The sequence below is a fragment of the Erinaceus europaeus genome, chromosome 10, assembly GCF_950295315.1.
Source record: "Erinaceus europaeus chromosome 10, mEriEur2.1, whole genome shotgun sequence".
In the NCBI taxonomy this organism is placed as follows: Eukaryota; Metazoa; Chordata; class Mammalia; order Eulipotyphla; family Erinaceidae; genus Erinaceus; species Erinaceus europaeus.
In genome coordinates this window covers 123,778,828-123,922,450 of record NC_080171.1, presented here as the reverse complement: position 1 = coordinate 123,922,450, position 143,623 = coordinate 123,778,828, and the positions used below count along the sequence as shown (strand labels likewise).

Here is a 143,623-nt window from a genome sequence, read left to right as displayed (position 1 = left end):
AAACTCTAGGAAAACAACGATAGTTGTGAGGAACATGCCTAGAATGGACTTCCTAGCTTCTTCCCACCCTAAGATCTCTACTCTCACCTGATCTGTCTCTACTTTTTTGTTTTCTGTTCATTAATCATCTTTTTCCTGTTTTATATCTTGTCACTATTCAGCCACCAAGTTGCAGACATTATCGTGATTCCATCCTGACTTCCCTGAGCAGACAACCTCACCAGTGTGTCTTGGAACCCCACCTCCCCAGAGCCCTGCCCACCTGCCAACACCCATGTCCAGTGGAGAAGCAATTACAGAAGCCAGAACTCCCACCTTTTTCTCCCCAAAATTGATTTTGACTCATACTCCCAGTCAGGGAGAAATGATCAGAGGAAGGTGACCAGGGGGCTCTGAACTCCAACTCCATCATGACTTGGAGAAAGGAGGAAAAGGGAGGGACATTTGGATGTAGTAACAGGTATAGGTGTGACTTGGCAAGGAAGAGAAGATGGGACCTTGAGAAAATGGGCAACTGGTGTCCTGCACTGAAGTCAAAGACTCTGGGGTGGGGGTGGGGTGGAGGGGTCAGGTCCTGGAACAGGATGGCAGAGGAGGACCTAGTGGGGGCTGTATTGTTATGTGGAAAACTGGGGAATATTCTGCACGTACAAACTATTGTATTTTACTGTCAACTATAAACCATTAATCTCCCAATAAAGAATTTTTTAAATGGGCAAATATAGACAGATAGTTGTAGAAATAATTGTAAGCCCATGTCTAGAACCTCAGAACTGCTGTAGCTTCCAGTAGAGGGGTTAGGATACAGAAGATTCAGAACTTTGGTGGTGAGAATGGTGCAAATTTTGTAAATCAATATTAAGTCATAATAAAAAGAATATCCAGACCTGAAATACAAAGAGCAAGAAGTGTCCATTAATAAGGAAAGAACAAAAACAAGTGAAAAAAATATCAATGAGCACAACAAATCCTAAAAAAAAAAAAAAAAAATCAGTGAGGGACAGGAAAGAAGACTGGCGGGGTGGCAGAGGGGAAGGTCTGAAAGTTCAACGTGAAACAGATTTTTAAGTATATATTAAGTCCTATAGCCTGATTCTCCAAATGACTCTATTCAACCTTGCTAACCTTCCAGAAACCCAAAATAAAATTGCTAATGGTGTACCAGCTAATGCCTGAAAACAGGGCAGGTCTATGTGACTCCAGTGAGACAGTATGAATCCTGCCTCCTCGTCTGGCATAAAGACTCCTGTGTATGTTAAGTAGCTCAAGGAGAATGAGTAAGTATTCAGAAAGCATAGATTTTTAACCAAAGGTCACCACTTTTCTCTCCAGCACATAAGACTCGTGAAAAAAAAAAAGAAAAGTACAAGTACCATTTCCCAAGAAATAAAATGTTCCCTCTCTTGTAGAAGGTGGAAAACTCCATCAAGCCTTCTTCATATAGCTATAGCTTTTACTAACAATGTGTACAAATAAGTCCTTGGCCGGCTGCTGGCGCACCTGGTTGAGCACACATGTTACAATGTGCAAGGACCTGGGTTTGAGCCCCCGGTCCCCACATGTAGGGAGAAAGCTTTGCGAGTGGTGAAGCAGGGCTGCAGATGTCTCTCTGTCTCTCTCCCTCTCTATCAACTCCCTTCCCTCTCTACTTCTGGCTGTCTCTTTCCAACAAATAAATAAAAATCATTTAATTTTTTTTAATTCTCTATAATCTCAACCTGAAACTCTTACATTATGAAAATATTATTTTCCTACACAATTTTCACTTGGCTTGCTAGAATCAAGGAAGTGGTTTTGATTCTAGATTTTTGTAACTTAACCATGATCGAGACATTCTGATCAGTATAGAAGAATCTCATGGGTGCTGTGGGAAAATCTTCATTGATGTATCTGTGTGGCTTCTTGGCAAACCCACGACCACAGAGACCTTCAGGCATGAAATTACTGCTTTTCAGATACTACTTGACCTGAAATTTGAGGACGCACTGAAATTGTGTTCTGCCAGTGTTTGAGAAGTCACACTGTCTATGGCCTTCCCAACATGAACACGTCAGGTTCCATCTGGAAAGTCATGTTGATGGTTAGATCTCGGCCCAGTCGGCTAAGAACTCAGACGTATGTGCCCTGGCAGAGCGAAACCTGCCGTCGGCGGTGGAGGACAGACCCTTGTGCGAGCGAAGGCGGTGCCTTCCTTTACCTTTGCCTCTTGCTGTGAAAGGCAGGGAGTCCGCTAGCTCCCAGTGGACAGTGAGCAGGACTCCTTGGATGACTGAAGATACACTGATGTTGACAACCCAAGAAGGTGTGTGAGAAAACTCATTCACCTGACTACTTCTCCCATTTCTCTCCCCCCCCCTTTCTATTCTATTCTTTTCTTTTCTTTTCCTCTCCTTTTAGTTGCCACCAGGGTTATCACTGGGCCTCAGTGCCTGCTCCACAAATACACGGCTCCCAGCTGCCATTCTCTCCCTCTCGCCCTCTCTTTCTCTCTCTCTATCTCCCTCCCCCCATTTTATAAGACATAAATTGAGATGGGAGGGCGAGAGGGAGAGAGACAACTGCAGTGCTTGCCTCACTGCTTATGCAGCTTTCCCCTGCAGGTGGGGAGCAGAGCCTTGAACCCTGGGCCTTGTGCATAGTAACAGATACTCCACTGCCCAGCCCTTTGCCCACTGCACAGGAATCTGATAGTGGCAATTACAAACAGAAATTAAACCAGACTGAAGCTGTCATCTTCACTAGATGTCAAAGTTAGACTACAATATGTATTCATAAAAACAGTTCTTTTTGGCTTCTTAAGGCTATTCACGTTATGATTGGGCCCTCCTCAATCGCTATGGAACAGGCCATGGCCGGTGCGCCGCTATGTTCCATCGCTGGGGAGCCAGAGACGACCCGAACTGCCCCTGCGGCTCCAGACAGACTATGAGCCACATAGTCAACGACTGCCACCTCTCCAGATTCAAAGGAGGTCTCGAAACTGTACATCAGGCTCAACCTGACACTGTTGACTGGCTACGGAAGAAGGGCAAACGCTAGAAGAAGAAGAAAGGCTATTAGCCTTTTTTTTTAATGCTTTATGCTTTCTGTTGAATACTATGTACTAAAATAGATAATTGGGAGTCTAAAGATTAAAAAGAAATAAAAGTCTCTGTCTTGAATGAACTTGGGTCTGTTGGAGTAGACCAGCAGACCAACAGGTGAGAGTGAGATGCCTCACAGCCTCTACACTGGCTTCACTGGGAATTCGGGGGCTCGCTCTCCCTCTCTCACTCTCTCTCTCTCTCTGTCTCCCTCTCTATCTGCCTCCTCCCACTCAATTTCTGTTTCTATCCAAAGTAAATAAATAAACAAACAAACAAACACGATGCAGGAGGAAGAGAAAGGTTCTAAGGCCTGGTGTGGAGAGTGTGGCATAAAGAGCAAGCATAGCACCAAAGGCCTGCCAGGTACATGTCTGTTTTGAAGATTTCATAGAGGCCAAAAAAACCACTGTATGAACCCAAATCCATCCCCGGAGAGACCTGCAGTTCCGCGTCACTGCAGGTGAAGCTTCTCCCCTGCGGGTGGGGACTAGTGGCTGGAAGCCAGCTCCTTGCTCGTGCCAGTGTGTCTCTCAGCCAGGTGCACACCGCCTGGCCCCGGGAAGCCAGCTCCTTGCTCGTGCCAGTGTGTCTCTCAGCCAGGTGCACACCGCCTGGCCCCGGGAAGCCAGCTCCTTGCTCGTGCCAGTGTGTCTCTCAGCCAGGTGCACACCGCCTGGCCCCGGGAAGCCAGCTCCTTGCTCGTGCCAGCGTGTCTCTCAGGCAGGTGCACACCGCCTGGCCCCGGGAACTTCTATTTTGCACCAAGTGTGTTTGAGTTACTCGTTCTACTCTCCTTTACTTCTCCTTCAATCTTGGCATGAGCTTGGGGTCCAAAACATTTACTTTCATTCAAACTCACATCCTCGGGACCAGGAGGTGAGGCATCTGGTGGGGCATACGTGTTACCATGCGCAAGGGCCCAGGTTCGACCCTGTTCCCAACAGGAGCAAGATGCCACAACTGTTGCCTAGATCTGGCACGTGAGGAAACGCAGAGAGCCAAGGTCACGGAGTTACACGGGATCGCAAAGCGGAGCCTCCGACTTGGTCCAAACGCCACCTTCTCCTCTGGGCTTTTTCTCCTCCTCTATTCTGTGCTGTTCCACAAGACAGTCTCAGGGATAGGACTTCATGGTTCCTCAAAGTATGTGGTAGCACAGTTGGCGCCTACCAAACGCCTCTACCAAAGTGCCACCTCCCGAACACCATTCCGCTCGCATGTTGGTTATCTGTCTACCAACGGCCCTCAGACAGCTCACACATCTACCAGACGGGCAGCTGGCTGTACCACCACCCACAGCCGGTCTGCTTTCTCAAAGGTCTAGCAGCACGGGAAACACTGTACTTACCATTCTGTGGCAGCTCCCCTGGGCATCTGGGGGTGAAGAAGCTGACAACACTGTGTTCTTAAGCTGCTGGGACAGTGTTTCCCATAGAATGTTAACTCTGAGGGAGTAGCACAGAGAGGGATGTGGTGGTCATGCTGCCTTCCTTTGCAGTATGTGATATACATCCTGATTCTTCTAGAAAATGGGGGACCGAGTGGTAGCGCAGCGGGTTAAGTGCACATAGTGCTAAGAGCAAGGACTGGCGTAGGGATCCCGGTTCAATCCCCGGCTCCCCACCTGCAGGGGAGTCACTTCACAGGTGGTGAAGCAGGTCTGCAGGTGTCTGTCTTTCTCTCTCTCTCTCTCTGTCTTCCCCTCCTCTCTCAATTCCTCTCTGTCCTATCCAACAACAGCAGCAACAACAAAAACAATAACAGCAATAAAAACAATTTTTAAAAAAGTGGCCTCCAGAAACAGTGGATTTGTAGCACAGGCACCGAGCCCCAGTGGATAACTGTGGAGGCCCCAGTGGATAACTGTGGAGGCAAAAAAAAAAAAAGAAAGAAAGAAAGAAAAAGAAAAGAAAAGGAAAGGAAAGGAAAGGAAATTGTAACTATGGAGGCAAGGCAGTGGCACGACTGCTTAAGTGAACACATTAAAGTACACAAGGACCTGGGTTCAAGCCCCTGGTCCCCACCCACAGGGGGAAAGTTTGATAAGTGGTGAAGCAGGGCTGCAGGTGTCTCTCTGTCCCTTTCCCTTTCTATCTCGCTCTTCCCTCTCAATTTCTCTCTGTTCTGTCAAATAAAGTTAGAAAATTAAAATAAAATGGTAAGTATATTTTCCAAGTCTATTTCACACAGAATTCTTCATATGGGAGTCTGTGGAGATCAGAACATGGATATTCCTGGGAACTACTGCCCCTGTAAGTCCCTAACACTCACTAGTTCTGGAAAATCTGTCCCTAGGAAGTGTCTCTGCTAGCTTAGAACGCACTGTCTAGGAAAGCTGTCGGTAAGCTTTACATAGAGTTCACTCTCCCCGAGGTGGGTAATGGACAGAAGTATAAATAGATGCGCAAACTGCTCTGTTGTAGTCTGCCACTGTGGTGGTGGTCCTCATGTGCCAGCTGGATGTCAGTGCTGTCTCTGAGCCGTTTCCCGACTGCTCCTCTGCGCCACTCTCTGAAATGGTGTTTGAGGCCGTGCATGTGGCCCATGCCTGACCCGTGGTGACAGCTCCTGCATTCATGACTCACAGGGACTTCAGGATGATGCCTAGCACTGTGCTCATCCTTGCTAGGCAGCACATTAACTCAAGGTTGCAAATAACGGTGCTTAAATTTAGACTTGTCTACATGTCGAATGTCTCTCCAAATTTCCTTATATTCTTTGGAACTAATACTTGTTATTTCTTGCTTACATTCCTTCACTGATGAACACATATAGAAAGGAATGTTTTATAAATAATATTTTGCAAAGGTTCTTTCTATCCTGAAATGAACTCCACGGATAACGTCTAACTCGCCCACATATATAATCTTTCTCCAGTCAGTACAACATAGTAATGAAGATATTAAAGGGAAATAGTAATTTATTTGAAGTCTTAGGAGTCTCAACATATAACAGTATTTCAAGGTATACAGAATCCCTGATTGGGGCTGGGGAGACAGCATAATGGCTCTACAGATGACTTCGATGCCTGAGACTCTTAGGTCCCAGGTTCAGTCCTAGCACCACTGTAAGATGGAGCTCAGCAGTGCTCTGGGGGAAAAGAAAAAAAGAGAGAAAGAAAGAAAGAAAGAAAGAAAGAAAGAAAGAAAGAAAGAAAGAAAGAAAGAGAGAGAAAGGAAGAGAGAAAGGAAGGAAGAAAGAGGAAGGGGAGAGGAAGGAAGGAAGGAAGGATGGAAGGAAGGAAGGGAGGAAGGAAGGGAGGGAGATGATCCAGGAGGTGGCACAGTAGATAAAGCACTGGACTCTCAAGCATGAGGTCCTGAGTTCAACCCCCGGCAGCTCATGTACCGGTGTGATGTCTGGTTCTTTCTCTCCGATCATTCTCACTAATAAATAAATAAAATATTTAAAAAGAAAGAAAGAAATAGAGAGAAAGAGAGGGGGAAGGAGGGAGGGAGAGAGGAAGGGAGGGAGGGAGGGAGGGAGGAAGAAAGAGGGGTTCAGGCTGTAGCACAGTGGGTTGAGTGCATGGTGTGAAACTCAAGGACCGGCATAAGGATCCCAGTTCGAGCCCCGGCTCCCCACCTGCAGGGGAGTCGCTTCACAGGCGGTGAAGCAGGTCTGCAGGTGTCTGTCTTTCTCTCCCCCTCTGTCTTGCCCTCCACTCTCCATTTCTCTCTGTCTATCCAACAACGACATCAATAACAACAATAATAATAACCACAACAATTATAAAAACAACAAGGGCAACAAAAAGGAAAATAAATTAAAAGGAAGGAAGAAAGAAAGAAAAAAAGAAAGAAAGAAAGAAAGAAAGAAAGAAAGAAAGAAAGAAAGAAAGAAAGAAAGGAAAAGAAAAGAAAGCTGTGGCACACATACAATGAGAACCCCTGATGATACCGAGCAAATAAAACAGTCCCACCTTCATCGTGGTCACTAGGAATATGCCCCCCTCCTTTTTAAAAATGCCTTCTAAGTATTCATTTTCCCCCCTATTTAGAATGTGTGTATAAAAAAAAATCTTATTAGGAAGTGATCTATTTCCATCATTTTCTTAAATGATCACTTTTATAGAGAAAGAGCCAGAGGCTGGGAGCTAGCAGCCCAGTCTCGAGTCAGGCTGCTCCCTGTGCCCAGATTCCCCTTGCACAGGCTGCTGACATGTGAACTACGTCAGTCTCAGCGTCCTCTTACAGTGAACTTGTTGTAGCTTGTTCAGCTAGTTGTGGTCTTAGCTCAGCTATCTCAGCTTTCAGCTCTCTAATAACCTTGAGATAATTAGTGTTTTCTTCCAGAGTCTCATTTGTTGTTCCTGTATTTCTGATTACAATTCTTTCAAACTCTTTACTCACTCCTGTGATTATTTCCTTAGCTAGTGTTTGGATGTTGAACTCATTATTTTGTGCTTCACCCTTTGGGGGGCTTTTAGCTGGGATCTTGTCCTGGTTCGTTTCTCCAATATTTCTTCTTCTTGGTTTACCCATTTTATATATTATGAGCTCCCTCTCTTAGTACTTTTCAAATTACTAATCACTATTTCCTGGATTGACTTATGTCTAAGTAAGGTAATTAAAGGGTTCACAGTGGTGGAAGTTAACAGTTGTTTCAATAGTATTTAAATCCCTGAGTTGGAGTTTATTGATTTAAAAGCCTCTTTTTTATTATTTTTTTTCTTCTCTGTAGGCTATGGGAGCCTGAGGGCTTCTAAACTGTAAGTAGGCTTCTTAGCTTAATCACTGACTCCTGACCAAGAGATAAGGCAGGGTGGGGCAGAGATAATCCAGTGGTTATGCAAAGAGACTTTCACAGCCCCACAGCTATGCCACCGAGGTATAGGCCTTCTCCTGAGTTTCCTGGTTAGATCTCTGTCCCCTGGTGTCCCTCCCTGCTGCTCCTCCAGACTCTGAGGGAAGTAGCAGTGGAGACTCAGAGTTGCACTTGGTGAGTCTCTGGGGAGTCCTCTCTTCCCTTCAGCTGTCCCCTTGTTGGTGGAGCAGACTGGAGGTGGTGTCTCAACTGATAAATTGCTGGACTATTAGCAGTCACTTAATCTCTCCCTAGGCTCCTCTCTGTCACCAGCCACGTGTGTTTGTGCTCACCAGTGATTTGGTGGGTTCCTGTAGTCGTTCTAGTCCTGTCTTGTTTCAGTCCCAGGTGGTCGGTCTCCTTTGGTATTCCTAGTTGATCCGGGAGAGGACAGGAAAGGAGAGAAACAGATCTGCTGCTGCTCGTAGCCCTGCCTCCAGCTTTTTTTCTTTTTCTTTTTTTTTTTTTTTGTCTCCAGGGTTATCACTGGGGCCTACACCACGAATCCACTGCTCCTGGAGGCTATTTTTCCCCTTTGTTGCCCTTGTTGTTTGTTGTTGTTATTATTATTGTTGTCATTGTTATTGTTAGATAAGCAGAAAGAAATGGAGAGAGCAGGGGAAGACAGAGGAGGAGAGAAAGACAGACACCTGCAGATCTACTTCACCACCTGTGAAGTGACCCCCCCCCCCTGCAGGTGGGGAGTCTGGGTCTTGAACCGGGATCCTTACGCCGGTCCTTGGGCTTCGTGCCACGTGCACTTAACCTGCTACGCTACAGCCTGACCCCTGGTTTTGATTTTTTAATGGTTGTTTTAAGGGACTGTGACTACACTACCAAGGCTCCAACTCCAAAGGTTCTCATGTCTCATTTCTGAGGGGTCAGTTAAACACCTGGGGATATTTGACTTCCAGACAGCACATAGAACACTGGGCATGCAGGGTGTTGGAATTAGAAAGGTGTATTTACATCTCACCCGCATGCCAGACTCCTTACCTCCCTGTCTTAGCTGCTAAAACTAGATCTCAAAACTCACAAGTCACAAAAATCTCAACTGGTTTAACGGCAGGGAACATTTAATAAAACCTTAGGGGGAAAAAAAGCAATTTCTTTGCACATTTTCTTCTAAATAAATATCTACAATATAATGTGAAAAAAATTCAGCAATGTAGCAAAATAGACTGTGACCTTATAATGTAATTAAAGTCTACGGTGTGTTAAGGAAGCTGGCACAGAGCTTCCCATCCTGTAAGCACCGTATTAACTAATTAACAGTAGAAAAATCTAATGTTTCTTGGGAAAGACTTTTGTTGGTACTTTCTTCACCTTTTAGTGAACTTTTTAAGTCTTGAAATACAACATGTACAAAATGGGTGATATTTAAACTTTTCGAGCTAATGATTATGGCAAGCAGTTCATTTTCCTTGGTACTTCTGAGCTGAGTCACCATTACCAAGGATGTAAGCGAACATCTAAAGAGAGAAGCAGCCCTACTGGCTCATAAAAGCCCAGCTGGTGAGCAGCAGTCAGTTCTGTTTAACAGTGATGTGAAGATGCTGACTGCTGGGGCATGGCATCTCCAGAAACACATGGGATAAGGGCATCTGTTCCCACACTTACTGAGTGCTCTGGGATGGGTTCCTGTTGTACAAGTTCTCTGATCTCAGACTTCCTAATACTTGCTATTAGAAACCCTACTGACGGGAGTCGGGGCGGTAGCACAGCGGTTTAACCGCAGGTGGTGCAAAGCACAAGGACCAGAGTAAGGATACCGGTTCGAGCCCCGGCTCCCCACCTGCAGGGGAGTCGCTTCCCAGGCGGTGAAGCAGGTCTGCAGGTGTCTGTCTTTCTCTCCCCTTCTCTGTCTTCCCCTCCTCTCTCCATTTCTCTCTGTCCTATCCAACAACGAAGAAAGATAACAATACTAACTACAACAATAAAACAAGGGCAACAAAAGGGAATAAAAAAAAATCCTACTGACTGTTACCTTTGCATCTGTAGTTACAGAATGTATGTTTTGCTTGTTATTTGTCTACAAGGAACAGTCCTTTGGCTAATATACCATGAGGCCTGTCTTGCAGGCTCTGCCCACTATCACAAAATCCTGCTTTAAGGTGAAGCCTGGATATGTCAGACACTCCTGCCCACAGGCAGCAGAGGGCTGGAACGACACACCTGTCTCACCCACCCGCCTGAATGTCTGGCTGCTGCACTGAGGGTCTGGAGATTGTGCCTGGGGTAACTGGAATAAACTCGGTATCTTATGGCATCAGAAGAATGTACCTGGCATGATGACATTTGGGTAAGAGAACGACAGTGTCAAGCACCTGTGCCCTGACATTTCCTTCCTTAGAAACGTATTCTGATCTTCGTCTCTGTGATGAACAATGTCATGAATGCGTAAGTCTGACTGCTTGAAGCTTGAGGTGGGGACACACACTTGACACTGTCCAGCTGGGATGTCCTACTTGTTTGTTCCCACAGGGCCTCTTCTGATCAACTGTGTCTCAGCTGGTTATGGTGACTTACTCTCCACCCTGGGATGCGGCTAATCTCAGGGGCCCCGCAGCTGGCTAAGCTGTTCCACCTGTGTGTTTGCTATAGGTTTCAACTGAAAGTGTCTTCTTCACTTACAGTAGTCGTAACTAGTGACCTCTGGGCGCTTGTCAGAAGAGCATGGGACTAGAAGAGAGTGTTTATTTTGAGGACAGTTGTTTTTTCTTTAAATTCATTGGGAAATTCTCTTAAGGATTTGCATATCCAGCCACCCACTTATCCAAAGGACAGTAACTACCTTTGCTGAACAAAGTCCTCCAAACGGGGTTGACCTTAATGAGAGCATCATAGACCCTCTCAGTCACGTTAGTAGCTGGATACTTGGTCCGAGGTCTTTCCAATACAATGTCAGAGCTATCTCTTATCTCTCTATAAAGATCCTCTCTGCCAAGACCAATCTGAAATCATCAATCTAGAGGAAGGCAACAGGATATGGAAGGGGGAGAAAATCAACACATCTATGCTTCTATATAAGTTCTGCATATACTTCTCCAACAATAAAAGCCCAAGATGGTTATTTATCTCCTCTGGGCCTCTGCTTCTTCATGTAAAATGAAAATGATAATTCTTTCACACCACTACAAGCAAGAATCTGTATGGAGGCTATAATTGGCTTAGTGCCTTTGCTCTTGAAAAATGCTTTTCCATTTCTTATATTACTAACTAGTTTCCGTCTCCTGAGATGGCTAAAGTTGCTGGGCAAATTGTAAATAAGAATAATTTATTTCCAAGCTTATTAACTAAAATAATGCAAGGAAAATACCTAGCATATAGGATAGTATAGTATAGTATAGTATAGTAGCATAGTAATAAAAATAGGATTTGGGTTTCTGTTTATTAAACAAATTGTCCTGTTTTACATCTTATTGCCTTTCAGCCCCCAAGTTGCAGATGCTACCATGATGCCATCCTGACCTTCGTGGGCAGACGACCTCACAATGTGTTCCAAAGTCTCCCCTCCCCAGAGCCCTACCCCACTAGGGACAGACAGACACAGGCTGGGGGATGGATCCACCTGCCAACACCCATGTCCAACAGAGAAGCAATGACAGAAGCCAGACCTCCCACCTTCTGCTCCCCATAAAGAATTTTAGTCCATATTCCCAGAGGGATAAAGAACAGGGAAGCTTCCAAGTGAAGGGATAGGACACAGAACTCTAATGCTAGCTGTGTGGAACTGTACCCCTCTTATCTTACAATCTTTTAATCATTATTAAATCACTAATAAAATTAAAAAGAAAAGAAAGAAAAATAGGGTTTTCAGTCAGCCCTAGCAGTAAGTCCTGACTACAGCATTTGATGAGTAGGAGCCATGTGCTCCACCTTCAGAACAGAACAGTTTAGAGAGCTAAGGCCACGGTAAGTGGCCGTAACATTTCTGTTGGGCGACAGTGATTTCTTGGTTAATGAAATATGCACGTGTATTTGTAGACTCTTTTCTCTCTAGACTTTCATAACAACCGGCAGCTTCTAGCAGAGCCTTTGAGTATGTGTTGGGTACGCTTAGTCTTAAACTGATTGGCGTTAGAAAGACATTGACAGATGTCAGGCGGTAGCACAGCGGGTTAAGCTCAGGTGGCGCAAACTGCAAGGACTGGAGTAAGGATCCCTTCTCTAGGCCCTGGCTCCCCACCTGCAGGGGAGTCGCTTCCCAGGCGGTGAAGCAGGTCTGCAGGTGTCTGTCTTTCTCTCCCCCTCTCTGTCTTCCCCTCCTCTCTCCATTTCTCTCTGTTCTAACAACTATGATATCAAAAACTACAACAATAAAAAAGGACAACAAAAGAGAAAATAAATAAATATTTTAAAAATACATACATTACTTGTGATAGACCAGGGGTTATTAGGTGCCTAGAGTTCACTATGTCTGTATGCCTGTAAGCATGAGTGTGTGTGTGTGTGTGTGTGTGTGTGTGTGTGTGTGTGTGTGTGTGTGTGTGTGTGTGTGAAGCAACCTCCCTGTAGGTGGGGTGCCGGAGGCTCGAACCAGGATCCTTATGCCGGTCCTTGTGCTTCGCGCCATGTGCGCTTAACCCGCTGTGCTACCACCCAACTCCCATAACATGTATTTTTACAACTTAGCTATCTAAGGAATATTTTTTCTGACCTCTGTTTGAGTCTCCTTTAACATCTTACTTCAGAAATCATGGATTACAAAGGTATAGATTATAATTCTAGTAAATATTTTCTTAGAATTTTTATTCATGAGACTTGAGCCAATACGCACAAATTCTCTTTTGTTCTATCTAGACAAAATTTAAATCCTGATTGCTTACCTCTTGTTTTGTTATTAATTTTTAAGACAGATCATATGTACATATACATAAACTGCCTTTATAAGAAATGTAAACTGTTAGCATCTATCAGCATATGATGTGATCCTATGAAGCCCTGTGCTAGCCTCATTCCCGCAAGCTTTCTCCCTACTGCACTGCAGTGAGAAGTGAGAAGTGGCGTTCCTGACACACGGACTATCACACAGCTCTGCTGGCAATGCTCAGATGCACATCCTCTGACAAGCAGTCTGACAGCCAGCATTGCTTATTTAAATCAGTAGGTCTCCTTCACAATATTTATTTCTGGCAAAACAATTTACAACTAAACACAATTACATCAAAATGTCAATGCAACCATGAGCAAGGATAAATATGCCATTGTATGTTGTAGAGATAATGGCTAATTATTTGTCTTGGGGACAGATGTGAGTACTTTGTTCCAGTTATTTTTCTCTCTTGCAATGCAGTAAATTCCCAGTTATCCCTGGTGATGGGATATAAATAATTTGGTATCACAGATAAAGCCAAAATTCATATTAGTCAATAGTTAAATCCCCACCATCCACTGCTACTTGAAGAAACCATTACTTTGGGATGAATGGCCATATTAAACAAGCTGTCACTAAACCTCTCTTCTGCTTTCTGCCATTCTCAGATTAGATGTTAAATAGCAATTTTCCCAGTTCTGTGTCATTTTATTACTCACTTAATGCAATGCAATGCTATTATATTCCTTTGGTATTTTCTATTAATTAGCTCAAATTTTTTATGAAACAAAATAGTTCATACACTTATTTTAGAATATTCTATGCATCTTAACTAGAAGATTATTTTGTTACTTAGCAGCAGTAATAACTCATAGCACTCTTTGGGAATTTTTTTCTTTTTTTTTCTTCTTTTGTTTTTATTTATAAAATGGAAATACTGACAAGACCATAGGATAAGAGGGGTACAGCTCCACACAATTCCCACCACCAGAACTCCGTATCCCACACCCTCTCTTGATAGCTTTCCTATTCATTATCCCTCTGGGAGTATGGACTCAGGGTCATTGTGGGATGCAGAAGGTGGGAAGTCTGGCTTCTGTAATTGCTTCCCCGCTGAACATGGGCGTTGGCGGTTTAATCCATACTCCCAGCCTGCCTCTCTTTTTCTCTAGTGAGGCAGGGCTCTGGGGAAGCGGAGCTCCAGGACACATTGGTGGGGTTGTCTGTCCAGGGAAGTCTGGTTGTTCTATCTGTGAACACATCAGCACTTTCATTAGGGAAGCCCTTCACACTGCCTTGCAGGAGCTGAGCTCTCAGGTCCTTGTGCATTGTAACACGTGCACTCTACCAGGTGCGCCACCACCCGGCCCCATTTTTTTTCCTTCTTTTATACCAGAGCACTGCTCAGCTCTGGATTCTTTCTGGTGGTGCAAGGGAATTGAACCTGGGACTTTAAAGACTCAAACATGAAAGTATCTTTGCGTGATCATCACGCTATCTTCCACCATGAAGCTTCTGTTTCTATTCACAACACAGTAGTTGTGGTACCTAATATTTATTTAAGCCAGCCTCCATCATTCAATTAGCTGTGCACAGGTTTCACAAATACCCTCATTTCACAAATGAGGCAGCTGACTGTCGGAAAGACTGAACATCTTCAGCTTCAAGCAGGTGCTAAGAGAAGCAGCAGAGAGGCGCCATGATACAGCTGATCCCAGAGCCACTGCTCTAAACTACCGCACTGTCCACCTTGTCTGCAGTCATATTTCAATCTGTGTCTGTAGTCTGACTTAACAACTGTCTCAGATCTATTGAAACAAGTATATTTAGGAAGAATAATCTGCTCCTTATATCAAACTATACTAAAAAATAAACTTAATAAGAGGCGTAACAAAACAAGCAACATAAGTAAGCAAAAAAAGCCTTGTACTAGACGAGAACTAAGTTCTTTGGTCTATTATGTTCACCTTATCAGTACTGCCCCCATAAGTTACAACAGAAATAATAACAACAACCAGTGAAAGGGGGCGTTCTAACGCTCCACACTGAGGATCTGGCTTTTGTTTGCTTTTTTTTTTTTTTTTTTTTGCCTCCAGGGTTATAGCTGGGGCTCGGTGCCTTCATCACAAATCCACTGCTCCTGGAGGCCATTTTTCCCATTTTGTTTCCCTTGTTGGTACCCTTGTTATTGTCATTATTGTCTTTTTTTTTTTTTTGCCTCCAGGGTTATTGCTGGGACTTGTTGCCCGCACCACAAATCCACTGCTCCTGGAGGCCATTTTTTTCCCTTTTGTTGCCCTTGTTTTTTATCATTGTGGTTATTACTATTGTTACTGATGTCATCATTGTTGGACAGGACAGAGAGAAATGGAGAGAGGAGGGGAAGACAGAAAGGGTGAGAGAAAGACAGACACCTGCAGACCTGCTTCACCACCTGTGAAGCGACCCCCCTGCAGGTGGGGAGCCGGGGGCTCAAACCGGGATCCTTGCATCAGTCCTATGCACTTGATGCCATGTGCACTTAACCCGTTGCACTACTGCCTGACCCCCTGTTGTTGCCATTTCTTATTTTGATGTTAGATAGGACAGAGAGAAATCGAGAGAAGACGGGAGACAGAGAGGGGGAGAGAAAGACAAGATACTTGCAGACCTGCTTCACCTCCCTTGAAGTGACCCCCCTGCAGCTGGGGGCTCGAACCAGGATCCTTATGCCGGTCCTTGTGCTTCCTACTATGTGCACTTAACCCACTGTGCTACCACTGGACCCCCGCTTTTTTTTTGTAGTAACTTTTCCCAGAACTTTCCCCAGCTGACTGACCTTTGGGCTCCACTGACCATACTGGATCTGCCTACAGATCAACCGACAAGGAAGCCAGAGACTTGCAACTGACTAGAGCAGAGCAGGATTCACACCTCCTGCCAAGCATTTCAGCAAGACTCCTAAGTAAACCAAAGTGGCGGTCAGAAGGAAAAAGGGAGAGAAAGGGACTTGGCTCATAACGCGTCTCGGGTAGCAGCTGCAGTCTCTGTCGCTCAAGCGTAGATGATGGTAAGTGGGCAGGTAAGTAGGCAGGTGGTGGTGACAAAGAACAAAGACAGGCAGATGACAGACAGACAGACAGACAAGCAGACAAACAGGCAGGCAGATAGGCAGGCAGCCAGACATATAGTAATAAGCTTAGGCATCTGTGACCATTAAACCCCTCTTTCTGCCTAAAACCTCAATTTTCAACCTTTCCCTGCTTCCTGCATCCTTCTACCTGTCCTATATCATTGTCTGATCACCTCAATATTCCCACATTTGTCAGTCTACTCTGCTTGCCTCCTTAGATGGTCCCAGTACGTGGAATATAAAAATGTGTGTATATTTCTCTCTGTTTGGGGTGACAGCTCAGCTTTCGAGCACAGGACTTGAATGCCTGAGGCCCCACGTTTCAGTTCAACATTCAGACTCACCACAGCCACACCTAAGAGGTGTTCTTCTCTTCTGTATCCTCCGTCTGTCTCTCTCTCTCTCTCCTCCCACCCCATACAAACTTTTAAGGTCTTTTTGCTAATTGTTCATTTCTCTTAAGCATGTGATGCAAACAGTACAAGTCTTTTCTGCCCCCATAAAAGTCTTCGCTACAAATAAGTGAGAAATCAGACTTTAAAGAAGCCTGGTTTTTAAAGGAATAAATCATAAACTATTATAAATTTTAAAATGCACTATTGTTGAAAACCAGAAAGGAATTATTGTTGAATTGCTAACATTCAGTCTAACGATTACACTGAAAACTTGGGACCCAACCTGATAGTCAAATCATCTTAATAATCAAAATATCCCGTTAATATTGTATCTAAGAATAACTTAGATGGGTGTCACTAGCATTTCAAGGCCGCTACCCTTCCGCTCCAGTCTTCTTCTTTACTGCAGGCGTCCGAGAGAAACAGTTAAGAAGTCTGGCCATTGCGGGAGTGTCAAGACAGCTGTAAGACCCCTGGGACAGGAACGGGGGAGCGGGGAGCAGGAAGAAGAGGAAAAATTGAGATTTCAGGCAAAAGCAGGACACGAAGTCTAGTGGGGAGAGGATATGAACAGAATATTCACCACAGAAGAGATCCAAAAGGCCAACAGATACACAAAACAACGCTCCAAGTCATGATGGTCAGAGAAATGCAAATAAAGACAGCCGTGAGCATCCCTGGGAGGATGTCACACATCAGAAAAGGGAACAGCAGCAAATGCTGGAGAGGGTGTGGGGTCAAAGGAACCCTCCTGCACTGCTGGTGGGAATGTCAATGGGTCCAACCTCTGTGGAGAGCAGTCTGGAGAACTCTCAGAAGGCTAGAAATGGACCTGCCCTATGACCCTGCAATTCCTCTCCTGGGGATAGATCCTAAGGAACCCAACACACCCATCCAAAAAGATCTGTGTACACATATGTTCACAGCAGCACAATGTGTAATAGCCAAAAGCTGGAAGCAACCCAGCTGTCCAACAACAGATGAGTGGCTGAGCAAGTTGTGGTCTATATACACAATGGAATACTACTCAGCTGTTAACAATGGCAATGTCACCTTCTTCACCTCATCTTGGATGAAGCTTGAAGGAATCTTGTGAAGTGAGATTAGCCATAAAGAGAAGGGTGAATATGGGATGATCTCACTCAGAGAGAAGCTGAGAAGTACAAACAGAAAGAGGAAGCACAAAGCAGAACAGACTGAGTTTGGTGGACTGCACCAGAGTAAAGGACTCTGAGCTGCAGAACTGGGGTGACTTTCAGGTCCTGGTGGTGGAGGAGGACCTTAGCTGGGGGGAGAGTGTTTCACGGAAAACTGAGAAATGTTATATATACATCAACAGCTGTATTTACTGCACACCATTAACCCCTCAATAAAACATTTTAAGGTAAGTGGTAAAGGAGAAAACAATGCTTCCAAGGAGCCTCTAGTTATTTACTGCAAACTAGTCTCTGTGAGCCACAGACTTATTCCAGAAACTGCGATTTGGTGGCTGTATGACAGTGTCACCATGATTTTTCATTTTTCTTTTTTGATAGAGAGACCGCCAGAGAGGGAGGGGGAGGAAATGGGGGAGGGGAGGGAGAAGGGGAGGGGGAGGGGAGGGGGAGGGAGAAGGGGAGGGGGAGGGGAGGGGGAGGAAGAAGGGGAGGGGGAGGGGAGGGGAGGAAGAGGGGGAGGGGGAGGAAGAGGGGAGGGGAGGGAGAAGGGGAGGGGGAGGGGAGGGGAGGGAGAAGGGGAGGGGGAGGAAGAGAGGGGATGGGGAGGAGGAGGGGAGGGGTGGGGGAGGAAGAGGGGAGGGGTGAGGGAGGAAGAGGGGAGGGGTGGGGGAGGGAGAGGGGGAGGGGTGGGGGAGGGAGAGGGGGAGGGGTGGGGGAGGGAGAGGGGGATGGAGAGGGGGAGGGGAGGGGAGGGGGAGGGGAGGGGAGGGGGGGGGAGAGGGAGCCCGAGTGAGCCCAGCAGCACTGCTCTGGCATTCATTCACACAGCTCCCCCTTGCATGCCAGGAACAGGGGCTTTACCTCAGGTTCTCATGAAAACGCTCATATCCGCTGCCCCTCAAATCCGCTCAGTATAGCTTCAGTTAAGTGTCTCTCTTGGGGGTCGGGCAGTAGCGGTAGCGCAGCGGGTTAAGCGTACATGGCACAAAGGACCAGAGTGAGGATCCCGGTTCAAGCCCCCCCCCCTCCCCCGGCTCCCCACCTGCAGGGGAGTCGCTTCACAGGCGGTGGAGCAGGTCTGCAGGTGTCTGTCTTTCTCTCTCCCCCTCTGTCTTCCCCTCCTCTCTCCATTTCTCTCTGTCCTATCCAACAACGAACGACATCAACAACAACAATGATAACCACAACAAGAGTACAACAAGGGCAACAAAAAAGGGAATAAATAAATATTTACAAAAAAAAAAAAAAAACAGAGGACCTAGTGGGGGGTTGTACTGTTATATAGAAAACTGGGAAATGTTATGCATGTACAAACTATTGTATTTACTATTGAATGTAAAACATTAATTCCCCAATAAATAAGAGAGAGAGAGAGAGAAAAAGGACAGACAGAGACACAGAGTTCGGGTTCCAGGACATTACAGAGCTAGTAGAGATTTCCACGTACCCCAAACTGAAACAATTTCTAAAAGCAAGACAGCATCTGGGGAACACTCGCACAGGAATGAGTGAAGGCCAGGTGGGTGGTTGTGTGGTGAAGGTGATAGAGAAAAATGAGTGTTTCGACTCAGGAAATCAGAAGCAACAGGTGAGCACCTGGGCGGGCCCTGAGCCGGCTCTGCAGAAGCAGCCAGGCCGCTGAGTCCTGCAGCCACTCACTGAAGTCTCCTTTCCACTGCCTCCCTCCCACCGACAGTCTAGAGCTACCCTCACTGCTTCTCATGCTTTCACGAGACTCACTTAGAGGGTGAAAACAGCATCTCTGCCTACACTTTCTTTGTTATCTCCTTTGTAATGGTTTCTTATTAGAAGATTTATCTCCGTTTTTGTTTTTTTTAACAAAAACTATTTCTTTTTGTTCTTTTGTGTCTTATGCTCCAGGACTTACTTTCTCCAAGTGGAACAGGCTACACTTTCCTTCCACGACCAGATGCAGCATATCCGGACACTTCCTCCTGTCCTTTACCGGGGCCCTGATGCCAAGTACCAGGATTTTGACACCATAGAGCTTCCTCTTCTTTCAAAACATTTTATTGTCTGTCACCGAAAAGTCAGTGCCAGAGACATAGCTGACTGAAAGTGGAAATTACATGTAGTTCCTCAGATCAATACTTGAGGTCTGAGCACGGCAGTACACAGAACAAGTACTAGAAATCCAGCCAGGAGCCTCGCGTGGGTGGAAGCTGAAACCTTACTGCACAATGGCCTTGAAATCCTCAGCCTCCTCTAGCCCTCAAATTTCCTCACTGGTGCTTTGGAATTCAGAGCAAACCAGATCTTCAGAAAAGTCATAAGATATGCTATCTACATATATATATATGCCTATATATGAAGTTTTTGCCTCTGGAGACTTACCAGTCAAGATTGCATCACAGAGAGAGAGAGAGAGAAGGCTCTCAGACCACTCCCATGAAAATGTAATTGCATTTTGAAGTACTCTTCACAGAGGTCATGATGGTGGGCCTTAATTTAATGTATGTGATTTCCTTTAAAAAGGGTGGGGGTCTGCACACAATACAGACACACAGAGGGAAAGCACTGTGAGAGACAACAGGAGAAGACAGTCACTGGAGACACAAATAAAAAGGTCTAGTACTGATCCTTCTTTCCAAGCCTTCCGGAGGAAGCAATCCTCACACACCTTGACTTTGGAACACCTCGCTCAGAGCCTCCAGAACTATGAAACAACAAGTTTCATTTGAAGTCACCCACTCTGTGGTACTGGCAAACTAGTACAGAGACCACCGAAATCACATCCGGAAGATACAGGAAGGTGAGGTGCGAGGGCCAACAGGTTATCTGGAACACTCCACTCCAGTGGAGGATAAAGACGTACATCATGCCTCCCTGGGCAGACGCCCTCACCCATGTGTCCTGGAACCCCCCCCCCCCCAGAGCCCTGCCCCACCAGGGAAAGACAGAGACAGGCTGGAGGTGTGGGTCCACCTGCCAGCACCCATGTCCAGCAGAGAATCAATGACAGAAGCCAGAACTCCCACCTTCTGCATCCTAAAAACCATTTTGACCCACACTCCCAGTGGGGGAGAAGTGATAGGAGGAGGAAGAGGATAAGAGGGCTCTGAACTCCAGCTCCATCAGGACCAGAAGAGAGAGGAGGAAAAAGTGGGGGACATCTGGATGTAATAATACGGTCATGAGTGGCTTGGAGGGGAAGAGAAAACTGGACCTGGAAGAAACGGGGGCAATTATGCACAGATGCAGACAGAGAGTTGTAGAGATGACAGGTAACCCATGCCTGCAACCTTGAGGGAACCTTGGTGGTTTGCAATGGAGGGATGGGGATTCAGAACTCTGGAGGTGGGAACGGAGTAGAATTATACCCCTGTTGATATGCAATTTTGTAAATCAATAATAAAAAAAGAAGTAACGCCATGTGAACCAAGTACATAGTGTCTGACGAACCACCTAGCTATATCACACACTTCCAGCAGATGAACAGACTTCACAGACCGGCACTAGCACCCTCCCAGTCCTGTTCTCTCTTACCAGAAGACATCTAAGATACTCAGTTCACACCACCAGCTACAACAAATGAAATATCATTCAATGAAAGCACCAGAGTGGAGATATGGGATGGAAAGAATGAAGTTCAAAGAATAGAGATTCAGAGACAGCAAAGGTAGAAGCCACCTAGGGAAACACAACTACTGGCTTATTATCATATACTGAATATGTACAACTATCACAGCAGAGCATTACTTCCAGCTTGTTTCTTTCCTTTCCTTTGTGTTTTTTTTTCTTTAGTTTTTATTGGAATGTTAATGGTTTACAGTACGGATGTTGGCACATGGATACAATTCCTCAAATCACCAAGCTAAGTGTCTACAAACACTCTTACCCCCCAAGTTATGTCCTTGATGACATACCAAGCCCTGAAAGCCCCCTTTCTGCCCACACCACGCCCTGCCCTCCTTCCCCAGAGTCCTTTGCTGTGATGAAATGCACCAAACTAGCACACATTAAACTTTGTCCCCTCCACCAGCACCCCCTTTTTTTTTTTTTATTATTTTTGAGAGAGAAGCAGAGAGTGAGGGAAAGAGACCAGAACTTCCTTTGCTGTGGTGGTGAGGAAGGAACACACCATCCCATCAAGCTGCTTCTCCAGCCCAGTACAAATCCTTTCAAACACAGGAGTGTGAAATCACTTCCACTTAGAAAGAAAGGGACTGTCGATGTTAATCTAATTTAGATAACGCAGAAAAACTATTTGTTCCACAGAACCCAGGGTCAGTACTTCCAGTTTCAAACAACCTGCATATCAGAGAAGTGTTTCTTGAAGACTAGTGTCCTGCCATCTATCTACGGCATGCTCAGTGTCAAACGGCACTAGCTATAAGGGCAGGGACCTTCTGCGTTGGCTCAAGGGCCAGAGCACTCCTGCGGTCCATCACTTTCAGGGCCTTCTGAGCATTCCCGGAGTGTGGAAAGCTCCTGTACATGCTCCAATTACAGCAGCCTGAAGTGGAAAATAAAAATCAGTAGGGACAAACAGTGGGCGTTTATGAGTCAGACCCCAAGCTCGCAACGTTAGCACGTACAGACCATGACTTCTCCAATTTACTGATGTTGCTGAAATTTGTTTTTAACAAAGATAAAAACTTTAATTTCCTCACTAGCATGACAGGGAAATTTTAATGTAGATATGCTCAGAGAGGCGTGTGCTGCAGAAGAGGAGTCACTACGTGGGTCCTTCTTCCCTACGCCTATGGTTTTCTACTTTTTTCTTAGAGAGGTGGAGCCAGGAAGTAAGAGTATGACTTCTTAAGTTGCCGGAAAAAGCCTCCCCTGGAGGCCTCACTGCCTTTGTAAACCAGTCATCATAGCAGCCCTTCCTGCAGGAAGAAGGGCCTTCCCTTTCACTCAAGTCTGAGGGGAACACAGCTCAGGTCAGCTCCTGAAATGGCTGGAGGAAAAGAAACGGGGAGACGCAGAAGGGACCGAGAGCTGGTGAGCAGGCCGGGAGGCAGGACGCGCTCCCTGACACGGAGACTGGCATGCTGTGCCGAGTCACGGGGAAGGAATGGGGCAAGAAGGGCAGGAGGCTTGGGCCAAAGGGGAAAGCCGTCCGGAGAAGTGCAGAATCAAGTCTTCGGTGGTGGACTTACTGTGGCATGTGCACAGGATGGTTCTGAATGACGGACACCCAGAACATGTTCTCATGTTATTCCAACTTAATTTTTCTTTTTTAATTATATTTTCAATTATTTATAGATTATTGGATAGACATAGAGAAAAATTGAGAGGTGAGGAAGAGGTAGAGAGGGAAAGAAACAGAGAGACATCTGCAGCCCTGCTTCACAAACTGAGAAGCTTCCCCCCTGCAGGTAGGGGGGAAGCTTCCCTGTGCACTGTAACGTGTGCACTTAACCAGGTGTACCACCTCCTGGTCCCCAACTTAACTTTTCTTAGTGTTAGCAAAGGAATATTCAGTATGCCTTAATGATGGCTCTCTTGGTCACTACCAGGCTACCCCATCTGGGACCCTAGTCAGGGAATCCTGGGATTCCCACACAGACATAATGGGCCTAGACCTCGAACAGGCCCTCTCTCCACCATCACTGTTCATTCATCAGGAACAGCATTGTAAATCCTCTTGTGGGCCTCTACAGGACCTTGCCCTCAGGTAGAACAACAATGGTAGAAGCTGCCCCACTCTCCAAAGGGGGGCTAGGTCACCATACTCTGTCATTCAAGGAAGACGGGTCCTGAAATGAGAGCAGCCTAGAATGTTCCTAGCTGACATGGCACAAAGCACAAAGGACCGGCGTAAGAACCCCAGTTCGAGCCCCCGGCTCCCCACCTGCAGGGGAGTCGCTTCACAGGCGGTGAAGCAGGTCTGCAGGTGTCTGTCTTTCTCTCCCCCTCTCTGTCTTTCCCTCATCTCTCCATTTCTCTCTGTCCTAACAACTACAACATCAATAATAACAACAACAATAAAAAAACAAGGGAAACAAAAGGGAAAATAAATATATATTTAAAAAAAGAATGTTCCCAGCTGTGACTATGAAATGTGAGCTCAGACTGACAGGGACTCAGAGGTCACACAGACTCCTGTGCTGAATATAGGCCCCGGATCAGGTCAATGGAGTTTACAATTAATGATATTTATATACTTTTCCCGTATTTGGGAGCTACTTTCTTTCCTGATCCAGCTTTTTTTTTTTAATTTTTTTTTAATATTTATTTTATTTATTTATTCCCTTTTGTTGACCTTGTTGTTTTATTGTTGTAGTTATTATTGTTGTTGTCATTGTTGGATAGGACAGAGAGAAATGGAGAGAGGAGGGGAAGACAGAGAGGAGGAGAGAAAGATAGACACCTGCAGACCTGCTTCACCGCCTGTGAAGCGACTCCCCTGCAGGTGGGGAGCCGGGGTTTGAACCGGGATCCGAACTGGGATCCTTATGCCGGTCCTTGTGCTTTGCGCCACCTACGCTTAACCCGCTGCGCTACAGCCCGACTCCCCCTGATCCAGCTTTTTAGTCCTGTTTCCATCTGTGACACCACTCCCCAGACAATACCTTTGGTCCACCTGCATGTTGGCTGTCAGACTCTGGCAAAAACTAGTAAAATTATGGGCTTCTTGGAATATACCTAAAATAGACCTGCTAGCTTTTTCTAAAATGGTGACCCCCCAAATCTCATCTGCTATTTTATTACTTTAGGCTCCAGATTATCAAACATGTTCTGCTTTATATCTTTATATCTTTAATGCTTTTTCATCCACCAAGTTGCAGATGCCAACCTGACTTCCCTGGGCAAACAACCTCTCCAATGTGTCCTGGAGCCCCATCTCCCCAGAGCCCTGCCCCACTAGGGAAAGATAGAAACAGGTTGGGGTTGTGGATCTACCTGCCAACGCCCATGTTCAGCAGAGAAGCAATTACAGAAGCCAGAACTCCCACCTCCTGTACTTCATAATGATGGTGGATCCATGCTCCCAGAGGGACAAAGAATAGGAAAGCTTCCAATGGAGGGGATGGGACAGGGAACTCTGGTGGTGGGAACTGTGCCCATTATCTGACATTCTTGTCAATCACTATTAAATCAATGAAAAAAAATATTCAGTATGCCACTGTAATGGTGGAAATATGAGATTTGTGTATTTGTCAAAATTCATAGGGAATGTAGCACAAAGGGTGAATTCTTATGAAAACTATGGATTTTAGTTAGGAATCCATCAATATTTGGTTCATTCATTGCAATAACTCTACCACACCAACACAAGATGTTAATAAAAGGGGAAATTGTGTAGCAGAGTGAGATAATTTGTAGTTAGAGGGAGTTATTTGTAGTTTGTAAACATTTTTTCACAAACCTAAAGATGCTCTCAACAATAAGAATAGTCTATCTAACACAATTTAAATCTCTGAGCTAACAGCTCTGCTATGCTATTCAAAGTCTCAGAGCAAAAGTAGAATATACTTTATCAAACAAGGCATCTCCATCTATTTCTCCAGGGGTGTTTTTCTGGAAGTTGCCCTAAGCGGTTTTCTCATATGTAAGTAAATAAGTTAGTCAATAGCTTGTGATTCATCCTGACCTATTTTCTACAAAATATTACCCATCAGTCACTTAACTGAATTACCTTTTTATATCTCATTCTCCAGAGCCTCGTACATAGAATATTTTGAAGCCCTTTCCTAGCTAACATCTGTCCACTGTATTTTGTTTGCTTGTTTACTTATTTATTGGGCTGACTGAGTCAGATCCTCCTCACTGTGAACTTCTAGAGATGCCAACAGCTAAACTAAGCTCCTGTCCTTCTGGCCCCTCCCTCAGGAAGATTCCTTGAGCTGTTCCTCCCTCTCCTCCTTGACGTCCTTCTACACTGTATCTTCCACAAATCAGGCTCATTTTCCCACTTCTTTCCTGAAGTTTCCTCAAATTGAAAACAGAATTACCACATGATTCAGTAATTCCATTTCTGGATATTTACCCAGAAAAAAAAAAAAAAAAGAACTAGTTCAAGGGCAACAAAAGGGAATAAATAAATATATAAAAAAAAAAAAGAACTAGTTCAAAAAGACATCTACACTTAATATACACGGCAGGATCATTTACAACAGCAAAGACACAGACACGTCTTGAGTGTGCGCAGACTAATGAACAGAGAGAGGCAGACGCCAGCCTCCCACCTTCTGCTCCCCATAAGGACCCTGGGTCCATACTCCCAGAGGAATGAAGGATGGGGAATCTTCCCAATGGATGGGGAGGGAAGCAGAACTCTAGGGGTAGGAATTGTATCCCTCTTGTTCTATGCTCTTGTTGATCATTATTAAATCAATAAAAAAGAAGTCTATGCATGGGAATAATGCACACACACTTGTGTATACATGTATATAGGTAAATATATGTCTACTCAATTCTGAAAAAAGATGATATGTTGCCATTTACAAGTGGTAAATGAGAGGATGGACCTAACTGGTATTATTCTTTTTTATTTATTTTTTTTTCCTCCAGGGCTCAGTGCCTGCACTACAAATCCACTGCTCCTGGTAGCCATTTTCCCCATTTTGTTGCCCTTATTACTGCTATTGCTGTTGGACAGGACAGAGAGAAATGTAGAGAGGAGGGGAAGACAGAGAGAGGGAGAGAAAGGCAGACACCTGCAGACCTGCTTCACTGTGAAGTGACCCCCCCTGCAGGTGAGGAGCCAGGGGGCTCGAACCGGGATCCTTGTGCTGGTCCTTGTGCTTCACACTATGAACACTTAACCCGCTGTGCTACCACCAGGCCCCATTTTAATTACTTTTATACATTATAAAAGAAAACTACACAGAGATAAAGAACTGAGTTGTTCCTTGTATTAGATAGTACATCATCTCTTTAAATAAGGACTTGGGTCAAAAACTGAAGCCACAAAGTTGCAGTAACCAAGAATTCCTCCTGAGATCACTGAAGAGAATGCAGTACTTGATTGACTCTGCAGGGAGTTTGCAAACTTTTGTACAATTTATGTTCTCATGATTGAAAAATAAAAGTTGCTTCAAAGATTAAAAGTTGGAAAAAAAAAAGTTGGGGTAGATAGTATAATGGTTATGGAGAGACTCTCATGCCTAAGGCTTTGAGTACCAGGTTCAATCCCCTGCACCACCATAAGCCAGAACTGAGCAGGGTTCTAGTAAAAAAAAATAATAATAAGATAAAAGTAAATGGAAACATTGAGCTTCTCAGAGCAAAGTTATTCACACTTGTTGGCTTATCTTCAGCACTGTGGCTAAAAGTCTGAGCCTTGGCAGGGTGGACCTGAGCTTTCATTGCAGTCCTGGGACCTGACAGACAGCTGATGTTCTTCTCCTCTGATATAAGAGTTTGGCCACTGGGGCCAGAGCAAGAAGCTAGTGCTGTGCTGTGGGTCTTTGCTTTGGGCACTGGACTGCCTCCATTCCCTTTGTGCATCTTGTCTCTTCTCCATCTGTAATATGCCAGTCAGCTGCTTGTCAGACACGTAGCTGTTGGCAGGTCTCTGAACCTGACCAAGATGAACTGCCAAGAGGTGTGTGCACAGCAGCGAGATGGCAAAAGCAGGACACGAGCAGTGATGACAAGAAGCCAAGCATGCGCGTGTCTTGCCAGGACTTGGAAGCACCAGGTGGACACACCTTCCACTGGGTGCCGAGGTTAAGATGATGGACTGCTGACCAACCAGCCAATGCCTGATGGCTGAGGAGCCAAAGGCAAACCTCAGCTTCTTGGGAGGGTATAGGATTTGCGATTTGAGTGACCTAGATTAGAGCATGACCCCCCAAGCGTCAGTCTCTGTCAGTTGGTCTCTTTCTCCTTCTCTCTGAAAATCATGTGAAGCCTTTGTGTACCCTCCTAGACTGTCCCAGAAACTTCTCAACTGCCGGCCAGCAACGTCAACACAAGGCCACAGCCTGGGCACGACAGCCCCATCCCTTTGCTGGCTTACCCGCCCGAGCTCCTGTCCATGCAAGATTTGTACCACCAGCAGAGGCTTCCTGAAGCGCCCCCAACCCGAACGCCAGGGAGCCTGACAGGGTCATCTCCTCTGGACCTGCATTCAGACTTCAAGGAAGCTGGGCAGAAAGACGGGAATGGGTCGACGCATTCTCCCCCCGTTATTACTACAAACAATTATACTGTTACAATTGATTAATAATGCTTTGGCAGTGCCTGGTGGAAATGGAGAGTCAGAAGCACCCCCTCTCCCTTACACAGGGGCATATTTGAAAGTTACATTGTGAAAGTGGGGAAGGTGGGTCAACATAGACAGACAAAAGAAGTCATGTTATGACTTGCCCCTCATAGAAACAATACAGAGATTGAGGCCTCCCAGGTACAAGTTGACGTATTGAAACAAAGAAAGATTAATAATTAAACTGTAACAGACCTAGATGAGCAGTGGCCCACGACTAGGCAAAGATTCGTATGCCCCCATAGAAGATTAATGGTAGAGAAAGTCTAAAACAATTCTGGGTATGACCTCCTCTGAGAACAGAACGATACAAAGTATTGTACCCATTCTTTACAGTTATGGGGGAGTAACATGTGGCTTGCCAAAGCCACAAGACTATGATGTTTATTGTTACTTCTTTATGAGCTGGTTGCTTAGGCAACCTGAATATAACCTGAAAAAAGTATAAAAGCTAATGCAGTTTCACTATTAAAATGAGTCCAGATTCACCCTCCAATAGAGTGTGGTGTCTATCTGTTCTCCCTCGCGCCGACTCCTGATCCACCTGGGAGGTTGCCTTCAAGACCCCTGACCCTCCTGCTGCTCATCCACTGTGGTGGTCCGCAGCAGCTTCCTTGACTTCTGAAGTTCCTCTTATATTCACACACATGCACACGCACATGCATACACATGCACACACATACACACACACTTTGTGAGAACCTATTTGGTGCTCTTCTAAGGACAGGGGATGTACCTGGCAGTTAAATAGGTAAGTTGGATATCATATATCCCTGAATATTTCTTTTTTTTTTTTTATCCCTGGATATTTCAAGCAAAAAGAGAAAACAAAGACAAATTCAGTTCTGAAAGTCTGAAGATAACTTTCCAAGTAGAGAAAGTGACAGGGAAGAACTTTACATATTTGGGAACAGTGAGATGTCGGTGTGTGTGGACACTGAATAGGAACTTCATTCAGAAAGAGGTCAAAGGGCGGGGGAGATAGCATAGTGGTTATGCAAAGAGACTCTCATGCCTGAGGCTCCGAAATCCAGGTGCAGTCCCCCACACCACCATAAATCAGAGCTCACTGGTGAGTGCAAACAAGTGTGGCTCATGGACAGAGAGGAGCGTAGGGAGAGATTAAGGGGCTGGTAACAGTCGGGCAGTTTACCAGTTAAGACACCACCTCCATTCTGTTTCACCAACAAAAAGATGGCTGAAGGGAGGAGAGGACTCCCCTGATACTCACCAAATGAGTCTCCATTGCTGCTGCCCATGGAGGCTGGAGCAGCAGGGGGGAGGCCCTGTGCTGACACTAACCAGGAAACTCAGGAGAAGATCTAGACCTCGGTGGCCAAGCGGTGGGGCTGTGAGAGTCTCTTTGCATAATCACTGGATTATCTCTTCCACATCCTGCTTTATCTCTTGGTCAGGAGTCAGAGATTAAGCTAAGAAGCCTCCTTATAGTTTAAAAGCCTTCAGGCTCCCATAGCCTACAGGGAAGAAAAAAGAACCAAAGAGGCTTTACGCCACTGAGCTCCAACTCAGGGATTGAAATAATATGGAAACAACTGTCAATTTCCACAATTGTGAACCCTTTAATTACCTAAGTACTGGGTCAAAGAGGAAATACAGGAAGAAATCAATATGTTTCGAGAGTTCAATGAAAATGAAGACACGAGCTATCAAAATATTTAGGACACAGCTAAGGCAGTACTGAGAGGGAAGTTCATAACTATACAAGCACACATTAGGAAACAAGAAAAGGCACAAGTAAACAGCCTGATTGCACATCTTAAAGACCTAGAAGAAGAAGAACAAAGGAACTCTAAAGCAACTAGAAGGACAGAAATCACTAAAGTTAGGGCAGAAATCAATAACATTGAAAATAAGAAAACCATACAAAAGATCAACGAAAGTAAACGTTGGTTCTTCAAAAGAGAGAACAAAATCGACAAACCTTTAGCCAGACTCACAAAACAAAAAAGGGAGAAGACCCAAATAGATCAGATACTAAATGAAAGAGGAGATATCACAACAGACACCACAGAAATTCAACATATCATGCGAGGCTTCTATGAACAACTATATGCCACCAAGCTAGAGAACCTGGAAGAAATGGACGATTTCCTAGATACCCACCAACTTCCAAAACTAAGTAAAGAGGAAGTGGATAACATGAACAGGCCCATCACAGCTAATGAAATTGAAACAGTTATCAAAAATCTTCCCCAAAACAAAAGTCCTGGGTGGTGGCACACTTGGTTGAGTGCACACGCTACAAAGTGCCAGGACCCAGACCAGTCCCCTCACCATCACAGAGGAAAGGACACCCTGTCATCCTAGAGTTTGCCCTTAGAGGGTCTTATTCTAGGGAAGTATTGGTCCATCACACACACAGAAAAGAAGTGCAAGGACCCAGGTTCAAGCTCCTGGTCCACACCTGCAGGCAGAAAGCTTTGTGGGTGCTGCAAATGTCTCTCTCTCTCTCCCTCTCTACCTCCCCTTTCCTCTTGGTTTCTGGCTGTCTATCCATTAAATAAAGAGAGAAAACTTAACTCTGAAGTTATCAAGAAAGACCCTGGAGGCACCCCTTATGGAGTTTGCCTCCTTTGACTCTCCTAGAGATCTAGCTGCTTCCTTTCCTGACTGGACCCCACTGCCTTCTGGCTGCAGAGAACTGTTCCCACAATGGCCCCACTCTGCCTTGTACCATGCATTTTCTTTTTCCATTGAAGACATGTATATATTTGTTTAATATTCTGTAATTAGACAGGACTTACACAGGCTACTCTCCTCCAGGGCTCTATTAAGAGATGCCTGAGAGAGTTGGGCAGTAGCACAGCGGGTTAAGCGCACATGGTGCAAAGCCCAAGGACCGGCTCCCCAACTGCAGGGGAGTCGCTTCACAGGCAGTGAAGCAGGTCTGCAGGTGTCTGTCTTTCTCTCCCCCTCTCTGTCTTCCCCTCCTCTCTCCACTTCTCTCTGTCCTATCCAACAACGATGACAGCAATAACAACAAGGGCAACAAAAGGGGATAAATAAATAAATGTGGGGAAAGAGAGAGGGGACTGCCTGCAGAGGCTACCACGGTCTCGCGGGCTCCTGGGTTCTCCGGTTCTCTTCCACCTGGTCTCTGCTGCGGGGCAGCTCTGATTTCCAGTGTGACCACTGAGCATCCCAGATGGAGCGAGCAGAAGCTGCAAGGGCTCTGGGGGTTCATGAGGTCACCTGTCTCTTCTTCTACACACATGGGATCCAGAGCCAGCCGGGGTAAGAGGAAGGAGAAGTGAATTCTGTCTCTCGACAGAAGAGACTGCAAATAACTTGCGGCCGTATGCAATCCGGCACAATCAGGTAAGTGGGGAAATGTCCAGGCCTCACTTTCCAAGAGCAAAATGAAGCCGCCTAGACAGTGTCCTCACAGCGCCAAGTGTTCTCGTCAGACTTTCTGAGGGGTTTATACCCCAGGCTGGAGCTATACTAATCATCTCCCACAATTCCTCTCCTCAGTGACATTGGAAATAATTTCATAGAACTGTTCTTCCGTTCAGATTTCCTATTCTCTCCATCACACCCCCATCTTAACAGCAAAGCGGCTGCCAAGAACCACTGAGGGGGAGAAAACTGGGGGCACGGGAGAGCATTCTCTAAAAACAGCCTCTGCATGGCGTCAGAGTCAGGTAACAGGTCACTGCAAACACTGCGCTCAGTTAAATCATAAGGTAGAGGAAAGTGGTGGGATTTCAAGATGCTTTTAGTGGACTACAATAAATATTTAAATAACGTTCCCGAGGCTTGGCTTTGGCACAGCCGGCAGAGTGCACACATTAGCATCACAAGGACTCAGGTTCGATGCCCCTGCGTCACCTGCGGGGGGGGGGGGGGGGGGCAGTTTCCTGAGCAGTGAAGTAGTGCTGCAGGTGCCTGTCTACCTCCTCCCTCTCTAAATCTCCTTCTGTCTCTAGAAACAGCCAGAGAAGCAGCGGATTCCTCGTGCAGGCCCCAGCAGTAACCCTGACGACAGTTTAAATAAGTATAAGAAATAAATCCCATTAGCCAACTTCGAAAGTGACAGATTCCAATCAGACATTGTACTTAGGATTGTATGGACATCTGGTGGAAAGGAAAAAATAAAAGACACAAATGAGCTCCGTACCATAAACTATGCTGATCTAGGTTCTCTCTTGAGGATGACAGCATTCAGTGAGGAAGTCAAAGAAAAGCCTCCTCTATAAGAAGAGCTTCATCTTCACTAAGAAGCTCCCCAGAGAGCCAGGAGAACACTCACCCAGTGGGACTCATGCCACACCACTGATGTCAGGGCGATCTTATCACTGGCCTAGCGTGGGCCAGGTGCACCTCTGGACCAGTGACTGTGGCCAAAAAGATGAACCAATCCACTGCAGGACAGTAGAGGTGCCAGTCTTGGAAAGGGGGGAGGGGTTTTTCTAGTGATTTAATGTCAACTTACAAATTATAAGGTACAGGGGAGACATTCCACACCATTCCCACCACAGAGTTCTGTGTCCCCATTCCCTCCACTGGAACCTGCAGTGGCTCTCCCAAGATCATGGGTATGGGTTGTCTATAACTATCTGTCTATATTTCTACAGATTGGGGGGCAGGGTTTTTTACACAGAAAACAGTAAACATCTGGGAGTCAGGCAGTAGCGCAGTGGGTTAAGCGCACGTGGTGCAAAGCGCAGGGACCGGTGTAAGGATCCCGGTTCGAGCCCCCGGCTCCCCACCTGCAGGGGAGTCGCTTCCCAGGCGGTGAAGCAGGTTTGCAGGTGTCTGTCTTTCTCTCCCCCTCTCTGTCTTCCCCTCTTCTCTCCATTTCTCTCTGTCCTATCTAAAATAAATAAATAAATAAGAAAAATAAAAAGAAAACAGTAAACATCCACGCTGCAATTTATGTGGAATATTCTAGGTCTGCGTGTCACTTCGGTGGCAGTGAGGCCAAATCAAAGGCTGAATCGCTTTTTAAAACCATTTGCAGACATGAGACACCGGAAGAGAGACTGAGACCAAGGCACTGGCCGGGCACGCCCAGCAGCCGAGAGGCGGCGCTGAGACTCCGGTTCTCAGGAGCACAGACCTGCACTTCACCTGCCAAGCACCCCCAGCCTACCAGAGAGCTGCAACCACTCTCACACCACTCTTCCTCGTCAGCCCTCAAATACACCGTCCCCTTTGCTAGGGTCCCACAGGAGGATCCATGTAGCAGTGAATGAAAAGCACTTGGCTTTCACATTGCTCTGGTCCCGTCAGGCCTTGATTACATGAATGAGCTCACACATTTCTATGATAAAATACACACAAATGTTCAAAGGAAATGTTTAAAAGGGCAAAGTGCAAAAGGACAGGATCCTTTTAAAAGTCATTTTTGCATTCAGGAAATGTGAACTCAAGTATGAATTCGCTGATTTGCCTATGAGCAAATCTTTCTTGTGTGGTGGTGTACACAATCAAACCCTTGGTCTGGAGAAATCAGACAACAGTTCTGCAAAGACAGACGCCTGAGGCTCTATGGCCCCAGGTTCAGTCCCCAGCACCACAATAAGCCAGAGCTGAGCGGGACTCTGGGCATTCTCTCTCTCTCTCCCTCTCTCTCTCTCCCTCTTTCTCTCCTTCTCTCTCCCTCTCTCTCCCTCTCTCTCTCCCTCCCTCTCCCTCCCTCTCTCCCTCTCTCTCCCTCTTTCTCTCCCTCCCTCTCCCCCCCTCTCTCCCTCTCTCTCCCTCTTTCTCTCCCTTTCTCTCCTTCTCTCTCTCCCTCTTTCTCTCCTTCTCTCTCTCTCTCCCTCTTTCTCTCCCTCTTTCTCTCCTTCTCTCTCCCTCTCTCCCACCTCTCTCTCCTCCTCCCTCCCCCTCCTCCTCCCCCCCTCCTCCCTCCCCCTTCTCCTCCCCCCCTCCTCCCTCCCCCTCCTCCTCCCCCTCTACCTGTCTCTCTCCTCCTCATAAAGATAGATAAAATATAAAATCAAACCCTTTAGGCATTATCTAAGTTCCTGGCCTCAGATATATATAAAATCTTCTTAATTTTAAGTCACGAAGGGTCAGGCTTACCCTGTCATCCAGTAGGCCCCGGGCTCTGCCCCAGGTGTCATGTGGGACACCAAGGCACCACTGCAGGTGGGCTCCCTTGGGCAAGTGGAACAGCACTGTGATGACTGTCCTCTTCCTCTGCCACTGTTTCTCCCTCCTTCTCTATCTGAAATGAAAAGAAAAAAAAATGGACGGGGGCAGACAGAATCATGGGCATGCAAAGACACTCTCCTAGAGCCTCAGGCTCCAAAGTCCCAGATTCAATCCCCCACACCACCATCAGCCAGAGCTGAGCAGTGCTCTGACAAAATCAATAAATAAAGAAAAGAACACAGAAATGGAAGAAAAGGAATAAAAATACCAGCCCGAATGAACAGTGAAATTTCCTATACATGTGGTCCAAGCACTGTAAAATGAAAAAAGTATCTGATAAATTTGATGGGAAACAATATGAAAAGGAAGCAAAACCAAGTGACATTGGTCTTTTACTAATGAGATTCACACAAAGCAGTAATATAAAAGCAGCTCTCTGAACTCTGGCTGTATTGACGATCTACTTCTTTCTCTCTCTTTTTTTTTGAGCCAGAATAAAGCTCTTCACTGTGCTCTTACACACGCAGGTTGCTTCCAGGTTCATAACAACACTGCTGCGCTCTGACTCTGCAGTCCCTCGGCTCCGCTAGTCCAGGGCGTTAGTCCCTGTCAAGAAGCAGCTTCACCGCCACTGCCCATACGTTGCAGGTAGCCAAGACAGAACTGCCTCGAACTTGTTGGTAGTTTGTGACCGGGAAGATTCCATTACTTAGAAAGAGAAGCACCAGCGGCCTGGCGGTGGTGCACCTGGTTAAGTGCATGTGTTACAGGGCACAAGGACCCAGGTTCAAGCCCCTGGCCCCACCTGCAGGGGGAAAGCTTCACGAGTGGTGCAGCAGGGCTGCGGGTGTCTCTCCTTCTCCATCCCTTTCCTTCTCAGTTTCTCTCCATCCTATAAATTAAATACAGTTTAAAAAGGAAGGAAGGGAATAGAAGCACCATTGCAGGGGCTGGGCAGTACAGCACAGCAAGTTAAGCGCACATAGTGCGAAGCACAAGGACCGGCATAAGGATCCCGGTTTGAGCCCCCGGCTCCACACCTGCAGGGGAGTCGCTTCACAGGCGGTGAAGCAGGTCTGCAGGTGTCTGTCTTTCTCTCCCCCTCTGTCTTCCCCTCCTCTCTCCATTTCTCTCTGTCCTATCCAACAACAAGGGCAACAAAATGGAAAAACTGGCCTCCAGAAGCAGTGGATGCGTAGTGCAGGCACGGAGCCCCAGCAATAACCCTGGAGGCAAAAAAAAAAAAAAAAAAAACACCATTTCAGGTAAATAACCCGGAAAGATAAAGCCCTGAAGCCACCATCTAGTGCCCTATCAAAAACATAATCCTTTTCTGTGCCTTGTTAAATGTCTGTGCAAACGGATACCATAGGAAATAAGAACTTTCCGCAGAGAAATAGATGTTTTGATATGTTTAGAAGACTTTTGAGCTGCAATGATTATATCCAGTCATCTTTTCCTTTCCCTTTCAAAGGAATGATTTCTTCAAATAAACCTGTCACTCTATTTTTTTTTAACCAAGTGTTCAAGTGTCAATCATCTAGAGGAGGTTTCTCTAAACAGGTGGGCTGCCTGAAATAGAGTCCTAGCTACAGCTAAAGGAACTTTGTAGTCTAGTCGCTTGTTTTATACTCGTTCTAGAAATACACGCACAACGGATCCAAGCAGGAAGACATGACTTGTGAGGGAGAAGCAGGCCTGAGCAGAGTCCAGAGACCAGAGGGCCACCCCCCCACCCCCCCCCCCCGCCGTGAAAGGGGCTGCATGTCTGTTCTGGCTGCCCGGAGACCACAGATGTTTTCCAGATGAGCTGGTCTGGTTCCGTTCTCTTTAACCTTTTCGCTGGCTCAGGAGTTCTCGCCTGCTGGCTAATCAATTTACTGCTTGGCTGAAAACAGTGTTGGGGGCGTGATTTAGTTTATAGTGAGGGCAAGGTCCTGGAGAAGCCCACGAGCGGGCTTATGATGATGTTCCTGATGGAGATGACCAGCGATGGTGGTGAGGGGTCTGTTAGGGTCTAGGACTGTGTCTGTGTGGGAGTCCCAGGATTCCCCTGACTAGGCCCCTCCACCAAGGTTTCTTACAGCACCACTCAAGCCGACTCAGCATCAAGGCCTAACAATCTTTCCAACCTTCCCATGTTCCTTCTTTTTTCTCTTTCACACCACTGAAATTTCCCCGTGAAACTCCTACACAATCCCATCCTGATATCTAATTCTGGCATGACCTGATCAACATACTAATTCATGGAAAGTATAAGTTAAATGCAAAAGACTTTTGCCTGAAGCTCCAAGGCCCCAGGTTCAATCCCTCGCACCACCATAAGCCAGAGCCGAGCAGTGCTGTGGTGGTGGTGGTGGTGGTGGTGGTGGTGGTGGTGGTGGTGGTGGTGGTGGTGGTGGTAGTAGCAGTAATAATTTTTAAGGTGTAAATTAAGTGATCTTTGCTTAACAGATAATTTTATTTAGTAGTGAAGTCTCTTGAAGAAATTTCCTTTTATTTTGGAATGCTTTTCACTTCAGAAAAAAACTGACAGCAATATAAACACTTAAGTGCCCAGCAATGTACTATGTTGAGCAGATCTTGCACGACTCGGCTTCGAGCTTTTCCAAGAAAGTGCCCAAGACAACATGATGGCATTTCTGTCCGTCTGTGAGAAATACAGTCTTCTGCTCATCTTCTTAGAGGGCCTATTCATAGGCTGTGAGGCAATTCAAGAAAACAGTGTTCTGAGTAATGAAAAATGCTAGAGGGTTCTGTAAACAATTTAGCGTGTGCACTGTGCCATCTGTGTATGAACTTGCTTTCAGGGTCCCATAATCTGTCTCCGCGGTGCTGATGCAATTAGTGTGCAGCGCTGCTCTCACTCACACCGCCACGTCCAGGACACGCCGGGGAGCATCCACATCCCACGCGTCACCCTGTGCGCTGGTTCATCCAGTGGGGTGCCACAAGGAAACCCAGTGTTTCTAAGAACAGTCACTCCAAAAAGTGGGTTTCTTTAATATTTCAGTTGTTTACTTTTGGAGAGTGGGAGACAGAGGTTCCTGCAGCCCTGCTTCATCTCTCGTGAAGCTGCCCTGCTGCAGGTGGGCACCGGGGTCTTGAGCCCACGCCCTTGTGCTGTGACGGATGCACTGCCAACAGGTCTCCCCCACAATGCTTTTAAAAACAAGTATTTCAGAGTAGAAATAGCATCTTCATAAGAAGCCACATTTGGAATCAATGATTTTATTATCTTTTGATACCAAAGATAAATATGACAATTTTTTCTCTAGATAAAAATGACATTTTCAGGAGTTGGGTGGTAGCACAGCGGGTTAAGTGCAGGTGGTGCAAAGCGCAAGGACCAGTGTAAGGATCCTGGTTCAAGCCCCCGGCTCCCCACCTGCAGGGGAGTCGCTTCACAGGTGGTGAAGCAGGTCTGCAGGTGTCTGTCTTTCTCTCCCCATCTCTGTCTTCCCCTCCTCTCTCCATTTCTCTCTGTCCTATCTAACAACGACGACATCAACAACAACAATAACTACAACAACAATGAAAAACAACAAGGGCAACAAAAAGGGAAAATAAATAAGTATTAAAAAAAAAAAAGACATTTTCAGGGACCGGATGGTGGTGCACCTAGTTGAGTGCACATGTTGCAATGGGCAAGGACCCAGGTTCGAGCTCTCAGTCCCCACGTGTATGGGGAAAGCTTTGCGAGTGGTGAAGCAATGTGGCAGGTGTCTGTCTGTCTCTCTCTCTCTATCAACCCCTTCCCTCTCAATTTCTGGCTGTCTCTATCCAATAAATAAAGACAATAAAAAAATTTCTTAAATGGCATTTTCAATAAGCTCTATCATTCTTCTTTTCAGAAAGGAATGTGCTCCACTGTCTGTATAAATGAAGAGTCATTTCTACTTGTAATTTTGCACTGTTCCTGAGAAGGTTCATCTGCTTCTCTCTTCTGGGTCTTCCTTTCTTCATTATTTCATTTCTTTCACACACTCGTCTGTGTACACAATTGTTAGGAATAGCCACCACAATGTCTAGATATAGCTCATTATCACCATCTCATTGCCTCCCTGGATGCAGCACGCCAAGCCCGCTGGCAACAACTCACGGAAAGTCTGAACTTCACCCACTCAAGTAGGAAGGCCTGGAAGCTTCTTCACAGACTGGGTGCCGGTAGCCAACCCCCTCCCGTCTCCCATCCTCCCGTATCTCCAAACTCAGTGGCCAGTCACCTAACTCAAGTTGGACGTGCTAAGATCGACCCAGTCTGGAAAAGAGAAATTTCCCATGAGTGGTCATCCCACTTCCGGTAATCTTGTCCATCTCCAAAACTCTCTCCCTTTACACTGTCTGAACTGGAAGACGCTTTGAAGAGGGTTAAACCAGGAACAGCTGCTGGCTATGATAACATCACCCCAGAACTCATTCTTAACCTGGGTCCCGCGGCAAAGAAGTGGCTCGCTTCATTCCTGTCCCACATCTTGGAATCTGAGTCTATGCCCAAAGTTTGGCGTCGTGCGAAGATTATAGCGGTTTTGAAACCAAAGAAAGACCCAACACTGGCCGCCAGCTATAGACCAATTTCTCTCCTCTCCGTGTGTTACAAACTCCTTGAGAGGCTGCTTCTGTCACGTATTTCTCCTCTTACAGAGAAATCTTAGTAGAGAAATTCCTATCACCCGCCCAGGCTGGTTTCCGCCCAGGAAGATCTACCTGCGAACAAGCCCTGGCCCTCTCAACTTACATTGAAAATGGATTCCAGAAGAATTTAAAGACGGGTGCTGTCTTTGTTGATCTCACAGCAGCCTATGACACGGTCTGGCACCATGGTCTCCTAGTCAAGATCTCAAGATGCCTGCCTCCATGGGTGGCCAACACTATATCGTTTCTTCTCCAAAACAGAAGATTCCGGGTGCATCTGAGTGACAAGTCTAGTAGATGGAGACCTGTCTCAAGTGGCCTCCCCCAGGGCTCTGTTCTGGCTCCTACGCTATTTAATATTTACATCGATGAACTCCCAGAAACTTCTTCAAGGAAGTTCATCTACACCGATGACATCTGCTGTGCAACTCAGGCATCCAAGTTCGACATCCTCGAGGAAACACTCACGAAAGACATGTCTCTGATATCTGATTACTGTAAAAAATGGTGACTAATCCCTAGCACTGCAAAAACGGTATCATCTGTTTTCCATCTACACCATGCCTCGGCCTCGCGTGAGCTTAATGTGCAGCTTGGCGATACGAGAATCCAGCATGAAGCCCAGCCAGTCTATCTTGGCGTTACTCTCAATCGCACCCTGTCATTTCACAAACATCTCATAAAAACTGCAGCAAAGGTGGGCGCGAGGAATGACATCATTGCAAGACTGGCCAGCTCCTCATGGGGCGCGAGCGCTTCCACACTGAGATCATCATCTCTGGCATTATGCTATTCCACTGCAGAATACTGTGCCCCAGTATGGTTCCGTAGCCCCCATGTCCACTTGGTCGATTCCAAATTATATTCCTCCATGAGGATCATTTCTGGAACCATCCGTTCCACCCCGGTTCCATGGCTGCCAGTTCTTAGCAACATCGCCCCACCAGATATTTGTCGGGATGCGGCATCATCTGAGTTCATTTCCCACGTCTACGCTCGACCGGACCTGCCAATATACTCAGATATCGCCCACCCTGTCCAACGCTTGACGTCTCGTCACCCAATCTGGTCCCCTATGCCTACACTGAACTTCTCTGTTCCAGACTCTTGGAAACAGAGTTGGCAGTCAGCTGAGGTAAAGAACAAACACCTCATCACAGACCCCTGCGAGCGTCAACCCGGCTTTGACCTAGCACATTATGATTGGGCCCTCCTCAATCGCTATGGAACAGGCCATGGCCGGTGCGCCGCTATGTTCCAACGCTGGGGAGCCAGAGACGACCCGAACTGCCCCTGCGGCTCCAGACAGACTAGGACCCACATAGTCAACGACTGCTACCTCTCCAGATTCAAAGGAGGTCTCGAAACTTTACATCAGGCTCAACCTGACGCTGCTGACTGGCTATGGAAGAAGGGCAAACGCTAGAAGAAGAAGAAATCACCCAGTTATGTTCACAATGTAAATCAAATTCCAGAAGTCAAATTTTAGTTCACATCTGTTTGAATCACAGTAAAGGTAAATGTCACATTTTAGTTCTAGTCCATTCATTTTTTTCCCTAAACTTTGTTGAAGCTATAAATTTAGTCAGGTTTCCTTAAATATGATCTACCTAATTCCTTACTAGGACATTTGCAGTAAATGCAAAAAAAAAAAAAAAAACTTGTAAGTTGAAGAGCATCAGTTTTTACTCACAAGTCCGTCTGACATAAGCCTGAGTGGCCCAGACACAGGCCAGCTCTTAGTTCCCCCGCACTGTCTTGAAGGCTGGGCTCCTGGCTTTCCTACAGCATGTTTAGCACATGACTTACCTGAGTTTCCTTGAAGCGTTGATGTAATCTGAGAACCAGGCCTCTTTGAGAAATGCCAAGGAGAGAAGCAAAACTCAAGGAGGTGAGAAAGAATCACTCATGTCACAGCCCCTAAAATCAGAGCTTTCCCTCCAGAGTGCTGAAACCTTTATACTCAGTCCATATACTTAAAAGTCTTAGACTGTTAGGCCACAGACGAGGAAACTTATCAACAGCAGGAAACTCTTCCTCACTGCTCTGAAGGCCGCAGGCACGTCATCAGGTGCCAGCACTGTGAGGGAACCTCTTCCTCACTGCTCTGAAGGCCGCAGGCACGTCATCAGGAGCCAGCACTGTGAGGGAACCTCTTCCTCACTGCTCTGAAGGCCGCAGGCACGTCATCAGGAGCCAGCACTGTGAGGGAACCTCTTCCTCACTGTTTTGAAGGCCGCAGGCACGTCATCAGGCGCCAGCACTGTGAGGGAACCTCTTCCTCACTGCTCTGAAGGCCGCAGGCACGTCATCAGGTGCCAGCACTGTGAGGGAACCTCTTCCTCACTGCTCTGAAGGCCGCAGGCACGTCATCAGGCGCCAGCACTGTGAGGGAACCTCTTCCTCACTGCTCTGAAGGCCGCAGGCACGTCATCAGGCACCAGCACTGTGAGGGAACCTCTTCCTCACTGCTCTGAAGGCCGCAGGCACGTCATCAGGCGCCAGCACTGTGAGGGAACCTCTTCCTCACTGCTCTGAAGGCCGCAGGCACGTCATCAGGAGCCAGCACTGTGAGGGACCCTCTTCCTCATACATATGCAGAGCTTTCTCGGCTGAGTCCTCGCAAGGAGAATGGAGGACGAGTTGGTTTTCTCTCTTCACAGTCTCCCAAGGGCTCCTGACGCCAGTGGGGATCCCTCCCGGCTTTCTCCTTCATGTCTGCACCCCACACGCAGGCCGTACGCCCCCCTGGCACGTCGTCAGCACAGTGTCATCCACCGACCACGTGTCACTTCGTCCTCAAGGACATGTAGGTCGCGCTGGGCTGGCCGGACTGCCCGGCCTCAGTGCTGCACGTACCCAGCCAAGAAGTTTTGCCTAGAGGTGCATAACTAAATGCAGGCTACAAGATTTTTCTTCCTCTGGAAGTGAAGTTGCCTGAAGCTATGTGCCCTGTTCACAAGGAGGGACCTCAAGTGGAGTAGGAGAGGACTATGCCCTCCTCTCTCACTTTCTCTCTGTCCTATCCAACAACAACAAAAATGAAAGAGAAAAAAAAAAAAGGCCGCCAGAAGCAGTGGATTTGTAGTACAGGCATGGAATCCCACCCATAACCCTTAAGACAAAAAAAAAAAAAAAATAGAGAAAAAGAAAAGACATATATGCCTGGAAGAGGAATGGAAAGTTTTACTAAAGGGGCCGGGTGGTGGTGCACCTGGTTGAGCACACATGTTACAATGCACAAGGACCTGGGTTCGAGCCCCCAGTCCCCACCAACAAGGGGAAAGTTCAGGGCTGCAGGTGTCTCTCTGTCTCTCTCCCTCTCCATCACCCTCTTTCCTCTTGATTTCTGGCTATCTCTATCCAATACATATAAGGATATTTTTTTTAATTATTCAAAAAGAAAAGTTTAAGTTTTTAAGTGTGTATCTCTTTCCATATAGCACCTGTGGATAATGCTAATGGCTGGTTCCTTCACTCTTGTACATACAGAGAATAAAGTTACAAGATGTTGTCCAAGTTTCCAGATCTGCTCTGGTAACTAGTCTGCAGTGTGCTGGCATATAACGCTTCTTAGGGCTGCAGAACAGCTGCTTTATCATGTGCACAGCACAGCTGCAAGCCTGAAGGAGACATTGGCGTGAAGATCTCGTTCATACACTCCCTCTCTCCCAGTCTCTTTGTCTCTGTCTCTCCCTATCTGAAAAGGGTGTCTCAGAGCATTGAAGGCCCAGTGACAACAAAACAAAGAGAAAGTACCAGGCATGGGGCATAACACTGACAGTACTCCTCCCTCAGACAGCCTATCCACAAGACACAAGACACCAAAGAGAAATAGTCTCTGCCGTAATGAGAAGCTCTGCTTCTTTGTTCTCATGCGTGAGCAGGCTTTTAATGCAGACAGATCTGCCTCAGAATCCTGTTCAGCCACTTGCTATCCCAGTCGGCATCACATTAGCTCACCTGAGTCCATAGCTTCATCTCTAAAGTGGCAGAAAAGCAGCCGACTCCTAACCCAGTGTATGCAATAAATCAGCACAGCAGACATTTTTGGTGACTCTGAATATTCTCCTGGGTCAATTCGTTTTTACCCCAGTCATTGTGCATTTTACCACTCTGTGCAATAAATGTAACCCAGTGGCCAAAATGAGTTACATCATTTGGAGGGTCCAGTGCAAACTGAAAATGCAAATCTTCTTGTTAAAAAGTATCAGTGAGGGAGTCAGGCTGTAGCACAGCGGGTTAAGCGCACGTGGCTCAAAGCGCAAGGACCGGCATAAGGATCCCGGTTTGAGTTCGACTCCCCACCTGCAGGGGAGTCGCTTCACAGGTGGTGAAGCAGGTCTGCAGGTGTCTGTCTTTCTCTCCCCTCCTCTCTCCATTTCTCTCTGCCCTATCCAATAATGATGACATCAATAACAACAATAATAATAACTACAACAATAAAACAACAAGGGCAACAAAAGGGGATGAATAAGTAAACATTTTTTTAGAAGTATTCCTAAATCCACAACTGACAAAGGTGAACTAAACCAAACACTCCCACAGTGCCGGCCCTGCTGCTCTGCCCGGCCATGGTACCAGTCACCCTCCCTTTCTGCTCCATAGCCTCCCGTGACATGGTGGTGGTCACCTCCCACTGGGTACCCTGGAGTCAGAATGCAGGGACCTAGTGATCCAGTAGATCCAGTGACTCTACACCACCCTCCTCTATCACCCAGGTGGAAAACTCCACAATTTCATGCTACGTGACCTGCCAGGGAGCTAGGGGAGCCCCAGCTGTGGCAACCTAAGCGGTAAGCGACCTCGGGGTGAACAGAGGGGCTTTCCCCTTGACCCCTTACCTGCATATGAGTTCTTGTCGCAGGCACTTTCAGGCTTGGACAAAGACACATTTCTGGCTGAGGACTTTGTCAAGACATCTCTCGCCAAAGCTCTCCTTCTCGGCTGCAAGAGTTAACCAGAGAAGTGAGGAACAGTTTCGACCACGGTCACGAGAAGAAATTCCTGCTAGCACTACTCTCCCCCCGTGTCTCCACCCTCCCATGTCTCAATGTTGTATGCTCACATTTTCTTTTGAAATTCACCTGGTCATTCTCTGATATGGGAGTCTAGAAATTGTATCAAATTTCTGTTTTTCCTGACATTCATTATTTGTTCTTGGCCTTATAATGACATCGCTGAAAGAGAAAGGATGAGCATGGCTCAGGTTCCAAGTGAGAAAGGAGAAGAAAAGTCATGGTTTTTACTGGCAATACAATAAACTAATTGAAAGATAGAGAAGTGCTCTCAAAACAACTCTTTAAAAGAATAAAGACAACTGGATTCTTGGCTAGGTAGGAACCACATTCTGGTACCTATAAAAAATTCATACATTATGCATGACTTCATAGCACATGTTATAGCATTGTACTTTGTTCTGCCAAAATAGTATTCTCTCTTCTGTCTTTTATTTATGAGAACAGTTACTCTGTCAGCTCTCTAGGGAGTCGTATTGGAACAAGAAAGCAGTATAAAACAGCAAAAGGACTTTGGCTGACTGCACTGGTTGGTCCTCCAGCGTACATTCTGAGCACCTGCTGGCAACTTTCCGTAAGACAGAGCTGCCACTGACACTGCGCCAGCACTGGTGTTGGGCCTTCTGTGTCACTGACATCACACTCACAAAGTGTATGCGACTGGGAGACTCCGCTCTTCACCATCAGAGGTGGGATGCGGCATTCTGCTACTGTGCTACAGAGCTGCCGCTCCAGGCGGCCACCGTGGCAGGAAGTCTGCTCTGCCGCAAAGTGCTGAGAGCAACGGGCTGCCGGGAGTTAGTGCGTCAGAGCCGGCAGACAGACAGATGCTGGGTTTTCACAGTGAACTACAAGCATGTGACTACATGAGGTGATTCACTGCAGGGTATCAGCAAAGAGTATCTTCGTTTTTAAATGTTTACACAAGCTTTTAACAATTATATTTAAGGGAGTCGAGCGGTAGCACAGCAGGTTAAACACAGGTGGCGCAAAGCACAAGGACCGGCGTAAGGATCCCGGTTCGAGCCCCCAGCTCCCCACCTGCAGGTGGTGAAGCAGGTCTGCAGGTGTCTGTCTTTCTCTCCCCCTTCCTGTATTCCCCTCCTCTCTCCATTTCTTTCTGTCCTACCCAACAACGACGATATCAATAACAACAAGACTAATAACTACAACAATAAAACAAGGGCAACAGAAGGGAATAAATAAAAGAAATATATTTAAAATTAGGCCATACAGAAGGACCCAGCTCAAGCTCCCAGTCTGCACCCGCAGGGAAAAGCTTCATGAGCAGGGAAGCAGGACTGGCTGCAGGTTCTCTCTCCTTCTCTCTCTCCCTCTCTACCCACCCCCCATCCTCTCAATCCTTCTCAGTCTCTAGCTAATAAATATAAGTAAATAAATAAATACAATTTTTGAAAATAGATTTATTAATGAGAATAACTTAGGCCATAGGTTCCCTACAAAATCATAATACACAATCTACATAAACATTAACTTAAATGTGTTAACATATTTATCCAATTAATAGCTCTTGTAGGCTACTAGGTGCCTGTAGATAAAAATAGTACATGAAAAGAGAAGTGGGTTCCAGTTTAGGGAAAGTTTGTAGTCTAGTCAAGAGAACAGATGAGTAAGAGGTGAAAATACAAAGAGATGTGTGTCCAGGAGCCAGCTGGTGGTGGTGCACCCGGCAGAGCCCATGCGTCACCGTGCACAAGGAACCTGGTTCAAGCCCCCCATCCCCGCCTGCAGAGGAGAAGCCTCACAAGCAGTGAAGCAACACCAAAGGAATCTCTGTTTACTCTCTGCCTTCTATCTCCCCTCCTCTTTCAATTTCTCTGAAATTCCCAGAAATAATTCTAGTGGCAAAGGAAGAGAAGAAGGAAGGAAGGAGGGAAGGAAGGAAGGAAGGAAGGAAAGAAGGAAGGAAGGGAGGGAGGGAGGGAGGGAGGAAGGAAGGAAGGGAGGGAGGAGGGAAGGAAGGGAGGAAGGAAGGAAGGAAAAGGAAGGGAAGGAAGGGAGGAAGGAAAAGTCAGTCCCATTCACTATAGCAGTAAAGTCAATAAATATCTAGGAATAAACTTCACTAAAGAAGTGAAAGACTTGTATACTGAAAATTATGAGTCACTATTCAGGGAAATAGGAAAAAATGCAAAGGAGTGGAAAGATATTCCATGTCATGGATTGGAAGAATTAACTTCATCAAAATAACTATTTTACCCAGAGCCATACACAAATTTAATGCAACCCCTATCAAGGTCCCACTAATTTTTTTTCAAGAACAATAAAAGCTACAAATGTTTATTAGGAACCAGAAAATACCTAGATACACCAAAGTAATCTTGAGGAAAAAAAGAACAGAACTGAAGGCATCATATTCCCAGATCTCAAACTGTATTATAGGGCCATTATAATCAAAACTGCCTGGTAGTGGAATGGAAACAGACATACTGACCAGTGAAATAGATTTGAGAGGCCAAAAATAAGCCCCCAGACCTACAGACATTTAATTCTTGAGAAGAGGAGCCAAGCTATTAACTGGAGAAAGGAGAATCTCTTCAATAAATGGTGATAGGAAAATTAGGTTGAAACATCCAAAAGAATAAAACTGAACCAATACATTTCACCACACTTAAAAGTAAACTCCAAATGGATCAAGAACTTAGTTGTTAAACCAGAAACTATCAAATAATTAGAGGGAAATATTGGCAGAACCCTTTTCAATCTAATTGTATAGGCATCTTCAATGACTCAAGTCCAACCATAGGAAGACGTAAGTTAAAACAAAACAAAACAAAACAAAAAAGACCAGTGGGTCTACATCAAATTGCAAAGAAAGGAAACCAAAAGAAAGTCTCCTTACATAATGGAAGATCTTTCTTTTAATTTCTTATTATCTTTATTTATTGGACAGAGATAGCCAGATATTGAGAGGAGTGGGGGAGATAGAGAGAGACACCTGCAGACCTGCTTCACTGCTCGTAAAGCTCTCTCCTACAGGTGGGGACCAGGGGCTGTAATGTGTGCGCTTAGCCAGGTGCGCCACCACCTGGCCCCAGAAGATCTTTACATGTCATACATCAAACCAAAATATACAAAGAGCTCATCAAAATCAGCAACAAAAACAAAACAAAAGCAGAAGACCCCACTCAAAAATGAGGAGAGGATATGAACAGAATATTCACCAAAGAGATTTAAAAGGCCAATAGACATACAGAAAAAATGCTCCAAGTCATTGTCAGAGAAATGCAAATAAAGACAACAATGAGATACCACTTCACTCCTGTGAGAATGTCATACATCAGAAAAGATAATAGCAGCAACTGCTGGAGAGGTTGTGGGGTCAAAGGAACCCTCCTGCACTGCTGGTGGGAATGTCAATGGGTCCAACCTCTGTGCAGAACAGTCTAGAGAATTCTCAGAAGGCTAGAAATGGACCTGCCCTATGACCCTGCAATTCCTCTCCTGGGGATAGATCCTAAGGAACCCAACACATCCATCCAAAAAGATCTGTGTACACATATGTTCACAGCAGCACAATGTGTAATAGCCAAAACCTGGAAGCAACCCAGGTGTCCAACAACAGATGAGTGGCTGAGCAAGTTGTGGTCTATATACACAATGGACTACTACTCAGCTATCAAAAACAGTAACTTCACCGTTTTCAGCCCATCTTGGATGGTCCTTGAAGAAATAATGTTAAGTGAAATAAGTCAGAAACAGAAGGATGAATATGGGATGATCTCACTCTCAAGCAGAAGTTGAAAAACAAGATCAGAAGAGAAGACAAAAATAGAACCTGAACTGGAGTTGGTGTATTGCATCAAAGTAAAAGACTCTGGGGTGGGTGGAGGGGAGAATACAGGACCAAAAAGGATGACAGAGGACCTAGTGGGGGTTGTATTGTTATGTGGAAAACTGAGAAATGTTATGTACAATTTTATTTACTGTCAAATGTAAAATATTAATCCCCCAGTAAAGAAATTAAATAAATAAATTTTTAAAAGATACCACTTCACTCCTGTAAGAATGTCACACATCAGAAAATGTAGCAGCAGCAAATGCTGGAGAGGTTGTAGGGACAAAGGAACCCTCCTACACTGCTGGTGGGAATGTCAGTGGGTCCAGCCCCCGGGCAAAGCAGTCTGGAGAACTCTCAGAAGGCTACAAGTGGACCTGCCCTGTGACCCTGAAATTCCTCTTCTGGGGATAGATCCTAAGAAATCAAATACACTTATCCAAAGAGATCTGTATATACCAATGTTCATAGCAGCGCATTTTGTAATAGCTACAACCTGGAAGCAACCCAGGTGTCCAACAACAGATGAGCAGCTAAGAAAGTTGTGGTCTATATGCACAATGGAATACTACTCAGCTATTAAGAATGATGAATTCAGGAGTCGCACTGTAGTGCAGTGGGTTAAGCGCATGTGGTGTGAAGTGCAAGAACTGGAGTAAGGATCCCGGTTCGAGCCCCCGGCTCCCCACCTGCAGGGGAGTCGCTTCACAGGTGATGAAGCAGGTCTGCAGGTGTCTGTCTTTCTCTCCTCCTCTCTGTCTTCCCCTCCTCTCTCCATTTCTCTCTGTCCTATCCAGCAATATCAATAACAACAATAATAACTATAACAACAATAAAAAAACAAGGACAAAAAAAAGGAAAATAAATAAATATAAAAAATTCAAAAAAAAGAATGATGAATTTTGGTGTATTGCACCAAAGTCAAAGACTCTGGGGCTGGGGGGAGGGGTCAGGTCCTGGAACATGATGGCAGAGGACCTCGTGAGGGTTGTATTGTTATGTGGAAAACTGGGAAATGTTATGCATGTACAAACTATTGTATTTACTGTTGACTGTAAAACACTAATCCCCGAATAAAGAATTAAAAAAAAAAAGTATGATGAGGTCATCTTCTTCACCTCATCTCGGCTGGATCTTGAAGGAGCCATGCTAAGTGAGATGAGCCAGAAAGATAAGGATGAATATGGGGCGATCTCACTCACAGACAGAAGTTGTAAAGAACAGAAGGGAAAACACAAAGCAGAGCTTGGACTGGGTCTGGTGTACTGCACGATGGTGGAGGAGAACTTAGGCTGTGAGTGTTTTGCAGAATACTGAGAAATTTTACCCATGTATCAACAACTGTATTTACTGTACATTATTAATCCCCCCAAATAAAAAATAAAAATAAAACTTACATATTGAGAAGCAACGAACAGATTTATAGAAATAAAAATAAAACTTACATATTGAGAAGCAACGAACAGATTTATAGTGTGTGTTATTATTCATACTGATTCATAATGTGTAAACACACTCACAAATATATCCAATATAGGCCAGCTCACAAAGCAGTGTGGTTTGCTGGTGCAGTCTCGAGTTTCTGATCAACAGCTGTTGAGGAAGCAAGGTGAGGCAAATTGCCCCTCTCCAGCTGGGAAGCACGCCCTGCAGATCTTTGATGACATCGTCTGCTTCTCTGATGTCATGACAGTAGTAGATAGAAACTTACCTTCAGGTTCTAGTCACAGATGTGCCGTGCATAAGACGTGCTTTGGAACCGTCTCAGCGTGTTTGTTATCCCCCGCCCCACTCTCCAGTTCAAGGCAGGCTGCACTGAAGCAGATTCATACACTTCTCTTTACTCTTCAGATTCTTACAGATATTGGCCCAGCTGAAATTTACAGAAAATAGCATTCTGGCAGGTTATCCCCAACTGGGTTCCACTTGAAAGGGCAGTATTAATCAATTACCAAAAGGCTCGTAAGACCAAAGCTTCCTTACTGAATCAGCGCTCTGTCCCACTGGGCTCTGGTTATGGAAGTAGATCCACATCTTTTGGTGGTAAAGACTAGCAGCCACTCTTCCTTCTCCAGTGAGACCTGAAGCAGTCATGCAGATTAGTACCAGCTTAACATCTGAAAACTTATGTTTGTGATCAGGCTTCAGCGGAAATGACCGCAGCCTCCCCGCTTCAGCAGGGTGACATGACGCTTCATCAGACTTATGTTGACGCTGTTTGTGCCTCTGAAGTTTAAGTCTCCATGAATGTTGAATCATTTAATAACTGCAGTTTAAAAAGCCTTTTCCCCAAATCAAAAGAGATTCCAGAAATCTCAAACCACGTGAGGCTGGAGGGATGGAAATGTAATTAGTTGGTAGCTACACTAACAATTTTTTGAGACAATGGGCCACATGTTGATTCACAGATGAGAATCCAAAATACAAAGCCAAGAAAATATAAATAAGAAACAAACTTGTAAAGAAAGCTGAGAACTTCAGGGGAAAAAATACATATAAACTTCACAGAAGTGGGTGGTGTGTTAAACACAGAAGATCTCTTGGGTTGTTTTTTATAATAAGGACTGGGTGCCCTGAGGAGAGAGGGTCTAATTTAATTGGAGTTCAAGTGGCTGAGAGGAAAGCAATTTTGACCAGCCACCAAAAAGAGGTTTTGAGACCCAAACAAAACAAAAAAAAAATCTTTCCCAATAAGATGAGAACAGAGAAATAGCACTGTCCTTATACTGAAGCAATTGTTGGTGATCTTTCTTCCACCAAGACACATATGACAAATGGTTCTTTCATTTAAGACGCTTCCCTTATGAGCACAAATCTAGGGTACAGGCAAAGTCTCGCCACACTTGACTCATTATTTTTCAGCTTTCGAAGTGCGATGTGCGACTGAAACCCCTTCATGCTGCCAGTTATTTCTCTCCAGCTCTCTCATTTGTAAATAAAAATAAATCTCCAGAAGTAAAAAAAAAAAAAAAAAAACCAGGGCTAGGGAGATAGCATAATGGTTCTGCAAAAAGACTTTCATGTCTGAAGCACCAATGGTCCCAGACTGAATCCCAGTACCACCATAAGCCTGAGCTGAGCAATGTTCCAGGGGAAAAAAGAAAACCTCCAAGTAGACTCTACACAAGGTAACTGCTCAGCAGTCAAGGGCAGATTCTAAGCGGCAGGAGGAATGAGCATGGGGAGGAAGTAGAAGCCACAGATGAACCTCTGTATAGCTCTATTTGGACCAAGACATATTTTGCAGGAGACAGTGCAGCTGGATTACAGAAATGACTGACTGTCATACCAAGAGGAGCCTTTTCCCTTCAAGAAATAAAAAATATTTTTATTCTGAAAACTAAGAGGGCTGCAGAAGGGATCTGGCAGTAGATTGAGACGATCAGCCTTGTGTTAGATCACTTCAGCATGGGGGCAGTTGAAAAGCATGTGTGTTTACAGTAGAGGCCACTTAGAGGCACACAGCCGTTATCCACAGGAGAAGCTATCAGAATGCTGTGTGGAAGTGGTGCCGAGGCGAACAGAAATGGTCTTGAGAGATCTGAAGGCGTGGTGTCCACAGTGACGAGACCGTGTATGCCAGGCTCCAAAAGGCAGAGGGTTCGGGGTGACTGATCTCAGGCTGGGATGTTGGTATCTTCTAGTTCTGCTGCTGGGAATCCCTTCTGTTACATTGCTTGACGGTGTAGTCTATTTACATGGTCATTCTGTTACATTGGTTTGGTCTCACTTCCCCTGCCTCCGCGAGATTCTGGTTTAGTCCTTGCCTTTGCGTGCTTCTTCCTTCTCCCCGCCCCCTATCCTACGTACTTCCTGGGTTCCTGACTCTTCTTGCCTTTAGGTTCATGGTTAGTCAATAATTTGTTCGGCTTTATATCTTAACTCTTTTTCAGCCACCAGGTTCCAGGTGCTATCATGATACCAACCTGACTTCCCTAGGCAGACAACCCCACCAATGTGTCCTGGAGCCCTGCCTCCCCAGAGTCCTGGCCCACTAGAGAAAAGAAATGGAATCCAACAAAAAGGAAGTACTCTAAGTCAAAAAAGAGTTCCCGGGAAATGGATAGCAGGCCTTCCTTCCCTGACATCAGTAAGTAAGAAACAGGACTCAAGGTGAACACAAGGCTTAGCACTGCTGCTGTTCTTGCTGGGACACTTAGCAAATACATTTACCTGTCTTACTAAACAAGGAAACAACCAGCTTTATTTCAAATATAGTCAGAACCACTCTTTATTATTACAACATGCCCACTTAAGGCAATGTCCTCAACAGGACTGACAAGGCAGACTTCCTATGCACTCAGCAGTTATGAGATTCTGTTACATATACTATTTCACTTGACTTATTTGTTCAGTAAGCCTTCATAAATACACAGTCTGTTTGTCAAACACTGTAGCACATGCTCAGATGCAAAGACAAAGATGTTGTGGTGCTTGCCTTCATGAAATTCCTTCTATTTGGGGGAGATAAATTTGTGAGGAGAAAACATACTATATCAAGAGTTGGAGTTTGCTTACTTCTATTTTGGACAAAGGACAGCCCTGAATAGTGTTAAGTCTTTGTGATGTTTTGAACTGGCAGCTAGGTCTCTGGGCTTAGGGGCTGGCAGCACTACAGTCCTACCTGGAATTACAGTCCAAGAACAGCAGCAGTTGGTCCCAGCAACGCACTTGGGAGGCTCCAGACTCCCACTGTTGAAGTGGTCACAGCAGCGGCGTCGGCTAGCTCCCTAGCCTGCACCAATACCCTGGCTGAGGATGACCACGGTGCTGGGAACTCTGCTTCCTCCAGCTGGAGGTTCTCAACTGCTCTATTCTTTGCAGGTTGTCAAGGTGATGGACCATCGTGGCTTGGCTAAGACCGCTGCAACCTTACTGCTGCATCCAGAGTAAGCTTGCTCTCGAGTATGGCTGACTGATTCCACGTCGGGTAGCTTACAACTTATCACGGTGGGAATACTCACACTACAAAAATCTGCAGACACTGGGGCTCGCGGTGAGCGGTCTCCTCTACCTCCTGCCACAGATGGCGGCTAGACATTTTTCATGAGGCCACTAGCCTTCTTCTCTGCTGTCAACAGGTAGTAATTAAAGAACAGTACAGACAAGCCAGCTAAAGGGGCTGTGAGCTGAGGTCAAGTCACATTGCAGGATCCGGAATTTGTGTGAGTTAAGAGTTCCCACTAGCCACACCCATGGACACCAGGAGAGAGCCTGACGAGGGTGGGGGGCTGCTGAACCCCATCAGTGAGGGGCGGCTGCCTCAGCAGAATGAATCTTCGTGCTGGATTCTTAGCCCTAGCTGACTCACTGGCATTTTAAACTGGCAAATCACTAGCTCTCAAGTCTTAATCTTTTATGTACTTGAGGTTCTTCTTCATCTAGTTTTGCCTTTCACCCAGTTGTATTCTGCTTTTTGGTGGCTGTTGTTGTTTTTTAAATATTTTTTTTTATTTATTTAAAAAAGGAGGCATTAACAAAACCATAGGATAACAGGGGTACAGTTTTTCATATGTTTGTTAGCCTTTTGGATCTCCTCTGAAGTGAATGTCTAGTTCATATCCTCTGCCCATTTTTGGATGGGGTCATTTGCTTTTTTGGTGCTAATTTTGCTGAGCTCTTTGTATATTTTGGTGATTAGTCTCTTGTCTGATGTATGGCATGTGAAGATCTTCTCCCATTCTGTGAGGGGTCTCTTTGTTTGTGTGATAGTTTCTTTGGCTGTGCAGAAGCTTTTCAATTTGATGTAGTCCCATTGGTTTGTTTCTGCTTTAGTCTTAGGTTCCGGATGCCAGCATGATGCCAACCAGACTTCCCTGGACAGACGACCCCACCAATGTGTCCTGGAGCTCCGTTTCCCCAGAGACCCACCCTACTAGGGAAAGAGAGACACAGACTGGGAGTATGGATCGACCTTTGACGCCCATATTCAGCGAGGGAGCAATTACAGAAGCCAGACCTTCCACCTTCTGCATCCCACAATGACCCTGGGTCCATGCTCCCAGAGGGATAGAGAATGGGAAAGCTATCAGGGGGAGGGGATGGGATATGGAGATTGGGTGGTGGGAACTGTGTGGAGTTGTACCCCTCCAATCCTACGGTTTTGTTAATGTCTCCTTTCTTAAATAAAAAAGAGGGGTACATATTTCTCCATAATGTAGTCTTTTTTAATGTTTATTTCCTTTTGTTGCCCTTGTTGCTTTATTGTTGTAGTTATTATTGATGTCATTGTTGTTGGATAGGACAGAGAGAAATGGAGAGGAGAGGGGAGGACAGAGAGGGGGAGAGAAAGATAGACACCTGCAGACCTGCTTCACCACCTGTGAGGTGACTCCCCTGCAGGTGGGGAGCCAAGGGCTCAAACCCGGATCCTTATGGTGGTCCTTGAGCTTTGCACCACCTGCGCTTAACCCACTGTGCTACCGCCTGACTCCCTCTTTTTTTTTTTTGAAAGGTTCACCTACTTATAGAGAGAGGGAAGGAGAATGCCAGAGTCCCAGAGTGGCTCCTGTGGTGCTGGAGGTAGAAACAGACCTCATGCCTGCAAGTCCTGTGTTCTACTGCTGTCTACCTGTCAGGTGACCAAAATACAGCTTTAAGCTTGTTCTCACTTTTAAACCATAACTGACTGACTTATCTACACAAGGACGAATGTGAACACAAACTAGAAAGCGTTCACATTCTATTCCCAGCATTTTGGAGGCTTTCTTTTTCCTGCTCACTTTCCTGCTACTCATAGCACTCTCCTTTAAAAAAAAAAATGTATTTACTTATTAACAGAGAGGCAAGACAAGCAGAGGGAAAGAATCCAAGTGCCAAGGATCAAACTCAGGACTAGTGTCTGCAAGCTCAGAAAAATTCTTCGAACAACTCTGATCACAGACTTTACCCACAACCCAATTCAGGATAGCAAAACACCCAAGTAGGTGTTGCTACACAGCCCCACGGACTTCAGACTCAACGCTGACAAAACGGTCCGTCAACACGACGAGTTGTCATATAGTTATCTACTAAATGTGGTTTCCTAAGTAAACAAAGGATTTGGAACAAAGCAAGACCACCCACACCCGGACCCGAGTGTGCCGCAGTAAAGAGGTGTTTTCTGGTTTTGCCAGAGTATCACCTTATTCTTGGAGATTTGTTTTGCTTCTGGTGTTGCTTGTTTGTTTTTATTGGGGGGCGAGTGGTTTACAGTACAGCTGCTGACACATGCGTACAATCATTCATCTCCCTGTGGCAGATGTTTGAAAGAACACTCACACCCAGCTTGCATCATTTTCCAATGCTTAATTTTTTTAAATATTTATTTATTTTCCCTTTTGTTGCCCTTGTTGTTTTATTGTTGTAGTTATTGTTATTGATGTCATTGTTGTTGGATAGGAAAGAGAGTAATGGAGAGGAGAGGGGAGGACAGAGAGGGGGAGAGAAAGACAGACACCTGCAGACCTGCTTCACCACCTGTGAAGCGACTCCCCTGCAGGTGGGGAGCCGGGGGCTTGAACTGGGATCCTTATGGTGGTCCTTGAGCTTTGCACCACCTGCACTTACCCCGCCTAGCCACTGCCCGACTCCCCATTGCTTAATTTTCAACCCATGCAGTCAGGCTGTTCCCCAGCTTGCTTCATCTTGGTGGGATAAAAAGTATCCCAAAACAAGAGCTATTCCACAAATACGTAGGTAGACAGACAAAGTTAATGGATAGTTGTTAATTGAATGCATGGAATCACATGGTTAAAATCTTAAGCCTTCCATAAAGAGTTAATTTTGCAGGTGATTAAAGAGAAGAGAAAGAAACCCCCTTTACTTGCCTGCCCAGGATTCACTTTTTTGACAGCCTATCAGTTAAAGGTAATTTAAATACTGCCCTGGTTACCACCATCAAACTTCTCTATATATACACGCCATGAAAATAAATACAACTGCAAGTCATAATAAACAGCAAAATGTCATACATATACATACATACACACAAATACACACACACATATGTTTTTATCACTTTTTCAAAGGTTTCCACAAATGTAAAGAATTCTAATGGCCCAGAAAATTGTGCGGTGGCTGGAGTACTGGGCTTCAGAACATGAGGTCCCAGCTCTATCGCCAACATCATGTGTCAGTGATACTGTTTCTCTCTTCTCTTTAGCTACATTACAAGGATTTCACAGTAACCAAAAATAGCGAGTCACTAAGTACCATCATGACTAAGAACCTCTCCCAAAGAACTCTTCAACCACCCCTCAGTTAGGGTTAACAGTTACGCTAGCTTTGTCTCCAACTGAGGCATCATTACAAGTAGAAGTGTGACTCACAGGTCAGCGTCCTAACTCCAGAATGCCATGCCCTTTTCACTGCGCCACAGGCACGTCTAATTGCTCTGCGGAGTTAAGGACTGAATTGTTGCTGTTTGCTACCTAGAAACCTGTTCATTTTCGTCTCAACTCATGGCTGTTTCCAGGCTAGATCGCTGGCCTCCTGATAAGGCTGTCCGCTCCACCACATCGTAGGTCAATGGAGTGAGGAAGAAAGTACAGAAGAAATCTAACTAGGGAGCCAGGTGGTGGTGTACCCAGTTAAAGGCACAATAACCAAGTGCAAGGATTCACACAACTATGTGGGGAGTGGGGTTCAAGCCCCCACTCCCACCTGCAGGGGGGAAGCTTCACAAGCAGGTGAAGCAGGTCTGCAGGTGTCTCTCTTTCTCTCTCTCTCTACCTCCCCGTCCTCTCTCAATTTCACTCTGTCCTATGCAATAAAATGGGGAAAATGGCCTCCAGGTGCAGGATTCAGTGCCAGTGCTGAGCTTCAGCAATAACCCTGGAAGCAAAACTGAAAAAAAGGAATAAATTCAGATAGGACATAGAAGGGTACTTAGCCTTAATCAGAGTTCAATAATGTTGGGTAGTATGCCAGCTCCCCCCTTAAAGCCTCTGTCTCTAATCCTGCTTAACTAAGCACCGCCCTGCCTGCAGGGCACGGGTCTGATCCCACTTAACGCTGCGGCCTATTTACATAAACCACTGTTAACTAAGCACCGCCCTGCCTCCAGGGCATTGGTTTAATCCCCACGGGTTCATACTTTTTGCTCCGCCTCCTCTCCTAGACACCCCCTAATTTCCACCACTCTCTTTTTGCTCCACCCTCTCTATGTCACATCCTGTTTCCACCCTACTTGGCGAGTGTATATACAGCTGCTCTTCTGTTTCAACACACTTGGGGTTGCCTTCCAGTTCCGAGAGTTCCAGCGTCTCTCTCCTGCGATGCTAGCTCGGCACGAGTTCCTGATCCCTCTCCCATGCAGCAGCCTAGATCGGCTCCAGTTGAGTTCTCTCCAACCCAGATAGCACTTGCTTGGGAAGAAGCACCCTCAGGCTAGCCTGGCACAATAACAATTCAGAAAGGACACAGAAAAGTCCTTAGCCTTAATCAGAGTTCAATAACAAAACAAGCAAAAATGTTGGCAACTTTTTCTCCTTTGTTGTGGTGTTGTTTTGTTACTGAATGACTTAAGTCCTGTCATAGCCATTTAACTTCCATCTTCTTCTTCTAGCGTTTACTTCCATACAAGCAGGTAATAACCATCTCCATCTGCCCCACCCACCTAGGCCCCCCAACAGCTCCTGGAAACTACAGGTCCAAGACATCTTCCTAAACCTGTTTGTGTGCACACACACATGAACACATATTCACCGCACACACATAGTCTGTATGCATAACCCTTTCATCTAAGACCCATGAGGGTTTGTTTGCTTGTCCCCTTAGACTGGGAGCCCACCCCAACATCGCCTTGTCACGGTTCACTGCCTGAGCAAATCCAGCCAGTCCCCTGAACTCAAGTTGCTTCACATGACAAATGTGAAGATAAGAACTAGATTCTTTCAATATTGATTTAAATTTAATCAGTGTATCTTTTGATTTTTTTATATATTCCAGTTCACACACTAATAAGTTAACAGGGGTATCACTCCACCCCACACCCACCTCCACCAAAGTTCTGAAGACCCCAACCACCCCCAATGAAGAGCAGAATTCGCCCAGAGTCAGAGATGGTTTGGTGGTCACTTTCTTTGCAAGTTCATGTGGTTCAATTCCCTGTATTCCACAGATGAGCAAAGCCATCCAGTAGCTGCCTTCCACCTCCTTCATAGCCACCTACTGACCTTGGTTAAGTCATAAGCTGGCTTTGAGTCCCCATCATTTGACTGTATTGCTTTGTCCATGTTGCTATCCCCTTCCTATCTCTGTTCTTTCCTGTTGTTGTGTGTGTTCCTAGTTCTACTCTACCACTGAGCTCTCCCACTTAAGAGTTTTAATTCCGGGGGTCGGGCAGTGGCGCAGTGGGTTAAGCGCATGTGGCGCAAAGCGCAGGGACCGGTGTAAGGATCCCGGTTCGAGCCCCCGGCTCCCCACCTGCAGGGGAGTCGCTTCACAGGTGGTGAAGCAGGTCTGCAGGTGTCTATCTTTCTCCCCTTCTCTGTCTTCCCCTCCTCTCTCCATTTCTCTCTGTCCTATCCAACAACGAATTGCGTCAACAAGGGCAATAATAACCACAACGAAGCTACAACAAGGGCAACAAAAGGGGAAAAAAATGGCCTCCAGGAGCAGTGGATTCATGGTGCAGGCACCGAGCCCAGCAATAACCCTGGAGGGGGGGAAAAAATAAAAATAAAAAAGAGTTTTAATTCCTTTGCTCATCTTTTCCTGTAGGACTCCCTTCAGTAATTCTTTCAAGGCAGGACTACTGAGGGCAAATTCCTTTAGCTTCTCCATCAGAGAGACTTTATCTCCCCCTCATGTCTGAAGGATCATCTTGACAGCGTAGCAATTCTTATCTTTTAATGATTTAATATGTCAGCCTACTCCCTCGTCTCTAGAGTTTGTGATGAGAAATCTATGAAAATCCGCTAGACCTACCTTTATATGTCTTTATATGGAGCCCTGGGTTCAAGCCCAGGCACTACACGGGAGCACCAGCACCAGCACCAGCACCAAGTGGATTCACAGCAGTGCCGTGGCGTCTCTCCCACGTTCTTCCTGACGGGAGTTCCCCTCTTGTTTATCTTTCTCCCTAGCCCTTTCTCCTTTTTAATTTTTTTAATTATCTTTATTAGCTGGAGACAACCAGAAATAGACAGACCTACCTTTATATGTCAGTTTCTTTCTTTGCCTAGAAATCTGCATTTTCCCCTTTGTTCTTCCTTCTCGATATTTGTGCTGTGATATGTTCTGGTACAGACCAATGTGTGGAGAAAAGGTTTCCAGTTTGAGAATGTGATGGCTGGTGTATTGCACCAAAATGAAAGTCTGGGGTGGGGGTGGGGGGTTCAGGTGCTATAACACAAGGGCAGAGGAGGACCTAGTATGAGGGCTGAGCTGTCATGTGGAGATCTGAGAAATGTCATGCATATGCAAACTACTGGATTTTACTGTCAACTGTGAACCATTAATCCCCCAATAAAGAAAAAGGAATGTAGAGCATAGAAAGCATGTAGTACATTTTAGTACTGTTCTCAAGTGTCTGTCAACTCCTCATAAGGCTCCTTCGCCGTGTTATGGGAGCCTAGTCCCTGACCTGATGATGACTTTGACCATGTCACTCACCTGGCCAATGAAATGCCTGCAGATGACTGGGAGTATGGACTGACCAGTCAACGCCCATGTTCAGCGAGGAAGCAATTACAGAAGCCAGACCTTCTACCTTCTGCATCCCTCAATGACCCTGGGTCCATGCTCCCAGAGGGATAGAGAATGGGAAAGCTATTGGGGGAGGGGGTGGGATATGGAGATTGGGTGGTGGGAATTGTGTGGAGTTGTACCCCTCCTACCCTATGGTTTTGTTAATTAATCCTTTCTTAAATAAAAAAAAAAAAATTAAAAAAAAAAAAAAAAAAGAAATGCCTGCAGATAATGCAGACAGGACATAAAAAGCACAAAGTCCTGACCCGACTGCATGGCAGAGCTGAGCTTTCTTCCTTTCTCTTTTTTTTTTTTTTTTTTTCTATGCCTTCTGCTATAAGCTAGGTAGCTCTCATCAGGGGTTGTTCCTTCAGCTTGAGACAGAGACAGATAAAGTGTCTCAATCTGGCCTGTGATCTGGTCCAAAACTGCAGCAGCCAATCCACAACAAGAACAGCAACAACATTTGATGTGAGTCAGAAATAAACAGTCATTGCAGAGCACGGAGACATTACGTCCACATCACGACTTTATGCTCGATTGTCATCTGCTCATCATCACTGCAACAAGACATCGTTCTAATTCTCATCATAGTCTCACAATTACCAGCAAGGTTTGGGGAGAGTGCCAGGAGACAGCTCCTGGGTACACCGCACACCTCATCAGCTGGAGCCCTGGGTTCAAGCCCAGGCACTACACGGGAGCAAAACAGCAGCAGCAGCAGGTGGATTCACTCTCTCCCACGTTCTTCCTGACGGGAGCTCCCCTCGTGCTCATCTTTCTCCCTAGCCCTTTCCCTTTTTTAATTTTTTAAATTATCTTTATTTATTAGCTAGAGATAGCCAGAAATAGAGAGGGTAGGGGTGACAGAGAGGGAGAGAAACGAGAGACACCTGCAGCCCTGCTCCACTACTCGTAAAGCTTTCCCCCTGCAGGTGGGGACCAGGGGCTTGAACCTGGGTCCCAGCTCATGGTAAGGTGAGCATTCAGCCAGGGGCACCCCCGCCCAGGCCTTCTAATAACAGGTGGTGGAGGACTGGCCTGGGAGGCCACTCAGTAACAGTGCTGCTTTATGTGAGTGCAGAGTGCATTTCCTGGTGTCACATAAAAACTAAGACTCAAGGGGGCCGAGCAGTAGCGCAGCGGGTTAAGCGCATGTGGCACAGAGCACCAAGAGCTGGAGTAAGGATCCCGGTTCGAGCCCCCAGCTCCCACCTGCAGGGGGAGTCGCTTTACAAGCAGTGAAGCAGGTCTGCAGGTGTCTGTCTTTCTCTTCCCCTCTGTTTTCCCCTCCTCTCTCCATTTCTCTCTGTCTTATCCAACAACAAGAACAAGGGCAGCAAAAATGGGAAAAATGGCCTCCAGGAGCAGTGGATTCGTAGTACAGGCACCGAGCCCCAGTGACAACCCTGGAGGCAAAAAAAAAGTAAGAACCAGAGAAGACCCAAGTAAATGGAGATACACCAGACACTTGAAGATCCAACAACTTATCCAAAATTGGTCTATGGACACCCTATATATGACAAAGGACTTAAAATCACTCTATATGGGCCAGAAGCCCTCTTCAACAAATGGTACTAGGAGAAGTGGGTAATCACATGCACCACAATGAAACTACACAGCCCCTTAACACCATACACCAAAGGTGACTCAAAACAGATGAAAGACACGGATGTATTAAGATATCTGTGATCCAGCAACACCACGCCTAGGTATATACCCACACAGCATGAAGTCATGTGTTTGAAGGGAAACATGCACTCCGGTGTTCATTCAGAAACGGTGTAAATGTCCCTGACAGATGACTGGATAAGCAGCAAGCCAGAACACCTCTACAAACAGAGCAGTGAACCCCTGATGCCGCACTCACACTCTCAGTGACCAGACTTCAAAAATGATATATTTTATTTGGTAGATCAGGAGACAAGTTGACTAATCCAAGTTTTACTTTTAGATAAATATTAGTAGAAAGTCTATAAATAGCATAAGCACAAGTCAGACACAACAAACTACCAAACTGCATACCATATGATTCCACTTATGTGAAATTCATTTTAGGGGCCAGGCGGTGGCGCACCTGGTTAAGCACTCACATTACAGTGTGCAGGGTCCCAGGTTCAAGGCCCCAGTCCCCAACCGCAAGAGGAAAGCTTCACAAGTGGTGCAGGTGTCTCTCTGTCTCTCCCCCTCTCTTCCCTCCCTCCCCTCTCAGTTGCTCTGTCTCTAGCAAATATATAAATCAAAATAATAATAATAATAATAAAAGAACCACTTTAAAAAATAAATAATCCATTTTAGAAAAGAAAGAAAACTGCTGACTGAAAATCATCACGTGCCAAGGGGTGACAGGAGAGAACTGACTGCAGAGTGAGAGGCAGGTGAGTTCTCGTGTGAGTAGGGAGACAGAGGGCAGTTACACATGCACTTCTGACACTCACTGAATTCTGTGCTTAACTGGAGGACTTCATGTAAAACAACAACAATGTGAAAGGCCAGATATATAAATCCACACGCTCTTCAAAGAATCATTTCAGTCAAAACATACTACTTTGTAAACAGATATTTATTCATAGAAAAACTACAAGTAGTATACATATTTTTTTAAGATAAGGACTTTTATTCTTTTTTAAAAATAGTTAACTTATTTATTGACATGAGAGATAGGAAGAGAGAGGTAAAAAGAGAGCCAGAGCATGACTGGCACATTTGCTGCCAGGGACTGAGCCTGGAGCATCAGGCTTGAGAGACGGTGCTGTTCCCAGACCTGTATAAATGCTTCTTCCACAGTCATTGCAGTCTTTACTCTCTAATACTTGAGTAAGAATTTTTCTTTTTAATTTTCTTCTATGAAAACACTGAGAAATAGTATTCTTGGTTGTTGTTCTTTTTTGTTTTGGTCTTTAAGATGGACAGGAAGGCAGAGAAGCAGAGAGGGAGAGGATAAAAGAAACCACAGCACTCACGCTTCCTTCAGTGTGGTGGAGGCCCTGTTTGAACCCGGTCGTGCACATGGCCATGAAGCACATTAGGCAGGTGAGCTTTCCACAGGCCCAGTACTTGGCTATCTTCCTCCCCAGGTAGAGACAGAGAGGCGGTGAGTGAAAGGGACCACAGCTCCGAAGCTTCCTTCAGTGTGGTGGGTGGTGGGCACTAGCCTGGGCTGTGGCATGTCAGGCAACACCCCTACAAGTGAGCTACCTCACTGGCGCTATACTCAGTCATTTCGATGCAATTTTTTAAAAAACCTGAGATGCAAATCCTGTGTGTTAGAGCTGAGCTATCTCCCAGGTCTGCCTGAATGTAATTTAACTCTTTTCAACAATGTTTCCATTAACTTGGCACAATGATGCAATGCTTGGTATATGCGTTGAATATTTTTTCAGTATGTGATAACATACCACAATTTGTAAACCCAGGCTAAGTAGGAGTCAAACAGATAATAAACACCGGTGGTGTGGATAAGTAAGAGCCACCGGGGAGGGTGCACGCACGGACCTTCTGCAGAGAGCCGCTGTGACCAGCCACACAGCGTGATGCCAGGGAGGAGCAGAGGGCACAGGAGGCCCAAGCTCAGATTTTGTTTTGTTTTGTTTTGTTAATGCAGAAAGCTTGGCGTTTCATGTGAAAATACCTAAATTTTTAGAATGCTTGTTCAAACTATTTTTACATCATCTGGGCAAAAAAAAAAAACATACATCCGCAGACAGAATGATGATCTCTAATTCAGTATGTCTTCTCCAAATACTCTATCTGTAGTGAATCTAGAATAATGTGTGATACCAGCACAACTTAAAGAAATGAATCTCAAAACTACCTAAGAGGGGTCAGGCGGTGGTGCACCTGGTTGAGCAAACATGTTACAGTGCGCAAGGACCCAGGTTCGAGCCCCCAGTCCCCACCTGCAGGGGGAAAGCTTCACAAGTGGTGAAGCAGGGCTGTGGGTGTCTCTCTGTCTCTCACCGTCTCTATCCCTCCCTTCCCTCTCGATTTCTGACTGTCTCTATCCAATCAATAAATAAAGATAATAAAAAAATTTTTCAAAAGAACTACCTAAGAGCTGGAAAGATGCCTCACAGGGTAGGGTGCTTGCAATGCTGCACTCCTGACCCAGGTCCTAGTCCAAGCACCAGGGGGCACCCCGCTGCTGTGGCGTCTCTCCGTCTCAATCTGCGTGTGTGTGTGTGTGTGTGTGTGTGTGTGTGTGTGTGTGTGTGTGTGTGTGTGTGCGCGTGCGCGCGCGCGCATGTATGAGGAAAAATGGCCCTGAACAGTGAAACCATGCTCGTGGAAGATCCTCCCACCCCACAACAAAATGCATGAACGCTAGGACCTTTGCAGTTTACTAGAAAAACATACAGTGAAGTCCTTTAGCATGCTGACTGGCAGCAAGACAGAAAACCGCCAGTGATGATGAAAGACTAAGGGGCAAGGGACCCTAGATCAAAGCATTGCTTTACTCACACCCCAGACTCCGGAGCAAGAAAATAATCCACATGTTGAAATTTGAGCACTTCATTGCCCCAGCTAGTCCAACCTGGTTGTAAATTCCGAGCAAACAACTCCAAACACTCCCCATTTGGCTCGAGATAGTCCTTTAGAACCTCTGTCCAAAACAGAAGAATAAAAAATTATTATTAGGAAGTCAATTTCCTTTTAGTTAGTTATTGTGAGTAAGAATCAGAGATGTTTCCTTTTCTTTAAAAAAAAAAAAAAGTTAATTTCAGGGAATTTCATCACAGGCTTTACTATTAATAGTTGGAAAATCATCTGAAATAAGCACTGCTGAGATTAACACCACCAGGACGCCCACAAGAGCCCAGAACTTGTGATTTACCAGTTTTCATTTGTAGACAGAAATGAATACTTTAACACCCCCACAGACGACTTGCCAGTTTCCAATATTGATGACATATTCCAAGTACCAACTTTATTTTTAGTACAATTTATGCAGGAAATAGAAATCTACAGAAACAAATCAAAAACCTATTTTAAAATCTAAGGTACAAACTAAATCTCTACAAACACAAACTTCTGTGAAAGAACAGTGAATAAGAAATTGGACACCAAATATTCAGAACAAATAGTTACAGCCACATTAGTTATCAATCTGGAGTACTAAGTACTTTCACTTTCAAGTCGTATGTTGTTCCTTACCTAAAGTTTCAATACATCATTTCCACAGTTTAGTGTGCTTGAGTCAATATATTAAATTCTAAAACCTGTATTTTGCTGAGGGAAAAGCACTCATATATATATGCTAGCTAAATGGCTGTGATGAGACTAACAGGGAAGGAACACACACACACACACACACACACACACACACACACAGAGATGGAAATAACAGCAGAAACCCCCCTCCCCAAAGGAATAACTGGGAAGATATAAAGAGACAGAGGACTCAGAGAATACCAAACAGAATTGATGCAGGGATGCATACATCAGACATATCATAATTAAACTGGGAAATAAAAAAATAAGGAGAAGTTACCAAAAGCAGCAGGAGAAAACTGTGTGACATGCAGAGGTAAGCCCACAAGGCTACCCACAGCTGTCTCAACAGAAACCCTAAAGCCCAGAGACAACGGCAAGATACCTACAAGGTGCTAGAGGAGAAAGGCTTCCAACCATGAATACTCCATCCCATCAGACTTTCATTCAAACTGGATGGAGCAATATAGGCACTCTCAGAAAAGGAACAACCGAAAGAATCAATCACAACCAAGCAGACACACACACACACACGCACACACACACACACGCACACACCCAAGACCAACATAAAGCAACAGAACTGAAATATCTCAAATCTGTAATTTCACTAAGTGTTGATGGTCTAAACTCACCCATCAAAAGGCACAGAGTAGGAATGTAGGCCCAGAAACACAACCAAACCACATACTGTTTGTAAGAGTTATTTTCCAGTCTTCCAAAAATTTGACTCAACTACTTTTACTGCAGAACATTTTCCCAAGTTAAATCTTAAAACCTGATGTCTTCTCTTTCAGAGTTACAGAGTCAATATATAATTGTGAAAAGGAATATGCTGTCCGTTGAGTTTTTGCTTTGCTTTCGGCCCCGTGGCCGTCGCTGGGCTCAGAGAGCAATGACTGGCTATGCTATGGTGGCCACTGTTTCCTTCTCATTTGTTCCTCCCCTTTCTTTAAAAGAGGGTGAGAAGCAGAGAGAGGAAGAGAGAGACTGAGAGGAGAGACATTCACAGCACTGCTCCACCACTCGTGAATCTTAACCCCGACACGTGGGAAGTAGGGGTTCCAGCCAGGCCCCTTGCATGGCAGTGCCCCAGGACCAGAGAGATGCTATGGCCTGACCTGGTTTTCTGTTTTTTGCAGCAGAAAGAACAAATTTCTCCCCAGTGCTTCTAGAAACCAAACAATTCATTTTGTGAATTTGCATAAAGCAGTTTAAGAGCATTTATAGGTAAAACTTCTAGGCATTATACACGGACGAGAACCATGGCATCGCTGCAGCATATACTCCAGAAATCTGGGAGTTGCTTCCTGGTAGACCCACATTGCACACTTCTTTACCTAAACACATGTGCTTGCTACATACTAACATAAACTCAAAAGTAAATGTTACAGATATTTCTTATCCACCACTACTTAATCAAAAGTATAGACTGTACGTACTGAATCATATAGATTGTTTCCCCAAAATCTAGTTTTGTTTTAAATGTTCTAAATTCATTTTTTTAAAACTTTTTTTTAAAAGAATTTATTTATTTATCATGAGAAAGATGGGAGGAGAGAGAGAACCAGCCATCACTCTGGTACATGTGCTGCTGGGGATCAAACTCAGGACCTCATGCTTGAGAGTCTAGTGCCTTAACCACTGCGCCATCTCCCAGACCACACTTAAATGTTCTAAATTCTAAAAACATGTCTGTGCTGCTCTCTACTGGGAACATGGCAGGACGGTATTCCATAGGTACTTGCTGTGATATTTTAGGGCAACACTAATTTTTCTTCTCAATTTTAAAATCTTGTCTCCCGATACAAGTTTTTAAATATAATTTTACTCTATCTAGAAGAAAATGAAAGTTTATTATTTGAGAATAATGGGCTTTGTGTTAGCTATTGTATTTTTTTATATAAAAAAAATGAGTCCTACCAGACATACTAAATTAAGTTTTGGTACTCACCAAATGATAAATACAAGGGAAAAGAAGAAATACTGGATTTCCTCCACTGAGGATCACTGGTGATAGACATACTTTTTTTTCTCAAATAACAGCACAGTATCACTTCTCATTTAAGCACGTTTAGCGCACTAAAGAGTCTAGGACTTCATTACTAGTCTGCTGCACTCCAAGTCTAAGTCATTCAGGAAGAAAGCTTCTAAGTCTAAGGCTGGAAAGCAGGAAGAGACTTTGATATCTCTCCAATGAAGCAACAAGGTTAGTGCTCTTCTTCACAGACGGCTTAAGGTAACAGGAATTCTAGGTGGCAGCAATGAGCGGTCTTATTCCCATTCTGTGTATTCCAGCTCATAAACTATGGAATCACGACAACTCGACGGCAGCTTTCCACGACAGCCTGAATGTCTGGGGTTTCAGCTGGGGAGGACCAAGTTAACCCAATCAAGCACTACCAAGACAGTAAGTAAGCACTCTTGAGAGAGTCTTTCAGCAGAAGATTCTGAAGAGCAAATCCAGTATTTCTCACAGATGTTACTTCTGGTGTTAGGGATGACTGAGCAAGTGAACTCAGGCTGCCTAAAGGGGTGCTGAGTTTACTCCCAGCACTCCATGGGGCAGCACGCCCAGCCCCAGGATGAAGGGTGCCGAGTGCTGAGTTCACTCCCAGCACTCCATGGGGCAGCGCGCCCAGCCCCAGGGTGAAGCGTGCTGGGTGCTGAGCTCACTCCCAGCACTCCATGGGGCAGCGCGCCCAGCCCCAGGGTGAAGGGTGCCGGGTGCTGAGCTCACTCCCAGCACTCCATGGGGCAGCGCGCCCAGCCCCAGGGTGAAGGGTGCCGGGTGCTGAGCTCACTCCCAGCACTCCATGGGGCAGCGCGCCCAGCCCCAGGGTGAAGGGTGCCGGGTGCTGAGCTCACTCCCAGCACTCCATGGGGCAGCGCGCCCAGCCCCAGGGTGAAGGGTGCCGGGTGCTGAGCTCACTCCCAGCACTCCATGGGGCAGCGCGCCCAGCCCCAGGGTGAAGGCTGGTGCTTCCCTGTCTCCCCGTCTTTCAGAAACTACAGGGTTAAAATGGGGCTGGGAGAGCAGTTCAGAAGCACCTCACATGTATCGGGGGCCGGGTTCATTTCCCAGCACAACATTAAAACTAAACAGAATTCCAAATATAGTAAACCTCAGAATTTGAGGAGACCGAGGGAGGACTCGGGGCTCGCTCTTGAATAAACGCACACAGGTGGAGCACGGTCTCGGCAGAGTCAGGGCTGTGAGTCAAGGTGATGTCTTCCGTCTCTATAGCCTTGCTTCCTTACTGCTGAGTTTCACTGAATAATGAATCCTAAGGCCAGAGCAGCAGGCTACTACAACCACTTTTGCAGTGTTTAGAAAAGTAACACTGAGGCATCAGGCGGTGGGGCACCTGGTAAAGCACTCACATTACAGTGCACAAGGACCCGAGTTCAAGCCCCTGGTCCCCACCTGCAGGGGGAAAGCGTTGCAAATGGTGAAGCAGCGCTGCAGGTATCTCTCTGTCTCTCTACCTCTCTATCTCCCCCAACCTCTCAATGTCTCTCTGTCTCTATCCTATAGTAAATAAATAAACGAATAAGATGAAAGAAGAGCGACACTACTGGAGTCAGGCAGTGGGGCACCTGGGTAAGTGCTTCCATTACAACCCACAAAGACCCGGTTCAAGCCCCTGGTCCCCACCTCCGGGGGAAAGCTTCACGAGTGATGAAGCAGGGCTGTAGGTGTCTCTGTCTCTCTCCCTAGCTGACCCCTCAATTTCTTTCTGTCTCTATCCAATAATAAATAAATAAAACACTACTTAGCATAATTGGAAAGAGCATCTACTAAACATCAAAGGGATTCAGAACATGTGACTGCTGCTCTGAGTTGCTGAGGTCAAGAACCATGATAATAAAATGAAAAAAAATCCCAAGCTTAACTATAGTCTCAGACATTTCATCTGTCTTCATTCTATCATGAAAAATGGACTGACAGTGCCCCCATGGGAAACTTAGAGCAGTACAGGGGAAAGGGCTGAGGGAATATAAGAATACCTTTCATAGACGATAGACAGACAGACAGGTAACTGAGTAAAGACAGAGAAGTCAGAGGGAAGGGGGAGATGGGGAGAGAAACAGAAAGACTGAAAGGAAAGTGCACTGGATAAAGCACTGGGCGCTCTCAACATGAGCTCCTGAGTTCAATCCCGGCAGCACATGGACCAGAGTAGTGTTGGTTCTCTCTCTCTCCTCCTTTCTCATTAATAAATAAAATATCTAAAGAGAGAGAGAGAAACACCACTTGTGAAGCTGTCCTTCCTGCAGGTAACAACCAGGGGCTTGAACCCAGATCCTTGCGCACTGCGGCATGAACGCTCAACCAGGTGTACCAGCACCCAGACCCTGGACTCAATTTCTTTATTTCATAAGTCATGCATTAGAATATTAAGAAAGTTAACATCTATCTGATTACTTTTAAAATCTCTACAGCTTTCAATTAGTAGATTCGACCCTTTCCTTCATGTTCTGTTATATGAACTTACCAGCAAGAGGAGGCTTGTGGGAATGCAGAACACAAGGCACGCTGACAAGGACCTTGTGACCCGGAACAGGAAGCGCCTTCACTGCAGTAGCCCTGGTTAAAACCAAACAACCAAGTCAGTCATGTTTTAAGAATAATTGTTGGGGGGTCGGGCGGTGGCGCAGTGGGTTAAGTGCATGTGGCGCAAAAGCGCAAGGACCGGCGTAAGGATCCCGGTTCGAGCCCCCGGCTCCCCACCTGCAGGGGAGTCTCTTCACAGGCGGTGAAGCAGGTCTGCAGGTGTCTGTCTTTCTCTCCTCCTCTCTGTCTTCCCCTCCTCTCTCCATTTCTCTCTGTCCTATCCAACAACGAATAGCATCAACAAGGGCAATAATAATAACCACAATGAGGCTACAACAACAAGGGCAACAAAAGGGGGAAAAAAATGGCCTCCAGGAGCAGTGGACTCATGGTGCAGGCACCGAGCCCAGCAATAACCCTGGAGGGGAAAAAAAATAAAATAAAATAATTGTTATACGTAAGTCGTACTTACGGGGATTCTGTCACCTTTCAAATCTTATTTGAATTTAAAACACATTTACTAATAGGTACAAAGGAAATGGAAAGATTAAGATCTGAGGTATTTCCTATAGCACTCTTTCCTAGAGTAATATCACTAAAATAAAATCAAAATTCCATAGGCCATATCACTCATGCTTTTCTGCTCTGGGACACTTTCAGATTTTCAAAAAAACAAGAATTAAGGAAAATCAATTATCACTGTATCAATAAATTTGGCTCTATTCATTATTTCTTTATTTGTTTTTGGAATAACCTTGGTTTACAAGATTAAATGTTTTGGAAGTACAATTTCATACCTTTTAAAGATGTCTCATTATTCCCTTTTCTTGGCCATTTCTAGGACTGCACTACGCCATGCTGACTTTTCCATATAAAGAAAGACAATGAGACGGAAGGGGGAAGAACACCAGAGCCCCAAAACTCCCAGCAACGCAGTGAGGACTGTGCTCAAACCCGGCCAGGTCACTCACAGGACAAGGCGGCATCCCTCTTCCAAGTGTTTCCATAACACCCTCCCACCCCAGCCCACTGGTCCTCTCACACCCACTTCCACAGCCTGGGTTCTGTACTCCGTGGGTTTCTCCTTGTTGGAAGCTGCTTCTTTTCCTTGCTTTATTATCCCTGTCGGTGAAAACGTTCTGTATTTTGTGCAAGACCTTCTAGTGTTTGGTATTTCTTGTAGAGCTGGGTTTGCGGCAATGAATTCCTCTAATTGTTGTCTGCCTGAAAAATGCTTCATCACTCCTTAAAATCTGACTGACAACCAAACAGGAGAAAGTACTCTCAGACAGAAGCCCTTTCCATTCAAGACTGCGAATATATCCTATCAGTTCTTTCTAATCTATGATTTCTGTTGAGAAATGAGCTGACAGTCTTGCAGGATTTCCCTCATAAACTTGTTTTTTGTTTGTTTGGTTGGTTGGTTTTTTTAACGTTTTTTAAATTTTATTGATTCCCTTTTGTAGCCCTTGTTGTTTTATTGTTGTAGTTACTATTGTTGTCGTCATTGTTGGATAGGACAGAAAGAAATGGAGAGAGGAGGGGAGACGGGGGTGGAGAAAGACAGACACTTGCAGACCTGCTTCATCACCTGTGAAACAACTCCCCTGCAGGTGGGGAGCCAGGGCTTGAACCGGGATCCTTACACTGGCCCTTGTGCTTTGTGCCACCTGCACTTAACCCACTGTGCTACCGCCTGACTCTGGTTTTTTTTTAGGTGACTTTAATATCCTCTCTTTATCTGTGATTCTCACATTTTAATCACTATGTACCTGCTTAAGCTTAGACCTGAATTTACTTTTCTTGTGTTTCAGGAGCTTCCTGGATGCCAGGGCCTGTCTCCTTCAGCTGGAAGACACCCTCAGCTGCTTCATCTCCAAGGGAGACACCTGCCCCTTTCTCCTCGGACTTGCTCCCAGCACCACTCTGACACGAACACCATCCGCTCATGACGTCCTGGAGCTCTCTTACCTTTGCCTGTTCTAGTCCTCATCTCTCTCTTTGCTGAGCTTTCCAGGTGGTTTCCTCTACCCCCTCTGCTCTAGTTCCCCACTTCATCTCTTTTTTTTTTTTTTTTTGGCTTTTCTCTGCGAGTGGGCCTCTGCTTATCTCCTTTTTCTTTTCAAGTTCAGTTACTGCATTATGTATGTCTCTACTTACTGTTTGGATCTGCCTCATACTTTTTCTGATATTGTGAGGTTTACTTCTATTGAATTTCTCATTCCAGTGAGCATCAGAACCTCAGGCTTGCTGTCCTTGTTGGGAGGTGTGTACTTCTCTGGTATATCTGGGGTTTTTTTACAGCTGCTGTCTTGGTTCCAGAGTAGGGACACTTCCTGTGCTTTCATGTTTGGTGTCCTGTGAGAACTCAGACCTAGGGTCTGTGCTTGAACCTGGTGAAGAACTGAAGCCCCAAATCCGGAGTGCTCTGCAGTCACTGGTTTGCAGTAGTCAGAGCTGTGCCCACAGTCTGGGGCTACCCCGACACAATGTCCATGAGGCCAGAATCTACCTCCAAAGTCTGTTGTTACTCCAGACGCTGAATTCCAGCAGAGGCTGCCCCTGAGGTCTGGCAAGCTGAGCCATGCCTGGGCCTGCCCAAGCTCTGAACACAGAGAGCCGTTACAGCCAGTTAAGAATCACAATGATGTCGTGCACTGGGTTAAGCACACGTGGCGCAGAGCATAAGGACTGGCATAAGGATGCCAGTTTGAGCCCCCGGCTCCCCACCTGCAGGGGAGTCGCTTCACAGGTGGTGAAGCAGGTCTGCAGGTGTCTGTCTTTCTCTCCTCCTCTCTGTCTCCTCTCCTCTCTCCATTTCTCTCTGTCCTATCCAACAACGACAACAATAACTACAACAATAAAACTAGGGCAACAAAAGGGAATAAATAAATATTTTTTTAAAAAGGATCACAATGAGGGGTAGCTGTGTTAGTGATTTTAGTCTGAAAATCAACACATTGGGAGTCGGGCTGTAGCGCAGCGGGTTAAGCGCAGGTGGCGCAAAGCACAAGGACCGGCATAAGGATCCCGGTTCGAACCCCGGCTCCCCACCTGCAGGGGAGTCGCTTCACAGGCGGTGAAGCAGGTCTGCAGGTGTCTGTCTTTCTCTCCTCCTCTCTGTCTTCCCCTCCTCTCTCCATTTCTCTCTGTCCTATCCAACAACAACAACAATAATAACTACAACAATAAAACAACAAGGGCAACAAAAGGGAATAAATAAATATATAAAAAAAAAAAAAAAGAAAATCAACACATTTATACAATTTTGAAAAAAATCATATTTCTTACCTTAGTGGTACAACAGTTTTTTCCCGAACTCTCCCCAGTATAAGAACTTCATAAGGCTTTTTGTGTGGAGAATCTAATGGGAATACAAACTCTCCTGAACTGGTGATCTGGTAAGAAGAAAAATAACTTTGATCTGTACATATCCAGGATGTTATTTTTCCCTATCATAATACAGTTCCCACCAAAAAAAAAAAGTATTACACTTCTATCCTAACACTAGCCAATAAAAGTAGGTGAGTCACAAACACAAGTCCATGTATAGCTAAGATTTTAATACCAACACTGAAAAAATAAAGGTATTATTAAGAATTAATTTGACTCTTAAAAGTGATTACGAATAAAATTCTTAACTATTTGATTTCACATTTCCAAAATATTATTTCAATATAGTAAAAGAAGTTGCTGACGTATGTTATTTTCACTTTCACAGTGACTGACATCTACGCTATACAAATGTGAGGTGCGCACATCCATCTCAGGTTCTGTGCACACATACGTGTGTGCATGTGGGCGGGGGTAGTACACCCAGTAGTGCACACTCACCACCACCTGTGAGGACCAGGGCTCAACCCCCATCTGAAGAGGGCAAGCGTCATGGATTATCTGTCTTTCTGTCCCTGTCCCTCTCTCTGTTTCTCTCTGCCTCTCTGCAACAAAAGAAAAGTTTCACCAGGGGTGAGGGAGTCACCATGGTGCAAACGTTGAGCCCCAATGATGACCCCGGTGGCAAAAATAAGTACTTAGCAGCACGCCTCAGTGTGGACTAGCCACTTTTCAAGGGGAGCAGAGCCACAGATGACTACAGACTGCACTGTTGAACAACACAGCTCTACGGTTTTAACAAGCAGAAACAGCACTCGAAAATCTGTGCGCATGTCTGAGGAAAGCACGCCTTCATACATGCACTTAGTCATTCACGTAACATTTACTGACTGCCAGCACGTGACCAAGCAAACGAAAAGTACTATTTCCGTGTTGAGATTTAAAAAGAAAACAAAACAAAACAAAAAAAACAACACTGCACTCACTCACGCTGGAACCTGACAAAGAAGAGTCAGGGAAACACAAGGTAAAACCGGGGGGGGGGGGGGGGGGGGGGGGGGCTGCACCACAGCAAAGGACTCTGGGAAGGAACGAGCAGCACAGAATGAAGGGACACTGGGGTCCTTCTGTGTCTCCTCCACACCAGTCAAGGGGAGACGAGAGGCTGTGCTTGTGCGTTAAAGAAGTGACTGTAGGGAGTCGGGCTGTAGCGCAGCGGGTTAAGCGCACGTGGAGCCAAGCGCAAGGACCGGCCTAAGAATCCCGGTTCGAGCCCCCGGCTCCCCGCCTGCAGGGGAGTCGCTTCACAGGCGGTGAAGCAGGTCTGCAGGTGTCTGTCTTTCTCTCCCCCTCTGTCTTCCCCTCCTCTCTCCATTTCTCTCTGTCCTATCCAACAATGATGACATCAATAACAATAGTAACTACAACAACAATAAAAAACAACAAGGGCAACAAAAGGGAAAATAAGTAAATAAAATATAAAAAAATATTTTTTTAAATAGACTAGACTGTAGACCATAAACTGAGCAAGTTGTGGTCTGTATACACAGTGGAATACTACTCAGCTGTTAAAAATGGTGAGTTCACCTTCTTCACCCCATATTGGATGTAGCTTGAAGGAATCATGTTAAGTGAGATCAGCAGAAAGAAAAGAAAGAATATGGGATGACCGCACTCATAGAAGTTGAAAAACAAGATCAGAAGTGAAATCACTAAGCAGAGCTTGGACTGGAGCTGGTGTCTGCACCAAAGTCAAAGCCTCTGGGGTGGGAGGAGGGTTCAGGGCCTGGAACAGGATGGCAGAGGAGGACCCAGTGGGGGCTGAACTGTGTGGGAAACTGGGGGATGTTACACATGTACAAACTATTGTATTTACTGTCAACTATCAACCATTAATCTCCCAATTAAATAAAAAAAGGAAAAGGAAGATCCAGTTTCACCTAAGAAAGCCTCAAAATACTAAGTGTTATTAATGTTACCCCAATAAATTTTTAAAATTAAAAAGACAGATACAGCCATACATGACACTCTATATTATGAAAAAAAAAAAAAAAAAAAAGACTGACCTTACCTTTACCCAGTGCCACTCAGCAAGGATCTCCACAGACCAAGAAGGATAAAGCTCTTCCTTTACAAAACGCAGGTTCTTTTGCTTATTGGTCACCCAAGTAATAACAAGACAGTTTGGAGCAGCTAATTTAGGGACAGGTAACTGCTTTATCTGCAGTGGTGATAAATAATTATACCTAAGGATAAGCAGAAAAATATTAGCAACACTCATTACGGGAGGGGGGAAGCAAAAAAGACAGGGAGAGGTCTTGTATAACAATACCACAATGATCTCCTGCAGAACTAAGTATGAAGCAACAGTGACACCAAGTGGACACATTATTATATGCACTTCAGGACACTTTTTACAAGTTTAAAACTGCCAAGACTTGATTTCTTACCATTTTGAAATATATTACTGATATATATATAAGATGCTTGTATCACTTTCAAAATTAAGAATATGTTAATGTTCTCACAATCTGTAAATTACCCAGGGGCCCCATGACAGAGAGTAACTAACTGAACTTATCATTCTAGGTGGTGACAAAAGCCTAAAATGTCATGAATTTCAACATGTCTAAAATCAGAGTGAGGGGCTGGGTGGTGGCACACATTACAGCGTGCAAAGAAAGACCAGGTTCGAGCCCCAGTCTTCACCTGCAGGGGGAAAGCTTCACGAGCAGGGAAGCAGGGCCACAGATGTGTCTCTCTGCCCTCTCCATTTCTCTCTGCATACATGCAGTAATAAAGAAAGAAATAGCGCTAGTGTGGCCGAGAGCTGGTGCACTAGCTGATGTGCTCGACTCCTAGGCAGGACCCAAGTCCCCGTCCCAGCCCAGGGACTGATGTTCTCCTGCTCTTTCTCTCCTCTCCTCGCATTAATAAGAAATAAGAGTTTTAAGAATTAGGTAAATCCACTCAGCACATTATTAAGGAACACTGTATTCTAGAAACTATTTTTAAACTTTAGAATATGGTATCAAGGAAAGAAAAAAAGTTGCCCTTTGGTATTTATTATAAAAACACCCCCGAGCTGGGCCAGCCAGTAAACGTTTTTAGTCATATATACATATGTATATGCGCGCACACACACACACACACACACACACACGCGTACGCGCACACACACACTATAACATCTACATATAGTTGAAGCTCAAAAAATCTATCCAGGGAGTCGGGTGGTAGCGCACATGTCGCCAAGCACAAGGACCAATGTAAGGATCCTGGTTCGAGCCCCCGGCGAAGCCCCCCTGGTGAAGCAGGTCTGCAGGTGTCTGTCTTTCTCTCTCTTTCTCTGTCTTCCCTTCCTCTCTCCATTTCTCTCTGTCCTATCCAACAACAACAACATCAGTAACAACAACAATGATAACTACAACAACAATAAAAAACAACAAGGGCAACAAAGGGAATATAAATAAATATTTTAAAAAATTTAAAAAGAAAAAAAAATCTATCCAGTTACGAACATTAAAAAAGTTTAAAGTGACAGGAAGTCGGGCTGTAGTGCAGTGGGTTAAGCGCAGGTGGCGCAAGGCGCAAGGACCGGCATATGGATCCCAGTTCGAGCCCCCGGCTCCCCACCTGCAGGGGAGTCGCTTCACAGGCGGTGAAGCAGGTCTGCAGGTGTCTGTCTTTCTCTCCCCCTCTGTCTTCCCCTCCTCTCTCCATTTCTCTCTGTCCTATCCAGTAACAACGATATCAATAATAACTACAATAATAAAAAAACAACAAGAACAACAAAAGGGAATAAATAAATATAAAAAAAATTTTTTTTGGGGAGTCGGGCGGTAGCGCAGCGGGTTAAGCGCAGGTGGCGCAAAGCACAAGGACCGGCATAAGGATCCCGGTTCAAACCCCGGCTCCCCACCTGCAGGGGAGTCGCTTCACAGGCGGTGAAGCAGGTCTGCAGGTGTCTATCTTTCTCTCCTCCTCTCTGTCTTCCCCTCCTCTCTCCATTTCTCTCTGTCCTATCCAACAACGACGGCAACAATAATAACTACAACAATAAAACAACAAGGGCAACAAAAGGGAATAAATAAATAAAATAAAATTTAAAAAAAAAAAAAAAGAATAAAAAAAAAAAAAAAAAAATTTTTTTTAAAGTTTAAAGTGGGGCAAGGTGGTGGCGCACCTGGTTGAGCACACGTTACAGTGCGCAAGGACCCAGGTTTGAGCCCCCGGCCTCTACCTGCAGGGGGAAAGCTTCACAAGTGGTGAAGCAGGGCTGCAGGCGTCTCTCTGTCTCTCTCCCTCTCTATCTCCCCTTCCCTCTCAATTTCTGTCTCTATCCAGAAAATAAATAAAGATTAAAAAAATTTTTAAGGATTTTTTTAAAAAGTTTAAAGTGGGTGAGGGTAGACAGCATAATGGTTATGCAGAGACTCTCATGCCTGAGGCTCCAAAGTCCCAGGTTCAAGCCCCAGTACTACCATCAGCCAGAGCTGATGAAAGAGAAAAGAAAGAAAGAAAGAAAGAGAGAGAAGGAGGGAGGAAGGGAAAGGAAGAAGGAAGAAGGAAGGAAGGAAGCTTAAAGTAAGGCGCTCTTGTTCCCCACAGAGGAATGGCCTTAGTATATTTAACTAGTATAACTAGAATGGACACAACAAAATAGCTTTCAGTTTTGTACAGAGCTTGACCACTCCCAGTTCAACTGTTTGAGTCACACAGACAAGCCAAGAGAGACAGACAGGCACCAAAGAACCAGAGGAACACACACGCACACACAGGCACACGCACACACACGCACGCACACACACACGCACACACTCACACACACATAGGCACACACGCACACACACAGGCACACACACACACACGCACACATACACACACACAGGCACACACGCACACACAGGCACACACACACACTCACACACACGCACACATACACGCACACACACACACAGGCACATACACACACGCACACATACACGCACACACTCACACACACACAGGCACACACGCACACACAGGCACACACACACACACAGGCACACACGCACATACACTCACACACACACAGGCACACACACACAGGCGCACACACACACAGGCGCACACACACACACAGTCACACACACAAACACACACACACACAAACACACACACAGCCCTTGCTGCCACTGTGACACTCCCAGGTAGTTCTGAGGTGCAAACCTGAGCAGGTCAAAGGGCAAAGTATGTGACCACATCTCTCTAGCCCACAGCGTAACTGCTAGGCGGTTTATTTATGCTCACCTGCTGCTTCTCTTAACTGATTTGTTCTGCCATGGCGGATCTATCACAATTACATCATATGTCTTCCCACCTGGAAACAACAACGAAATTTCAGAAAATGCCTTTGATTGAGACTGCGGCTACTTTAAGCATTTCCTTCAAGGCTGAAATACATTCACTACAGTCAGACTGGGATTGCAACAACCGGTTGTAAAACAGAGAATTTTTGACTTTAAAAGACTAAGAGGGTCCGACACACATACTTTGTCATGGGCATGACCTGGGTTTGAACCCAGCCCCAACACTTCTGAGAGAAGTTTCAGTGCTGTGGTCTCTTTCTGCCTCTCTGTCTCTCTCTCTCTGAAAGAGCCCTAGAGATGAAGCCACAGAGATGACAAAAAAAAAAAAAAAAGCAGATACACTAATGGATAACCCATGTAATGGAGTGCCCCTGATAACTGCATGGATTACTATTTCAGCAGAAATGCTGCACTAAGCACAGCTGGCCTGACTGGCCGCCAGGCACTGGCAGACATCCTGGAAACTCTGGCAGGCACGTTCTGGTCCTCGCAGACCCGGTGTATCTGTGCCTGCTTTACAGACCTGTTTGACCGGGGTCATCCTGGACTCAGTGACTGCATAACAACTCCATTATTTCATTCCAGCTGTTCCAGCTGCCACTGTCTTTCCCTTTTTGTTGTTGTTTACTTGTCTGTTTTGTTTTTATTGTGGAGACAGAAGGAAAGACCTACAGACTGTTCCACCACTGGTAAAATGTACCCCTGTAGGCAGGTGAACCCAGGCCCACATGGTAGTGTGTCTTAGCCAGTGTAAAATGTATCCCCTGTAGGCAGGTGAACCCAGGCCCACATGGTAGTGCGTCTTAGCCAGTGTAAAATGTATCCCCTGTAGGCAGGTGAACCCAGGCCCACATGGTAGTGCGTCTTAGCCAGTGTAAAATGTATCCCCTGTAGGCAGGTGAACCCAGGCCCACATGGTAGTGCGTCTTAGCCAGTGTAAAATGTATCCCCTGTAGGCAGGTGAACCCAGGCCCACATGGTAGTGTGTCTTAGCCAGTGTAAAATGTATCCCCTGTAGGCAGGTAAACCCAGGCCCACATGGTAGTGCGTCTTAGCCAGTGTAAAATGTATCCCTATAGGCAGGTGAACCCAGGCCCACATGGTAGTGCGTCTTAGCCAGTGTAAAATGTATCCCTATAGGCAGGTGAACCCAGGCCCACATGGTAGTGTGTCTTAGCCAATGTGTAGCATCACCCTTCACTTTTTAGCTCATTCACTCTGAAATCATCTCAGGGCTGGGCTGGAGAGAAGGCTTCCTAAGGGCTGCATGCCTAGACACATGCCTGGACTGGGGTCAAACACTGCTGCATGGGAGTGCTCGGCACCAGAGGAAACTCCAGGTCTGTGAGGCCTAGCTCTCTCTCTCTCTCTCTTTCTCTCTCTCTCTCTCTGTCTGTCTCTCTGAATGAAAAGTGGCCCAGAGCAGTGAAACTGCAAGTCTTTCTCTACAAATTAAGCAAGAATTTCAGTCTTGTAACTAATACATGTCTCTCTCAATTGTCCATTTTTCTGGTCCAGGATGCAAACCAAGATCAGATATTTCAGCCCATCTTGAATGGAGCTTGAAAGAAATCGTGTTAAGTGAAATAAGTCAGAAACAGAAGGATGAATATGGGATGATCTCACTCTCAGGCAGAAGCTGAAAAACAAGATCAGAAGAAAAAACACAAGTAGAACCTGAACGGGAATTGGTGTATTGCACCAAAGTAAAAGACTCTGAGGTGGGTGTGTATGTGGGTGGGTGGGAAGAATACAGGTCCAAGAAGGATGAGAGGACCTAGTGGGGGTTGTATTGTTATGTGGAAAAGTGGGAAATTATGCATGTACAAACTATTGTATTTACTGTCAAATGTAAAACATTAATTCCCCCAATAAAGAAGGTCTGGCTTCTGTAATTGCTTCCCCACTGAACATGGACGTTGGCAGGTGGATCCACACTCCCAGCCTGCCTTTTATGACTTTGACACTTACAAAGTGAAGGCTGCCAGACAGTTATCTCATGAGCGGTCCCTCAACTTGGGTCTAGGGTTTCTCAGGATGGAATGTGGGTGACGTTGGCAAAAGTATCTCTGAGTAACACCAAGCCCTTGACAGACAGCGACAGATGAGAAAGCAAAACGTCAGAGGTTCTGATGATACTGGCAGGACCCCAAGGAGGGACGCACTCTAAAACTCTACATGATCTGTGTCCTCCCCTCCCACCACTATTTTGATGTCCACTGGTAGGTAGCATCTGTTGTCCCTGTCATTGCTAAGGCTTTGCCTCTCTAAACTGGCCATGTGTAAGGACCCTGGCTCCAGCCTCTGGTTCCCACTACAGGAGAGAAGCTTTATAGTGAACTGAAGCAGTGCTGCCAGTGTCTCTCTGCCTGTCTGTCTCTCCCTCTCCCTCTCTCTCTCTCACCAGAGAATTGCTCAGCTCTGGCTTATGGTGGTGTGGGGGATTGAACTTGGGACTTTGGAGCCTCAGGCATGACAGTTTCTTTGTATAACCATTACGCTATCTACCCCACTCCTACCTCCGTCTCTATCTCCTTCTCTGTCCATTTCTTTCTGCCTTTATGAAATTTAAAATAAACAAGTAAATAAAAATAAAACTTTACATTGGAAAACATTGCAAGAGATAGTTTTTAGATGTATTTACTTGTTTTCTGAGCAGGGTCAACTAGAGCATCTCTCATTACACGCAGGCTCAGGACGGAACCCCAGCCTCAAGAATGCAAGGACAGTCTATCCACCAGCCACCTGCAGGACTGCCGACTCCAGACAATACACATCAACAGTAGCTTAAAATGGAACCTAAAAAACTAGGGATGGTTTGGGGACTGATATTCCCATCAGAAGCATTTCTACTTCGCTAGGAAGGAGACTTAAGCAGAGCTCAACCCTAGAGAACAGGACTTCCTTGCCTAAAGCCAAGAGGCATCAGATTTAACCCCCTGCACTTTTACTAAACAGAACTGAGCAGCGTTCTGGTCTCCCTCAAAAAGTACAGTTCTTCTTATAAGATATTTTAGTGAAAATAAAAGACTTCAGTTACTGGTTGAACCCAACTGTATCTTGAATTCCTAAGTGTCAAACATCTGCACTTGCACTGGACCAGATGGTTTTACAAATGAATTCTACAAAACTTTCAAAGAAGAGCTAATACCTCTACTTTTAAAAGTCTTCCAGAAGATTGAAGACACTGGAATACTCCCTGCCAGCTTCTATGAAGCCAACATCACTCTGATACCAAAAGCAGACAGGGACACAACCAAAAAAGAAAACTACAGACCAATATCTCTGATGAACATAGATGCGAAAATACTGAACAAAATTCTAGCCAACCAGATACAGCAGTCTATTAAAAAGATTGTCCATCATGACCAAGTGGGGTTTATCCCAGGGACGCAAGGTTGGTTTAATATATGTAAATCAATCAATGTGATCCACCACACATCAACAAAAGCAAGACCAAAAACCACAGTCATATCAGTAGATGTAGAGAAAGCCTTTGACAAAATACAACATCCCTTTATGATCAAAACACTACAAAAAATGGGAATAGATGGAAAATTCCTGAAGATAGTGGAGTCTATATATAGCAAACCTACAGCCAACATCATACTCAATGGTGAAAAACTGGAAGCATTTCCCCTCAGATCAGGTACTAGACAGGGCTGCCCACTATCACCATTACTATTCAACATAGTGTTGGAAGTTCTTGCCATAGCAATCAGGCAGGAGCAAGGAATTAAAGGCATCCAGATTGGAAGAGAAGAAGTCAAACTCTTCCTATTTGCAGATGACATGATAGTATACACAGAAAATCCTAAGGAGGGAGTCGGGCTGTAGCGCAGCGGGTTAAGCGCACGTGGCGCAGAGCACAAGGGCCAGCATAAGGATCCCGGTTTGAACCCCGGCTCCCCACCTGCAGGGGGTCACTTCACAGGCGGTGAAGCAGGTCTGCAGGTGTCTGTCTTTCTCTCCCTCTCCCTGTCTTCCCCTCATGTTTCCATTTCTATCTGTCCTATCCAACAGCAACGACAGCTATGACAACAATAATAACAACTACAACAAGCACAACAAGGGCAACAAAATGGGAAAAATGGCCTCCAGGAGCAGAGAATTCATGGTGCAGGCACCGAGCCCCAGGGATGACCCTGGAGGCAAAAAAAAAAAAAAAAAAAAACCTAAGGAATCCAGCAAGAAGCTTTTGGAAATCATCAGGCAATACAGTAAGGTGTCAGGCTACAAAATTAACATTCAAAAGTCAGTGACATTCCTCTATGCAAACACCAAGTTAGAAGAAATTGAAATCCAGAAATCAATTCATTTTACTACAGCAACAAAAACCATCAAATATCTAGGAGTAAACCTAACCAAAGAAGTGAAAGACTTGTATGCTGAAAATTATGAGTTACTACTCAAGGAAATTGAAAAAGACACAAAGAAGTGGAAAGATATTCCATGTTCATGGGTTGAAAGAATTAACATCATCAGAATGAATATACTACCCAGAGCCATCTACAAATTTAATGCTATCCCCATCAAGATCCCAACCACATTTTTTAGGAGAATAGAACAAATGCTACAAATGTTGATCTGGAACCAGAAAAGACCTAGAATTGCCAAAACAATCTTGAGAAGAAAGAACAGAACTGGAGGCATCACACTCCCAGATCTCAAACTGTATTATAGGGCCATTGTCATCAAAACTGCTTGGTACTGGAACATGAACAGACACACTGACCAGTGGAATAGAATTGAGAGCCCAGAAGTGAGCCCCTACACCTATGGACATCTAATCTTTGACAAAGGGGCCCAGACTATTCAATGGGGAAAGCAGTCTCTTCAACAAATGGTGTTGGAAACAATGGGTTGAAACATGCAGAAGAATGAAACTGAACCACTGTATTTCACCAAATACAAAAGTAAATTCCAAGTGGATCAAGGACTTGGATGTTAGACCACAAACTATCAGATACTTAGAGGAAAATATTGGCAGAACTCTTTTCTGCATAAATTTTAAAGACATCTTCAATGAAACGAATCCAATTACAAGGAAGACTAAGGCAAGTATAAACCTATGGGAATACATCAAATTAAAAAGCTTCTTCACAGCAAAAGAAACCACTACCCAAACCAAGAGACCCCTCACAGAATGGGAGAAGACCTTTACATGCCATACATCAGACAAGAGTTTAATAATCAACATATATAAAGAGCTTGCCAAACTCAACAACAAGACAACAAATAACCCCATCCAAAAATGGGGGGAGGACTTGGACAGAATATTCACCACAGAAGAGATCCAAAAGGCCAAGCAACACATGAAAAAATGCTCCTAGTCTCTGACTGTCAGAGAAATGCAAATAAAGACAACAATGAGATACCACTTCACTCCTGTGAGAATGTCACACATCAGAAAAAGTAACAGCAGCAAATGCTGGAGAGGTTGTGGGGTCAAAGGAACCCTCCTACACTGCTGGTGGGAATGTAAATTGGTCCAACCTCTGTGGAGAACAGTCTGGAGAACTCTCAGAAGGCTAGAAATGGACCTACCCTATGACCCTGCAATTCCTCTTCTGGGGATAGATCCTAAGGAACCCAACACATCCATCCAAAAAGATCTGTGTACACATATGTTCACAGCAGCACAATGTGTAATAGCCAAAACCTGGAAGCAACCCAGGTGTCCAACAACAGATGAGTGGCTGAGCAAGTTGTGGTCTATATACACAATGGAATACTACTCAGCTATTAAAAATGGTGACTTCACCATTTTCAGCTTATCTTGGATGGAGCTTGAAAAATTCATGTTGAGTGAAATAAGTCAGAAACAGAAGGATGAACATGGGATGATCTCACTCTCAGGCAGAAGTTGAAAACAAGATCAGAAGAGAAAGCACAAGTAGAACCTGAACTGGAGCTGGCGTATCGCACCAAAGTAAAAGACTTCGGGGTGGGTGGGTGGGGAGAATACAGATCCTTCAGAGGACCTAGTGGGGGTTGTACTGTTATATGGAAAACTGAAACTGAGTAATGTTATGCATGTACAAACTACTGTGTTTACTGTCGAATGTAAAACATTAATTCTGCACTTGGAAAATACTTTTGACCCTTCTTTCAAAATAGACGTAACTTTCAAAAAACTAAATGTTAACACCTTAAATTGAATTTAAAAGAAAGCTACATTAAGCACATTAGTGTTTGTCATCATAGAATAACTAGCCTTCATTCACCATCAGGCTAATTACTGATTCTGCAGATTACAGAAAAAGTCTCTCTCCTAGTAAACGCATGATCACTCACAGGCCAGAAGTGGGTGTATGCAAGAGACGTCAGACAGAAGGAAAGCGCTTTTGGGAGGTAGCAGGTATTTCTGCCCCATCAGAGTGATCATCTTGGTCAAGCTGGAGCTGTTCTCAACCACCCGAGAGAAGAGATCCTGCTCTCTGACAGACATGTCGTCGCCCCTCAGCTGCAGCGCCTGAGGCTCCACGTCACGCCCAGAAGGCAGGTGCTTGGCCATCTCGCACAGCTCTGACAGACTGCAGGCCTCGCGCGGCAAACTAGAGCGCCCAGCACGCTTGCTTGGCTGCTCAGAAAGTGGACGCAGAAAACCGCTTTTAAGACCATCTTGGATTAACTGAGAGGATCCATCCAAAATCAGTCCTCTGATCTGAAAGAGGATTTTTAAGAACATTAAGATAATATTCTCAATAAAGAAATTCCTACTATGCTTTGAATATCTGAATCTATAGATTAAAATCACATTAATACAGTAAAATGATTGATACACGAAACAGAATGTGTAAGTAAAAGTATGCATTAAAGTGTAAAGTTTCTATCTGTGGGATGAGTAAAAGATGACAAACTCACGGACAATAGCTAAAAATTATATGTAAAAAATAACCTTATAATTCGTAAGATGAATTTGATAATATAAATATTTCTTTAAGATATACGTAGAATCCTTATCTATAAAAAAATTAAGGTTAAATCACAATATTTAACTTTAAAAATCTTTCTAGTGATTTAACCTTTGGTAAGTATTGCTTGATTTGTAAGAAAAGTAATTAAACATAAAGGCAAAGTTAATTTTATAACAATATAACAGTAATTATTAAGGAAAGAATGAAATTCTACTTTCAGACAAGAAGAAGCATTAGGGATCAGATTTTTCTTTTTTTTTAATATTTATTTTATTTATTTATTCCCTTTTGTTGCCCTTGTTGTCTTATTGTTGTAGTTATTATTGTTGTTGTCGTTGTTGGATAGGACAGAGAGAAATGGAGACAGGAGGGGAAGACAGAGAGGAGGAGAGAAAGACAGACACCTGCAGACCTGCTTCACCGCCTGTGAAGTGACTCCCCTGCAGGTGGGGAGCCGGGGTTCGAACCGGGATCCTTATGCCGGTCCTTGTGCTTTGCGCCACCTGCGCTTAACCCACTGTGCTACAGCCCGACTCCCTGGGATCAGATTTTTCATCTGAAATTTCCTTTGAACGATTAGTGGGTTGTCAGAAAATTCATGATGTATTTTTCTGTTCTTCTATGAAAACAGTGCAACATGAAATTTCTGAAAACTCAGTGTTAATAAAAAAAATTTAAAACCTTTCATGGCAGTGTAGACAACACAGTGGTTATGTTTTTTTAAAAATCATCCATGCCAAGAGCCGGGCAGTGGCTCAGCGGGTTAAGCGCACATGGCGTGAAGAGCAAGGACCTGCTTAAGGATCCTGGTTCAAGCCCCTGGCTCCCCACCTGCAGGGGAGTCGCTTCACAGGTCTGCAGGTGTCTGTCTTTCGCTCCCCCTCTCTGTCTTCCCCTCCTCTCTCCATTTCTCTCTGTCCTATCCAACAACGACGACAGCAATAACAATACGATAGGCAACAAAAGGGAAAAATGAATAAAGTTTAAAAATATATAAATTAATTAAAATGTTTTTTAAATTAAAAAAAAAATCCATGCCTAAGGCTCTGAGGTCCCCACCACCACCATAAGCCAGAGTCCAGCAATACTCTGGAGGGGGTAAGGGGGGAGACAGCATAATTGTTATGCGAAGAGACTTTGATGTCTGAGGCTCCAAGGTCCCAGGTTAAATTTCCAAAGCCATACACCAGAGTTGAGCAATGCTCTGATAAGAATAAAAATAAAAACAAGCAGCCGGGTAGTGGCTCACCAGGTCGCGTGCACATATTGTCATATACAAGGGCCTGGGTTCAAGCCCCTGCTCCCCAACTGCACAAGGGCAGTTTCTTGAGTGGTGGAGTTGGTCTGTAGGTGTCTTTCTTTCCTGCTCTTTATCTCTCCCTTTGTCTCAATTTCTCTCTGTCCTAGCAAATAAAATAGAAAAGAAAAAAAAAATGGTGTATTGCACCAAAGTCAAAGACTCTGGGGTGGGTGGGTCAGGGAGAGAGTACAGGTCCTGGAAAAGGATGACAGAGGACCTAGTGGGGGTTGTATTGTTATGTGGAAAACTGAGAAATGTTATGCATGTACAAACTACTGTATTTACTGTCTAATGTAAAACATTAATCCCCCAATAAAGAAATAAAAATAAATAAATAAGAAAAAAAAATGGCCACCAAGATCCATGGAGTCATCGTGCTGGCACCCAGCCCCAGTGCTAACCCTAGTGGCATAATTAAAAAAAATAATTTAAATAGTTTTAAAAGAAGTGATGGTACCAGTATGTAAACATATATATGTATTTACAAAAAAAAAAAAAAAACGGCGTTGAGACCTTGGGAGACGCCGAGCCATGTAGACAGATGTCACTAAACATGGGTGAAGGGCCAGCAAAGCCACTCGCCTGGGGCTGCAGCAGCTTCACCACGGCAGTGACTCGCTCCAGGCCTGAGCCCACCAGCAGCACCACTGCACTGGGGGAAGCTTCAGTGACGGGGTGTTTCTCCTCCTCCCCCCGTCTCTCTCATTCTTCTGAAAATGTCAGCCAGAAGCAGCGAAGGCCCAATGATGACAGACATTCTTTTTTAAGTTGCTAAGTAAGTAAATATTTCTTCATGGTACAGTGAAGAGGTTTCCAGAGAGGCACAAGAAGGAGACACACTGAGCTGAGCAAGCTTCTTAACTGAGGAAAGGGAGCTGGGAAGCTGGGAGGGCTAATGCAGGTCGCTTCCTGGCAAAACAACCCAAAGGGTCCTTACAAGCAACTGGGGGGCAGCACGGGAAGTGGCACAGTGGCTAAAAGACTGACCACACAGTCCTAGTTCAAGCCCCGGCAACACACCTATCAAGAGTGACTTTCATTCTCTCTCTCTGTCTCTCTCTCTGTCACTCTCTCTCTCTCTCACTAGTAAGTAGATCCTTTTTTTATTATTTTACTTATATGAGTTTTTATTTATAGATAGGTTTTTATAACTTGTAATTTGTAAACTGAATGGACAGCAGACTTTACTTATGCTAAGCAATTTAATGGAAATTATATGAAGTTTTAATATAAATTGTTATAAGCTGCTTGCTACAAAGTAACAAAGTCACATCACTATTAAATTCTAACTTTTTTAAAATATATATTTTATTTATTTATGAGAAAGAGAAGGAAAGAGAGAGAAAGAACCAGACATCACTCTGGTACATGTGCTGCCAGGGATCAAACTCAAGACCTCAAGCTTGAGAGTCCAGTGCTTTACCCATTGCGCCATCTCCCAGACCACTTAAATTCTAATCTCAATCAAAACTGCTTGGGTTTTTTTTTTTTTTTTAGAACGTCATTCTCCACAAGCAGGCTTTATAGCTGTATGATTCCACTGTTCCCAGTGGACTTGATTTTTGCTTCACTTTGACTTTAAGACCGAGAAAGAGAAGAAAAGAGGCCAGAGAGAAGAGACGGCAGCACCTGGCCTACCACGCAGTGTCGTTCATGTGGCTTCCAGGGGCCCGGCCTAGGTCCTCAAGCACGGTTAAGTGTGTGCTCACTCGGTGAACTGTCTCCAGGTTCTGAGAGGCCCCTCCCCCTGCATTTTTAAAAGTATCATGTCGTCACTGCCGGGCCTTTCGCGCTCTGAGCTGACTGGCTCCAGAGAGACCCCAGCACCAAGCTTCTCCCAGTGCCACAATCTTCCCACAGGGAGGGCCAGGGAGTTGAACCTGGCTTTGCACAGGCTCAAACCTGGTTGATACCCTCTCAGGGAAGCCACCTCACCGTCCCCAAGAACATCTCTAACACTGGACATTGGTGCCGGTGCAGACGATGAACTCACACTCACCTGTGCGTGATACTCCATAGCGTCCAACTCACCCTGGTTAAACGCAGCACAGCGCTTACGCTTCTGAAGAACAAACAACAGGGAGAAAACTATGTCATCCATGACAGTCTTGACATTTTCAAAGTACTTTTTTTTTTCTTTGTTTGTTTTGCTCAGCTCTGGCTGATGGTGGTGCGGGGGGTTGAACCTGGGACTTAGAGGAGCCTCCGGCAGGAGAGTCTCTTTGCAGAACCATCATGCTGTCTGCCCCCACAATACATTTGTTTCTTTCTCACATTTTTCACATTGTGTGTCTCCACCTTTAAGGGTAAAAAAAATGACTGCAGAGTTCAGGTAATGAAGCAGATTTTCCCCCAAGTCACAGAATTATTATCACAGGTGGGGGTATAGCATAATGGTTCTGCAAAGAGACTCTCATGCCTGAAGCTCTCAAGTCCCAGGTTCATTCCCCACACTGCCATAAGCCAGAGCTGAGCAGTGCTCTGGTGAAAAAAAGAAAGAATGAAAGAGAGAAAGAAAGATGAAGGAAAGAAAGAAATTATTATCACTACAATTACTACAAGTCTAGGAGGGAGAAGAACAACCTTATCTCCTATAAAAACACAAGAGGGAGTCTGGTGGTAGTGCAGCGGGTTAAGCGCAGGTGGCACAAAGCGCAAGGACTGGCGGAAAGATCCTGGTTCGAGCCCCCGGCTCCCCACCTTCAAGGGTGTCGCTTCATAGGCGGTGAAGCAGGTCTGCAGGTGTCTGTCTTTCTCTCCCCCTCTGTCCTCCCTCCTCTCTCCATTTCTCTCTGTCCTATCCAACAACTATGACAGCAATAATAACAACAATAATGACAACAATAAAACAACCAGGGCAACAAAAGGGAATAAATACTAAAAAAACGCAAGAGAACTACAATGCTGTGGACAGTCACCAGTGTCATCTGTCGGGCACAACTTGGTATAATTACTCAAAACTTCCTTCATTCCTAAGGAGATGAATTACTCATGTACAATGATTTAAAAAAAAAAAAATCCAAAGTACTTTTACTAATTCTTTTTTTTTTTTGCCTCCAGGGTTATTGCTGGGGCTCGGTGCCTGCAGTACGAATCCACTGTTCCTGGAGGCCATTTTTTCCTGCTTTGTTGCCCTTTGTTGTTACCCTTGTTGTTGTCATCATTATTGTTGTTGTTGTTGATGTCGTTGTTGGATAGGACAGAGAGAAATGGAGAGAGGAGGGGAAGACAGAGAGGGGGAGAGAAAGACAGACACCTGCAGACCTGCTTCACCGCCTGTGAAGCGACTCCCCTGCAGGTGGGGAGCCGGGGTTCGAACCAGGATCCTTATGCCGGTCCTTGCGCTTTGTGCCACCTGCGCTTAACCCGCTGCGCTGCCGCCTGACTCCCTACTGTACTATTTCTTTATGATTAGTAGGCAGGTACAAATCAGGTCTACTAACACTGTCGTATCTATCTAAAAGCTCCAGAGAAAAGCACATATGTGTGTTGGTGGGAGTGGTACAGATATCACTCTGTTACCTCAGAACCTTGTAAGTCACTGCTGAGAAAATCTTATTACAAAGAAAAGAAATGTGCACGCAAGCCAGTGCAGCACCGAGCAGGACTGCGGACTTGGTGTCGCTGAGCTGAGCGCACCGCCCACAGCAAAGTGCCAGCCGCGGGTACCAGTGCTGCTCAGGAGTAGAGGGCGTGAAGTGAGCGGCGCGCGGCCCACTTGAGCGGGACAGGAGCTGGGCAACTGTGGAGGGGCATCCATTCCATGTACCCAGCTGTGTTTTCCTATTGAAGTGATAAAACTACCCAGTATAAGAACGTAAACACTCAAAGATAAACAGGCAGACCAAAGGGCAGAGGAAACAGCACCGCAGTGATGGAAAAGACTCTCGTGTCTGAGTTTTCAAAGGCTCAAGTTCAATGCCCCTCACCATCACAGGTCAGAGCTGTGCATGCACTGGGAAAAGATGAAAAAAGAACAACATTAACAAAGCATATAAAAAGGATACAGTTCCTACTCTGAGTATGTTATTTTGTATGTTTGTCATTGATTCTAAAGAAAAGTTTTGTTTAGGGAGTCAGGTGGTAGCGCAGCAGGTTAAGCGCACGTTGTGCAAAGCACAAGGACCGGCATAAGGATCCCGGTTCGAGCCCCCCGGCTCCCCAGCTGCAGGGGAGTCATTTCACAGGCGGTGAAGCAGGTCTGCAGGTGTCTGTCTTTCTCTCCCCTTCTGTCTTCCCCTCCTCTCTCCATTTCTCTCTGTCCTATCCAACAACAACAACATTAATAACAACAACAATAACTACAACAACAATAAAAAAAAAAGGCAACAAAAGGGAAAATAAATAAATAAGTAAAGTCCTGTTTTACTTTGTCCTGCTTTTTCCAAATGGAAACAAGAGAAACAGAAGGAGAGAGGCAAAGACACTGCAGCCCTGAAGATCCTCCCAGGGGTTCAAAACACAAAACTCCCTTTGGGCAGATTTCACGTCACCTTGGTTAGAGTTTGAATTCAGTGGTATCATCTCACAAGTGATCAGGTCGTGAGACACGGCAGTGAGACAGACGGCCTCCGCCCTGCCCTCACGCAGCTTACAGGAGAGAGAGCGCCATGGCATTGCAGCGAGGAACATCGAAGGGACATTGACGGCCTTGCTAGAAATGCCTGGTGGAGAGCTTTGGGTATCGGGATAGCTCTCGTTTCTGTCTTCTCTCAGCAAACACTGATCATTCTCTGTGTCGGGAACAGAAGGAGGATGTAGCATTTCTGAGATATGCAGACAAGCGTAGCGGTAACTTGTCATTTCCATGTCGAATCAGGTGATGGCAGGCTTTTCCCAGCTGGCAGATGGGCCTCTGGGCTAGTGCTCTGTCATTCCTGTGCTCACAGCCGTGCCCGGCTCGGCCCTCGCTGCCCTGGGAGGATCTTTGGGGCTGCAGTGTCTTTGCCTCTCTCCCTGTTTCCTCTGTTTCTCTGTTTCCATTTGGAAAAAGACATAAAAAGTATTGAACTGTACTCAGTGTGATACTGTATGGTATTCTCAATACTTTATTAAATGGGGAAAAAAATAAAATTGAATGAAAGCTTCATTAGAAATAGCACCAGCGCGCACACAAACATATAAACTTTAAGACCATACCCACTTTTTCTCACACGTGCAGTGCTCGGCTCTGGCTGGCGGTGGCGCTAGGGACAGAGCGTGGGACCCGGGAGCCTCAGGCCTGACAGTCTGTTAGCTTGACCACTGTGCTGCCCCACCACGCAAGGACACAGACCACCCTCTCTACAGCACCTCGACACTGTATCACTGCAACGCTTTTTTAACGTGTCGCCTTCAGCGAGGGGGGCCCGTGAGGCAGGGTGCCGCCCACACTGGAGCCCCAGCACCACACGGACGGCCTGTGGCACCCGCAGCACCTTTTCCTCACTGTCTCTCGACTGAATGAAAAGCAGCCTAGCTCAGTGAAGCCACGCATGTGCAAGGCCCCACTTTTATAAATAAATAAACAGAAGAACACCCCCTTCTTCCAAACCTTTACTATAAAAACTTGGTCTCCAAAAGATAGATCTTTAAAAAAAAAAATCTCCCAAAACTCACACAGATCTTTACAATTTTGCAGAGAAAGGAATATGTTCGGGGTGGGGAGGGCGGCTAGATAAGCATGTAACTAACAGATACTGACCTATGGCTGGCATTCCATCTTGCTTGCTGACGTAATTTACAAAGCGCTCACTTCTGAGTCAACTGTGCCAACATCTAAAACGGGCGATCTTTTTTAAGTGTTAGAATGCTAAAGTCAAAAATGTCTGGGAGCCTGGGAAAGGCTTCATACTATTACTTTACATTGAGCCAATCACAAAAACAGTGGAGAAACTAGAGCTGAACACTCCTGCCGTGTTTTGTGACAAAGAAGACTTTTTAAGCAGTTTTCTGTAAAAACAATGCAAGCCGCCCACCTTCTGAACGAGGGGAGTGGAGCCTCCTTTGTCGCCGCTCACTAGTCCCTCCTTTTCACCATCTTGTTTGCAGCCTTTGTCAGCAGCTGAAGTTATGTAAGGCTCGGTGACATCAAAGAGTTCAGGTCGAAAGACATATTTCCGTCTGCACGTCTCACAGCTCCCTCCCCGTACATTGTCAGGAGCGCCCAGGGCAGAGGAGGACTCGGAGTCGCGGTGAGCAGGAGCCTCCTGCCCGATGCAGCAAGGCTCGCAGTGCTGGTGAAGTTGGTAGTTACTCTTGTTAATGAAAGAAAGGTGATCCAGTAGCCATCCTGGGGACAGCTGATGCACCACCGACATGCTCCTCCTGAAAGAAAGAAAGAAAGAAAGAAAGAAAGAAAGAAAGAAAGAAAGAAAGAAAGAGAGAAAGAATGGGAGTGGCCTGGCGGGTGGCGCAGTGGATAAAGCATCAGACTCTCAAGCACGGGGTCCTGAGTTCGGTCCCCCGGCAGCACATGGACCAGAGTGATGCCTGGTTCTGCCTCTCTCTCTCCTCCTATCTTTCTCATAAAGAAAGAAAAATCTGTAAAAATAAGAATCCTCTAGGAGTCAGAGGCTACCGAGACACAGTCTTCAGACTGAATTCTTCAGTGTCCTGCGTCTCAGCAAAGTGAGGGCTCCATCCACACGTAAGCCTGGCGTCCACTGGAGCTGGAAGCGCCTGAAGAAAACCGCAGCGCCTGGATGCACGTCTCGGTTATTCGGGGCTGAACTCAAGACTTTCAGTGACTTGGCCAAGAACTAAAACCTGCCGTGTTGGTGGAACCCAGCTGCGTCCTGCGCACACACGCTGCCCTCAGCAAGGCCCAGGCCCAGGCCCAGCCCCGCACCTCCTCCTCTGCTCTGTCTGTGCTCCGGACACCAGAGCCGGCCCTGCGGGGCAGGGGAGGACGCCCAGCAAAAGAAAGGCACGACGTTTCCTACCTGAAATTAGATATCTTATTTGTTGCTGCTGCTGATGTTGTTGTTATTATTATGGTTACCAGAGCACTGCTCAGCTCAGGATTATGGTGTTGCCATTATTATTATCATCATCATGTCGACCAGAGCACTGCTCAGCTCAGGATTAGGGTGGTATTATTATTACAATTATTATTATTATTATCATCATCATGTCTACCAGAGCACTGCTTAGCTCAGGACGAGGGCGGTGCTATTGTTATTATTACTATTATTTATTATTATTATCATCATGTCTACCAGAGCACTGCTCAGCTCAGGACGAGGGCGGTGCTATTGTTATTATTATTACTATTATTATTATTATCATCATCATGTCTACCAGAGCACTGCTCAGCTCAGGATTAGGGTGGTATTATTATTACTATTATTATTATTATTATCATCCTGTCTACCAGAGCGCCCGCCCCGCCCTGTTATTCAATCATCGCTGCGACCGGCCGGGACAGACAGATGCCAGGGGCGCTCGTTCCAGGCCTGGCGCCCGACCTGCCCGGCGCCCGCAGCGACACGCGGGACACTTCCCGCACTGGAGTCCGGCCCAGGGGGGAGAGGGGTCTCTGTGTCTCTGTCTGTCTGTGTCTCTGTGTCTGTGTCTGTGTCTGTGTCTCTGTGTCTGTGTCTCTGTGTCTGTCTGTCTTCTCTGTGTCTCTGTCTGTCTGTCTCTGTGTCTCTGTGTCTCTCTGTCTGTGTCTCTGTCTGTGTCTCTCTGTCTGTGTCTCTGTCTGTGTCTCTCTGTCTGTGTCTCTGTGTCTGTCTGTGTCTCTGTCTGTGTCTCTGTCTGTGTCTCTCTGTGTCTGTGTCTCTGTGTCTGTCTGTGTCTCTGTCTGTGTCTCTGTCTGTGTCTCTCTGTCTGTGTCTGTGTCTCTGTGTCTGTGTCTCTGTGTGTGTCTGTCTGTCTGTGTCTCTGTCTGTCTGTCTGTGTCTCTCCATCTCTGTGTCTGTGTCTGTCTGTGTCTATGTCTCTGTCTGTCTGTGTCTCTGTGTCTGTCTCTCTGTGTCTCTGTCTGTCTCTGTCTGTGTCTGTGTCTGTCTCTGTCTGTCTCTCTCTGTCTGTGTTTGTCTGTGTCTGTGTGTCTCTGTGTCTGTGTCTCTGTCTGTGTCTGGGTCTCTGTGTCTGTCTCTCTGTCTGTGTCTCTGTCTGTCTGTGTCTGTCTCTGTCTCCCTGTCTCTGTCTCTCCTCTGCCGGCCGCCACCCCGCTCCTCCAGGCCCCCGGCGCCCGGGTCGGGAAGGTGCCGGCCGCCCGCCACACTCGCAGTCGCGGCAGCGCCGCCTGAGGCCCCGGGCGCAGCCATCTGGCCGTCCGGAGGGGCGCTCGGCCGCCGGGAGGGCAGCGGGTGGATGGCAGAGCTCTCGATCGCTCAGCGACGGGCCCCGAGTTCGAGCCCCAGCCGCCCATGTGCCAGGGTGATGCCTGGTTCTTTCTCTGTGGCACCTTTCTCATGAATAAAGAGATAAATCCTTAAACGATACTGGATCATAACAGAGGACTCGAGGCGTTCAGCTAACCTCGGGGGCCGGGCGGCTAGGGAGAAGCTGCACTTACACAGAGCGCCCGCACCAACGGGGCCTCGACGCGCCAGATACACGCACGATCCCGCGACAAGCGGCGCGCCAGGGACATGCACGATTCCCGCGACAAGCGGCGCGCGAGATACACGCACGATCCCGCGACAAGCGGCGCGCCAGGGACATGCACGATTCCCGCGACAAGCGGCGCGCGAGATACACGCACGATTCCCGCGACAAGCGGCGCGCGAGATACACGCATGATTCCCGCGACAAGCGACGCGCCGGAGAGAGTTGCGCGCGCAGTGTCGCGCGCAGTGACGTCATCGAGGGCGCCGAGTTTCAAATTCGAACGGCGGGTGCAGATGGTGTTGTGGCGGCGGCTGCTGTGGGCGCTGCCGGTCCGCTTCCTGTCTGCTGCCTGCGCTCTCTGTGCACAGTCGGGATCCGGGGCGTGCGGAGACGCTGAAAGGAAGAGGGCCGCTGCCTTGAGGTGGTTTTGCCCCGCAGTGCCGCTCAGCGGGGGTGACGGCTTGGCGCGGGGGGGGGGGGGGGGGGGGCGGGATCGCAGAGGGGCGGGGCCCGGGGGGTCGCAGAGGAGCGGGGCCCTAAGGGGTGAGGGGCGGGGCCCTAAGGGGTGAGGAGTGGGGTCCCAAGGGGTGAGAGTCAGCTCCCAGGGTTATGGGGAGGGTCCCAAGGGGTGAGGGGTGGGGTACCGGGGGTCGAGGGGCGGGGGGTGGGGGGGGCCTAGGGTGAGGGGCGGGGTCCCAGGTCTGACGGGCGGGTTTCGGTATTGGGGGCGGGGTCCCAGGGCTGAGGGGCGGGGTCTGGGTTGGGGGCGGGGCCCCAGGGCTGAGGGGCGGGGTCTGGGTTGGGGGCGGGGCCCCAGGGCTGACGGGCGGGTTTCGGTGTTGGGGGCGGGGCCTGGGGTTGGGGGCGGGGTCCCAGGGCTGAGGGGCGGGGTCTGGGTTGGGGGCGGGGTCCCAGGGCTGACGGGCGGGTTTCGGGGTTGGGGGCGGGGTCCCAGGGCTGAGGGGCGGGGTCTGGGTTGGGGGCGGGGCCCCAGGGCTGAGGGACGGGGGTCTGGGTTGGGGGCGGGGCCCCAGGGCTGACGGGCGGGTTTCGGGGTTGGGGGCGGGGCCTGGGGTTGGGGGCGGGGTCCCAGGGCTGACGGGCGGGTTTCGGGGTTGGGGGCGGGGTCCCAGGGCTGAGGGGCGGGGCCTGGGGTTGGGGGCGGGGTCCCAGGGCTGAGGGGCGGGGCCCTTGCTGTCCAGGCTCCTGGCAGATCTGCGCCTGCTGGGACGCTCACAGGGACCCGGGTTCAAGCCCCGACCTCGCCTGCAGGGGAAGCTTCCCGAGCGTGGAGCGCGGCTGCAGGGGTCTCTCTGTCTCTGTGTCTCTCCCCCTACCTCCCCGCCCCCTCTCTAACCCAGCGAGCAGAGATAATAATAACGAAAACAAAGATGTCAGGGGGCCAGGCGGTGGCACGCAGTGCGCGAGGTCCCGGGTTCAAGCCCCTGGTCCCCACCTGCCGGGGACCTCCCTGCCCTCCGCCTTCTCTCCGTGTCTCTCCAATAATGGGGCCGCCAAGACGTCCGTGTGCGCGGGTCTGGTCGCGGCTGTCCCCGCGCCTTACCGAGCAGGGGCCATGCAGCCCGGGAAGCGCCCCGCGGGCGGGGCGGGACGGGGCGTGGCTCGAACCCCGGGCCCCCGGTCCCGGTCCCTGCGCGCAGCCTGACCCGAGTCTCCGCAGGGCCGCCCGGCATGAAGCGCAGCTCGGCGTCCACGGGCGGCGCGGGCCGTCTGTCCATGCAGGAGCTGCGCTCGCAGGAGCTGCCCAGGCAGGGCCTCTACACGCCACAGACGTGAGTGCGGGGCCGGCCCGCCTTTTCCCTTTGTGTGTGCAGACAGGTGGGGGAGAGGGAGAGGGAGAGGGAGAGGGAGGCCGCTGCAGACCTGCCTCGGCGGGGAGCGGGGCTCAAACCCGCGTCCTTGCCGCGCCTCACTCGGCTCTCTTGGCGGTGGCGCTCGGCTCGAGCTCGTCGCGCAGGTGGCGCCTGCTGTCAACCCGCTGAAAACGCGCGCACTGTGGAATCCTTTCGCTGACAGTGGTGTTGGTGCCAGCGTCTGCAAAGGTCTCTGGGACTAGTGTGTTCATGTGTGTTTAAATGCGCCCACTTCTTTTCTTTTCTTGAAGCAAAGAGAAACCAGCCTTTGGAAAACTTAGCATCAACAAGCCCACGTCTGAAAGGAAAGTCTCTGTATTTGGCAAAAGGTAATGATTGCCTCTGTTGATTCTGACGAAGAGATTCTCGCTGTGATACGGGGCTGGGTACTTGCAGAGAGCACGGTCCCTTTCAAGGGACATGGCACCTTCATCTTCCTCGGTGCTAAATGGTTCTGTCTGCATCAGAGCTCTGTTAGCATAGTCCCATCACTAGTTCACTGACACAAGGCACTGATGGTTGAAAATTAAACCTCCTGACTTTCAGGAGCTACAGGGTAATAAGGCTTTAGAGCTAAGAGGAGCCATTACCTAGTCCCAGGTTTTTTATACTGGGTATGGACTATATTGATATTAAACATAATAGCTAAAATGGAGGGGGGGGGAATTAAGTATATATTCGATGTAAAATAAAAATGAATAGTTCCTGTTAACAAAATAGCATGTTTTTAATTATTACGATTATTTTTATTCCCCTTTGTTGCCCTTGTTTTATTTTTGTAGTAGATGTTGTTGATGTCATCGTTGTTGGATAGGACAGAGAGAGATGAAGAGAGGGGGAGAGAAAGACAGACACCTGCAGACCTGCTTCACCGCCTGTGAAGCGACTCCCCTGCAGGTGGGGAGCCGGGGGCTCAAACCGGGATCCTCATGCCGGTCCTTGCGCTTCGCGTCACCTGCACTTAACCTGGTGTGCACTACCGCCCGATTCCCCAAGAATAAGACAGTTTCATTTCATTAAATTCATCTTGAAATCATTTAGAATTGGCCACAGAAAACTACTTTTGACTTAACTCTTTAAAAATGTGTTTCCAGGACTAGTGGACATGGATCCCGGAATAGTCAATTTGGAATATTTTCCAATTCTGAAAAAATCAAAGACCCAAGGCCACTTAGTGACAAAACATTCATCCAGCAGTGTATTCGACAACTCTGCGAGGTATTCTATCATTTCAAATAGTCTAAATTATAAGTATCCTCTCTCAAGTATTTTAATACATGTACTACTATTCTGTGTTTGACACTGCAAAAAAATTTCAGTTTCTTACAGAAAATGGTTATGCTTATAGTGTGTCCATGAAGTCTCTCCAAGCTCCTTCTGTGAAAGACTTCCTGAAGATCTTCAGTTTTCTTTATGGCTTCCTGTGCCCTTCCTATGAGCTTCCTGCCACAAAGTTTGAAGAAGAGATTCCAAGAATTTTTAAAAACCTTGGGTTAGTATGTTATATTTCTCACTCTCCTAGGGATATTATTATTTTATTTATTGGATAGTGACAGAAGTTGAGAGGGGAAAGGGTGAAAAAGAAGGGAGAGGCATCTGCCGACAGGGACGAGGTTCTTGAACCTGCCAAAGATTTCCGAACTACAGAGAATGAAGCTCGGTAAATTTGTGAAGACATTCAGTTAGAGAAATATTTTTCTTTTTTTTAAATTTATTTATTGGGGGATTAATGTTTTGCAGTTTACAGTAAATGCAATAGCTTGCACATGCATAACATTGCCCAGTTTTCCACATAACAATACAGCCCCCACTAGGTCCTCCTCTGCCATCACGTTCCAGGACCTGAACCCTCCCCCACCCCGGAGTCTTTTACTTTGGTGCAATAGAAAATAAAACTTTAAGATAATCACTGGGAGCAGCATAATTAGGACACACTGAAAAAAAAAAAAAAAAAAAAACCTTTTTGATAAAACCAAACAACAAATGATAGATCTGAATAGCAACAACAAGAAACAGGAGGATGCAGTGAAAACCACAGGTTCATAACAGCAAAAAAGACAGAAGAGAAGGCCTAGGGAAAATAGAGTGGAGTTAAGTTGGAAGGTTCTGTGGAGAATAAACTGAAAAGATGACAAGCAGACGTGGTTTGTTTGAGATACACTGAATATGAGGTCACAGTTGTCTGGCACTGAGGTCCAGCATACTGATTGCAAACACACTTCTACGTCTGAAGGAACATATATGCAAATCAGTCTTCAGAGAAACAGTAAAACCAGAAGCTCAGGGAGTCGGGCAGTAGCGCAGTGGGTTAAGCTCAAGGACAGGCATTAAGCTTAAGGATCCCGGTTCGAGCCCCCAGCTCCCCACCTGCAGGGGAGTCACTTCACAGGCGGGGAAACAGGTCTGCAGGTGTCTGTCTGTCTTTCTCTCCCCCTCTCTGTCTTCCCCTCCTCTCTCCATTTCTCTCTGTCCTATCCAACAACAACGACATCAATAACAACAACAATCATAACTACACAAGAGAATAAAAATTTTAAAAAAAAAAAAAAAACAGAAGCTCAGTAAAGAGCAAGGTACTGGGGCCAGGTGGTGGTGCGTCTGCAGATGAGCACACGCGTCGCCTTGTATAAGTCCAGGGACCCGGGTCAAGCAGGGAGGCAGCTTTGTGAGCTGTGAAGCAGGCCTGTGGTTGTCTGTCTCGTTCTCTTCCTCTCTGTCTCCTCTTTCCCTTCCAAGTCCTCTAGTCCTCTCTGAGTAGGATAACCAAGCACAGCATCCGCAAATACTAGAAGGCGGCTTCTAAACAAGTGGAGACCAGCAGTGCATATGCGACTTCTTGCTCAATCCAGCCCTCAATTTTTACTTCATTGATAAATGAGTGTTCCCTGCTTTTCCGTAGGTATCCTTTCGCATTATCCAAAAGTTCCATGTATACGGTGGGGGCCCCTCACACGTGGCCTCACATTGTGGCAGCTCTGGTTTGGCTGATAGACTGCATCAAGGTATTTGGTTTCTCACTCTAAAATATCTCTACGGATAGTCCCCACACATTTCTGTTTGTCTCCCAGTCTTGCTTTTGCCAATTGTATTGAAGTTCCTGTCGGTTTTCACTGTTCAAAGGATGTTTGATTCTGGGTTCTTCAAAATGTTTTTGACATGATTCCAGAGGTGGAGGGGTAAGAAAAATATTTGTTTCAGTAGGAAATTATATCCCTCTATGACATTCATTTGTGGACTTCCCACTTCTTATTAAGGTTTTTTAATTTATTTATTTATTATTTAGTAGAGACAGAAATTGTGAGGGGAGGAGGAGATAAAAGGGAAACTGAAGGGGCCGGGTGGTGGTGCACCTGGTTGAGGACACGTTACAGTGCTCAAGGACCCGGGTTCCAGCTCCTGGTCCCCACCTGCAGGGGGAAAACTTTGTGAGTGGTGAAGCAGGGCTGCAGGTGTCTCTGTCTCTTTCCCTCTTTCTCCTCCTTCCTCTCATTTTCTGACTATCTCTATCCAATAAATAAATAAAGGTAATAAAAAGGGAGAGGGGGGGAGTCGGGCTGTAGCGCAGCGGGTTAAGCCAGGTGGCCCAAAGCGCAAGGACCACCGTAAGGTTCCTGGTTCGAGCCCCTGGCTCCCCACCTGCAGGGAAGTCACTTCACAGGCAGTGAAGCAGGTCTGCAGGTGTCTGTCTTTCTCTCCCCCTCTCTGTCTTCCCCTCCTCTCTCTATTTCTCTCTGTCCTATCCAACAAGGACAACAATAATAACTACAACAATAAAACAAGGTCAACAAAAGGGAATGAATAAATATTTTTTTAAAAAAGGGAGAGAGAGAAACAGACACCTCAGCCCTGCTTCACCACTCATGAAGCTTTCCCCCTGCAGGTGGGGACCAGGGGCTTGAACCTGAGTCCTTGTGTACTGTAATGTGTGTGCTTATTCAGGTGCCCCACCTCCTGGCCCCCTTTTTATCAAGACTTCTATGAATTTTCTTTTATATGTATATATATTTATTCCTTTTTTTTTGTTGCCCTTGTTTTTTATTGTTACAGTTATTATTGTCATTGATGTCATTGTTGGATAGGACAGAGAGAAATGGAGAGAGGAGGGGAAAATGGGGGGAGAAAGATAGACACCTGCAGACCTGCTTCACTGCTTGTGAAGCGACTCCCCTGCAGGTGGGGAACTGGGGGCTTGAACAGGGATCCTTACGCCGGTCCTTGTGCTTTGTGCCACGTACGCTTAACCTGCTGCGCTACCACCCAACTCCCTGACTTTTATGTAATTTCATGAGAAACCAGAATATTGCTTGGCTCTGATTCTTCTTACAGCTAGTTTATTTAGATTTTCTGGCTACCTTTTTTTTTTTTCTTGACTTGCTATATGTTTCTAATAGTGTATATGTTCTGTATTATCCAATTGTTTGATGTGTTACTGTTTATGCCTTTTATAACCATTTATCCCTCTGGGAGTATGGACCAAAATTCTTTCTGGGATGAGAAGGTAGAAGCCCCCGGCTCCCCACCTGCAGGGGAGTCGCTTCACAAGTGGTGAAGCAGGTCTGCAGATGTCTGTCTTTCTCTCCCCCTCTGTCTTCTCCTCCTCTCTCCATTTCTCTCTGTCCTGTCCAACAGTGACAACACAGTAATTACTACAACAGTAAAACAACAAGGGCAACAAAAGGGAATAAATAAATTAAAAAAAAAAAAAGGTGCAAGTTCTGGCTTCTGTCATTGCTTCTCTGCTGGACATGGGTGTTGGCAGGTGGGTCCATCCCCCCAGCCTATTTCTGTCTGTCCCTAGTGGGGCAGGGCTCTGGGGAGGGGAGGTTCCAGGACACACTGGTGAGGGCGTCTGCCCAGGGAGGTCAGGATGGAATCATAATAGTGTCTGCAACTTGGTGGCTAAAAGCCAGCCCATATATTTCCTTCTACAGAACAAACTGTATGAAGCCCGTCCTTTCTTAATCCTAAAAGGGAATTCAGACAGGAAGCCTATATATCTTTCACATCATCTTAATTAACTTGATGTGTCGTTTGTGTACATTAGTTACATAATGCCATGAAAGACCGCCCACCGTTATTTGATGATGGACAATCTTGGGGAGAAGAAACCGAAGATGGGATCATGCATAATAAGGTACCTTCTTTACCAGACAGAGACGGCTAGCCGCACACTGCCGCACAGAGACGGCTAGCCGCACACTGCCGCACAGAGACGGCTAGCCGCACACTGCCGCACAGAGACGGCTAGCCGCACACTGCCGCACAGAGACGGCTAGCCGCACACTGCCGCACAGAGACGGCTAGCTTCACACTGCCGCACAGAGACGGCTAGCCGCACACTGCCGCACAGAGACGGCTAGCCGCACACTGCCGCACAGAGACGGCTAGCCGCACACTGCCGCACAGAGACGGCTAGCCGCACACTGCCGCACAGAGACGGCTAGCTTCACACTGCCGCACAGAGACGGCTAGCCGCACACTGCCGCACAGAGACGGCTAGCTTCACACTGCCGCACAGAGACGGCTAGCCGCACACTGCCGCACAGAGACGGCTAGCTTCACACTGCCGCACAGAGACGGCTAGCCGCACACTGCCGCACAGAGACGGCTAGCCGCACACTGCCGCACAGAGACGGCTAGCTTCACACTGCCGCACAGAGACGGCTAGCCGCACACTGCCGCACAGAGACGGCTAGCCGCACACTGCCGCACAGAGACGGCTAGCTTCACACTGCCGCACAGAGACGGCTAGCTTCACACTGCCGCACAGAGACGGCTAGCTTCACACTGCCGTACAGAGACAGCTAAGTTCACCACTCAGGCATCAGCTACATTACCAGCTTTACAAAGCACATTGTCAGCTAATATCTCTATTGGCATTCTTATGTGTTTTCCTAAAACTTGTCTTTTATATCCCTGAAATGTTTCTACTAAATATTAGTCAGTAGAACTACTGTTGGGGGTCGCATAATAATGATTTCCTATAATTAACTAGACTTGGAAATTTGAAAATACTAAGTAAAAAAAATGCAAAAAAGACCTTGTTTAAATAGCAGCATGTTATATGCTGTGTGTGTATTTTAAGGTTTGCTCGTTTTGTTATGAGAGCAAGGAAGTGGGAGGAAGAGGGTGAAAGGAACACTGAGCACAGAATCAGCCTGAGGCGCTCTCTGCAGGATGCACCCCCACTCAAAGCTGACACCGGTAATGGCAGGGCTGGTTTAATATGATTCCTGTCTGTGCAAAGCGTAATACATGGGCTTGTGTTGCATATGGACTTTTTGTTTTGTTTTTTTATTTGATCTTTTTATTCTTATTTTTTTAATTCTGTTTTTATTTATTTTCCCTTTTGTTGCCGTTGTTTTTTATTGTTGTAGTTGTTGTTATTGATGTCATCGTTGTTAGGACAGAGAAATGGAGATAGGAGAGGAAGACGGGGAGAGAAAGACAGACACCTGCAGACCTGCTTCACCGCCTGTGAAGCGACTCCCCCGCAGGTGGGGAGCCAAGGGCTCGAACCGGGATCTTTACACCGGTCCTGCTGTGCTGCCACCCAACTCCCTTATTTATGCTTATATCGCCACTCTGATCAGTTACTATTTCAGAAATGTTTGAGATAAAAGAAAACAGATGTTCTGGCTTGGGGCCCACAATGTACTTTAGAGGAGGCTAAATTATGAGCCCTAACCTCACATTACTTCCTAAAACATGAAATAAATTTGCATTGTTGATGTTATAGTGATATCCTGTCCTGCCTACCAGTCATCGTGCACACCCCGAGAAGAAAAACTATTTTCTATGTTAACTCTAGTCTTTATTCTTTGAAGCATTTATGTCAAGAAGAAAGTAGAAATTTTGGCCTGGAGGGGGCCAGGCGGTAGCACAGCGGGTTAAGCCCACATGGCACGAAGCACAAGGACCGGCACAAGGATCCCAGTTCGAGCCCCCGGCTCCCCACCTGCAGGGGAGTCACTTCGCAGGCGGTGAAGCAGGTCTGCAGGTGTCTGTCTTTCTCTCCCCCTCTCTGTCTTCCCCTCCTCTCTCCATTTCTCTCTATCCCATCCAACAACAACAACAACATCAGTGGCAACAATGACAGTAATGACAACAAAGGCAACAAAATGGGGAAAATGGCCTCAGGAGCAGTGGATTCTCAGTGCAGGCACTGAGCCCCAGCAGTAACCCTGGAGGCAATAAAATAAAATAAGATTTGGGACTGGAAACAAGAATAACAGTTATGCAAATGCCTTTCATGCCTGAGACTGAATTCCCAGGCTCAGTCCCTGGCACCACTGTCAGCCAGAGCTCAGCAGGGCTCTGATTTAAAATAAGTAAATGGAAATAACTTCAGCCTCATTGTTTATTACTTGCTGGGAAATATTTCAAAGATACATCAATGGAATGGCTTTGTATTGATTGTCTTTGGTGTTTTTATTTTGGGGCAAAGAATGGCCTCACCCCTTCATTACTTAAGCAGTGACCCTGTGAGCAGCAGCTGGAAAGCCAGTGATGCGGCTCTTGAGAGGAGCAGTGTGTGTGCTGAGCTGAGCGGTCGGCTCCTCGGTTGTGCTCAGGGACAGTCACAGCTCCGCCTGCTCAATATAGAATCTCGCAAGACCCACTGTGACTGGGAGCCAGTAATGGTTATTCTCGCTCTTAACTGTCGCTTAAGGACAGTATATAAAAACAGTTTGGACAATGTAAAGTACTGTTTTAAATTAAAGAGAGTTACTAAAAGTGTCTTTCTTACAAGCTTCTTGTCTTTGGCATTGTGGGTCTAGAAACCTATTTTTCATCTGCAAAATGAAAATTGGCCGAGCTTACTTTACCAATTAGAAGATGACATATACTTTACCTCAGAGTGCCCCTGCCATACCAGCCAAGTAATAGTAAGGTTGCTTGCTGAGCAAAGGATCAGCTCAAAGGGGATTGATTTGTCTTGAGGGATATTTACTGCCTCGAGGCCCTGGAGAAGCATAATCAGCCCCACAAATATACAGCTTTACTGGCCAAAACACCGCATGGTGGCAACACATAGTGCTGATTTTTCTTGGGAAGATAGAACAATTCTAGCATCTTACTGCCCCCGGTTACTGTGTAATTATAATCCTTATTGATTGCATTGTTTTTCACAGTTTGACTTTGTCAGGTTAATTGCCCTTGAGTAATCAGCAATTCATTAAGTTTTTCATAAGCTAGAATAACCCTAAAGATTAAACCATTTGTACATGTTGAATTACATTAGTTAACTTCTTTGTCTCAAACTTCTGAAGTTGAGTCTTTTGTTATTTACTAAATACCACCTCTATCCAAGTTTAATCATCACACATTAGAAGTCGCAAGCTAGGTCTTTAGCAAGACTACTAATAAACCTTAGTTTTGTGTCATTTATAGGAGTTCATATAACTACCTAGTATTCCTGGCATTTTTTTAAACTTAAATTTCTGCTTTGAAAATCTTAAGCAAACTAAATAAAAAGTCATGGTTTTCTTTTTGAATCCGCTTGACCCGGTCAGTTGTTCCTGGACTACACCATCAAGTGCTATGAGAGCTTCATGACTGGCGCTGACAGCTTCGAGGACATGAATGCAGAGCTGCAGTTGAAGCTGAGTGAGTCTCTGTGTGCTGCTTTCAGTCATGGTCTTGCTGTTTTCATTTCTTGTTGTTACTGGGGCTTCGCCTCTCTGGGCTGTTTGTTTGTTTTGTTTTGTTTTTTCTGATCGAGAAAGAGGAAAAGGGGCTGAGTGGCGGCACACCTGACTGAGCACACATATTACAGTGCATAAGGGCCCGGGTTCAAGTCCCCAGTCCCCACCTGCAGGGGCAAAGCTTCACAGGTGGTGAAGCAGGGCTGCAGGTGTCTCTCTGTCTCCCTCACTACCTCCCCCTTCCTCTCAGTTTCTGGCTGTCTCTATCCATAAATATAAAGGTAATAAAAAATTTTAAAGGGTCTAAGAGAGAGGCTGGGTGGTGGTGCACCTGGTTGAGCACACATTACAGTGCACAGGGACCCCAGTTCGAGCCCCTGGTCCCCCCCCCCCCGCACCTGTAGGGGGAAAGCTTCATGAGTGGTGAAGCAGGGCTGCAGGTGTCTCTCTGTCTCTCCCTCTCTATCTCCCCTCCACTCAATTTCTGGCTGTTTCTATCCAATAAATGTAGACGATTAAAAATTTAATGTAAAATAGAGACAGGGAGACAGGACAGGAAAGGAGCACCGAGGCTCCCTCCAGTGCTGTAGGTCTGATCTCAAGTCTGCTTTTGATCACGTAGTCCCATGTGTGGACTTGTAGCCTGTGTGTATCTAAATGTGTTTGGATGCCATTGACTGTGGTCTTTATTATCACTTAGCTGGAAAGAAGCAGTAGTTAAGCAGAAAGAATGCTGGCATTTGGAGTCAGCCGTGAGTCATAAGCCCTGTCTGTATGCACCTTAACAAACAAATCACTTAACTTTTTATTTTTTTATTCCCTTTTGTTGCCATTGTTGTAGGTGTAGTTGTTGTTGTTGTTGTTGTTGTTGATGTTGTCATTGTTGGACAGGACAGAGAGAAATGGAGAGAAGAGGGGAAGACAGAGAAGGGGAGAGAAAGACAGACACCTGCAGACCTGCTTTACCGCCTGTGAAGTGACCCCCCTGCAGGTGGGGAGCCGGGGCTCAAACTGGGATCCTTACCCTGGCCCTTGTGCTTGGCGCCACGTGCGCTTAACCCGCTGCACTACCGTCTGACTCCCAAATCACTTAATTTTTAACAAGGTTTTGCAAAGAGGGGCCAGGTGGTGGCGCACCTGGTTAAGCACTCACATTACAGTGCACAGGGACCTCGGTTCAAGGCCATGCTCCCCACCTGCAGGGGGAAAGCTTCACAAGTGATGAAGCCATGCTGCAGGTGTCTCTCTGTCGCTCTGTCTCCCTGTCTCCCCCTTCCTTCTCGATTTTGGGCTGTTTGTATCCAAAAAATAAAGAAAGATAATTTTTAAAAATAAAAAAAAAGTTTTGCAAAGATAGATGGCCATATAGAAAGTATCAAACACACTACCGAGAGCATGGCATATGGCATGTAAGCATATATAGGCATACATAGGTATATAGGCATATATAGGTACATAGGCATACATAGGCATACAAGCATATATAGGCATACATAGGCATATATAGGCATACATAGGCATATATAGGCATATATAGGTACATAGGCATACAAGCATATATAGGCATACATAGGCATATATAGGCATACATAGGCATATATAGGCATACATAGGCATATATAGGCATATACAGGCATACATAAGCATATATATATAGGCATACATAGGCCTATAAGCATATATAGGCATACATAGGCATATATAGGCATACATAAGCATATATATAGGCATACGTAGGCATACGTAGGCATATATAGGCATACATAGGCATACACAGGCATACACAGGCATATGGCATATACAGGCAGCATTCCTCTGGTGACCTTTCTTTTTTCAAGAAATACTTGCACTGAACTATGATATGGTAATATTTCAGCATTTACTAGCTTACTCTAAATGTCCCAAAAGTGTTATTTTATATTGTTTTTCCTTCTGTTGAAGTAAGCGTCTTTACAAAAAGTCATCAGAATGGTAGGTAAAATAGATAAATCTAAGATATGTAAAACTATTTTTCAAAAGCAATTGAAATCCAGCAAGTAGGATAATAAACCTCACCACTAGAATAACAAAGGTGAATGGATCTTCTTCTGTCCTATGGGCAATCCTCTCCTAAAGAGTAAACAGCTTGTCTACACAGGAAAAATCAAGGTATATGGTGTTTTGTTTTAAAGGAGAATAATCCAAAGTGATTCTAAAAACAAAAAAAAAAATCTTGTGAGTTTGTTTATAATTGTACTATATTTGTTTATGCAATCGTTTTTCTACCTACTGTGTGAAATCCACCATTCATGCACCAAGAACACAGTAATGAGGAAGAGCAAAGAATCCTTGTCCTTACGAGCATGCGCTTGCTTAGACAGATAAGACTCAGAGGAACAACTCGGTCCAGCGGCCGTAGACACCAGTGAATGGAATAACGGGGAGGGGCTAGAGAATGTGCCGTGGTACGAAGGAAAGAAGTCTGCTGGTTTTGCAGAGAATAGGGTGTCTTGCAGATTCTGTTTTGAACACTGAGAAAGAACAAGTGAAAATGCAGCAGTGACGGGAGTCTGGCGGTAACGCAGGAGGTTAAGCGCAGGTGGCGCAAAGCACAAGGACTGGCGGAAGGATCCCGGTTCGAGCCCCCGGCTCCCCACCTGCAGGGGAGTCGCTTCACAGGTGGTGAAGCAGGTCTGTAGGTGTCTGTCTTTCTCTCCCCCTCTCTGTCTTCCCCTCCTCTCTCCATTTCTCTCTGTCCTATCCAACAACCATGACAGCAATAACAATAATAATAACAACAAGGGCAACAAAAGGGAAAATAAATAATTTTTTAAAAAGCAGCCGTGAAGACATGGGGGAAATGTGCTAAGCAGATTTGAAATTGTATGTCTTTGGTTTTTGTCTCCAGAGGATTTATTTAATGTAGATGCTTCCAAGTTGGAGTCATTAGCAGCAGAAAACAAAGCACTGAATGAACAGATCACAAGACGGGAACGAGAAAGAGAGAAGGAACCGGTCCGTAAGCATGCTCATCTTCAACAGGCTCGTTCACTTGCCTGGCGCTTTCTTCTTTGACACTGCTAGCTGCTCATCACAGACTTTTAAATTAGCAAAATCTTCTTGAAAGTGAGATTTTTTTGCATAGAGTAGGACTCCCATTGGAGACATGTTTGGAGTCTCCAGAGCTTCAGTCCCCTGGTGCCCTGTCAGCGCTGCATCGCTGGTGTTGAGAGTATGATGCAAGACCAGAGTGATCTTGTGTACAAGGTCCCCGTGTTCCCACCTCTAAGGAATTCTGTATACAAAATGCCCTCAGTTTGGGAGTTAACTGGAAAGGGAGTGATAATCAGTACATTTGTAACATGTACCCTAAGGGCTTTCTAAAGCTTAAATGATAGTCACTGGATTTCTTGTTTTATTTTGCATATCACATTGTGCCTATTAAAGCATTAGAGTTTAAATGTCTTCCTTTTTCATTTTAATTCTGGAAAAGTACACCTAAGAGAATTATCACTAATGAAAACAATAATTATTATTAAATATTACTAATTACTAGTATATAATTAATGTATTCTTTTCTTTTGAAGAACCGTTTAGAATCCTTGAGAAAGACAAAACTTGCCTTACAAGCAGATATTCAGAATTATCAGGCATTCAAGAGCAACTTGGAGTCTCATTCAGCAATTCTTGACCAGAAATTGAATGGTCTTGATGAAGAAATTTCAAGAATAGGTAAGCAGAACTAAAGGCAGAAGAGGAAAAACATTCAGACTTGGATGAGCCTGTGCTCTGGCATATGGTGCGGGGGATTCAACTCGGGGTTTCAAAGCCTCAGACACGAGAATCTCTCTGCATAACCATTATACTATCTTCCTTATCCTCTGTATTCTTTTCCAGAGATTGAAAAGTATCAAGCCACAGAGCCACTGATGCCAGTTTACAAAGTAGTTAACAACATGGACTGACTGTGACGTTTTCCCAGTTACTTGCCTCCTTTAATTTTATTCTTTTAAGACTTTATAGATTATGTCTTCCCCACATAGAAATTCTCCAGATAGTACTTGGGATATTTGATTTAACTTTTAGTCTATAGGATACTGATTCTCTATCAACTATCATAATTGTCAGTTAAAAATCGGTTTAATTTTTTTCCCAAATAACTTAGTTAATATAATGTAGACTTTTCTCTAACCCATCTCTTTGTATACTAGTGAGAGAGAGAGAGAGAGAGAGAGCCAGAACCTCGTTTCGGCATGTGCATTGCCAGAGACCAAACCTTAGAGCTCTCACTTCCCAGTCCAGAGCTTCCACTGTGCCACCTCCCAGGCCACAGGGCATCTAGTTTAGTTGCTGTCACTTGACCCTAATGCTTGTGCCCATAGTGATAAGGAACCACATGATCACTTGCTCTTAGTTCACTTAAATCTGGTAGTTTAAGTTATTTTTACTTTATCATAGCACCATTTTCACAGCTTGTCGTTTACACATTAACAAAAGAGAACAAGCCTGGGGGCTGGGCAGTAGCGCAGCGGGGTTAAGTGCACGTGGCACAAAGCTCAAGGACCGGTGTAAGGATCCTGGTTCGAGCTGCCAGCTCCCCACCTGCAGGGGGGTCGCTTCATAAGCGGTGAAGCAGGTCTGCAGATGTCTGTCTTTCTCTCCGCCTCTCTGTCTTCCTCTCTGGATTTTTCTCTATTCTATCTGAAAACAATAATAATAACAACGAACAAGGGCAGGGAGTCGGGCGGTAGCGCAGCAGGTTAAGCACACGTGGCGTGAAGCGCAAGGACGGCCTAAGGATCCTGGTTCAAGCCCCTGGCTCCCCACCTGCAGGGGAGTCACTTCATAGGCGATGAAGCAGGTCTGCAGGTGTCTGTCTTTCTCTCCCCCTCTCTGTCTTCCCCTCTTCATTTCTCTCAGTCTTTTTTTAAATTTATTTATTTATTTAAGAAAGTATTAATTAACAGAACCATAGGGTAGGAGGGGTACAATTCCACACAATTCCCACCACCCAATCTCCATATCCCACCCCCTCCCCTGATAGCTTTCCCATTCTCTATCCCTCTGGGAGCATGGACCCAGGGTCATTGTGGGATGCAGAAGGTGGAAGGTCTGGCTTCTGTAATTGCTTCCCCGCTGAACATGGGCGTTGACTGGTTGGTCCATATTCCCAGTCTGCCTCTCGCTTTCCCTAATAGGGTGGGTCTCTGGGGAAGCTTCTCTCAGTTTTATTCAACAACAATAATAACTACAACAATTAAACAACAAGGGCAACAAAAAGGAATAAATAAATATAAAAAATGAAAATAAACAAGGGCAACAAAAAGGAAAAATAGCCTCCAGGAGCCGAGGATTTGTAGTGCAGGCACCGAGCCCCAGCAATAACTGGGGGGAGGGGGGTACAGAACAAGCCAGAGCATCATCACTCTGTCGGAAATGGGCTAGGGATCAAACTTGCAAGTCCTAGGTTCAGCCATACTTTACTTTCCTGACTACCTGAAAGTATTTAAGCAAGATCTTCATGCTTCCTGTGGTGCTTATATGAATTATTTCCACAGGGCCAGGCAGTGGCGCACCTGGTTAAGCACACACATTACAATGTGCAAGGACCCAGGTTCAGGCCCCTGGTCCCCATCTGCAGGGGGAAAGCTTCACAAGTGGTGAAGCAGGGCTGCAGGTGTCTCTCTGTCTCTCTCCCTCTGTATCTCCCTTCTCCTCTCAGTTTTTCTCTATATCCAATAGTAAGTATATTTGGTGAGTGATTTAAAGTAACCACAAGTGGAATGTGAGAGGAGAATGCTCGAGCAAATCAATTGCTGCTTCAGAATGACTTGGTGTGGCCCACGACTTGTTAGCTGTCATTCTGAGTGGTTTCCTTTGTGCATTAAAGTAAGTGAGAACCGCTTAAGCTCTTGGCATGACGTGGTGAGCGTGTTGAGCTCACTCCTGTAGCAAATGCACCAGTTGTAGTTAAAGAACCACTAACTTGTTTGGAGACCAGATGCAGAGCTTTGCGATGTCAGTGCTACACTTGGGTCATGACAAAGTCACGATGTGACCCTCATGGTCTTGGCACCTTTGGTCATGGGCATCTTCATCTACTTTTTTTTTTTTCATAGAGACGAGAAGGTAGGGAGAGAATTGTGCAAGAATATTTAAGATTATTTGAACTGAAAACCACTGCATAACAACTCTTAATACTCATACATTGTTTTGTGGCCATACTTTTTTTTTTTTTTAATGTTGCACAAGTGTCTAACATAAAACGTCAGTCTTAGCATCCTTTAGGAGTGTCATCTAAGGTGAAATCGGGGCTGGGTGCTGGTGTATCTGGTTAAAGGCACACATTACTGGCTTCTGTCCCCAACTCCCCTCTTCAGGGGAAAGCTTCGCGGGTGAGGAAGCAGTACTACAGGTCTCTCTCTCTCTCCCTCTCTCTCTCCCTCTCTCTCTCTCTCTCTCTCTGTCATCTTCTTCCCTATTACTTTATCTGATAAATGAATAAGTAAAATATTTTAAAAATAAATATGGAATCAAAATCATCAGCAAAAAGTAAAACACAAGCGCATAATTTGGAAATGTATACATCTGAACTGTACTAAGTAGTGGCTTCAGTTTCTTTGAAGGAATTGAAGGAAGTTAACAGACCTGTCTTTCTGATCTAGAAGCAGAATGTGAAGCACTGCAGCAGGAGAACAGCCGGCTGCAGAATGTCGTCGACACCCAGAAGTACTCAGTCGCAGACATTGAGAGGATAAACCATGAGAGAAATGAGCTCCAGCAGACTATCAATAAGCTAACGAGGGACCTAGAGGCTGAGCAGCAGCAGTTGTGGAACGAGGAGCTCAAGTATGCCAAAGGCAAAGAAGCGGTATGTCAGCCTGTCAGAGCTGAGCTTTGCAACAGTCTGACCGAACTCCGGAGAACTCAGAGGGGAGAAGTAATTGGCTAGCAAGGTCGGAGCTTTGTAACATTGGCATCTCCGTAAAGCAGTCATCCCTTTATGTCAGTTTGTGACATTCCAGCTTCTTAAATTCAAGGTAGCATACATTTTTCTAACGGAACCAAGGAGAAGTACAAAGAAAGCTCCCAGGCCAGGAAATCGCTCACTTTGATAGCGTACCTGCCTGTGATGTGTGAGACCCAGGTTTGAGCCCAGCCCACACCGCACTGGACGAAGCGCTGGTGCTCTGGCACCGTTCCCTCTCTCCCTTTGTCCTTGTCTGCAAAAAGCCCACAGTGGTGAAGCCCTGGTGACAAATGTTTTCTAGTCATGAAAAAGATCTCATGAATGCCTTATCTTTTATCCTAGAGTAGAATACAAGTCACCATCTCATCTACCTATTCTTGAGTAAATCACTTAGCCACAAGTGAGCACTCACTCTTCATGTTCAGCATAACCCTGAGTAGAATGCCACTGTGTCCTAAAACACTGGTAATAGCTGTCTTGGGAACATTTTTCCTGTCAGATAACTCCACAGTAATCTTCCGTGATTTGTACAATTTTTAAGAACCCTAGGACCTTTAGCATGGTAAATTAACAGTGGCCTGAGCTTAAATATGTGAAATATAATCATATTCATAATCAAGTCTCAAACTTTTTTTTTTCTCTGCTTTTAATATCTTAACTATTTGCACCCAAATAGACTAAGGAAATGATCTAACAGTTGGAAATGTAACATTTATACATGCATATATGTGGAAGACCAGTACTGTGTCACTAGTCTGTCATTATAGTATTTTTTTGTCTGCAAATTTAATGTGAATAAATCCTTTGTTTTAAAACTCTACCAAATTAATAAAATACTAACAGATATAGTTGCTGTAAGATCGCAGAGACATTTATTCAAACTGTGGGATGGTACTGTTTGTTTTTTAAATGTTTCTTTTGTGATCTTTCCTTACAGATTGATATGCAATTAGCAGAGTACCACAAATTGGCTAGAAAATTAAAACTGATCCCTAAGGGTTCTGAGAATTCCAAAGGTCATGACTTTGAAATTAAGTTTCACCCTGAAACTGGCACCAACTGCCTGGTCAAATACAGAGCTCAAGTTTATGTAAGTAATCAGTACTTCAGAAGATGTTTAAGCCACATGATTAGTGTCTGGTTCGTGTGGTGGTGGGTTAGAACTTAAACTTGGGGGGCCAAGAGGTGCCTTGCCTGGTAATGCACACACCACCTTGCACAAAGCCCTGGGCTTCAGCAGGAGTCACACACGGGAGCTTCACGAGCAGTGCTGCACTGTCTCTCCTCTCTCTGCCTCTGTCTGAAAAAAATACAGCCACTGGGGATTGTAGAGCCTTCTGGCTACTGAGCCCTTGAGAGGTCCCTGGTGGCAAAAAAAAAAAAGTTTCCACGTCAACATATCTACTCTCAACAGTGTACGTAGAGAGAAAATGCTAAAGCATTTTAATTCTTGCTCTTTTGTAGTAAAAATCTCTTCATTCCTTACTATGGGTTCCCCCTGCCTACTTTTATCTGTTCAAGTAATACAGGACATAGTTACATATAAACAGAAACCAGGGTCATAAAGACAAAAAAAAAAAATCTGACCCTTTCTCAAGTGTAACCAGTTACCCCAGGTGAAAGAAAAACAAATAAATAAATGGTATCACATATGCTGTATTAGAAGGTTTTTACAAGATGTGATAACAAGAGCAATTCTTCCCATCTATCGGAAAAGCCTACGGGAGACATGATGAGCCTGGGATGGAAGCTCTGAGAGTTGCCATGTTTGGGAGTGTTACCTGCAGAAAGACGTTCCAGGCACAAAGACACACCTGGAGGCGTGAATCACAGGAGAGTACTAAAGAACACCAGCAGTCGGTCATGAGAGGTCTACACCTCGTTCTGAAATATGGCCAAGGGTGTGTTTTAGGAAGAGAAAAATGGGGTTGCTACGACTTAACTGTTATTCACAAGCTTTAGTGATCAGACGCCTTAGATGCCATATTCCAGAATGCTTGTTTTTAATAGAGGAGGATGCCTATCAGAGCTTCTCTCAAGTGAGCATTTGATTTCTAGTGATCACTAAGTGGTGTCTGGGCATGTGAGATGTTTCCTCACACCACTTTGTAGTGGGTCACAGTGTCTGGACAGGGGTAGTGCAAGAAAGGAATTCCCTAAGCAGATCCCCTTAGAGAACAAGGGGAGACGATTGAGAAGATGCTACCCCCGTAGATCTGGAGAGCAATTCATGAAGAGACTATTTTAAAACATCTTTCAAAGGAGTCAGGCAGTAGTGCAGCAGGTTAAGCGCAGGTGGCGCAAAGCGCAAGGACCGACATAAGGATCCTGGTTCGAGCCCCCAGCTCCCCACCTGTAGGGGAGTCGCTTCCCAGGCGGTGAAGCAGGTCTGCAGGTTTCTCTCCTCTCTATTTTCTCTCTGTCTTATCCAACAACAACTACATCAATAGCAACAATAATAACTACAACAATAAAACAACAAGGGCCACAAAAGGGAATAAATATTTTTTTAAATCTTTCAAAAAACAAACAGGAAAAAAAAGTGGTTTTTGTTAGTGATTTAATATCATAGCTATAGTATAGTATAGTTTCATACTATACCCACCACCAAAGTTCTTAGACCAACCATCGTGCCCACCGCAGTTTTTGCAAAGTTGAAAGACAATTTGACTACTTTTTTTTTTTTGGTGAGTTTACATGTAATAGTCTGAATCGTTTCTGGTTTTTTTTAATATTTAATATTTATTCCTTTTTGTTGCCCTCGTTTGTTGTTGGATAGGACAGAGAAAAATGGAGAGAGGAGGGGGAGACGGGGAGAGAAAGACCCCTAGGACCCAAACCACAGTGTTGCCCTGGCTTCTATTCTCTCCCCCACCCCTAATTTGAAATAAATCCCAAAGAGCAGTGGAGAGCAAGCAGGATGGGTCATCTCTGAGGTGTTTTGCCAGGGGAGAGGCAGGGTGTCTCTTTCTTTCTCTGTCTCTGTGCCTGAGTGAGAAAAGCCAGCTGGAACAGTGAAGCCTTGGCCCCTACCAGGAAAGCAGATAGAAACCTCTAGGGTGACAGCGCCCCCTTCGCTTTTATCTGTCCCCTGCGGCTCTCTCATCTGACTGCCTCTGAGTCGTGTTTCTAAATACTGGTAAACACTTGCCTGTTCTGGTGGCCCACGTTATTCACAGAATCACGCGCCCTGGCAGTTTCTCCAGATGCTACGTTGAGATCCAGTTCACTTTCGCACCTTAGAATCTTCCTCCCTGTGATTTATTCAGCCAGTCTCTGCTGATGATCAATCACCCTGTTTCCTGTCTTTTGCTGTTTGAAGAGCTGTAATAAAGATATGTAGTCCGGGAGGTGACGCAGTGGATAAAGCATTGGACCCTCAAGCATGAGGTCCTGAGTTCAGTCCCCGGTGGCACATGTACCAGAGGGATGCCTGGTTCTTTGTCTCTCTCTCTCTCTCTCTCCTATCTTTCACATTAATAAGTAAATAAAATCTTTTTAAAAAAGAAAAGAAAAAAAGTGTGAAGAAGAGCTAGAACAATTGTAAAACTAGGTAGTTGAAAAAGATGGAGAAAAATTTACTGGGCAGGGGTAAGTAGCAGAATGGTGATGCAAAGACTCTTGTGCCTGGGGCTCCAAAGTCCCAGGTTCAATCCCCCGCACCACCATAAGCCAGAGCTGAGCAGGGCTCTGGTAAAAAAAAAAAAGAAAAAGAAAGAAGAAGGAAGAGGAGGAAAAGAGAAAAAAAATTCATTTGGAAAATAGAGCATAAAGTTGCACTGTTGTACTCTCTTTATAAAATTGCTTTCGGGAGAAATAATTCAGCCTCAAGCAAGAGCACAGCACTTGGGCGTGAGGTCCTGAAGGCCCCAGGTTCAGCCCCTAGTACCCACTATGTGCCAGAGCAGAGTGTATTCTAACCTCTCCTCGCATACCGTAAAAGGAGTTTTGTTTACAAAGAAAAATGCTGCCTTCTAAGTAGACTTAGAAAATATTTAAGAGCTAACTTCCAGACTAGAAAGAAAGTCTGGAGTTTTGAAAGTATTCAACAGCAAGTCACCTGTAGTTCTAGAAATCGCCCTAAATAACCGTAGTGCTGTGTACCATACGTGACCGCATTCCTGTACATTTCACAGGTGCCACTCAAGGAACTTCTGAACCAAACCGAAGAGGAAATTAATAAGGCTCAAAATAAAAAAATGGGACTAGAGGATACTTTAGAGCAAGTGAGTAACAGCATAATCTTACGAGCAAAACTGCGGTTTTTAAAATGTAAAGTTTAATGTAGCTTATGTCTGCTTGTGTGTTTTTTAAAGGGCCAGGCAGTGGCACACCTGGTTACGTGCTCACACGGCAGTGTGCAAGGACCTGGGTTCAAGCCCCTGGTCCCTACCTGCAGTGGGGGAAAGCTTCACGAGTGGTGAAGCAGGGCTGCAGGTGTCTCTCTGTCTCTCTCCCTATCTCCCCCTCCCATCTCAATTTCTATCTCTGTCCAATAACAAATAAGTTTTTTAATGTGTTTTTTTTTTTTTTGTAAAATATGATAGGCTAGAGTTGGGCATACTGTTAACTTGGAAACTTCTGAAATTAAATATTTCAAATAACTCCATGTATTAATGACAATGAAATGATATAAAACAGTGTTCTTTTGCTGGGTCTTCAAGTTTCCTTGAATTTCACTCTTCAGTGGGGAATAATAAAATTTATATATATTTTTTTTCTTTCTTTTTCACCAGAGCACTGCTCAGCTCTGGCTTATGGTGACTCAGGGGTTTGGAAGGCAGCTATGCTCACCACTATACCACCATCGCCTCCACGGTGACACGGGTTTGAACCTGTGACTCTGGAGCCTCGGGTATGGGGGTCTCTTTGCATAACCATTATGCTGTCTACCCCAGCAGAATAATAAAATTTAAATGATAGATGGAAGTCCAATAAGATATCAGAAGTAGTTTTCATGGTTCAGTCATTTGATGACATAATGGTTCTATAATTTCTAATGTTTTGTACAGTTGTGATTTATCAACCAAAGTTTTATTCCTTCAGTTAAATACAATGATAACAGACAGCAAGAGAAGCGTAAGAACTCTGAAGGAAGAAGTCCAAAAACTGGAGGATCTTCACCAACAAAAACTAAAGGTGAGAACTTTGCCATAATTTGTATCAAGGTGACCCAGAGCTTTGTCGTGCTTGACTGGTTAATTGACACACTTTACTAACATCAAACTGAGATCTTTAAGTTAGTTCCTATAACTTGTATTTTAATTTAGTCTCTGTGGTGGTTTTTTTTTTTATGTTTGTTTTTTGCTTTTGGCTTTATCTCCTTTTTCCTTTTTTTAAATACTTATTTTCCCTTTTGTTGCCCTTGTTTTATTGTTGTAGTTATTGTTGTTATTGATGTTGTCATCATTGGGTAGACAGAGAGAAATGGAGAGAGGAGAGAAAGACAGACACCCGCAGACCTGCTTTACCGCCTGTGAAACGACTCCCCTGCAGGTGGGGAGCCGGGGGCTGGAACCGGGATTCTTTTTCCTTTTTATTATACTTGATAGGACAGACAGAAATTGAGACAACAGGGGAGAGAGAAAGAGAGACCTGCAGACCTGCTTCAGCACTCGTGGAACTGCCCCTGCAGGCGGGAGCGGGGGCTGACACAGGATAGAGACGATGTGTGCGGGACCATGTGTGCCACCGCGGGCCCTGGTGCTCTCTTATAACCTCAGGAGTTACTGGATTCCTTAAAGGGCTTTTTGCTGGGTCAGGGTCATTGTACTGTGGGCGTGCTTCTTCTACCAATATTTCATACTGTTCTCTGTGGTTCTGTATCCTTAGAAGACTAATACGTGGGGCCAGGTGGGGGCACACCTGGTAAGCGCACACGTTACAGCACACAAGGTAACAGGTTCTAGTCCCCGGTCCTCACCAGCAGGGGGGAAGCATGAGGAATGGTGAAGCAGGGCTGCAGGTGTCTCTTTCGCTCTGTATCTTCCCCTCCTCTCAATTTCTCTCTGTCTCTATCCAATAATAAATTTTCTTTAAAAAAAAAAAAAAAAAGACTGAAACATGTTTTAGACATGATCTCTTTCACGTTCTTGTAAAGGAAAATCATTAAATACGCCACTAAAGTTTGAATTCCAAAGACCTTCTGTCTGTGATTGCATATATCACTGCAGACTGGCATTTCTGGCCACTTTTTTTTTTTTTAATATCTGTTTTATTTTATAAAAACAGAGAGAAATTGAGAAATGAAGGGGAAATAGGGAGAGAGACAGTCACCTGCAGCGCTGCACCACCATTGGTGAAGCTTCCCCTGCAGGGGGACTGGGGGGCTCGAACCCAGCTCCTTGCATGTGGTGCTGTGTGTGCTCATCTGGGTGCCCACCGCCCAGCCCCCTGGCCAGTTTCCAAGGAGTATTTATTTACCTCAAATCTAAAATAAAGGTACAAAAAAAAAATTAGATTCACTACCTACCACCTCTATCCCTCATGTCCTCTGTTTTCCTTAGGGAACTGTCATATAACTTATGTGATTTTTCATTATTATCATTATTGGATAGAGACAGCCAGAAATAGAGGGAAGAAGGGAGACAGAGACACCTGCAGCCCTGCTTCACCACTAGCAAAGCTTTCCCCCTGCAGGTGGGGGCCAGAGACTTGAACCCGGGTCCTTGAGCACTGTAACGTGAGCCTCACCACCCGCCCCTTTTTCTTCCCAGAGCCCTGCTCAAACCTGCCAGTGGTGGTGCTGGGGACTGAGCTGCTGCACTGCTGATGATTCTCTCCCCTGGCCTTTCATGTGGGTTTTCAACCTTTTTTTCCCCTAGCGTGGGCCTCATTCATCTCACTTGAGTGCTGACTCTCATCCTTTTGACTTATGGGGCGGGGGCACAGCCGTGGGGCTTCCTCCTGTGCTGTGCCGCTGTGCGTGGTACAAAACGTGCTCTCCCGGGCTTATGTTTTTTTAGCCTCCACAACAGTGATTTTTTTTTTTTTTATCATTTTACTTATTTTTTTTTACCAGAGTACTGCTCAGCTCTGGCTTACGGTGGTGCAAAGGATTGAACCTGGGACTTCGGAGCCTCATGCACAAGAGTCTCTTTGCAGAGCCATTATGCTGTCTCCTGCCCTTTGTTATCGTTTTATCAGGGTTGGTGGTTTACAGTGACGGCATCTGCACCACTCGCACCCTCACTTGAGTCTTGTGCCGCCGTGCTATTGTTTTTACTTGCATGCACCAAAAATCGTTGGAGATCATAAACTGTTTCTAGATATAGATCATATTTAGGACCCATGCTCTCTTCAAAGCACTCTGGCACTGTTAGGAAGTATGCCACAGGACTGTGATCTGTGTGTGAAGCACAAGGCACAGTAACAAGCATGAGTTTATTCTCCGAAGCATTTGAGTGAAAGATTCGGGGGGATCTAAGAATCGGTGGGTTTAGACAACCTCGCAATGTGAGGTAATGCTATTATGACAGTGACCCACGTTTGGTTCACATCAACGGCCTCTGATATTCATGGGAAAGGGTCACATCAGAAGACTGGGAAACTTCCCATGTCCCAGACTGGGACCTGCCGCCGGGCTCATTGAGCAGTGCTGCAGGGTCACTCGTGTGTCCAGAGTGAAGCCCTGCGGAGCAGCTCCTGAGAATGCAGATGGCCACACGGCCTGAGCACCCCGGGCTCTGGCTTCCGGTGCCTTTGGGTAGAGCCCCGGGCATAACCGCTGTGCTGTCTGGCCTGCAGCCTAGTTATTTTAAGTGCTGTGGAACTGTCTAGTCTACCTGGAGTATACAGAATGTGATTATTTAAAAAACAACAACACAATGCCGATGACTTCATCCCGACAGGAGGCTGAGGAAGAGGACCAGAAATGTGCCAGTGAGCTAGAGTCCCTGGAGAAACACAAGCGCCTGCTGGAGAATGTTGTCAATGAGGGCCTGAGTGAAGCCCGGGACGAACTGGACACTGTTCAGCGCGAGTAAGTGGACACTGTTCAGCGCGAGTAAGTCGGCTCACCGCACCGTGCTGTTTGCTTACTTTTATTTAACTTGAGTGGGGAGGGGGCAGGTAGCACTGAGCAGAATGTAGGCAGACAGTTTATACTGGGTTGTTGAAAAGTTGTGACGCATTTCCTGCATTAAAAAAGTATAGAGAAGGAGCCGGGTGGTAGCACAGCGGGTTAAGCGCAGGTGGTACAAAGCTCAAGGACCGGCATGAGGATCCCAGTTCAAGCCCCCGGCTCCCCACCTGCAGGGGAGTCGCTTCACAGGCTGTGAAGCAGGTCTGCAGGTGTCTGTCTTTCTCTCCCCCTCTCTGTCTTCCCCTCCTCTCTCCATTTCTCTCTCTCCTATCCAACAACAATGACAGCAATAACAACAAGGGCAACAAAAGGGGGGGGGGATGGCCTCCAGGAGCACTGGATTCATGGTGCAGGCACCGAGCCCCTGCAGTAGTAACCCTGGAGGCAAAATAAAAAAACTTCAAAAAGTATAGAGAAGCATAGCATGTCATGATCCAGCAGTCCAGTAACTGCAGAGGCTCTCCCTCCACAGTGCATTGCGCTACTGTTGTGATCATCACCGCCAGATTTTGTCAGATGTGAGAACAAAGGCCCCCAGCTCTTCCAAGGTGCCTTTCCTAGGAGTCATAGCTGGCCGCAAACTCTGCTGTCAGCCCTAACAGTGCTCACCTTCAGAACAGCCACCCCACTCTGCAGTCAGGCAGTAAGAGCTTCAGGAGTAAGGGGAGCTGGGGTACGGCTGACCCCTCAGAAACTCCTGTAGTGGCACAGAACCTGAAGATCACAGCCTAAGGGGACATCAGCCTAAGAGACGCACTGCTGCTGGGGCAGATAGGCCCTACCGTTCAGACCTGACATTCATGGGTGGCCATTTGTGGGGTACTGGGAACTTGTAAAAGGACTGATCTCCGGTCAGATGGAAAATTCTAGCCCACATGTTGTGCGTCTGATTCACCCCTGTGTGATGAGCTCAGGGGCTGGTGCACACGCTCAGGTCCGTGACTGACTGGGTTTGAGTCTGTGCATTCTGCATTCACCTGCTGTTCCTCAGGGAAGAAGCTGACTTAAATGGAGCATTTGCATTGATGGCAAATTTTGATCCAATTATTAATTTATCAGTCCAATTGGAACAAGTTCGTGACTGTGTGATCTGTTCTTAGAAAGTGATCATTATCAAATCATACATGTTTAAGGATCCCTAATAGTTTTAAACTTACTAATAGGGGACATAACTAAAGCTAAAAGTGGTTACAGACCCAGAAGACAGCACAGTGGCTAGATAAAAGCAAGGGGTCTCTCGGACAGGAGTTGGCACACCCCATAGAGTGCACACCCTGCCACACGTGAGGACCCAAGTTCAAACCCTCAGGCACCACATAGGGCCACCTGCAGCGGGCAGCTTCTCAAGCAGAGTGGTGTAGTGTCTCTCCTTCTGTCTCTCTGCCTCTCTTATCTTGATCTCTTATCTTCTGCCTAAAAGGCTGTCGGGAGCAGTATAGTCATGCAGGTACTGAGTGAGCCCCAGCGGTAATCCTGGTGGTAAAAAATAAAATTAAAAGTTTGATTCCTGGCACCACATGTGTCAGACTGATGCTCTGGTTCTGCCTCTCTCTCTCTCTCTGCCTCTCCCACCCTCTCCCTCTTTTACCCTGTCCCCTTCCTTTCCCTCTTTTCCCCTCTTCCCCCTTTCCGTCCCTCCTTCTCAACTTTATGTCAATAAAAGAAATCTTAAAGGGGCAGGGTTAGATAGCATAATGGTTATGCAAAGAAACTCTCATGCCTGAGTCTCCAAACTCCCGGGTTCAATCCCCTTCACCATAAGCCAGAGCTGAGCAGTGCTCTGGTTAAAAAAAAAGAATTAAATATTTAAAAGAAATAATGACAGTCCTTCTTTAAAAGAATATTCTTGAGCTGGGTGGTGGCACACCTGGTTGAGCACACATGTTAAAATGCACAGGGACCCAGTTTCAACCCCCAGCTCCCACCTGCAGGGGAAAAGCTTTGCGAGTGGTGAGGCAGTGTTACAGTGTCTCTCTTTCTCTCTCCCTCTATCCCTTCCATTTTCTTTTTTTTTTTAATAATTTATTTCTTTATTGGGGAATTAATGCTTTACATTCAACAGTAAGTACACTAGTTTGTACATGCATAGCATTCCCCAGATTCCCATTTAACAAGACAACCCCCACTAGGTCCCATTTTCTTTCTTTATCTTTCTCTATCTAATAAATAAAAGATAATTTTTTTGATTTTTTTGTTATCGTTATTTGTTGGATAGAAACAGCCAGAATTCAAGAGGGAAGGGGGAGAGAGAGAGAGGGAGGGAGACACCTGCAGCCCTGCCTCACTCGTGAAGTGTTCCCCCTGCAGGTGGGGACCGGGGCCATGAACCTCGGTCCTTGCACACTGTAATGTGCACTCAATTAGGTGCGCCACCACCCACCCCAAAAAAAATTTTTTTAAAGAATATTTTGCCGGGAGTCGGGCTGTAGCACAGCGGATTAAGCGCAGGTGGCGCAAAGCACAAGGATCGGCATAAGGATCCCAGTTCGAACCCCGGCTCCCCACCTGCAGGGGAGTCGCTTCACAGGCAGTGAAGCAGGTCTGCAGGTGTCTGTCTTTCTCTCCCCCTCTCTGTCTTCCCCTCCTCTCTCCATTTCTCTCTGTCCTATCCAACAACGACAACAATAATAACTACAACAATAAAACAACAAGGGCAACAAAAGGGAATAAATAAATTAAATAAATATTAAATAATAATAATAATAAATAAATATTTTTTTTAAAAAGAATATTTTGCCTTTCCAAATATATAATTCTCCCATATGACCTCATCTTAATGACTTATAAATAAGGGAACTTAACTTCAAGTCTAGAGACAATAAATAAAACATTTTCAGAGAGCCTTTTCAAGACACAAAATAGTATCAAAGCTTGAAGCTTCAGCATATAAATCTTTGGATCAAATGCGTCAGTTACCTAAACCTCCAGTTTGAATGCATTCATGGGAGAGACATTAAACAGATTTTGTAAATGGATGGGAAGAGTCTTAACCTTTATGTACTAAAATTCAAACACTTTTATTTTGGGGCCAGGCAGTGGCGTACCCAGTTAAGAACACATCACCATGCATAAGAACACGGGTTCAAGCCTGCAGCCCCATCTGCAGAGGGGGAGCTCCATGAGCAGTGGAGCAGTCCTAGAGGGGTCTCTGTCTTCTCTAGCTCCCTCTCCTCTGTTTCTCTTTGTCTTATTAATTAAAATAAATTGCGGTCCAGGACGTGGTGCAGTGGATAAAACATTGGATTCTCAACCATTAGGTCCCGAGTTCATTCCCTAGTAGCATGTGTACCAGAGTGATGTCTGGTTCTTTCTCACAAATAAATAAATTGTTTTAAAAATAATAATAACAGTAAATTAATTTTTTTGAGAGAGATGCAGAGGGGGAGAGAGAAAGACAGAGAAACACCAGAGCACTGCTCAGCTCTGGCTTATGGTCAAGTAAATTAATTTTTAAATGTACTGCTATATTCAGTTACACATAGAGCAAATAGCATGCTGGTCAGTTTGATTTTGTTGAGTATGAAAAGGAGTGAGCCAGCGAGAACTGGCGTGTTAGCTTCGTCTTCAGCAGCTTAAAGAAGAATTTTCATTCTACAGATACCAACTGGTCGTGCAGATCACAACTGAAGAAAGGCGGAAAGTGGGGAATAACTTGCAGCGCCTTTTAGAGATGGTGGCTACACATGTCGGGTCTGTGGAGGTACGTACAGTGTCTTCTACATCCTGAAAAGAGCTTTGAAAACTGGGAGTCGGGCGGCAGTGCAGCAGGTTAAGTAAGTGCACATGTCACAAAGCGTAAGGACTGGCATAAGGATCCCGGTTCGATCCCCCGGCTCCCCACCTGCAGGGGAGTCACTTCACAGGCGGTGAAGCAGGTCTGCAGGTGTCTGTCTTTCTCTCCCCATCTCTGTCTTCCCCTCCTCTCTCCATTTCTCTCTGTCCTATCCAACAACGACGACATCAATAACAACAATAACAGCAACAATAAAACAACAAGGACAACAAAAGGGAAAATTTTTTTTTTTTTTTTTTAAAAAGAGCTTTGAAAACTAACGTATTTTCTGCTTACAGAGATAAATGGTTGCTTTTGTCTCTATAGTAAAATAAGATTGAGTAAAACGTTAGCAGAAGAATCCTGTGTAGCCATATGGTAAGGGGCCTTTTGTGCCCTGTGTCCTGTCCACATAAGCAGCATGCAGTGACGGGGCACAGCCTTCAGCTTCAGAGCCAGTGGCGTGGTGTTCTGGGCCTTGCTTCTGATTCTCCACCCTTTCTTCTGCTCTTACATCTTCTCTGACTCTTAGTACTTACTACTGATGCTCTCAGAGACTGGACTCACCCGGTAGTACAGAATAAGCTCCCTAGTCACAGTGGCACAGCTGTTTGTTGCCGAGTAAGATAACATGTTCAGAGCTTCTCTGATTAGAACGTAGACCCCATTGGGGAGGTTGTCCTCCCACACATGATAACAAGCAAAAATTCCTCAACAGTAAAATGGGTAATGATTAAACTCACTCAACAGAACAGCATATAAACTAGCTACTTTCATTAAAGGGAATCTGCAAAACGAGGCATAGAACTTTACCGGCAGAATAGCTCATGTGGGTGGTGTGCTGCCCTGCCTTGCCCTGCCTTGCCCTGCCTTGCCCTGCCTTGCCCTGCCCTGCCCTGCCCTGCCCTGCCCTGCCCTGCCCTGCCTTGCCCCCGAGTTGGACATCTGGTCCATGCTCATTGGAGGAAGCCTCAGTGCTGTGGTTTCTTTCCTGTTTTTTTTTTTTAGATATGCCATCATTTTTTATTTATTTGTTTATTAGTGGTTTAATGTTGATTTACAAAGTTACATGTCAGCCGGGGTTTAAATCCACACCATTCCAGAACACCACCTGAGTTCTGCATCTCCCCACTGCAATCCACCACAGTTCCCCTAAGGTTGCAGACACAGGCCAGCTGTCATCTCTACAATTATCTGTCCATATTTATACATAGTTGCCCCTTTTTTCTTCCTGGTCCAATCCTCTCTTCCCCTCCAAGCCACTCATGACAATATAACTACCTCCGTATGGCCCTCTCCTTTTCCTTCTGTCTGGGTGCTGATGGAGCTAGAGACTGGTCTCTTAGCCTTACCTTCATTGCATCTCTGACATGGTCACCACATACATATCTGTACATATCTGAAATAGCCCAATTGTGTAAGCCCTGGTGATAACCAGAAAAATTCTAAAGAACATTACAGTTGTCATCTTTCAGTAAAAATGGTTAAAAAGCAGGTACTGCAAGTATCTTGTTAAGAGACTTAGCGGTACATATCTGCCTCTGTGTCGGCGGTGGTGGTTAAACAGCCATTCAGGAGTGTAGCTGCTCATGAAGAGAAGAGAAAGGAGATAATAGTAGAATAAAGGATCTCTACGGCGGAGACAATAATATTTCTTGGGACCAGGCACTTGGTAGAGCAGATATCTTACAGTGTTCAAGGACCCAGGTTCAAGCCCCTGATTCCCACTTGTGGGAAGAAAGCCCGGTGAAGCAGTGTTATAGGTGTCTTTCTCCCTCTCCGTCTCCCTCTCAGTTTCTCCCTGTCTCTACTCAGTAAGTTAAATGTTTAAAATACATATCTCTTCCTGCCATTATAAATGTCATACTCTTGTTTTTCACTTGTACACACTCTAACATCATTGACTTCACATTAACGATATAATCGTTTCCACTAGAAACATCTTCAGGAGCAGATTGCTAAAGCTGATAGAGAATATGAAGAGTGTGGGTCCGAAGACCTTCTGGAAAGTGTGAAAGAGACCGGAGACAAGTACGAGAAGAGAGCTGCTCTGTTCAAGACTGCGGATGAGTGAGGCTCCGGCGTCACCATGGAAGCCAGAGCCGCTTTAGCTACTCACACTGAGGGGTCCTTCATAGACTTGAAGGCCTCTGACCTGTCTTCTGTAAATACTGAGAGGTCCTTCGTAGACTTGAAGGCCTCTGACCTGTCGTCTGTATATACTGAGAGGTCCTTTGTTGGCTTAAAAGCCTTTGACATATCTCATACCCCCTCTCCATAATCAAGTCTCATGGCCTTATCTTCCCGAGTGTGAAATGTGTTTGTGTCTTACAAATCTAATTCATTCTGTAATCTAAAATGATGATGACTTGTTATTTTTCGATGTCATAGACCAGTTATATACCCAAAGTTAATAAAATTATACCAGTTAGCAAAGTGTATTTTTAACCTGATCTCTGCCTAACTTCAGATGGTTAAAAGATAGGTATTAAGATCTAAGCTAGCAGATAGCATCATGGTTCTGCAAAGAGACTCTCGTGCCTGAGGCTCCAAAGTCCCAGGTTCAATCCGCTCACACCACCACAAGCCAGAGCTGAGCAGGGCTCTGGTGAAGAAAAAAAAGATCTTGGAGTCTGGCAAAGGTGCAGCGGGCTAAGCACATGGCAGGCCTGCAGGCGTCTGTCTGTCTCTCCCCCTCTGTCTCCCTCCTCTCTCCACTGCTCTCTGTCCTACCCAACAACGACGACATCAGTAACAACAACAATAAAAAACAAGGGCAACAAAAGGGAAAATAAATAAATATAAAAAACGTTAAAAAGGGAGCTAGGCGGTAGCGCAGTGGGTTAAGCGCACGTGGCACAAAGCGCAAGGACCAGCAGAAGGATCCTGGTTCGAGCCCCCAGCTCCCCACCTGCAGAGGAGTCGCTTCACACATGGTGAAGCAGGTCTGCAGGTGTCTGTCTTTCTCTCCCCCTCTCTGTATCCCCCTCCTCTCTCCACTGCCCTCTGTCCTATCCAACAACAACATCAGTAACAGCAACAATAAAAAACAAGGGCAACAAAAAGGAAAATAAATAAATATTAAAAACATTAAAAAGGGGGCTAGGTGGTAGCACAGCGGGTTAAGCGCAGGTGGCACAAAGCGCAAGGACCAGCAGAAGGATCCTGGTTCGAGCCCCTGGCTCCCCACCTGCAAGGGAGTCATTTCACAGGCGGTGAAGCAGGTCTGCAGGTGTCTGTCTTTCTCTCCCCCTCTCTGTCTTCCCCTCCTCTCTCCATTTCTCTCTGTCCTATCCAACAACAATGACATCAATAGCAACAATAATAATAACCACAATAATGATAAAAACAACCAGGGTAACAAAAGGGAAAAAATGGCCTCCAGGAGCAGTGGATTTGTGGTGCAGGCACCGAGCCCTGGCAGTAACCCTGGAGGCAAAAAGAAAAGAAAAGAAAAGAACTTCTCTCGGGGATGGAAATGCCCTGCCTGTGCTCCTGCTATGACCCCCGTCAGGTAACCACTGTGCACGCAGATGGCACACACACGGATTTCTAGCTGGCAAAGCCAGGATGACTCAGCTTTCCTACTCAGAGCCTTGTGAGTATGCTACAGTGAGCACAAGGACCCGGGTTCAAGTCCCTGCTCCCCACCTGCAGTGGGCACACTTCACACACAGTGAAGCAGGTCTGCAGGTGTCTCTTTATCTCCCCTTCCCCTCAATTTCTCTCTGCCCTAGCCAATAAAATGATGGGGAGTGGGCGGCCCTTCAACCCAGTGTACCTCCACCAAGTTCTTATTGTCTTTTGTCTTTTGAGAACAAATATTTTTTTTAATTTTCAAGAAGTTAAATGTATTACCTTTTTTATTTTTTTATTTTATTTTATCCTTGCCTCCAGGGTTATTGCTGCGGTTCAGTGTCTGCATAATGAATCCAATGGTCCTGGAGGCCATTTTTTTCCCATTTTTATTGCAGTTATACTTATTGTTCACATTGATGTTGTTGTTGGACAGGACAGAGAGAAACGGAGAGAGGAGAGAAAGACAGAGAAGGGGAGAGAAAGACAGACACCTGCAGACCTGCTTCACCGCCTGTGAAGCGACTCCCCTGCAGGTGGGGAGCCGGGGGCTCAAACAAGGATTTTTGTGCTTTGCACCACCTGCACTTAACCTGCTGCACTACTGCCTGACCCCCATGTATTACCTTTTTTTTTTTAATTTTATTTATTTATTAATGGGAAAGATAGGAGAGAGAGAAAGAACCAGACATCACTCTGGTAAACGTGCTGCCGGGAATTGAACTCAGGACCTCATGCTTGAGAGTCTAGTGCCTTAGCCACTGCACCACCTCCCGGACCACAAGTATTACCTCTTTAAATAATACTTTCTGCTTGCTGTGTAGAATTTGAGGAAGGATTCACTCAACTGCCTGAGGCAGGAGGTAAACTCCCAAGTCGGGTATATAGATGACCAGGTGATATTAATTCTAGGAATACAGGATGTTTGTGTGACGAAAATAATCATGGGGCCAGGCTGTGGCGCAGCAGGGAGAGCAAACACTCTGTACGAGGACCCAGGGTTTAGTCCCGCGTCCCCACTTACAGAGGGGAAGCTTCACAAACAGTGAAGCAGTGCTGCAGGTGTACCCTTCCCTCTCAGTGTCTGTCCCTATCAACAAGAGACAAAAGAGAGAGAGAGAGAAGGAAAGGAAGGGAAGGGAAGGAAGAAAGAAAAAGGGAAAGAAAGAAAGATCAGAAATGGCTACCAGGTTCAGTGGATTCACAGTGTGGGCACCCAGCCCCAAGAACAACAACCAAAAAATAGAAAAATAGATCAGGAGGACTAGGGACAGACAGACACAGGCTGGGGGTGTGGATCCACCTGCCAACGCCCATGTCCAGCAGAGAAGCAATGACAGAAGCCAGAACTCTCACCTTCTGCTCCCCATAAAGAATTTGGGTCCCTGCTCCCAGAGGGATAAAGAACAGGGAAGCTATCAGGGGAGGGGATGGGATACAGAACTCTGCTGATGGGAATTGTGTGGAATTGTACCCCTCTTATCTTATGGTCTTGTCAGTCATTATTAAATCAATAAAAAAAAAAAATAGGTCGGGAAATAGCATGATTGCTCTGCAAAATACTTTCGTGCCTAAGGCCTGAGGTCCAAGGCTCAATCCTCTGTAATCCTGTAAGCCAGAGCTAAGCAGAGCTCTTGTCCATCTTTCCATCTATCCTTCCATCTATCTATCTCATTAAAATAAATAAATATAGAAAAATATTCAATATTATAAGCCATCTCTTATGATGAGACCCAAAGGCAAGATCATCAGCAGGGACATCATGGTCACATTCACAGGTTGGCTAGGGATTGTGCCAAGGAAATACCTTCCTGTAAGGGCACAAGGCAGCTCACTAATGGTGGCTTTTCTGATCAACACCAGGCCACCCCATCATCTGGGGCCCTACTCAGGAAACCCTTAAACCCCACATGATAAATAGGCCCAGACCTCTGATGGATCCCTCTCTCCACCATCGCTGGTCATTGCCATCAGGAACGTCAGCACAAGCCCTCCTGAGCCCCTCCAGGACCTGCCCTCACTGCAGAGCAGCCATGGTCGGGGCTCCCCACCCTGAAGGGAGGCTGGTCAGCCTGCTCTGCCCCTCGAGGAAGACGGGTCCTGACATGAGAGCAGCCTAGAATGTTCCAGCTGTGACCATGGACTGCGAGCTCAGACTGACAGGGACTCGGGTCACACAGGCTCCTGTGCTGAATGTGAACACACATGGGCCCTGGGTCAGGTTGACAGAGTCAGCAGCCCATTTTCTTCCTAGATTTCTTTCTGATGCACTGCTGAACTATGCTAACTTTTTTTTTGGACGGAGACCTGAGAGACCTCCCCACAATAAGGAACTGACTGCCACAGGAGTAAGATGTAACCAGGGCAAGAGAGCCGCTGTGGGTCTGAAAGCAAAAACAGGAAGTAGCTGGGGTCAGAGTGACCTATCTAGAAGTAATAGAGCCTCCTCAGGGGGACCTCCCTCCCACCCAATTACAACACTGACCAGCCACCTTCCCTCATGCAACCCCGTCCCCTGACCCCTTCCCCCACCCCTTCTTACCCATATGGGAAACTCCCTAGTCTGTAAGAGAGGTCACGGATGCCAGTCCCTCTCAGTCAACCTGCCTTGGTTCCTAGAGATATGTCTCTCTCTCCCTCTCTGCCTCTACCTCCAATACTTTTTCCATTTTTAAAAAATATTTATTTATTTATTTTCCCTTTTGTTGCCCTTGTTTTGTTTTTTATTGTTGTTATTGATGTTGTCATTGTTGGATAGGACAGAGAGAAATGGAGAGAGAAGGATTCTTCTTCTAGCGTTGGCCCTTCTTCCGTAGCCAGTCAACAGCGTCAGGTTGAGCCTGATGTCAAGTTTCGAGACCTCCTTTGAATCTGGAGAGGTGGCAGTCGTTGACTATGTGGGTCCTAGTCTGTCTGGAGCCGCAGGGGCAGTTCGGGTCGTCTCTGGCTCCCCAGCGTTGGAACATAGCGGCGCACCGGCCATGGCCTGTTCCATAGCGATTGAGGAGGGCCCGATCATAACGTGCTAGGTCAAAGCTGGGTTGACGCTCACAGGGGTCTGTGATGAGGTGTTTGTTCTTGACCTCAGCTGACTGCCAACTCTGTTTCCAAGAGTCTGGAACAGAGAAGTTCAGTGTAGGCGTAGGGGACCAGATTGGGTGACGAGACGTCAAGCGTTGGAACAGGGTGGGCGAAGATATCCGCGTATATTGGCAGGTCCGGTCGAGCGTAGACGTGGGAAATGAACTTAGATGATGCCGCATCCCGACGAATATCTGGCGGGGTGATGTTGCTAAGAACTGGCAGCCATGGAACCGGGGTGGAACGGATGGTTCCAGAAATGATCCTCATGGAGGAATATAATTTGGAATCGACCAGGTGGACATGGGGGCTACGGAACCATCCTGGGGCACAGTATTCTGCAGTGGAATAGCATAATGCCAGAGAGGATGATCGCAGTGTGGAAGCGCTCGCGCCCCATGAGGAGCTGGCCAGTCTTGCAATGATGTGATTCCTCGCGCCCACCTTTGCTGCCGTTTTTATGAGATGTTCGTGAAATGACAGGGTGCGATCGAGAGTAATGCCAAGATAGACTGGCTGGGCTTCATGCCGGATTCTCGTATCGCCAAGCTGCACATTAAGCTCACGCAAGGCCGAGGCATGGTGTAGATGGAAAACAGATGATACCGTTTTTGCAGTGCTAGGGATTAGTCGCCATTTTTTACAGTCATCAGATATCAGAGACATGTCTTTCGTGAGTGTTTCCTCGAGGATGTTGAACTTGGATGCCTGAGTTGCACAGCAGATGTTGGGATGCATTGGATCGACCTTCCCGTGGTGCATCCCGTGAGTACCCATTCATTGGGGAAACTGACGATCCTTCCTAGCCGACTGAATCCACATGGATCCCAGTCACTTTCAAAGCCAGCAACAAGCAGAGAGAAGGATGTTGGTCTGCTTCTAATTCTGCGTCTAAGACCCCTTCTGTTTCATTGGTTTAATCCCCCCTGCTTAACACTGTAATCTATTTACATAACCACTGTTAACTAAGCACCGCCCTGCCTGCAGGGCACTGGTTTAATCCTCACTGTTTTTCACGCTTTTTCCTTCTCCCCACCCCCTATCCTACGTACATCCTCTTCAGACCTGACTCTTCCGCCTCAGGATATATGAGGACAGGATTGTGATTAGAGAGAGCTTAGATTGTGCTGCGTTCCACATGAGTAAGACTGAACTGCGTACCACTCAGCCATGAGTCCCTGGTCGTCTCTCTCTCCCGCCCATGAAGCTCAGCCCGGCAGGAGGGGAAGACAGAGGAGGAGAGAAAGACAGACACCTGCAGACCTGCTTCACCGCCTGTGGCCTGTGAAGTGACTCCCCTGCAGGTGGGTAGCCGGGGGCTCGAGCCGGGATCCTCACATCCGTCCTTGCGCTTTGCACCATGTGCACTTGCCCCACTGTGCTGCTGCCGAAATCCCCCTTTTTTTCTTCAGTTTTTTTTTTTTTGTTTTTTTTTTTGCCTCCAAGGTTATTGCTCAGGCTCTGTGCCTGCACCACAAATCCACCGCTCCTGGAGGCCATTTTTTCCACTTTTGTTACCTGGTTGTTTTATCATTGTGGTTATTATTGTTGTTATTGATGCCTTTGTTGTTGGATAGGACAGAGAGAAATTGGGAGAGAAGGGGAAGACAGAGGGGGAGAGAAAGAGAGACACCTGCAGACCTGCTTCACCGCCTGTGAAGCGACTCCCCTGCAGGTGGGGAGCCGGGGGTTCAAACCGAGAACCTTATGTAGATCCTTGTGCTTGGAGCCACGTGTGCTTAACCTGCTGCGCTACTGGTGGACCCTGTTTCTTCATTTATTTACTTTTTTTTACATTTTTAAAATTTACTTACAAGATCATAGGATAAGAGAGGTGCAACTCCACACAGTTCCCACCACCAGAACTCCATATCCCACCCCCTCCCCTGATAGCTTCCCTATTCTTTATCCCTCTGGGAGCATGGACCCAGGGTCATTGTGGGATGCAGAAGGTGGAAGGTCTGGCTTCTGTAATTGATTCCTTGCTGAACATGGGCATTGACAGGTGGATCCATACTCCCAGCCTGTCTCTCTCTTTCCCTAGTGGGGTGGGGCTCTGGGGAAGCGGAGCTCCAGGACACATTGGTGGGGTCGTCTGTCCAGGGAAGTCTGGTTGGCATCATGGTAGCATCTGGAACCTGGTGGCTGAAAAGAGTTAACATACAAAGCCAAACAAACTGTTGACCAATCATGAACCTAAAAACAAAAATATTGCAGATGAAGATTTGGGGTCTCATTTTGGAAAAAGCTAGTAGGTCTGTTTTAGGTTATTCCAAGGGACCCATGACTTTACTGATTTTTGCCTGAGGCTGACAGCTAACATGCAGGTGGGGAGATGGTGTCAGAGTTGGAAAAAGGACTGGAAAGCTGGATCAGGGAAGAAAGTAGCTCCCAAATATGGGAAAAGTATATAAATATTGTTAGCTGTAAACCCCATGGATTTGCTCTGGGGCCCATATTCAGGACAGGAGCCTGTGTGACCTCTGCATCTCTGTAGGTCTGAGCTCACATTCTGTGGTCACTGCTGGGAACACTCCAGGCTGCACTCATTTCAGGACCCGTCATCCTCAGGTGGTAGGTAGAGTATGTTATGAAATCTCCCTTTGCAGAATGGAACAGTCCCCACCATTGTTGATCCACATTGAGGGTCAGGTCCTATAGGGGCCCACAGAGGGGTCCATTCTGTTCCTGGTGTGATGACCTGATGTGATGATCCTTTCAAAATCCATTGATCTCTGATCTTGACACACCTTGGAACTACCTTTGATTGGGCTCGCAGACCATGATTTTTGGTGAAAGTGGAGAGAGGGATCTGTTAGAGGTCTGGGCCCATCATGTCTGTGTGCTCATTTTTTTAATAAAAACTTTATTTATGGGGAATGTTATGTATGTACAAACTATTGTATTTACTGTTGAATGTAAAACATTAATTCCCCAATAAAGAAATAAATTTAAAAAATAATAATAATAATAAAAACTTTATTTAAAAAAGTACAAAATTCAGGACCCAGGAGATGCCTAGCCGGGTAGAGTGTGGCTTCATTGTTTGGAAGGCCCTGGCGCCAGCTCTGGCACCACACGGGGGATCCACAGGCTGCGTAGTGAGGCTAAGCCGGCAAACACCAAAGCCCTGTCCTTGCCCCACCCCGCCCACCCTTCCTTTCTCTCTTTCATACGGAGATGTTAAAGTCCGTAAACATGAATATAGCACTATGATGGGTTTATGAGTCAGACAGCATCCCATCAGCAGACTCAAAGGCACTGCAAAAGTTGTTTTTTTTTTTTTTTTTTTTGGGGGGGTTGTCTGTTTTTTGCCAGGGCACTACTCAGCTCTGGTTCTTGCTGAACTTTGGAATCGCAGGCATTATTTATTGGATAAAGAAAGAGAAAACTTGATAGAGAAAACAAGTGGGCTGAGGAGACAGCATAAAGGTTCTGCAAAAGACTCTGATGCCTGAGGCTCTGAGGTCCCAGGTTCAGTCCCCAGCACCACCATCAGCCAGAGGTCAGCAGGGCTCTGGTCTTTCTGTATCTTTCTTTCTGTATCTCCCTCATCAACAGTAAATAAATAATACATTTTAAAATGTATTCAAAATTTTGATAGGGAAGGAGAGGAGGCGGAGAGGAAGGCAGAGAGGTAGAGAGACTTGCAGCACTGTTTCTCCACTCATGAAGTTCCCCTCCTCCCCCACCGGTGAAGACCAGGGGCGTGAGCCTGAGCCCCGGTGCATGGTGGCACAAGCATTCCACTAGCTGGGCCACTGCCCAGTCCCTAGGAAAGTCTTTGGGTGGTGCATCTTTAAAAAAAAAAAAGATTTTATATATTTATTCATGAAGAAGAGAGGGGAAAGAGAGAAAGAACCAGACGTCACTGTGGTACATGTGCTGCCAGGGATTGAACTCAGGACCTCACACTCGAGAGTCTACTGCTTTATCCACTGCGCCACCTCCCGGACCACTGGATATTGCATCTAAGAAGGAACACAAACCAGAACAGTGTCGGCAGGTGTAGATTTTGAGAGAAACAGTTCATCTTGTCTCTCACTGCCACGCTGAGACGTGCAGGTGAAAAAGAGCAGCCTGCCCAGCCACTCGGTGGATGTGAAACACCGAGACCATCTGCTGATGTGGCAGCAGGCCCCACACCGCGGCCTTCATTCTGGAGGTCTGTCTGCAGATCCTTGTCATGGAAGTGGACTCACAAGCTGACACCGAGGTTTCACAGCCAGTGACCTGACCAGAGACCACTCCCTCCCTGACCCTTTCAAAGTCCACTGAGCTCTGATCTTGACACACCTTGGAACTACCTTTGATTGGGCTTGCAGACCATGATTTTTGGTTTGCCACAAGGGGAAACAACTCCCCACCTCTTTTAGTATTAAAAGCAGAGAGTGGGTTCTGGTGGGGCCACCTCCGAGTTCAAGCCCCTGGTCCCCATCTTCAGGGAAGACGCTTCACAGGTGGCAAAACAGGGCTGCAGGTGTCTCTCTTTCTTTCTCCCAGTCTTCCCTCCCGTTTCAAATTCTCTCTGTCCTATAAAAAAGGAAAGGAGGGAGTCGGGCGGTAGCACAGCAGGTTAAGCACAGGTGGTGCAAAACACAAGGACCAGCATAAGGATCCCGGTTTGAGCCCCCGGCTCCCCACCTGCAGGGGAGTCGCTTCACAGGCGGTGAAGCAGGTCTGCAGGTGTCTGTCTTTCTCTCCCCCTCTCTGTCTTCCCCTCCTCTCTCCATTTCCCTCTGTCCTAACAATGGCAACATCAATAACAACAGCAATAATAACTACAACAACAATAAAAAAACAAGGGCAACAAATGGGAAAATAAATAAATATAAAAATTTTTTTAAAAAAGAAAAGAAACAGAGAGACACTTGCAGCATTGCTTCACCACTTGCAAAGCTTTCCTCCTGTAGGTAGGGACTGGGGGCTTGAGCCCTGGTCTGCAGGCTTCAGTTATTTTTTTTTAATATTTATTTATTTATTTATTTTCCCTTTTGTTGCCCTTGATTTTCATTGTTGTTGTAGTTATTATTGTTGTTGTTATTGACGTCGTCGTTGTTGGATAGGACAGAAAGAAATGGAGAGAGGAGGGGAAGACAGAGAGGGGGAGAGAAAGACAGACACCTGCAGACCTGCTTCACCGCCTGTGAAGCGACTCCCCTGCAGGTGGGGAGCTGGGGGCTGGAACCAGAATCCTTATGCCGGTCCTTGTGCTTTGCGCCACCTGTGCTTAACCCACTGCGCTACAGCCTGACTCCCAGGCTTCAGTTTTAAAGCCACATTTTAGAGGCAAAGGAACCCCTGGAATGAATTGTCGCCCCCCCACCCCACCCCCACTTTGGGTCAGTAGATGCGCCCATCTCTCCCCCAACAAAGCACAGTCATTAGCCGGTCAGTTCATCTCGCTGCCCCATCAGACCTGAGATGGGGGTCGCAGGATATAATAAGCACAGTGTGACACTGTGGGTGCTTGGGGGATGGGGTTGGAGATGCAAATTATACAGGTCTGTGTGGTTAGAGGGAAGAGGAAGGAGAATGCAATGCGGCAGGTCTCTTCTTTGGAGGCAGGGGGTGACTAGCAGTGACTCTAGGTCCAGAGGTGGTGGATGAGATGGGCTATGAACTTGGTGCTCACTGAGCCGACTGCTCAGAGACTCGGTGTGATAGACCTCGCCTCCCCTCAGGCTGCTGGAGCCAGATCACAGATTTGCTAGGTGTGAGTACAACACCTCCAGAGAGCTCTCTGGTTGTGGCCGATGACGCAAGGCACTAACGCCACAGTCTGTCCAGCCTGGAGCCAGCACAGCTCCAAAGGCCCTCCAACATGGGGAAGCCCCAGCAGCCAGCCCTGCAGATGGAGAAGCTGGTCCTCTCCAAGATTCCTTTATTGATGAGAAAGACAGGAGGAGAGAAAGAAGCAGACATCACTCTGGAACAGGTGCCGCTAGGGACCAAACCCAGGACCTCATGCTTGAAAGTCCAGTGCTTTATCCACTACACTGCTTCTTGGACCACAAGAATGTTTGTTTTCTACATATTAAAGTTAAAATTTGTTGCCTAGGCTCTTAAGAGAAGGAAGGCCCTTGTGAACTTTGCCCACAACTGAAAATGGCAGGGAGGGAGGGAGCACAATGGTTATGCAAAAAACCTTTCAAGCCAGAGGCTTCAAAGACCTAAATTTAGCCAGAGTTGACCAGTGCTCTGGGAACAAACAGTATATACATAGAATGGAGAGTAGCAAAATTCCGGGCTAAAAAAAATAGGGTGATTATAAAACTGACTTCCTGGAACTTGACCGTTTTGGAATAAGGAAGTTGAGAATAAGTCTGGGAAATCTGGCTTTGACTGGGAGGGTTTCAAGTCCTTTGGACACTTGAAAAGGAATTCCAGATCTGCTTTCATATCTGGGCCCTCATATCTCACACCATCTTAGAGGGTTCACTATTCAGAGTGAAGTCTGCTGGTGATTTGAAATTTTCCGTTTTTTTTTTTTAATTTTTAGTTTATTATTATTATTTTTACCAGAGCACTGCTCAGCTCTGGCTTATGGTGGTGCAGGGGATTGAACCTGGGACTTCGGAGCCTCAGGCATGAGTGTCTCTTTGCAAAACCATTATGCTATCTACCCCAACAAAATTTTCCATTTTTAAACGAAAGACAAATTAGCATTGTATCAGACCAGAGATGAATTTGGGGAGGAGGGAGGTGGAGGGTAGGCGTGATGGCTGACTGGATTTGACACATTGGCAGGGACACCTGCAGAAAGCTGGTGAGCGAGGAATGAGCCCCAAGGAGAAAGAAAACGTGGCTGCAGGTGCAGAGAAGAGGAAGAGGAGCAGTGGGCGTGTAGTTCCTGACGGGACTGTGCCAGGACACGCAGAGGAAATTGTAGTTTGCTCAAGTGGATGAGAAGTTATTTTTTTTAATTTATTTCTTTATTGGGGAATTAATGTTTTACATTCAACGGTAAATACAATAGTTTGTACATGCATCACATTCCCCAGTTTCCCATTTAACAATACAACCCCCACTATGTCATTTATCATCCTTCCTGGACCTGTATTCTCCCCACCCACCCACCCCAGAGTCTTTTACTTGGGTGCAATATACCAATTCCATTTCAGGTTCTACTTGTGTTTTCTGATCTTGTTTTTCAACTTCGGCCTGAGAGTGAGATCATGCCATATTCATCCTTCTGTTTCTGACTTATTTCACTCAACGTGATTTTTTCAAGGTTCATCCAAGATCAGCTGAAAATGGTGAAATCACCATTTTTAATAGCTGAGTAGTATTCCATTGTGTATATAGACCACAACTTGCTCAGCCACTCATCTGTTGTTGGACACCTGGGTTGCTTCCAGGTTTTGGCTATTACAAATTGTGCTGCCAAGAACATATGTGCACACAGATCTTTTTGGATGGATGTGTTGAGTTCCTTAAGATATATCCCCAGGAGAGGAATTGCAGGGTCATAGGGTAGGTCCATTTCTAGCCTTCTGAGAGTTCTCCAGACTGTTCTCCACAGAGGTTGGACCAATTTACATTCCCACCAGCAGCCTGGATTGACTTGTGTCTAAGTAAATTAATTAAAGGGTTCACAGTGGTGGAAGTTAACAGTTATTTCAATCCCTAAGTTGAAGCTCAGTGGTTTAAAAGCCTCTTTCTTTTTTTTTTTCCTTCCCTGTAGGCTATGGGAGCCTGAGGGCTTTTAAACTATCAATAGGCTTCTTAGCTTAATCACTGACTCCTGACCAAGAGATAAAGCAGGGTGTGGTAGAGATAATCCAGTGGTTATGCAAAGAGACTTTCACAGCCCCTCAGCTATGCCACCGAGGTATAGGTCTTCTGAGTTTCCTGGTTAGATCTCTGTCCCCTGGTGTCCCTCCCTGCCACTGCTCCAGATTCTGAGGGTAGTAGCAATGGAGACTCAGAGTTGCACTTGGTGAGTCTCTGGGGAGTCCTCTCCTCCCTTAAACTGCCCCCTTGTTGGTGGAGCAGACTGGAGGTGGTGTCTCAACTGATAAACTGTTGAACTGTTTAATCTCTCACTTAATCTCTCCTTAGGCCCCTCTCTCCTCTCTGTCACCAGCCACACGTGTTTGTACTCACCGGTGATTTACTGGGTTCCTGTAGTCATTCTAGTCCTGTCTTGTTTCAGTCCCGGGTGGTCTCCTTTGGTATTCCTAGTTGATCCTGGAGAGGAGAGGAGAGGAGAGGAGAGGAGAGGAGAGGAGAGGAGGGGAGGGGAGGGGAGGGGAGGGGAGGGGAGGGGAGGGGAGGGGAGGGGAGGGGAGGGGAGGGGAGGGGAGGGGAGAGGAGGGGAGAGGAGGGGAGAGGAGGGGAGAGGAGAGGAGAGGAGAGGAGAGGAGAGGAGAGGAGAGGAGAGGAGAGGAGAGGAGAGGAGAGGAGAGGAGAGAAAGCGATCTGCTGCTCTTAGCTCCACCTCCAGAAGTCCGAGAAGTTATTTTTGAGAAAGGGAGTATTTAAAAGACTCTGAGGAAGGAGGAGGCCGGAACTGAGCAGTGCCCTCATCTTTCTCTCTGTGTTTCTCTTACTAAAGTAGAACAAATAAGACAGACGTGTGTGTGTGTGTGTGTGTGTGTGTGTGTGTGTATTTTTTAATTTGCCAGAGCGCTGCTCAGCTCTGGCTTATGGCAGTGTGGGGGATTGAACCTGGGACTTAAGAGCCTCAGACATGAAAGTCTCTTTGCATAACCATTATGCTATACCCCAAATAAGATATTTCTTAAGAAAAATTTAAAATAGGGTGGAGGGTAGATAGCATAATGGTTATGCAAATAGACTCTTATGCCTGTGGCTCCAAAGTCCCAGGTTCAATCCCCCTCACCACCATAAGCCAGAGTTGAACAGTGCTCTGGTTTAAAAAAAGAAAAATTTCAAATACTTAGGGCAGGAAGGGGCCTGGTGGTGCACCTGGTTGAACACACATGTTACAGTGTGCAAGGACCCAGGTTCAAGACCCCAGTCCCCACCTGAAGGGGGAAAGCTTCATGAGTGGTGAAGCAGTGTTGCTGGTGTCTCTCTGTCTCTTTCTCTATCACCCCCTTCTCTCTCAATTTCTGACTGTCTCTATCCAATAAATAAAAAAAGATAAAAAAATATTTAGGGGGGTGGGAGGGTAGTGCAGCAGGTTAAGCGCAAGTGGTGCAAAGCAAGGATCAGCGTAAGGATCCCGGTTCGAGTCCCTGGCTCCCCATCTGCAGGGGAGTCGCTTCATAGGCAGTGAAGCAGGTCTGCAGGTGTTTGTCTTTCTCTCCTCCTCTCTGTCTTCCCCTCCTTTCTCCATTTCTCTCTGTCCTATTTAACAACGACGACATCAGTCACAACAACAATAATAACTACAACATGGGTGGGTGGGGAGAATACAGGTCCATGAAGGATGACAGAGGACCTAGTGGGGGTTGTATTGTTAAATGGGAAACTGGGGAATGTTATGCATGTACAAACTATTGTATTTACTGTTGAATGTAAAACATTAATTCCCATTAAAGAAATTAAAAAAAAAATAATAACTACAACAATAAAAAACAACAAGGGCAATGAAAGGGAAAATAAATAAATATTTAAAAATTTAAAAAAATATTTAGGGCAGGAGAAATCATATAATGGTTGTGTGAAAGACTTTTATGCCTTAGGGTTCTACCCCCAGACTACCATGAGATAGTGCTGTGCAGTGTTTTGGTTTTATATATATATATATATATATATATATATATATATATATATATATATATTAAGACAACAAAAAATTTAGTAGTCCAGGAGGTGGTGCAGTGGATAAAGCATTTGACTTTCAAGTATGAGGTCCTGAATTTGATCCCCAGCAGCTCATGGACCAGAGTGATGTCTGGTTCTTTCTCTCTCTCTCTCTCTCTCTCTCTCTCTCTCCTCCTACCTTTCTAATAAATAAGTAAATAATATTTAAAAAATTAAATAATAACAAATCAGAAATTCTGAAGTCTTCAGTAGCACTCTATACAGTTGTGTGTAACCTATGTCTGCTGCTTTCTTTGCTCAGAGCCCTACTAGGCTCAGGGGGTTGAACCTGGGACTTTGGAGCCTCAGGAAGGAGAAACTCTTTACCTAACTATTGTTATCTACAACCCCCTCCCTTTTTTTTTTTTTTATTTGAGAAAACATGTTTTAGGTTCATGTCATGGAAACAGAAAGGACACACCCAACAGCTGTAGAAGCAGGAAATATCTACTGCAAATCTGAAGGCAAAAACATGAAAGTTGAAAGTACATAAGCACATTTTGTCCCTGCAGGTTTCCTGCAGAAACCCCATAGTTCAGACACGTATGGTGACGGGGTGCTTGGTACTCTCAGTGCGGTGTGGCCAGCATAAAACAGGGAGCTTTCTGTCTGCAGACACTGGTCCCTGTGGAGGGTCTTTCCTGTCTAGGTCCTCTTCCTTTACTAGAGCCGCTGCTGCAGTGTCATTTCAGGCAGAGAGGGTCTGCAAAGAGGAGCTGAGCTGGGTCTAGCAGAGGTGAGCTTCAACTTGATGGGAGGATTTTAAACTAAACATTGGTGGTCTGAGGTAGGTCTAGCAGAGGTGAGCTTCAACTTGATGGGAGGATTTTAAACTAAACATTTGTGGTCTGAGCTAGGTCTAGCAGAGGTGAGCTTCAACTTGATGGGAGGATTTTAAACTAAACATTGGTGGTCTGGGGGTGGGGGTAGACAGCATTATGGTTATGCAAAGAGACTCTTCTGCCTGAGGCTCCAAAGTCCCAAGTTCAATCCCCAGCACCACCATAAGCCAGAGCTGGTTAAAAAAAAAATAGTGGGAGGAAGATGGCTCAGTGGATAAAGCACTATAAGCTCTCAAGCATGAGGTCCTGAGTTCAGTCCCCAGCAGCTCACATGCCAGAGTGATATCTGGTTCTTTCTCTTACTCCTATCTTTCTAACTAATTAATAAATAAAGCATTAAAAACCCTAACTAAACACTAAAGACTGCAAACATGAAAAATACAGATATACGATCACTCTTCATTACTTATGTGGTTATGTAAAGGCAGTGAGGTGCTTGTGGTCTGTGTCTGTACATCTTGGGGGAGCTGCATCCTAACACGCAGATACAGTGCTTTAAAGGAAGGCTGAGCAGCACTGAGCTCTCAGGGAAATGCTTAGTTCTCTTTCAAAAAAGTGAAACTCAGAGTGCCAAGGTGAAACTGCTTATCTGAAGGCCAGGGCCATAAACTGCTAACAGGTTGGCAATATTTGGTGAACTAAACCGCTCAGATGACTGCTCCCATATTCATCTTCTTTTTTATCCCCTTGGCCCATTGTTTCTCAGAATATGTTATTTGGGTCCACCTGCCAACACCATGTCCAGCGGAGAAGCAATGACAGAAGCCAGACCTCCCACCTTCTGCTCCCCATAATGATCCCGGGTCCTTGCTCCCAGAGGGATAAAGACTAGGAAAGCCCCCCACCTGCAGGGGGAAAGCTTTGCAGTGGTGAAGCAGCGCTACAGCTGTCTCGCTGTCTCTCTCCCTCTCTGTCTCTTCCTACCCTCTCAATTTATGACTGTCTTTATCCAATAAATAAAGATAATAAAAATATTTTTTAAAAAAGAATAAGAGGGCCGGGTGGTGGCGCACCTGGCTGAGCGCACATGCTACAGTGCGCAAGGACCCAGGTTCAAGCCCCCGGTCCCCACCTGCAGGGGGAAAGCTTCACAAGTGGTGAAGCAGGGTTGCAGGTGTCTCTCTGTCTCTCTCTCCCTCTGCCACCCCCTTCTCTCTCCACTTCTGGCTGTCTCTATATAATAAATAAAGATTAAAAAAAAAGAATAAGAAAGCTTCTAATTGAGGGGGTGGGATGGAGAACTCAGGTGGTGGGAATTGTGTGGAATTGTAGCCCTCTTATCCTACAGACTTGTTCATTATTAAATAAAAAATAAACAAATAAAAGAATATGTTTTTTGAGAGGGGAGTGGGTGATAGGGAAAGAGACAGAGAGACACCACCAGTGAAGCTTTCCCCCTTTGGCTGGTCCCCCTGTAAAGGTCAACATTTTTTAGAAAAGGCTTAAGAGCCGGGGAGGTAGCATAATGGTTATGTAAAATAGCTTCATGTCTGAGGCTCTAAGGCTCCCAACTTCAATCCTTAGCAGCCCATAAAGCAGAGCCGAGCAGGACTCTGTAAAAGCTTTCCCACGGGGGTCGGGCAGCAGTGCAGCAGGTTAAGTGCTCATGGCGCAAAGCACAAGGACCAGCGTAAGGATCACAGTTCGAGCCCCCGGCTCCCCACCTGCAGGGGAGTCGCTTCACAGGCGGTGAAGCAGGTCTGCAGGTGTCTGTCTTTCTCTCCCCCTCTCTGTCTTCCCTTCCTTTCTCCATTTCTCTCTGTCCTGTCCAACAATGATGACAACAACAGCAATAATAACTACAACAATAAAAAAACAAGGGCAACAAAAAGGGAAAATAAATAAATAAATATTAAAAACTTTCCCATATTTGGGAGCTACTCTCTTCCCTGATCCAGCTGTCTAGTCCTTTTTCTAGCCATCACATCATCTCCCTAGATAATAACTTGGGTCCATTTGCATATCAGATGCCAGGTTCAGGCAAAAACTAATAAAGTCATGGGCCCTTTGGAATATACCTGAAATAGACCTACTAGCTATTTCCAAAATGGAGACCCTTCAAATCTTCATCTCCACTTTTCCAGCCTTTAGGTTCGTGATTAGTCAACAGTTTGTTTGGCTTTATATGTTAACTCTCTTTTCAGCCACCAGGTTCCAGATGCCACCATGATGCCAACTGGACTTCCCTGGGCAGACGACCCCACCAATGTGTCCTGGAGCCCTGCCTCCCCAGGGATCTGCCCCACTAGGGAAAGAGAGAGGCAGGCTGGGAGTGTGGATCCACCTGTCAACACCCATGTTCAGCGGGGAAGCAATTACAGAAGCCAGACCTTCCACCTTCTGCATCCCACAATGACCCTGGGTCCATACTCCCTGAGAGATAGAGAATAGGAAAGCTATCAGGGGAAGGGATGGGATATGGAGATCTGGTGGGGAGAATTGTGTGGAGTTGTACCCCTCTTATCCTATGGTCTTATCAGTGTTGCCATTTTATAAATAGAAATTAAAAATAAATAGATAAATAAGGAAGGAAGAAAATAATAGAAGAGGCTTGAAGTCCTGCTCTATATTGCTGACAGATGATGCCTGCGGCTCCCACTTCACACAGCTGTTAAATCCTTCCCAGCTGGACTTGGAAGAATGAGGCCTGAGCTCAGTTGAGGGAACGCCACGTGCCAGGATGATGTGCCAGCCCCCCCCTTCCTCTCTCTTTCAAATAAATCACTTTTTTGTTTTTCTTAATGAGGGTGTTCTTTGAGTCATGCAATATCTTTTTGCAACCATTTAAGAAGGTACCTCAATGAATGTCTCCTCGCATCTGCTCCAAGTGTCACGGATTCCTCACCAGCAAAGATGGGAAACTTCCGGCCTGACTACTGTGGGGCCTCTAACACCTGTAAGTGGCCACCTCCCCTGCCCCTTCCCTCTCCCCTCCTCCACTCACAGGCTGCCTGCCACTGTCCGTTCCATCCTTGCTGCCCCTGTGCTCCCTCAGCAAACTCCT

At 45.9% G+C, this 143,623-nt stretch overlaps 2 protein-coding genes across 5 annotated transcripts; one reads left to right on the top strand and one right to left on the bottom strand.

Moving 5' to 3' along the window:
* Positions 1-48,595: 48,595 nt before the first annotated feature.
* On the bottom strand, positions 48,596-94,225 carry METTL4 (methyltransferase 4, N6-adenosine). Of its 2 annotated transcripts, none has more exons than XM_060200781.1 (9): positions 93,985-94,225; positions 91,434-91,782; positions 87,476-87,538; positions 83,554-83,923; positions 77,198-77,267; positions 73,977-74,151; positions 71,864-71,970; positions 68,514-68,605; positions 48,596-49,211 (listed from the first exon to the last, which is right to left on the bottom strand). In XM_060200781.1, exons 2-9 carry the CDS (start codon positions 91,773-91,775, stop codon positions 49,075-49,077), a joined length of 1,356 nt encoding a protein of 451 aa, XP_060056764.1. In that variant the 5' UTR covers positions 91,776-91,782; positions 93,985-94,225; the 3' UTR covers positions 48,596-49,074. The 2 variants fall into 2 exon arrangements, with proteins under 2 accessions (XP_060056764.1, XP_060056763.1); XM_060200780.1 differs by lacking the exon at positions 48,596-49,211 and adding an exon at positions 63,125-63,406 and having other exon boundaries at positions 93,985-94,219.
* A 97-nt stretch (positions 94,226-94,322) lies between these two features.
* NDC80 (NDC80 kinetochore complex component) lies at positions 94,323-125,782 on the top strand. 3 transcript variants are annotated; one of them, XR_009552172.1, is made up of 18 exons: positions 94,323-94,438; positions 95,699-95,810; positions 96,143-96,220; positions 96,986-97,109; positions 97,211-97,383; positions 98,791-98,893; positions 100,936-101,025; positions 104,408-104,501; positions 107,427-107,533; positions 108,106-108,250; positions 111,184-111,389; positions 112,426-112,578; positions 115,625-115,714; positions 116,535-116,627; positions 119,339-119,469; positions 123,169-123,271; positions 125,280-125,521; positions 125,573-125,782. XR_009552172.1 is itself a non-coding variant. In XM_007519860.3 (17 exons), the coding sequence occupies exons 2-17, from the start codon at positions 95,710-95,712 to the stop codon at positions 125,415-125,417; spliced, it is 1,929 nt and encodes a 642-aa protein (XP_007519922.2). In that variant the 5' UTR covers positions 94,323-94,438; positions 95,699-95,709; the 3' UTR covers positions 125,418-125,782. The 3 variants fall into 3 exon arrangements, 1 of the variants encoding a protein (XP_007519922.2); XM_007519860.3 differs by having other exon boundaries at positions 125,280-125,782; XR_009552173.1 differs by lacking the exons at positions 94,323-94,438; positions 96,986-97,109 and having other exon boundaries at positions 95,771-95,810.
* Positions 125,783-143,623: the final 17,841 nt, after the last annotated feature.

What these genes read in the sequence shown, in the direction of transcription:
- METTL4 (XM_060200780.1), bottom strand. Translation starts at nt 91,775, where the DNA reads ATGTCGGTGGTGCATCAGCTGTCCCCAGGATGGCTACTGGATCACCTT. An exon ending in CATACACCCACTTCTGGCCT is followed by an intron (nt 77,268 to 83,553) that starts GTGAGTGATCAT and finishes TGTTGTTTCCAG; the next exon opens with GTGGGAAGACATATGATGTA. An exon ending in CCACAAGCCTCCTCTTGCTG is followed by an intron (nt 63,407 to 68,513) that starts GTAAGTTCATAT and finishes TGTTTTGGACAG; the next exon opens with AGGTTCTAAAGGACTATCTC.
- NDC80 (XM_007519860.3), top strand. Translation starts at nt 95,710, where the DNA reads ATGAAGCGCAGCTCGGCGTCCACGGGCGGCGCGGGCCGTCTGTCCATG. An exon ending in GGCCTCTACACGCCACAGAC is followed by an intron (nt 95,811 to 96,142) that starts GTGAGTGCGGGG and finishes CTTTTCTTGAAG; the next exon opens with CAAAGAGAAACCAGCCTTTG. An exon ending in GTATTCGACAACTCTGCGAG is followed by an intron (nt 97,110 to 97,210) that starts GTATTCTATCAT and finishes AAAAAATTTCAG; the next exon opens with TTTCTTACAGAAAATGGTTA.